Below are 124,880 nucleotides of genomic sequence, written 5' to 3' on the forward strand. Positions count from 1 at the left end.
TAAACAATGGACAAAGTTCACAGTAGTGTCCCCAAAGCCACTTTGACGACATCCCTGTCCGTATTTTATACGACATCCCTATCCGTAGTTTCCACGGCATCACCATCAATGGATTCCAACTGCATCCATAGAAACTGCACCCCCGGTTTCCTGTGCCACCCTGTTTTAGACGGCAAGCAGGTGCAAGTTACAGTATTGGGAATGTTTACTTTTGCTTGTTACGCCATAGGGAAACTAACAGACACTATTGCATGTTACATTATTGGGAATATTTACGTTTGCTTGTTACGCCATAGGGAAACTAAGAGACTCAGGTGCATGTTACATTATAGGATATGTTTACATTTCCTTCTTACGACATAGAGAAACTAAGAGACTCAGGTGCAAGTTACATAATTGTAAATGTTTAATTTTTCTTGTCATGTCACAGGGAATGTTTAATTTTGGCTCTTATTAAATAGGGAATGTTTTCTAAGAGATACAAATGTTACGTCTAAGGGAGTGTTTACTTCTGTTTGTTACCATAGGGAAACTAAGAGACATAGATGCATGTTACATTATAGGGAATGTTTATATTTGCTTGTCACGTCACAGGGAATGTTTAATTTTGGTTCTTACTTAACAGGGAATGTTTTCTAAGAGATGCAAATGTTATGTCATAGAAAATATTTACTTTTGATTGTTACCATAGGGAAACTAGGAGACGCAGATGCATATAGGGAGAGTTTACTTCGGTTCTTATTTACTAGGAAATGTTTTGCAAAGAGATACAAATGTAACTTCATAGGGAATGTTTATTAACAGGCAGGAGAATTTTATTAAGACTTTTTTTTCCAAGAAGTTTTTCAAGACGTTTTAAGATATTTCAAGACATTTTTTAATACATTTCTCTTCAAGACGTTTCAAGACATCCCAAGACGTTTTCTTCAAGACGTTTCAAAGCGTCCCAAGACTTTTTCTAAGACATTTTCTTTAAGGTATTCCAAGAAAATTCTAGACTTTTTTTCCAAGAAGTTGTTCAACATTCTTTTAGTTCTCACACAATGGGGAATGTTTACGGATGACACATTCTAACGTGACCTTTTTCTTCAGGCCCCTTGAGGGATGTCCGATTGTAACTGAGAAGGACTCACACGTTGGTTGTTACATAATACTTTTTGAGACTTCATTTTTCTTTCAATGGGTGTTTTTTTCAGTGAACTTTATATTCTACTGATTTTTGCCCCCGTTAGGACTCGGAATGACATTTCCATCCAATGGAGTTGTTGCTTAACCGAGTGGACCAGCAATCTGTTCTAATATTTTGATTCAGCTAATATTTTCTTCGAAATAACCTATTACACGCGAGGAGAGCCCCTTCTCACGCATGCTAGAATAACGATTGCGTATTTTCTATGGCTGCAATAATTGAGACACAGAAGGGAGATATCGATTACTAGAAATTGCCTAAATTTGGTGTGCACCTGCTTGTCCAGTAATGCTTATAGACTGTTTTACCAGATAATATTGCGGGTTGCTGCTAGCATCTATCTTAGTAATAAAGACGAGATGGGCTGCAAGATACTTAAATTGTGTAAACACTTATGTATTGAAGATTGGTCCTGGAACAAGGAATCTAAAAAGACCCAGGCTTTTGTAAATACAAAATTTATTGATAAGAAAAACGCTATAAGTCATGCCCCCCAAAACACCTCACACCACCACGCCATTGTGCAACTGCTCCCAGCCATCCGCGTGTCATCCATCATCATCCCTAGGAGATTTTCAACCTTTTTTCCTACAAAAATATGCTTATAAATTTAAAATTGGGACACTTTATAGAATTGTTTATTTTATTTGAATAGCGGTATTTAGCATTTTATTGATAGAATTCAATAGCCCAAGGCCATTCACGGCACTTAGAATTTAAAATATTTCTTAAACAATCCTTCTCTCGATTTCCAATGATTTTATAAAAATTGACTGCATGCTGGCACCCTGCGGCACCTGTCATCATCATTTAAGCGTTTTCCGACGCTTGAATACCCCGATAGATATATATTTTTTTATTTTTGTCGATATTATTTTCTGTCAATTCCCATACAGCTCTACACTATGACTGGTCCATGGCACCTTCTGACACCACCTCATCATTCCTAAGACATTTTCAGATATTTCTTGTAAAATATCTTTCATTAAATCCATTGATTCATGTTTTTGCAACCAAACCCTCCATAATTCACTGTGTCAATTCCCACCACCCTTTCACACTATTTAAGATCCTCTGGCATCAATTAGCACCCCTTCAGCATTTCTGAAAACATTTCCCAGATATTTTCTTGTTAAAATAAATCCATTGGTTCATATTTTCGCAACCCAACCCTCCGTGAAACACCATGTCAATTCAAACCACCGCGCCACACTATTACTGACGTACTGGCATCCTGTGGCACCCCTTCATCATTTCTAAGACATTTCAAAATATTTTTATAAGGTTATATCCAATTCTTTTTATCCCTTCTGACCCACAGTTACAACGGTTCCACATCTGATTCTGATGGCTTCCACCTCAGCTAAACTGACTCCAACTCAAACTATGCCCCTCTGATCCCCACTCCCAATTCGGCCCCGGTTGTGTCAGTTCGGGATTCCTCACTTCTGTCCCTTTTTCCACAATTCTGAAACTGCCAATTATACTCCAATTTCTGGCTATTCCAAGATTTTGTATGCGACTACCTCCGTGGTAACCTTCGGCTGGCAAATAACAACCCTCTGGCGCATATTGTCACACTGGAGGGTTTTCAAGCTATCTCCCCACAAAATAACCTTATAAACTAAAAATGACCATTGTTTTTAATTTGAACGCCAGAAACCTGCCATTTTATTATTATATTGCAATGTTCCATGTTAGTTACCAGTCTATGACACTCAACGTCTAGCATGTGACACCCTCTGGCGTTTATTATCGCACCTCAATTATTTTTAGCTATTTCCATGTAAAATAATCCGTTTACACTAAAATCGATCAAAATAAAGACTAAACGAAAATACATCCTAAAAGATTAAAAATTCTTCATACAAAATCAAAACACTTAAAAAAAAATTCTTACAAGACAAAATGCAGCCTGAGAAAACACAAATTCTTCTTACAAAGCAAAAAATCTTATAAAACGAAAAAAACTTACAGATATATATCCTAAATAATTTCTACAAAACGAAAATACATTAAAACTAAGAGACTGTTCTTACAAATTACAAAATTCTTCTTACAAAATACAAAATACTTCTTACAAAGCAAAAAATTATTATTACAAAACAGAAAATACATCCTAAGAAATCACAAATTTTTCTTAAATCATACAAAATACTTCTTACTAAAAAAATTCCTGAAAAATGAAAATACATCCTAAACAATCACAATCGGTTCCTTTTCTCCTCGTGAAACTGGTTTTCTTCATGAAACTTTTTACTTGCTGATTATATGTTCCTCCTAAGACTTGCTGCCTGCTCATTTTTGTTCATGAAACTTGTTAAATGTTGATTTTTCTTTTCGTGAAACTTATACAATGATTTTTTATCCATATGATACTGATTTTGTTCATTGAAATTGCTGCGTGCTGATTTTTTGTTCGTGAAAATTGTTGCATGTTTTTTTTTCTTTTCGTGAAACTTGTCAATTGACTTTTCTCTTCGTGAAACTGATTTGTTCATGGAACTTGTTGCGTACTGATTTTTTGCTCGTTAAACTTGTTACATGCTGTTTTTCTCTTCGTGAAACTTGTACATTGACTTTTCTCCTCGTGAAACTGATTTTGTTCTTGGAACTCGTTGCACGCTGATTTCTGCTCGTGAAACTGGTTGCATGCTGATCTTTCTCTTCATTAATTAAAAAAAACTTTTTCACACAATAAGTTTTTCAAAGAAAAGTAACGAAGTGCCCTGGTCTAAACAAAAAACAAAATAATACATTTTACCCACATCGATCTCTATTATAAAAATGTCAAGCATTCCAACCACTTTCGACTATCAAAAAGAGCACTAGCCCTTTCAATTTCCAATCGAATGAGTCCTTTTTGAATTTTTCTATGACAACGCTTTCTATAAACACCTTATATGCCCCTAGGGCATAAATTACAACCATTACCCAGAGGACTGTCAGGGGGTTGTCATTCTCAAAGACCCAATTTCTAGAGATTTCAAATACGTGAAACAAAATGGCTATCTTAAAACTTTGATTGGATGTGTCTGGGGAAATAGTGGGCTTGAGAGGGGCGTTAATTGCTCTCCAATCACTTTCAACTGTTAAAAAAGGCAAAACCTTATATGCCCCCAGGGAACGACGTAAAATCCTTCCCGTGAGGGTGGAGGGGATTAAGATTTGTCATCCTCTAAGACAAAATTCACAGAAATTTCAAATACGTTAAAGAAAATTCCTATCTCAAAATTTTGATTGGATGTGTTTGGGGAATCGGTGGGCGCAAGAGGGGGGTTTTTCGCCCTCCAATTTCTTTCGAATATTAAAAAGGGCACAAGCCCTTTCAGTTTCCAATCAAATGAGCTTTTTTTGAAGTTTCTACGAACACGCTTTCTATAAAAAAAAGTTAAATGCCCCTAGGGCATAACTTACGACCCTTGCTCTTAGGGATGTGGGGGGAGTGTCATCCTCAAAAATATAATTTACGAGCCTTCTAACTACGTTGAACAAAATAGCTATCTCAAAATTTTGATTGGATGTGCTTGGGGTGATGGTGGGTGTGAGAGGGGAGTTACTTGCCCTCAAATCACTTTCGACTATAAAAAAGGGCGGTAGCCGTTTCAATTTCCAATCGAAGGATACCTTTTTGAAGTTTCTAGTACAACATTTTCTGTAAGAAAAAGAACTTAAATGCCCCCAGAAATAACTAACAACCCTTGCCCTAAGGGCTATGGGGGGATTGTCATCCTCAAAAACATAATTTTTGGACTTTTTAGTTATCTCGAACAAAATGGCTATCTCAAAATTTTAATTGGATGTGTTTGGGAAAATTGTGGGAGTGAGAGGGGTTTTAGTTGTCCTCCAATCACTTTTGACTATTAAAAAGGATGCAAGCCCTTCTAATTTACAATCCCATGAGCCCTTTTCTACAACATCACTATCTATAAAAACCTTATATGTCCCAAGGGCTACAACCCCTGCCCCGAGGGCTCGGAGAGGGTTATTATCCTCAAAGACCTAATTTCTAAAGCTCTTATCTACGTTGAACAAAATGACTATCCAAAATTCTTGATTGGATGTGTTTGGGGGAAAGTTGGCTTCAGAGGGGGGTTAGTTGCCCTCAAACCGCTTTTGACTATTAAAAAGGGCACTAGCCCTTGATTTTTCCAATCGAATGAGCCCTTTTTTCAAGTTTCTACGACAAAGTTTTCAATAAAAACCTTATATGCCCACAGGCCATAACTTACAACTGTTACCCTGAGGGCTGTGGGGGGAGTGTCATCCTCAAATATATAATTTCTGGCAATATATATATATATATATATATATATATATATATATATATATATATATATATATATATATATATATATATATATATATATATATATATATATATATATATATATATATATATATATATATATATATATATATATATATATATATATATATATATATATATATATATATATATATATATATATATATATATATATATATATATATATATATATATATATATATATATATATATATATATATATATATATATATATATATATATATATATATATATATATATATATATATATATATATATATATATATATATATATATATATATATAATAATAATATATAATATATATATATATATATATATATATATATATATATATATATATATATATATATATATATATATATATATATATATATATATATATATATATATATATATATATATATATATATATATATATATATATATATATATATATATATATATATATATATATATATATATATATATATATATATATATATATATATATATATATATATATATATATATATATATATATATATATATATATATATATTTATATATATAAACAACAGTAGTGATGCCTCAATCTATTGAAATAGTCAGATAAATTGTGTCGAAACGGATTTACTAGCCCCTTAAGACGTTATTTCATTCACATGTGCAATACTACAGCGCATGTGTATAGTACACCTACGTAACAGGGTTTAATTGTTACGTTTCAGGAAACTAAGAGATGTTATGCTTTAAAAACCTAAGGGTGTGGGAAAAACCTTCAGGGGGCAGCCAAATCAAGATTTCCTTGGATTTCACCTAATAGTTTCTTTAAAATAAACCTACGAGCCCCCGACAAATTTAGATTTCCCTTTATAAGCCATCAAGGGGGCGTCTTTATCCCCCCCTAAGATTTCTAAGATTGTTCTTTACAAACCATCAGGGCTTCCTTACTCCAGGATTTCTTTGATGTTTCTTTAAAACCTTCGGGAGGGCCCGCTAAATAAAGATTTCCTTGGGTATTAGCTAACATTTTATTTTATTTTTTTAAACTTACGCTCGTATAAACCTCAGAGAGGGCTCATTTGATTGAAAATAAAAAGTTCTAGTTCACTTTTAAAAAGTCAAAAGAGACCGAAGGTTAACCTAGTCCCCCCACGCCCTTTTTCCCCAACCTCATCCGATAAAAATTTTAAGATAGCAATTTTGTAAAAAATAGTTCAAACATAAGATAATAAAAAGTCCGAGGTTGACACAACACCAATTTTTAATTTTGATATTTTTACTTTGATATCAGTTTTGATACTTGGATGAACATTTTATTTTTTTTAAAGTTTCATGTGGAAATAAGGTATTTTTAAAAATTTGAAATTTTGGGTAATCAAAAACGAGAAAAAATCAATTAAAACAAACTTTATGAAAAATAGGTTTTTCTAAGAAAAGTAAATACCATTTTAAACTTAAGCTCAGAAGATACAAATACATTTTAAAATTCAAAACTCAAAACGACCAGAAATTACTATTAAAGAATAAATGAAACCCCAAACCAATAGAAATTAAATAAACAATAATAGCAAAAACATACAACAAGTAATGATATAAATGAATAAACAGATCTTAAAGCGTGTAATGCTTAGATTGAATATGATCAAGCTTAAGACGAAAAAGATATTTCCCTATTGAAGTACAAATGAAACTTAAAACGAACAGAAATTAAATAAACAATCAATGCAAACAGACATACAATGGATATTAATGTAAATTAATAAATTTTGGGTATGACCTCCTTCTCTCACTGTAAAAGTCTAAAACATACTGCGTCATTGGCGCTTTACTGAAAACTATATGCGTCTTGAACAGTCTTGGAAAGTATTAACAACATCAAATTGAATATTCGATATATAATGATATTAATTGTTGAAAAATCCATCAGTTCAAGAATTTATTTCACTGTAATTGTATTTTTATTTTCAATGCTGTAAGAACTGGAAAAGAAAGTATTTGTAATATAATCAGTTTTCAATTAAACACCGAAGAAGAGCTTGGTTGTTGATTTTTATTCAGAGTTAGGAAAGGAGGCACTATCCAAATCTTTGCTTATAGGGGAACTAAGTTTCTTCTTAACAACTACAAACTGTGCTAATAGATGAAAATGAATATATTACATCCAATGGCATTAATATCTGAAAGCTCCTCGGTTCAAAATATTACTATCATTTTAGTGTTTATTTTCAGAGATAAGTACAAAAGAAAATATTTGTCACAAAATTGGTTTTCAGTAAAGCGCCAATGACGCAGTAGGTTTTAGACTTATACAGTGAGAGAAGGAGGTCATACCTAAACTCTTGTTTGTGGTGATTTTTGTTTCTTTCAAAATTAATTTGCATATTCAATTTAAGTTGCACTCGTTTTAAGATTTATTTATCAATTTACATTAATATCTATTGTATGTTTGTTTGCATTGATTGTTTATTTAATTTCTGTTCGTTTTCAGTTTCATTAGTACTTCAATAGGAAAATGTTTTTTTCGTCTTAAGCTCAGTTTTCATATTCAATCTAAGCATTACTCGCTTTAAGATCTATTTATTCATTTATATTATTACTTGTTGTATGTTTTTTGCTATGATTGTTTATTTAATTTTTGTTCGGTTTGAGTTTCATTTCTTCTTTAATAGTAATTTATGGTCGTTTTGAGTTTGAATTTTAACAGGTATTTGTATCTGCTGAGCTTAAAGTTTAAATGGCCTTTACTTTTCTTTGAAAAACTTATTTTTCAATTTTTTTTTATTAGTTACAAATAAGAGCAGGGTTACAATTCATTTTAACTTTCTGAAGGTCAGAACGTCTTTCTGGTCTTTTACGGTCATAACTTGAAAAATCAAAAGTTGCTTAGACTTAGTGATTATAAGATCTAGTTATACATTTATATCATTACTTGTTGTATGTTTTTGCTATGATTGTTTATTTAATTTCTGTTTGTTTTGGGTTTCATTTATTCTTAAATAGTAATTTCTGGTCGTTTTGAGTTTGAATTTTAAAAGGTATTTGTATCTGCTGAACTTAAGTTTAATATGGCCTTTACTTTTCTTTGAAAAACTTATTTTTTCGGAAAGTTTTTTTAATTAATAAATTTCAAAGAGGGTTTATTTGATTGGAAATTGAAAGTTCTAATTCACTTTTAAGGAGTCAAAAGAGATTGGATGGCACCTAGCGCCCCTCCCCCTCCACACCCTTTTTTCTCAAACCCATTTGATAAAAACTTTGAGATAGCTATTTTTTGAAAAATAGTTCGAAGATCATATAACGAAAACTCCGGGGTCGACACAACCCCCAGGGCCCGAAGCCAGGTGTTGTAAGTTATGCCCTTGGGGAATATATTGTTCTTATGGAAGAGATAATCGTAAGAGCTTCAGAGGGGGCTAATTTGATTGGAAATTGAAAGTTCTAGTTCAGTTTTTTCAGAGTCAAAAGAGATTGGAGGGCAACTAGCCCCCCCCCTCCCCCCCAAAACCCCTTTTTTCCGAATGCATCCGATAAAAATTTTGAGACAGCCATTAAGTTATAAATTGCTCAAAAGTCACATAAGAAAACAGGTGTCGACACAAGCCCTCAGGGCCCGGGGGCAGGTGTTGTAAGTTTTGCCCTGGGGCATATAGGGTTCTTATGAATGGGATACTCGTATAAACTTAAGAAGGGGCTCATTTGATTGGAAATTGAAACTTCGAGTTCAATTTTTAATAGTAAAAAGAGATAAGAGGACAACTACCCCCCCCCCCCCACGCCTTCATTTTCCAAACCCATCTGATTAAAATTTTGAGATAGACATTTTGTTAAAAAAAATAGTTCAAAGGTTTCATAAGAAAAACTCCATTGTCAATACAACCCCCCTTCCAGGGCCCGGAAGAAGGCGTTCCAAGTTATGCCCTAAGGGCATGTATGGTTCTTATGAAAGGCATGCTCGTATAAACTTTATAGAGGGCTAATTTGATTGGAAATTGAAATTTCTAGTTCACTTTTTTTAGAGTTTTAAGGGCAACTAGCCCCCCCCCCTCATGCCCTTTTTCCCCAAACCCATCCGCTACAAATTTTGAGATAGCCAGTTTTTGAAAAGTATCACAAAATTAGATAACAAAAACTCCGGTGTCAACACAACCCTCCAGGACCAAGGGGATAGGTATTGTAAGCGATTTCCTGGGGGCGTGTATGGTTCTTATGAAAGGTATGCTCGTATAAACTTCAGAGAGGGATCATTTCATTGGAACCTGAAAGTTCTAGTTAAATTTTTAAGAGTCAAAAGATATCCGAGGAAAACTATCCCCCTCACACACCCTTTTTTCACAAGCCTATACGATAAAATCTGTAAAATAGCCATTTGAATAAAAATAATTCAAAAGTCAGATAAGAAAAACTCCTGTGTCAACGCATCCTCCCAGGGACCGGAGGCAGACGTTGTAAGTAATGATCTGAGGACATATATCGTTTTTATGAAAGGGATGCTCGTACAAACTTCGGAGAGGGCTCATTTGATTGTAAATTGAAAGCTCTCGTTCACTTTTTAAGATTCAAAATAGATCGGAGGTCAACTAAGCCCCACCCCCCTTCACGCACTAAATGCATCAGATAAAATTTTTGAGATCGATATTTTGTTAAAAATGGTTCAAAGTTCAGGTAATAAAAATTCCAGTGTTGGCAAAACGCCCCAGGAGCCGAGGGTAGGTGTTGTAAGTTACGCCCTAGGGGGATATATGGTTGTAAAGAAAGGGATGCTCGTATAAACTTCACAGAGGGCTCATTTGATTGGAAATCGAAAGTTGTAATTCCCTTTTTAAGAGTAAAAAGTGATCAGAGGGTACCTAGCCTCCCCCATACTCCATTTATTTTTTTCCCAGAGGCACTTCATGTAGAAGGGGTCGTCGTATAAACTTCAAAGGGGGCTCATTTCAAAAGGGGCAAACTTTTTTCACTTTTCTTTTATTACTTTGATACAAGTTTTGATACTTTTATGAACATTTGATTTTTTTTAAAGTTTGATTTAAAAATAAGGAATTTTTAAAAACTTGAAAAAAAATTAAATAGGAAAAAATATATAGGAAAAAATATACAACAAGAAATAATATAAATGAATAAACAGATCTTAAAGCGAGTAATGCTTAGATTGAATATCAAAATCAAGCTTAAAACGAAAAAAATATGCTCCTATTGAAGTATAAATGAAACTTAAAACGAAGAGAAATTAAATAAACAATCAATGCAAACAAACATATAATAGATATTAATGTAAATGATTAAATAAATCTTAAAACGAGTCTAACTTAAATTGAATAAGCAAATCAAGCTTGAAAGGAACAAAAATAACTACAAACAAGAGTTTTGGTATCGCCTCCATCTCTCACTGTAAAAGTCTAAAACCTACTTGGTCATTGGCGCTTTACTGAAAACTATATACGTCTTGAACAGTCTTGGGAAGTATAAAAAACATCAAATTGAATACTTGATATATATTGATATTAGTTGTTGAAAGATCCATCAGTTCAAGAATTTGTTTTTATTTTCAATGCTGTAAGAATTGGAAAAGAAAATATTTGTAATATAATTCGTTTTCAGTGAACCGCCAATGACGCAGTAGGCTTTTGGTTATTATTTACAGTTAAGGAAGGGGTCATTATCCAAACTCTTGTTTGTAGTGAAACTATATTCGTCCTAAACAATTTTAGATAGAACTAATAAATTAAACTTAATATTTGATTTATAGTGATTTTCTGAAAGCTCGTCAGTTTAAAATTTGCTATAATTTTAATGTTTATTTTAAATATTAAGTACAAATGAAAATATTTGTAATAAAATTGGTTTTCATTAAAGCACCAACGACGTAGTAGATTTTAGAATTTTAAAGTGAGAGAAGGAGGCGATACCCAAACTCTTGTTTGTAGTGATTTTTGTTTCTTACAAGTTTGATTTACATTAATATTTTTTGTATGTTTATTTGCATTAATTTCTTATTTAATTTCTGTTCATTTTAAGTTTCATTTATGCTTCAATAGCAAAATATTTTTTTTCGTTTTAAGCTTGACTTTCATATTCAATCTCAGCATTAATTGCTTTAAGATCTATTTATTTATTTATATTATTACTTATTGTATGTTTTTTCCTATGATTGTTTATTTAATTTCTGTTCGTTTTGGGTTTCATTTGTTCTTTAATAGTAATTTCTGGTCGTTTTGAGTTTGAATTTTAAAAGGTATTTGCATCTGCTAAGATTAAGTTTGAAATGGCCTTTACTTTTCTTTGAAAAACTTAATTGTCGGAAAGTTTTTTTTTAATTAATTGTAGAAAAGGTCAAGACAGATAGTCTGAATAATTGAGAGGCAAATCTGGGATAAGCCCTTCTTATGATTGTATAAAAATGACCTCATTTCTTTTGTTGATAGATAAGAGTATCTATCATCCATCCATGGGTCATTCGAAGGGAAGAACTATGGTAGATAGTCATAGATTTAAAGGATGAAGTATTTGACTGATTTTTGTTTGGCGCATGACGGACAATATCCACTGGACTTGTATGTAAAATCTGGGAATGAATTTGGTTGGACTTACAGGCGGTGAACAAGTGAAACCTACGCCTAATAGGCTTGGCCGGTTGTGGCATAAAGGTCAATATCCAAAGGCTGGTCCGAAGGTGTACTTTATGCGAACACACAAGGAGGATATCAAACATGTCTGCAAAGGGGTGCCTTCACACTATGTAAAGGAAAATTTCGATATGAGTGTTTATATGAACTATGTAGGGAAGAATTTAGTTCCAAAAGCGAAGGTCATGGCCATTCACTCTTTAAAATTTAAAAACTAAACAGTTATAGTAGAGAAATATGCCATGTCAGCCATATCGGACAAAGTCTATGTGTGCGCGGACGGTGTGAGAGTACTGTCACATTGTCACTACCTTACTTCAGATCTAAACGCACATGTAAATCACAGAAGGTGTCTCGGTCTGAAAAAGCTCAATTTTAGGTGGGAGGGGGTCCGATCAGTCTCCAGCTCAGCTGTGTGTGGTTTCTAGTTTTTTTCTAGTGTTTTTACAGGTTTTTATTTGTTTAATTTTTTATATTTGTTTTTGAGCAAAGTAAAATCAATGTTTTAAAAAATGCTTAATATTATGCAATTGTTTTACTATAATCACCCCGCTGCAGCGGGTCCTTCCAACCTCCGTTCTGGCCGCCGCATCCTCCGTAGGGTTCCAGTCGCATCCAGTCTTCCAGGTGGGACACTTTGCAAGTGCCTTTTTAAATGTCTGTAAATAGGTCCAAGTGATTATTTTATGTTGTTTTTTTTTAAGTTGTTGTGTATTTGTTTATACACCAAAGAAATTATGTATTCTATTTTTATCTATTTATTCAATATTTCGAGGTTAGGCTCGCTTACTTGTATTTTAAGAATGCGAAAAAGTAACATGTATCAATTTGAAATTCCATTCAGATCCTTTTGTTACGGACCATTAATGTCCAGCAAAATAATACTTTTAACAAAAATAATTCAAAATTGCGTTAAAATTTTCTTGGAAATTTAGAAAAATGTCTATTATTGCTATGGTGAGAAGCAAAAGTCCTATGATGAAATAAAGAATATTGCACCAGACATAAAATTCATACGGGGACTAGACGTGTTTAATATTATTGAACCAAACGCGAGGTCGATTATTGATGATTTACCTGAATTTATTGAAGAATTGCCTCAGGAGATTTTAAAATTTTTTAGTGTCCAAACTCATTATGTAAATAATTCCTTAACTGTTGTTCTGTAAAATCTCTTTCATCAGATCCAATGTATGAGAACACTTGCTTTGAATTGTACTTAATATATCATCTAAAGGGTTGTTCGTGATTCAAGTTCTCTCAAAACTTTAAACAAGCAAATATATCCTGCTGAACCGAATTTTACTCTCGGCATATAATCAAGCTAATAATAAACCTTATGGATACATTCTATTGGATCTCAATCAAATCACGCCCGAATAATTACGCATAGTCACGGATATTTTTTATAATTAAGTTACCGTATATCTACCCCAGACTAGAAAAAAGTCACTAGTCGCCATTATGACGCCGAAGAAGCTACAGGAAAACATACAATTATTTTCCAACTAGGTAATTTAAAACCACAGCTTAGGAATATTATACTCAAACATGGTATTGACAATGAATTCATTAATCTCCTATCTGAGCTTTTTCTAAATTTAACTGAAGGGAACTTTTAACTGTCAGAAGGTGTTAGACAACAGCCAAAGCAACATCGTTCACTTGTACGTACCCTAGCTTGCAAAAAGAAAGGAAAGAATTTTATAAGAAAACGACTTTTTCAAGGGGCGGTAGTTTCTTTTCATCGTTGCTGCCAATAATCCCAGGACTTGTAAACACTATTTTCTAGAAATGGCTAAAACTTACAAACTGACGCGAATTGAACTCGCTATTTTATCCAAATGGCACTTTGAGGATAATCTTGATAAGTTTATTAACAATGAAACAATTGCCTATGATGAGAAATTAATTTTGCTTCAAAATGCCCTTTAACGTGTCGATAGGCATAAACATTACATTAAAAAACCATTCAAAGTAAATGTCCTTGATCAATTTCCAACTTCTGAAAGTTTACCACCACTCCTATCACCAAAACGGGAAAAATATTTATCTAAAGTTTAATCAAGTATTGTGAACTAATGCCTCAATCGTATCTTGAGCTAAGTAAAAGACTCTTGACCTATCTCACTGAAAAGGAACATGTACAATTAATGACAAAAATAATTAAGTTATAATTCCCGGCAAGAGTTACAATTCAATTAATTTGGGATCAGATTTGATTGCAAATCTTAAAGACTTGAATCATTTTATAGTCATTTATATAAATTTTTAAAGTCATCAAATTTCCCAAAAGCTCTTTTTGGAATAAACATATTTGAAATCGAAAAAGGAATTTGGAGAAATATCGAAAAAAATTTCTTTTTCGGATAGCACGCCAAGTGGACGTGATGATTTAATAGGTATTAAACGAAAAATTCTTTCCACCACATCTAGTATGCACAAGGATAGTGGACGCTTCACACCGCGTTTACCTTCAAAATTGCTAAGTTTTGAAACGAGTTTATGAGAGTATTGGTGAAGCGAGAAGTTTAAGCTCCGCCACCATACTCACCCGAGTAGCCAGAGTTGAAAAGAAGTTGGTGAGAAAGTAATTAGAGAAGGAACCTAGTTACACGTTTCATCGAAATCATGGAGTTTTCGGTAATCATTATCGAAAAACTAAATCCTCGTTTCACTTGCATAACTTACAAGCAGATCTTTTGACTGTAGAGAAGATTCAAAGACGTCATAAGAGACTGTACAAATATATTTCACTTGCAATCAGTGTTTTTAATCGTTATATGTCATTCCATTGCGTTCAAAGAGAGGCGATGAAGTGTTGCTAGAGCCTTTGAATCTATCTTTGAGAAAGATGTTTATAGAAATATTCAAACTAATTCAGGAAGTGAATTTGTTAATGCACATATAAAAAAGGTTTTATTGAAATGTAATACAATACTCTATCACAGTTATAGTCCGATAAAGTTGGCATTAGCTGAACAATTGATATAAACAATTCGACTTTTAATTCAAGATATTGTACTTTGAAAAATACCGTTGCTTATATTCAAGATTTAGGTAAAATCATGTGCATTTTAATCAACGCCCTCTTCGAGTCTTGTCAAATCATACTTCTCTTGAAGTTTGTCACAGTAACAATATATGTAACATTGTTCATGAAAAATATTCCAGTATTTGTGATGCATTTAGAGTCAATCGTACAAGTAATATTTTTGAAAAGGAGAATTACTTGTGGTCCAAAGAACTTTTTAAAGTGTCATAAGTCTTAGACAATAAACCTGTAACGTATCATCTACGACCCTACGTGGTACTAACGATGACGAGATTCAATAGCAAAAAGTTAAAACCACTGGAATGTATCAAATTGAAAAGATATTAAAGAGTCGAACTTGCAAGGGTAAGAGACAGTTGTTTGTTCGCTGGATGGATACAGTTCTGATTTTGATTCTTGGATTGCCGCTGAACGCATTCACAATGTCTAATGGTTTTTGTTTGACATTTATGTCCAATGTCTCTTACCCACTCTATGAGGATTTGAATAAAACAAGCCATTTTTAGATTAAAATATCCTCTGCCGATAAATTTGACGGAAAATGTGAAGTTTCTCTTGTTGATTGTATTCTTAAAAGTACATTTGATATAATGAGAAAGGATGGTAAACATGAGATTAAAGCAATACCCTTTGAGTTCTCTGACGAGGTTTTGATGGAAAATTTGGATTCTAATGATTGACCCTTTGTTATTATACAATATGAAGAATAAAGCAATATGCATGATTTGTGTAGAGTTATCAACAAAAAAATTGCGATTAGAAAAAAGCGTGGCTTCATATTCAAATTTTCAATGGAACAGAGAAAAATTTACATCAGCAATCTATTTGAGAATGAAAGAATTTTCCTCAAAGATGATTTAGGAGAGGTTCTCAGTTTTAAAGATCGTATTATTAAAGGATAAATTTCGGTGGCGAGGATCTTGTTATCTATGCAGACTCTGCACCCGGCTTCTCATCAGACAATTGTATATTTCTTTACGCATCCTTTGTCGAGACATCAAGAGTCGGTAATACGAGTGTCTCCCTTCTGAGTATTCTCGAAAGGAAAACCGCTCATGAACACATTCACCACTACAATATAAAGCACCTTCAATACATTCCAGTCAACACTTTGTATTTGGGGCACTGGCAATTAAGATTAAGAAGTGAATTTGGTGATAAGCTTGAAATAAAAAAAAGGTTTGTCTGTGATTACATGTCATTTTCGACCCATTCAGTGAGATGGCTAATAGAAAAATACTTTTGCTATTCCTGATTTTGATTGTTATGTTGGTACTCTTGGACCACGACAGTTGGTCCATGTCCGGTTAAAGTTTTTAGCAATTGGTTTGATAAGTTGTTTCGCTCTGCACTACCTTTGGCTAAAAATTGCACCGGTTGCTGCAGATTTTGCGTCTTCTACACTACATAATTGGGGCTCTGGGAAGGGTTATAAAGAAAGTGTTTGACAAAATCTCAGCTCCGACGCACAATCCCTTGGTGATTGAAATCACTGCATTGCGGAAAAGGTTTAAAACGGGTAAGAAACACGTCATCACTCACCAGTATCAACTCAGGCCGCATCTGTTAGATACCGCTCTTGTTAAACAAGAAGAAGAAATTAAAAATTGCTAGATCAAAAAAAGATTTCTTTTTTTAGAAATGGCATATCTACCACATAAAGAATCTCATCCTTCAGTCAACGCATCTCTAAATCTCTCAATACAGAAAATGTTAATGTGAGTGTAAAACATGGTTACTATGAACGATTTTATCCGCAACAACTGCTCTCTGAAAACGTACATATTCATATTTATTCCAGTGAAGATTATTATATGTATTTGACTTATAGATTTGTAGAGTTGAATGTCATTGTCAAAAAATATAACAATGAAAAACCAAGTGCAGCCGAGGGGTTATTCTAGGAAAATTGGGTATTACACAATTTATTTAGAACAAATTAGTGTCTACATAAATAGAACGTTGGTGAGAACAGGCAACAATCTTTCAAATTATGCAAGTTATATACAATTAATGTTGATGACTCCAATATCCTATTAGCTTTTGAGAACACAGGCACTGAGTTATGAATATAAAACTAACACTGACACTAGTAATATACTGAGAGATGCGACTACTAAAGATTTACATTTGGTCGGGAAGATGTATCACGAGATATTTAATATACCTCAATGGTTGCCTCCCAATGTTAGGATTATGAAGTTACAACCTGCTCTGTCCAATTTTATTTTATGAAAAGTAGTTGACACTGCACATGGTGTAACAGTCTCTCTCACCTCGGCAATAATTCATGTACGAAAACAACAAGTTATGAGTTCTGCTGGTAGGGCAATTGAGAACTTAAGACTAGTGGAAATAATGTCAAACTGATCGTTCCTCATACAATCATGAATCAGCGACATATTGCAACGGGTATAAGTAACTAAACTGATTTGTCATTTATCAATGGTGAAATCCAATCCCTATATCAAAATTCACAATTACTTGAAAATGGTATAGCCGAAGAAATATTTGCAAAAACTCATGGTATCATTGTATTGGATTTGTCTGGTACTCAAGATATGACTATTGTCCGAACAGGCACAGTACGTTTAGAGTGTACCTTTGCCGAACCATTCGAGGAGAGTATTGCATTAGTCTCGCTAAATCAATTTGAGACTAATTTGGAAATTACCCCTGATGGCAGTGTTCAAAATATGACGATACTGTCAGAAATGCTGTCAGTTACTGTCAGTACTATCAGAAAACTGTCAATACTGTCAGAAAAAAAAGTGCCAATGTTGAAAAAAGTAGACTTGGCACCATGAAGACAAATCAAATAAACATTATATTCAATTTGGATCTATACAGGTCTAAATACAAATCCTATTGCATACCCTGGGATTTTCTCGACCATATTAAAAGCGTTAACAATACCCTTATCATTGTTAATAGTAGCCCATCAGCTGTAAAGACTTTGCAAAGGCTTTGTAAAGAAACTTTAAAGGCTTTGATGGTTTGTATCAGCCCAAAAGCCTTGTTGCTTATGCATCTTTCAAACCCCGAAGAAAATTGATCTTTTATCCTATTGGCCTACCGTATATGTTCTGCGTGATTTACATTAAAAACTTTCTTGAGAAAAGTGGAATATCTATCATTCAAAATTGGAAGCATGCTTAACATTTATCAACGAAAAGCTTTGGTTTGATGCACTATTATATTTTGTTTTTCGATGTTGTAGATATACTTACAATGGATTTCTTAGCATTTATACTGACAATCCTCGATTGAATAACTTTCTAGTTGAAAATACTCTTTCTTATCTGTACAATATAAATTGCCGTGCCCTAAGAGTGAAATGCTTTAAGATTGTTTATAAATTTGTTTATTAATAAAACTTGTATGTACAAAACTCTGGGTTCTTTAGATTTCTTCTTCTATGTATTTTTAATCATCGTTAATGATAATTGGCAGCAGCTCATCAGAATTCCACTTGTATTCATCTTAGCATGTACAGTCAGGGTCACATTTTTTACAATATAATGTAACTTCATTTTTAGTATATCTCTTCGTAAATTCAGAAATTATTTTCTGATTCGTAATATAAAATTCACGTGTATCAATTTACTAATTTGAAGCAATGTCAAGCACAAATTTCTAATATGAAGAATCACTTTTTGTAACAACCAAATAAAAGTATGTAGGCTTATAATCATAGTAGCCGGTATATTCACGGCGATGTCATAAAAACCAGACCTCTTTATTATTGCAGTAATTGAAGCTTAGAACAGGTTCTTTTTCCCAGAAAAAGTTAAAACCAGGACGATACCAGTCTTTCAAAAATAAACTGAAATCACGTTTAGGGTTTTTGCAATCATGCCAGGGTTAGTATTTTCCCATTGATAATATTTATCATAGTGACAATTGGAGCATAGGAAACCTCTAGTGTGAGAGTCAAAGATCTCTTCGAGACAAAAATTACAGTCTTTAGTTTGCACTGCGTATTCTCTATGCAATTTACATGGATTGCATAATCTACGCTTTTGATTATAGTGATCAACAAAATTACAATTCTTAATGGATGACCAGCTGCTCAATATATACAAGCATAATAGACATGTGTAAAACAGTTTTTTGATGTTGACTGTCTCACATCCAAAAAGAAACTGACTGGGGAAAATGAGTGTCTTACAGGAGGAGGAGGAGTGACGTCAAAAAAATTGTTGAGACAATATTTTTTGATTTACTTATACTGCTTTCCAAAATGGTCGTCTAGGTAGTGTTTAAAAGCAAAACCACAATATCATTTTGTTCTGTTTCAATTAGCATATCAGTAAATTGAGTAAATGCAGCTGGGCCACGATGTAAACGTTTCATGCAATAATTCAAAGACAAAGAATCATTTCCCATTTTATCATTTAGCATTCTTTCATTTAGCGCTTCGAAAAACGGATGAAGATTTGCTAGATGTATTCCAGAGAAATTGCTTAAGGATCGTTCTGGGTACCCGGATGACCGACCGTATTTCAAACAATGGGCTGTACGAAAAATGTGGTTCAATACCGCTCTCTAGGGCTATAATGAAAGAAAGGTTGATATGGCTAGGGCACTTTGTGGGGATGAAGGAGGACAGATTACCGAAGATTGTTCTTTTCGACCAACCGTCTAGGGCTAAACGGAAAGCAGGTCGTCTTCGTTTGGGGTGTTAGGACGTCATACAGAAGGATTTAAAGGAAATGGGAAATTTGTGGGCGGGTTGGTGTAAAAAGGGAGGCTTTGAATAGATTGGGATGGAGGAGGAGCTTGCGTAGCTGTGTTGGCCTCAGGCGGCTTGTTTGTAAAAATAGCGAGGTTTGTAAAAATAGGGATATATGGTATCGACTGGGTAAATTTTGTGTAGGAAAGGAAAATATTAACAGTTATAGTCTACTGCTATTTTGTAAGTATAATATTGTTGTTAGATAGGGGAAGGGAGTTTTACAGCGAGTATTTGAGTGACAGATCATATGTGAAAAAGAAGAAAATGAAGAAAAGGAAAGTGGAGAAAGCAAAAACCATAAATGAAAGAGGTGTGAGGTGGTGGCCATGGATAAAATTGCTGAAGATCTGTAATATTCAGCCTGTCGGCAAAATACCAAATTAATCTTTTGTTTTGGAATAATAGCAAAATATTGTAGGGAACAGATAATCTTGACTTCAATTAATCTGAAAAACTTTGGTATGGCAGATGCTTTCCTTACCTCATCCTGTAGACATCCATGAAGATACGCCTATGTTGATGTTTTATTTTATTAAAAGAATCTTGTTTAGATAAATCGAAGTCAAGATAAACTATAAAAAAAATTCTGATTTGTTGTCTAAAAACGAAATAAATAAATAGGACGTCACGAATTAATACAGCTGGAATTGTTTCCTTGTTTGTTTTTTTGTCGTTATGCTAAAAATTTATATATACCAGGCTTTCATTTCATATTTCATTTTCATTGAGTAGGATCCTTTTGGTTCAGTCTATTTTTCTCGAAAGATTCAAGCTGTTTGGAGAAAAACAATCATTGTTCAAGTAAACATGCCAGGTAAGTCGATTGAATACAAAGCCTTTTGTGGGCCAACTCTGAAGTTTCAAAACAATAAATGTGATCATATAACCAGTTGAGTTTGTCATAATTTGATTATTAATCTTATTTACTGAGTATGAGTACTATGTATCTAAAATTTCGACTGAACATATATATATATATATATATATATATATATATATATATATATATATATATATATATATATATATATATATATATATATATATATATATATATATATATATATATATATATATATATATATATATATATATATATATATATATATATATATATATATATATATATATATATATATATATATATATATATATATATATATATATATATATATATATATATATATATAAATATATATATATATATGTATGTATATATATATATATATATATGTATATATATATATATATATATATATATATATATATATATATATATATATATATATATATATATATATATATATATATATATATATATATATATATATATATATATATATATATATATATATAATTTGACTTAATGTAAGCTTATGGTATATTTTGCCTTTCCAATTTACAAAATTATCAAACATACCAAGTATAATTTCAAATGTCAACAGGTATATGTGTCAACAGCTATAGTACATATACGGTCATTTTTATGATCTTTGAGACCACTTTAACAATGCGTCCATAGTTTGCTCTCAAATATAGCTTTATGTGGCATCACTTACTCGAGTACACGAAACCAGAGTTCTTGTTTCGCCGCAGAAACTCCTTCGAACCTACCTCAACAGTTCTCGCCTAGTGGTTTATTCAGATGCTGTAAACTCAGTAATAAACAGTAGTGGTTAGACTAAAATTGGATCGATATAATCAATACCTGTTCAGATTTAATCCAGCCTATTCTTCAGACAATGATTAAAAGCTTTTTCATGAGTTAAACAACTCGATAAAATTCTAATAAAATGTCCTGCCTGTTTCTGAAGATGAAAACAACCTCTATTTATTCTAGTAACTACAAGGGGTTGTTACTTGTTTTTTAAACATATCAATACCTCATTTTGTTGGAAAAAATATTAATAAAAATAATTTATTAAATATATAAATATGACACAAATGTATATTAGACTTAAAGCAAAAACATAGCAACTTGATTCTAAGTATACACATAGTGATCTATCCACCTGCATACATTTACTAACTAAAATTTGGTTTTAGCAATAGGTCAATTTGGAGAAGGTCAATTTTGGAATAGGTCAAATCAAACACAGCTATATAAAATATATTATCACAGATAACAACAATAATGACACAGAAAATGTTAACTTCGACCAAGTCCTACTCACTCAATAAAATTGGTCTACGTTGCCATACCAAATTTACAGGCTACAAATGCATATTTATATTAAACACGTTATAAGACCACACTGGCAATGCACAATATTTAACAATAATGAAAAGCTACGAAGAAAAAACACGGTAAAATAAATTAGAAACAAAACGAGGGGGATTTTCAGCCAGCTGAAGAGAAACATGACAGCAGATATTTCTGCACTGACCTCCACCAAGCCGTCCACAGTGCTCAAAAAAGAGAAGGAAAAGAAGAAGTTATGAGTAAAACTCAAAACTAACTTTTCAAGTTAACCGTGGGGATTCAGAGAAATCAACTTGTTTTGGCTTCTAAGTTTGTTTTTTTCTATGTATTTATTCGTCTTTGTTAAACGTAATAATCATGTTTTGGATTTCCTGAAAATTCACTGTTCGCAAAATTGAGCGTTCTTGCGGAAAATATAATGATAGATGATTAGATTATCCGAGGATGTTTAAGAGCTTCAAAACAATTCAGATTTCTCGACACTATCTGTGTCCAGTTAGATATAAGAACGGCTTCTTTTTTAAACACCTTCAAGCTACGGCGAGAAGAACTAGGGCATCAAAATTTCCCATTTTCTTATTATTCTTACATCACAGAAAACAAGATTTGGAGATTGTTTTTACAAGCTTCAGGAAAGCTCAACCACAATCAGCAGAAACTTACAATGGGATAGACCATAAAACACTAGGTTGTGAAGACCCATGCCTTTTGTGGATGTTTCTCACTATATATATATATATATATATATATATATATATATATATATATATAGTGTGTATATATATATATATATATATATATATATATATATATATATATATATATATATATATATATATATATATATATATATATATATATATATATATATATATCACGTTGGATTAGCATAGTTCTGCAGCAATTTTGCTGAACAATATTTGAGTTCCACCAAGCCAAGCGTGGATGATCTTAGCAAAAAACATTGTACCATATCCCGCTCCTTTGAAACGTGCCCAACGCGGTAACGGGTTAGGGTAGGTTTGATTGCTGGTATCAATAGCTTGTGCTGTTAGAACAATAATAGTTCCCATCGATTCAAGAAGTTCACTAAATCCGAAAGTACGATCATCAGCAAGAAGTCGTATTATATACGGTGGCTCTGAGGTTCCAGTTTCTGAATTCTGACTAAAAATACAAGTTAAAAAATAAAAATTTAAAATAAAAGTTTAAAAATAGAAGTCTAAATAAACAATTAAGTACCGCTACAGTAACAGCAAAACTTTGAAAACTTTTCCTTGGTTTACAAAACAGTAAATTATTGTGTTTAGACATTGATCCCTTTTACAATTTAGAATTCTCGCGAGCCCTATTTGCGATTTGAATGGAGGCCGGTAGAATCAATTTGAAGCTGAAGAATCGACAATGATCTAAAAAAAAAAAAAATTAATACCGATGTAGGTCATTCTTTCTTAGAAAAAAAACTATTTGTTAAAAAAAAGTCTTCCTAGTCCCAAATCTAATCGAAAGTGCTTAAATTTTTAAGAGAAGCTTTTTTAATTGACTTATCCTTTCTGAAAATTAAATAAATGTGACTTTTATCCGCTGTAAGAAATAGTAAAAGAATTTGTATTTGTTTTAAGTTTTAAAGGCACTCTTTAATTATATTTTAAAATAATTTAATTAACTGAATCATCTCAATAAACGACTTAAAATAAGTCCAATTTTAATTCCTTACACGTAGGGGACCTTATGTTGTGTTTCAGGTACTAACTTTAAATTTCTGTAAGCATAATAAATACTCCTTCGTATATCACGGCAATTCAAGACTTGAATTGCGACTAACTTTACCCTTTAATTTGATTAAGTAGGTCTACGCAAAATTTCTCCCATATCTTATAAAATGTTTCCAAAGCAAATTAAAAACATTACAGCTTTTGGTACTTTTTACTTGATACTCGGTACTTGGTAATTTTGCCCTTTAATTTATCTAAATAGGTCTACGCAATATCTCTTTCATATTTTATAAAATGTTTTCAAAGCAAACTAAAAACATTACAGCTCTTGGTACTTTTTACTTGATACTTGATACTTGGTAATTTTGCCCTTTAATTTGTCTAAGTAGGTCTACGCAATATATCTCCCACATTTGATAAAATGTTTTCAAAGCAAATTAAAACATTACAGTTCATGGTACTTTATACTTGATACTTGGTATCCTTTAATTTGTCTAAGTAGGTCTACGCAATATCTCTCCCACATTTGATAAAATGGTTTCAAAGCAAATTAAAGACATTACAGTTCATGGTACTTTATACTTGATACTTGATATCCTTTAATTTGTCTAAGTAGGTCTACGCAATATCTCTCCCACATTTGATAAAATGTTTTCAAAGCAAATTAAAAACATTACAGTTCATGGTACTTTATACTTGATACTTCGTATCCTTTAATTTGTCTAAGTAGGTCCACGCAATATCTCTCCCACATTTGATAAAATGTTTTCAAAGCAAATTAAAACATTACAGCTCATGATACTTTATACTTGATACTTGGTATCCTTTAATTTGTCTAAGTAGGTCTACGCAATATGTCTCTCACATTTGATAAAATGTTTTCAAAGCAAATCAAAAACATTACAGCTCTTGGTACTTTTTACTTGATACTTGGTAGGCTACTTGGTATTCTTGACATTTAATTTGTCTAAGTAGGTCTACGCAATATCTCTCCCACATTTGATAAAATGTTTTCAAAGCAAATTAAAAACATTACAGCTCTTGGCACTTTTGCCCCACTGTTTCACAAGAATCTTTTCATCTTCCTTCAATATTAAGTAGCATCAGATTCCTCATCCCTGCTAGTAGCTTCTATAGAGTTTAGAAGTCTTAAGACCTGAAGAATTTTACCTTCACAGTTAACTCTTCACCTAATTTGATTTGCCAGTCATACCAGATATTTCAAGAAATCAAGGTTCACATCCCAGTGTCAGTGTTTGGTATTGTATTTATCAGCAATCCTATGGTTTCTATATTTTGGCGTAAAGTGACAATTTGGAAAATTTTTTTAATTTATCTGGTTACTGACATACCTAAGAAATAGACATACTTTTAGAAGTAGAATTTCATTCTGATTCCAGAAATAGCATTCATTTCAGTCAAAAGAGTTTTGCCCCCCCCCACCTTGTTCAGTGGTGTTCACACTAAAAGGTTTAACTGCATTTAATGTGCATATTACCGTTTTCTTGCTTGTTGCTGTTAAATCAATTCAAAGCAAAGAGTCACGTATAGAAAATACATTTTTGCACCCTAACTTAACTTAAAACTTGTGATGGAAATGAATGTTACATTTGGAAACAGAATGAAACTCTGATTCTAAAGGTAAGTCTACATCTCAGCTATCTCAATTATCAATTAATAGAAAAATATACCGACAACTCTTCTATCATACAATAGTTAAGACTCAGCTTTATCTGTCTATTTGATAACATTCTAAAATGTATGTTAATTAATCGAAAAATACGCTCAAAATTGGTTGAAAATTTTATAGAAAAAAGGAGAATCTTCCTATGTTCTAAGTAAATTTTGATTATTCTCTAAGGAGGTGTTTAAATTGCATCAGAATTTGGATTCAGAATGAAATTCTGATTCTAAAGGTAAGTCTATTTCTCACACTAATTGAAAAATAACTTTCCGAAAAAGGAGTTTTCAAAGAAAAGTAAGGGGCCCTTTAAACCTGAGACCAGAAGAAATAAGTTTCTACAATAATTTAAACTCGAAAGGACCACAAAATACTTTTAGAGACAATATGAAACCCAAAACAAATATAAAGCAAAATAAATGATCTTACCAAACATAAAGATTACAGGCAATGATATAAATGAATAAATGATTCTTAAAATGAGTGGAAATAAAATGTATTTTAGACTAAAGCTTAAACAAACAGAAGGTATATCAATCAGGAGATTGACTTCTGCCCCCTTTCCCCTCTCCGAACCATAAAAACTTTGTAAGCGTATTGCGTCATTTGCGTTTTATGAACCCTGGCGAAATTTCCTGTCGTTTTTCCTCATTCTCTCTTTGTGGCGATAAAGTTTGGTACAAAAAAGATATTCAAAAGGAAAGGGAAAAATCTATTAATTCCTCGAAATTGCAATAATTTTATAATAAGCCTATGTTTGCACGCTTACAAAGTGTATTATTATAATTACCTTGTTACATTCTCATTGTTCTGCGTTTGTGCTCTAAATGAAGCTCTGCTAAACAATGATCGCTGATTCCTTTCTAGAGATCCTTTCTCTGGTCCATACTCTTGAAGCAACTTGCAGTTCTTTGCCCGTTCTGGACCTAAAAAACAACTCAGGTAATGCAAAATAACACTGACACATGTGATTTGACATTACTCGTCATTTGAGGAAAGATCATTTGCGGTTTGGCTTCTCACAGACTATGTAGAAGAAATTCTTTTGAAAATGGAATAAAAAGTGTTCTTTCTCCTGTGGTTTTCCTCCTTATGAAGATACTTGGTTATACCTCCCTCCGTAGAAAATGAAGAAATATTCAAATGCATTTTCTTGTTTTGTAGCTTCCTAGATGTATTCCAGAAAAATCGGCTAGGATTGTTTTGGGTACCTGACAAACTGAACGTATCTCAAATTGTAAGTTGTACAAAAAATCTGGTTCAATACCATTACCGAGTGCCGTAATGGAAGAAAGGATGATACAGCTTGGATGCATTCTGCGTATGAAGGATGACAGACAGTCAGAGATTGTTCTTCTTGACCAACCGCCTAGGGCCAAACAAAAGCCGGTCGTCCCTGAATAGAGTGGAGGATGTCATAAGAAAAGGTTTAAGTGAAATGGGAACCTCTTAGGAGGGCGTAAACAAGAAACTATAAATATATCGGGATGGAGGAGGAGTGTTCGTAGCTGCCTTGCTCTCAGGTGTGTTGGGGTTATTTTGGTAATAACTAAATATTTTCATTGAAAAATTGAGGTTTCAACTAAATTTTAAGTCAATATCTCTGCAATCACGCCTTGACCCCCAAAAAGAGTTTTCAAACAGTTCGTGGTAACGAACTTTAGTAAGGAGCGACGCGGGTCAATAGTAACTGCAACTCTAAGAAATGCGATTTTGATACCAATGAATGCATTTAAATTGTCAGCTTTTTACACTGATTCTAAATGCATAATAATCATTGAATTAAGTGCTTCTCAACAAAGGATACGGGCCAGAAAATATTACCTAACTTCAAAGAAGGGAAAAACCCTAGCCAAAAATCAAGTAAATTTAATGAAAGTCGTACAATCAGGTTCAGTGTGCAAGAAAACCTTGTTGTAGAAGTTTTAAGCTTTATCTAAAAAAATGAGGAATTTGCATTTTTTTTTTTTGTCAGAAAGAAAATCACGGACGGATGTTGGTGACCGTTTTAAGTTATTAAAAATTATACAGGGCAACTAGTTTCCCTCCCCCTTGTCTCCTTCTTCCAAAGTCGTCCGATTAAAATTTGAAGATCACCATGTCGTTAACCATAGTTAAAAGGTCCATTAAGTATGCTTTTGGTGATGATCTGACCCCCCACAGCCCCTGGGGAATAGACTGTAAGTTACGCAGTTGATGTGTTACAACAGCTAATAAATTAATAGTGAATTACCAGCCCTGTTAGTTCAGTCAGTAGAGCGTGGAATTTCAAATTATAAAGTCAAGGCTTCAAGTTCCTTATTGCTCGTTTTTTTTCAGTCACGGTTTTCTGTTGGGAAATATATGAACATCTTTTTATGGAGGATTTTCGAAAGAGGGGAGCGGGTTTTGACGGGAGAGTTTTCCATAGAAAAGAAAGTTTCTGGGGGGCCTTTTCAGGAGAAATTTTACACAGGGAAGGGGGATTTCGAGGTATTGTCTGAAAAATCATCACAAATCAAATTAAAAAAATTATTCGGAGATAAGGAGCTAAATTGAAACATAAAACAAACAGAAACTATGGTGTATTTGAGGGGGAGTAACCCCTCCCCCCGAAAAACAAATGAAAAAGATAGATGCATTGTTGCTTCTACATTAAATATATATTTTTTCATGATGTAGATAGCGAAAGTTTACCATCTTCATTTTCAAACAGTTCGTGATAACGAACTGTAAGAAAGAAGCGACCCGGCTCAATGGTAACCGAAACTCTAGAAAATGGAATTTTGATACAAATAGATACATAAAAAGAATCAGATTTTAATGCTGATTTCAAATATATAGGTTTCATAAAGTTTAATCCTACCCATCAAAAATTAGGTGCCTGAGAAAATTTGGCTGATTTTCGAAAAAAGGGGGAAAGACCCCCTAAAAATTATAGAACCTTAATATAAATCACACCATCATATTCCACGTATCAGAGAACCCTACTGTTGAGGTTTCAAGCTCCCATCTGCAAAAATGTGGAATTTTGCATTTTTTGCCAGAAGAAAGATCACGGGTGCGTGTTTATTTGTTTGTTTGTTTTTTTCCCCCAGGGGTGATCGTGTCCACCCAGTGGTCCTAGAATATCTCAAAAGCGCTCATTGGATTGAACATTGGCGGTTCTATTGCTCTTTATAAGTGACAAAAAAAATAGAGGGTAAATAGGTCTCTTACCGCACTAATTGTTTTCCCACAGTCCTCCGATCAAGCCATTTGTTGAGATAGCCATTTTATTCAGAATGTTCGAAAATATTATAATTATGTCTTTTAGGATGACTTAATCCCCCTAAGTTCCCGGGGGGAGGACTGAAAGTTATGAACTTTACCCAATGTTAACATATAGTATTGGTTATTTGGAAGTATACAGACGTTTTCAGGGGAGATTTTTCCTGGTAGTGGGGGGGTGGGTGGGTCGAGGGTTATGTGGGAGGATCTTTCCAGGAAGGAAGTTTTCATGGGGGAAGGGACATTGCTATGAAGGGGACGCCGGACTTCCCAGCATTATTTAAAAAAAGATCAGAAATTTAATATAAAAAAACAAGTATTTCAACTGCAACAGCAGCAACATCGAAACTTTAAACGAACAGAAAATATTACACATATGATTAGGTTCACACCATAGTCAATACCTCGCTCTTTAAGCCAAAGATTTTTATTACTTTCATAAGAGCTATTTTTTCTAATTAGCGGCCTTTGTGATTAAGGGGTCGTTTTTAAAGAATTGGAACAAAATTCGAACTTTCGCTTAAAGAGCAAGGTATTGACTAGGGAGCGAACCCCATAATAAACGTATTAAAAATATATGAATATAGAAGTTTTTTACGTAAGTTAATTCGTAAGTTACGTATATTTATTACTAATAAAAACGCTCGTAAATAAAATTAAACAAGTTTCGAGAAAGAAATTTAACTAAATAAAAGTAAATTTATATGAAAATTTTGTTTTAATTATTCATGTACGGTGCGCCAAGATCAAAACCTGCATTTGTTCAAAAAAGTTCAAAAATTAAATAAAAAAAAAAGTTTTTTAAACTGAAAGTAAGGAGCGACATTAAAAGTTAAAACGAACTGAAATCACTCAGTATATGAAAGGGGCAGTCCCCTCCTCAACGCCTCGCTATTTACGCTAAAGTTTGACTCTGTCTCACAACTTTATTTTTTAAAACAATAAAAACTTTAGCGTAAAGAGCGAGGCGTTGGGGCAGGGACAGCCCCTTCCATATACGGAATAATTTCTGTTCGTTTTAAGTTTTATTGTCGCTTCTTACTTTCCTTTTAAAAAACTTGTTTTTTTTTTATTTAATTACAAAAAACGACAGCAATCTTAAAGCTAGAGCCTAGAAAAATTCATTTTATAAGACTACCGTTTGGTTCTTCTCATCTGTTCATGTTTTATTGCTTTGGAGCCTTATTGAACAGTTTGTTGTAGCAAACTATAAGTAAGGAGTAAGTGCCTAGCTGTAATAGCAGCCAAAATTCTAAAAAAAAAGATTTGATAAACATGGATGCATCAATAGAGTCAATTTTTTATTTTGATTCAAATGTATTAAATTGATCAAGTTTAATTTAACCCATCAAAAGTAACGGGCCTAAGAAAATTTGTCCATTTTTTGGGAAAGGGTGAAAACACCCCTTAAAACTGAAGTAATTCCAATGAAAATCATACCATCAGATTCATCATATCAGAAAGACCTGTTGTAGAGGTTTTAAGCTCCTACATACAAAAACATTAAATTTTGCTTTTTTTGGCCAGAAAAAAGATCACGGATACATGTTTACTATTATTACTTTTTTTTAATACTCCACCGAATAATCATACTAAGCCAGTAATCCTAGACCATCAGGAGAGGGGTCATTAGATCAGAAATCAAAAGTTCCAGTGCCCTTTTTAAGTAACGAGAAAAATCGGGGGGTAACTAGCCTCCTTCATAAGCCCCTGTTGTCCCCAAAGTCATCTGATCAAAATTTTGAGATAGCTATATGATTTATCATAGCTGAAAGCCTCCAAAACTATGCTTTTGGGGATGACATGAACCCCATAGTCCATGGAGAAAGGGCTTCAAGCACTAAGTTACACTACTGGCGAAGGGGGAATTTCTTCATGGATTTTTCACGGGGAGAGTTTTCTGTGGTTGGGAGAGAGTTTCCATGGGGAATTATTTCAGGACAAATTACACACGGGGGAAAGGATATTTCTTTACATAATTTGGAAAAAAGATTAGAAATTAAATTTTTGTTAAAAACTTTTTTCAACTGAATGTAAGGAGCAACTTTAAAACTGAAAACGAACAGAAATAATTCCGTATAGAGTAGAGGCTGGCCTCTTCTCATTACCCCATCTCTTTGCTTTTCCAACCATCTGCTTTTTCAGCCATATCTAACGTAAATTTGAAGGTCTAGGGGGGGGGGCTGCCCCTCTGCCCTCTCCCTACGCCCCCCCCACACACACACACACACACACACACACACACACACACACACACACACACACACACACACACACACACACACACACACACACACACACACACACACACACACACACACACACACACACACACACACACACACACACACACACACACACACACACACACACACACACACACACACACACACACACACACACACACACACACACACACACACACACACACACACACACACACACACACACACACACACACACACACACACTATATATATATATATATATATATATATATATATATATATATATATATATATATATATATATATATATATATATATATATATATATATATATATATATATATATATATATATATATATATATATATATATATATATATATATATATATATATATATATATATATATATATATATATATATATATATATATATATATATATATATATATATATATATATATATATATATATATATATATATATATATATATATATATATATATATATATATATATATATATATATATATATATATATATATATATATATATATCCATTGTTTGAATTTCTAATGTTGTTCCTTACTTTCGGTTTAAAAAAAAGTTTTTTTTATTTCAATTTCATCAAACAGTTCGTGGTAACGAACTGTAAGTAAGGAGCGACCCGGCTCAATGGTAACCGAAACTCTAGAAAACGGGTTTTTGATACCAATAGATATATCAAAAGAATCAGATTTCTATGTTGATTTTAAATATATAACTTTCATCAAGTCTAGTGCTACCCATCAACAGTTACGCTCCTGAGACAATTTGGCTGATTTTCAAAAAAAGGGGGAAAGACCCCTTAAAAGTTTTAGGACTTTAATGAAAATCACACCATCATATTCACCGTATCAGAGAACCCTACTGTAGATTTTTCAAGCTCCTATCTACAAAAATGTGGAATTTTACATTTTTTGCCAGAAGAAAGATCACGGATGAGTGTTTATTTGTTTTTTGTTGTTTTTTTTTTCCCAGGGGTGATCGTATCGACCCAGTGGTCCTAGAATATCGTGGAAGGGCTCATTGGAACGGAAATTAAAAGTTCTAGGTCCCTTTTTAAGTGACCAAAAAAATGGAGGGCAACAAGGCCCCTCCCACACTCATTTTTTTCCCAAAGTCACCCGATCAAAATTTTGAGATAACCATTTTGTTCAGCATGGTCGAAAATATGATAAATATGTCTTTTAGGGTGACTTAATCTCCCGAAGTTCCCAGAGGGAGGGCTAAAAGTTATGAACTTTACCCAATGTTAACATATAGTATTGTTTATTGGGAATTATACAGAATTTTTCAGGAGTTTTTTTTTCGGGCTGTGGGAGGGAAGGGTGGGTCAGTGGTTATTTTGTAGGATCTGTTCATGATGGACGTTTTAATGGGGGAAGGGAAATCGCCATGAAGGGGGTGCCGGACTTGCCAGCATTATTTATTGGTTATTGGGAAGTATACAACCATTTTCAGGAAGGATTTTTTCTGGGGGGGGGGGCTATAGGAGGGGTTACTCTGGAGAATATTTCCGTGGAGGATGTTTCTTTGGGGTAAGAGACATTTCTATGAAGGGGGTGCCGGATTTCCAAGTATTAGAAATTAAATCGATCATTAGACGATCAGAAATTAAATAAGAAAAACAAGTTTTTTCAACTGAAATGTAAGAAGGAATATTAGAACTTAAAACAAACAGAAATTATAACGTATGTGAGGGGGTTCTTCCCCAAGTCAATACCTCGCTCTTTAGGCTACAGTTTTTTTTAGTGTTTTCAAAATAGCTATATATTATAATTAACCGGCCTTTTTGATTCAGGGTTTTGTTAATCAAAATTTTTTTTAACTTTTAAAGTAAAGAGGGTGTTTTTGACTAAGGGGAGAACCCCTTCATATACGTAATAACATATACGTAATAAAAAAACAATAAAAAAACAAGCGATACGGCTCAATAGTAATCGAAACTTTTAAAAACGGAATTTTGATGTCAATAAATGTATCAAAAGAATGTGTTTATAATGCTGGTCCTAAATATATAAATTTTATTAAGTTTAGTATTACTCATCAAAGGCTACAGGCCTGAGAAAATTGACTCGATTTTTTAAAGGGGGGGGGGAAACATCCCCTACAAGTGAAAGAATTTTAATGAAAATCACACCGTCAGAATTCAGCGTATCAGAAAACCCTATTACATAGTTTTCAAGCTCATATCTGCAAAAATCTGCAACTTTGTATTTTTTGCCAGAAGAAAAATATACGAATATAGAAGTTAGTTACGTAAGTTAATTTGTAAAGACATCCATTTAGCAAAAGAAAAGTAAAATTTTTATGCAAATAAAAGCTGCATTAACTAAAAAACGATCAGAAATTAAATAAAAAAACAGGTTTTTTAAACTGAAAGTGAGGAGCGACATTAAAACTTAAAACGAACAGAAATTATTCCGTCATGAAAGGGGCTGTCCCTCCTCAACGCCTCGCTCTTTACGCTAAAGTTTGACTCTGTCTCACAACTTTATTTTTTAAAACAATAAAAAACTTTAGCGTAAAGAGCGAGGCGTTGAGGAGGGGACAGCCCCTTTCACATACGGAATAATTTCTGTTCGTTTTAAGTTTTAATGTCGCTCCTTACTTTCAGTTTAAAAAACTTGTTTTTTTTATTTAATCAAGAAGAAACAGAGTATCTTTGCTTTCAATGACAGCAATTTCATAGCCTTTTCTAAAACCAACATTGCTAATTTTTTTTTTCTTCAAAATCATGAGAAATAATTGCATGGAATCGGGGGATAGAAACGTGTTCAGAACTTTGAAGTTCAATTTAAGCTCGTTTATTAACAGGGTTGCAATTAGGGGGAATAGGAAGGATTTTGAAATCCAAATTTCTTTTTATCTTAACTAGAAATAAAAAAAAATGAAACGCGTCACCTGGTTTTCAAGCAAATTATTTTGTTGCATCCACGCTTTTTTAATCAGAGATATTTCCCTTCACTCCTACCCATATTTTCATAAACTGGTCCTACTTTTTATTAAATCTTTAAGATTGTGCTTTATCACCTGAAACTGGTTGTAGTTCGAACATAGGGCACTGGACTTGAAATCCTGAGAACAGGGGATTGAGTCCTGGTGTCATTTGTTAGGCGGTCGGAAACTATTATTTTAGTCTGTATCGGTGAATCAGTTACCTTGTTTTCAAAGAGGGAATGATTAACTTAATCATATTAGCTTTAACGGTTTTGACGTTGCACATTTCGACAAATATGACATAACTTTTTAGACTTTCTTTTGTGTATCATGCTTCTCTGACACGTCAGTGTTCAGTAAAATCTTAACAATGTTCAGATATAGTCCAGACTGGAGTTTAAATGTTTAAAGCTAAAAAAGAAGAGAAAATAAGATCGAAAAGAACGTCTAAGACCTACCTAAGGCCCATTCCGGACCAGCCAAAACTATGATATAGTAATAGACTATAGGAGGTATTCCAAGGGATGTGAGGTTCATTATTTGACACTTAGGCAAGAGCTTAAACTGATCTGGTATGGCTCAACTGACCTTGGTATGTATAGTGGTTATTGTTTACTATTGCGATACCACCTGGAGCGACCCAACCACCAATCAGGAATTTAAATCCAGGATACTTTAGTTCTCTATATAATTATGTTTTCTTGCTTTGTAATTTTTGGATAATTGAGTTTTACTGAACATGGGTGGAACATGGGTGGACGAAGCCTCTTTGTAGTTGCTCAGAACCCTCTCCAGGAGTAGACTAGAAATAGATTTTGAGCGCATTCTTTAAGAGCATCCGCTCTGCAACCCAAATAATTTCTTTTTAAAAACAGACCACAAGTGGGGAGATAAAATATTGATACCTTACATATACTCTATTTTTCCAATTATAAATAAATAAACCCTTGACCGCCGTCCTCCCGTTTCCTTGTACTGTCTATAGAAGCCTAGAAATTCCTTCGGAAAAGATTTTTTCATAATTATTATATATAGCAACAGTACTATTTGAGCCTTATCATTATCACTATTAATATCATTATTTTTATTACCATTAATAATGCTGTTATTATTAATATTATTATTAATATTATCATTGCTGGTATTATGATTATTGCTTTTATTACTATTATAATTATGGATAGACTCACAAAACTGAATGGAGGCTCAAGTCAAAAGGGTCCCTTTCCCCCAAGCCCATTAATCTGCAGTTTTATTGGTGCCTCTTAGGATGTGGTATATACAAATTGGGCTCACCTATCTTATTTTCCTCAGTAGAAGATTTTTTCTTGGTAGTGTCTAGGTGTCCACAGTAAGGCGTACTTATGTTTTCATAGCTTTAGAATAGGTTAATAGAGGTCAGGTTGGTGCCGCTAGCCGAATATAAACTAACATAGCTTAAAGCTATGAAAATGTAAGTTAAATTTATGCTACCTAAGCTAACGCAATATCACAGGTCAAAGCATGGCACAAAGCAAATCAATATTTTTGCGAAACATACCTTCGAAATAAACGAAGAAAGAGTCGAACAAGAAAATACCAAGAAAAGAATATTTTAAATCATAAAATTTGAACTCGAATAAGGTTAGGCTGGAAAAAATCCAAACTAACAATCTAAGCATCTCAATTTTAAGTTTTAGACAATATCCACCTACGAAAGGCTAAAAAATTTTAGCTCATAGCAAGTTAAACATCCAAAATCAAAGGCTTCAGACAACACACGCCTGCAAAGGCTAAGAAACCTATGTAGCCTACAAAGGCTAGAAAGGATACAAAGGCTCAGTGTATGCCGAAATAGCAAAGTAAACATCTAGAATCCCAAATTTAACTTCAGTCAAACCACAAAGGCCTAAGAAAAAGTATCAACCAGTCAAAACATGAAGCATAGTAAACCATAAATTTGCGACAATACACATAAGAAAGGTTAAGAAAACCACTACAACTCTACAGAAACTAATACTACTACAACTATTACTGCTACGACCCCCCCCACACACACACACACTACTACAGCAACTACTACTATTAATATAACTATAACTAATACTGCTACAACTACTACAACTCCTAATGCTATTACTGCTGCTGCTACTACTACTACTACACTTACTGCCACAACTACTGCTACAAATACTATTACTACCATCACTACTGATGCTACTATTAGTACCACTACTGCTACATCTATCGCTACTATTAATTCCTTTTTTACTTCTACTACTGCTGCTACTACTACACCAACTATTACTACTATTACGGCAAATACTACCCCCAATACTACAACTGCTGCTAATATTAATACTACTATGACTAATACTACTACTACTACAACTACTATTACTTCTTCTTCTACTACTACTACTACTAGTAGTACTACTGCTGATACAACTACTACTACTATATTTACTACAACAACCACTTCTACTAATACTACTACTACTACTATCACTACTGTTGCTACCGCTACCACAACTGCTTCTACTATTAGCACTACTGCTAGGACCAATACTACTACAAATATTTATGCTACTAAAATAATTACTACCACCGCTACTACTACTATCACTGCTACTACGAATACTAGTACTATAGCCGGTACTACTACCACTACTATATCTACTGCCATCATTGCTGCTACTTCTACTACTTTTGAAACTACTATTATTGTTATTACTACTACTTTTGCTACTAAGAATTGTAGCTGAAAAAAAGTCTGAATTAGCAAAATAATCATATTAAATCCTGATTTTTCAATTAACACTCTACTAATAAGATAAGAAATACCATCACAGATAACATACACAACTCAAACCACAAAACAAAACTAAAACAGTCTAACAGAAACTTGAAAAGGTTACAAAAAAAAGAACATGTTGACAGATTGAACTAAAAAATACTCATCATTAAATTCTTAAAAAAAGGAAATCCAAATAGTAAATTCTTAAAAAACTGAACTTCGAACATCAATTTTTGAAAATTCATTCACTAATTAAAAAAAAATTATGTTCTAAACACCAATCTGAAAAAAAAACACTAATTTCTTTAAAAAAATAAATAAAAAATGTGTGTTTGTGTGTGTTTGTATGTTTTTGTGTGTGTACTTGTGCGTGTGTTTGTGGGTGTGCTAATAGTACTACTGATGCTACTACCGCTACAACTACTACTGCTAGTACAACTACTACTCCTAGGTGTCACAACTTAATAAAACGATAAGAATCCTGATTCTCTTACCAGTGAGTCTTGGTTGCTATCTATAGCTCTGGCCAGGGGAGTAGCTCCAACATTTTTAAAGGGGATGAGGCAAGAGGGTTTCATATCTGGATAGTCAAGGGGCATGGCCCTTGCCCCCCCCCCCCCCGAATCGACAACCCTCGCTCTGCCAGCTGAGCAAAAGATGTTTTTTGGTTCTTTTTAAGTCTGATTTAAAGAGGAACCACTATGCGTATGCGGGTTTTAATTTTGGGAGGCCGGCGTTTTAATGTTCAACATTCATTTTTCAAGATATTAATAAAAGTTTTTCAATATTTCCAATATTTAAATTTTGTTTTGTTGTTAATTTTTTTATGCATTGGGATTACTCTTCAACCAACCAGCTACGGATGTTACAAATCTGTTTGAAAAAAAATACTTCTGAGCAACTTTCAGCCCCTCCCCCCTCCTAGCAAAAATTTGACCCTAAGAAGCTACCTCTTGAAATTTTCACGCCAGCCGACGGCAGATGCTAAATACGCCCACTTTCTTTTGAAAAACCCTATATGCGAACAATTGGCATTTTGTATTACTAAGCACCGTTGCTCCTGAAGCTACGCGAACTTTTTTCTCTTCTAGAGGTATATTTATTTGACCTATTAAGTATCTTAGGAAAAACTGACTTTTCGAAATTTATTGGAATCTACGGGAGCTATGGGCGTTCCCAAGGGCAGAAGATGACAGAAGATTAAGCTTATCACTCTCCAAATATCTTTGACCCTTGGAAAAGGCTTAAGAATTCTATATTTCAATTCGAAAGAATCCCTTCAAAAGTTCCTAAGACCAGTCCTTTCATTTGAAATGACAAGTAGAAAAATCCGAGACGTATCGCTCTTTCCTCAGTCGCTATCACTTTTGTATTTCTGAAAGTTTAAGGGTATTATTAATGCTAATAAGTTACTATTTATCTTGAATTTATGTTATTCTGTTTTTTAAAGATTAACTTGAATGGTTAAGAATTCTGAACCATGGGTCAATGGGTTTTGTAGTAAAAAAAATCAACAAAAATTTAACCTTAAAATTTGAAACTTTTTTCACTTTATTATTGGGTGGATGGACGTCATCAGTTAGAAAAAAGTGTAAGCCGGAGTCTCCGCAGAAGCTTATCTACTTACTATATACTTACTATTTACTATAAATAAGAAATTGGTGGAAAATGAAAAAACTCGGAAAAAATAATAAATATTACGGGATTTTGAGAAGGGATATGGGCGTGTAGCCTCGTATCCTTTCCCTTTAAAGGGATATGGCATATAAAGACCTTTTCTTGTACAGAAGAAGATAGCTGGTATCAGCGGTGTCGGTACTTGTCTGTTAAACAGAACACACCTAAAAAGTGAAGTTAGGTTAATCCTAATGAAATATGCCAAAACACGAAAGTAATATAACACTTCAGAAACAAAATTATGGAAAATACGACGAAGTATTGTGGAAATCAGGCCGCGCAGAACACAATCACATTATATTAAATACTTAACTTAACCTAACTCCTAACTACCTGTAAATTTTAAATATTTAATTAAAACATACCTACATCGTAATTTTCTCACTTGTAATAAGCAAATCATAACCATTTACAGAGACGCAAATCGGTCTTTGTCAGATCTTAGAAAGCGTAATTCTTGAGTGTGTTCCGTTTAACAGACAAGTACCTTGGTGTCAATTTATGGAAATGTTGGATGGGGAGACAAAAATTTATTTTTCAAAATTCACGGTGAAGTAGGGGGGTGGGTCTCAATTTTTTCAATGAAAATAGCAAAAAGGCATGTTTTGATGAAAATTTCAAAAATGTGTCTTTCAAAATCTAAGGAGGAGGGTAAGTATCCCCAGAACCCCCATTAATTGACGCCATTCGCTGGCAGTACCCATTAATATTTCTTCACATGTATCCTGGTAGAAGAAGGAGGAAACTAAATAAACATGAAATAATGCTCCCCTCCACTTACTACTCTTTGCAATTGATACTACTCTTTGTAAATGTATAAAGATGCAACATACAAGCGAATGTTAAGCAATCGCGTGAGAGTAACTAGATTCAGAGTATTCGGTTGGGACAACCAATCAAAATTGAGCTGGTGTTTCACTATACCTTTTCCAGATTTTTGTCAGTTATAGCTGGACTTATAAACATGATTGGACTGCTATTCTACTATCTTTTTAGCTATATAGGACCTTATATTTATTCAAGTAAGTGCAGCTGTTAAACACTGAGTTTTCTTAGCCTGGGACTCGTTTTTCTCAGTTAATTTGACTTTTAGGAGTAGTTCTACAGCCCAAATCAAGGCCTGAGGAGGTGTTTATAAGTTCTGGCTACTACTATTCTCCTGCTTTTGAGACTTCAAAGATTCTGTAGTGGTATGTCTTAAATCTATCAAACAGTTCGTGGTAACGAACTGTAAGTAGGAGCAACCCGGCTCAATGGTAACCGAAACTCTAAAAAACGGTACTTTGATACAAATAGATACATCAAAAGAATTAGATTTTGATGCTGATTTAAAGTAATAAGTTTCATCAAATTTAATCCTACCCATTAAGAGTTACGCGCCTGAGAAAATTCGGCTGATTTTTAAAAAAAAGGGAGAAAGACCTCCTAAAAACCATAGAACCTTGATAAAAATCAGACCGTAAGATTTCAGCGTACACGAGAATTAAACTAGAATTTTCAAGCACTTATCTACAAAAATGAGGAATTTTGCATTTTTTGCCAGAGAAAAGATCACGGGTGCGAGTTTATTTGTTTGTTTTTTGTTTCTTGTTTTTCCCAGGGGTGATCGTATCGACCCAGTGGTCCTAGAATATCGTGGGAGGGCTCGTTGGAATGAAAATTAAAATTTCTAGTGCCCTTTTTAAGTGACAAAAAAAATGGAGGGCAACTAGGCCCCCTCCCACGCTCATTTTTTTTCCAAAGTCGCCTGATCAAAATTTTGAGATAGCCATTTTGTTCAGCATGTTCGAAAATATTATAAGTATGTCTTTTAGGATGACTTAATACCCCGAAGCTCCCAGGGGGAGGGCTGAAAGTTATGAACTTTACCCAATGTTAACATATAGTATTGGTTATTGGGAAGTATACAGACGTTATCAGGGGAGATTTTTTCTGGTAGTGGGAGGGGGGGGGGGGTTGGTGAGGGGTTATGTGGGAGGATCTTTCCATGAAGGAAGTTTTTATGGGGGAAGGGACATTGCTATGAAGGGGACGCCGGACTTCCCATCATTATTTAAAAAAAGATCAGAAATTAAACATAAAAAACAAGTTTTTCAGCTGCAACAGCAGCAACATCAAAACTTTAAACGAACATAAAATATTACATATATGATTGGGTTTACCCCCTAGTCAATACCTCGCTCTTTAAGTCAAAGATTTTTTAGTATTTTCATAAGAGCTATGTATTCTAAGTAACGGCCTTTTTGATTAAGCGGTCATTTTTAAAGAATCTGAACAAAATTTGAACTTTAGCTTAAAGAGCAAGGTATTGACTAGGGGCAACCCCCCTAATATACGTAATAAAAATATATGAATATAGAAGTTCGTTACGTAAGTTAATTCTTAAGTTACGTATATTTATTACTATTAAAAACGTTTGTAAATAAATTTAAACAATTTTCGAGAAAGCCATTTAACCAAATAAAAGTAAAATTAATATACAATTTTTTTTAATTATTCATGCACGGTGAGCCAAAATCAAAACCTGCATTAATTCAAAAACGTTCACAAATTAAATAAAATAAACAAGTTGTTTTTAACTGAAAGTAAGGAATGACGTTAAAACTTAAAACGAACAGAAATTATTCAGTATATGAAAGGGGCTGCCCCTCTTCAACGCCTCGCTCTTTACGCTAAAGTTTGACTTTCTCACAACTCAATTTTTTTTAAACAATTAACTTTTGTTTTAATTGCAATTTTTTAAATTAACTTTAACAAAAATCACACCATCAGATTTAGCTTATCAAAGAACACTATTAAAGAAGTTTCAAACTCCTATCTGCAAAAATGTGGAATTTTGCATTTTAGTTAACTTTAACGAAAATTACACCATCACATTCAGCTTATGAGAGAACCCTATTAAAGAAGTTTCACGCTCCTGTCTGCAAAAAGGTGGAAATTTGCATTTTTTGCTCGAAGAAACATCACGATGAGTGTTTTTTTTTCAGGGGTGATCGTTTTGACCCAGTGGTCATAGAATATTGTGAGAGGGCTCATTCGAACGGAAATTAAAAGTTCTAAGTGACCAAAAAACTGGAGGGTAGCTAGACCCCCTCCCACGCTCATTTTTTACCAAAGTCACTTGATTGAAATTTTGAGATAGCCATTCGTTTCAGCCTACACGAAAAATGTAAAACTATGTCTCTAAGGATGACTTAACCCCCCACAGTCCCAAGTATCAAAAAACGAGCGACCCGGCTCAATGTTAACCGAAACTCTAGAAAACGGTATTTTGATACAAATAGATACATCAAAAGAATTATATTTTAATGCTGATTTCAAATATATAATTTTCATCAAGTTTAGTCCTACCCATCAAAAGTTACGCGCCTGAGAAAATTTGGCTGATTTTCAAAAAAGAGGGAAAGACCCCCTAAAAGTTATAGAACCTTAATGAAAATCACACCATCATATTCAGCGTATCAGAGAACCCTACTGTAGAGGTTTCAAGCTCCCTCCCACGGGTCTCCGATCTCTACGATCGGTAAGGAACGACCCGGCTCAATGGTAACCGAAACTCTAAAAAACGGAATTTTGATATCAATAGATACATAAAAAAAATCATATTTTAATTCTGATTTCAAATATATAAGTTTCATCAATAAAATATATAAGTTTCATTTAATCTTACCCATCAAAATTACGCGCCTGAGAAAATTTGGCTGATTTTCGAAAAAAGGGAAAAGACCCCTTAAAAGTTATAGAACCTTAATGAAAATCACAGCATCATATTCAGCGTATCAGAGAACCCTACTGTAGAGGTTTCAAGCTTCTATCTACAAAAATGTGAAATTTTCCATTTTTGCCACAAGAAAGATCACGGACGCGTGTTTGTCTGTTTTTTTTTTTTTTTTTTTTTTTTTTTCCCAGGGGTGATCGTATCGACCCAGTGGCCCTAGAATATCATGGGAGGGCTCATTGGAAAGGAAATTAAAAGTTCTAGTGCCCTTTTTAAGTGACCAAAAAAATGGAGAGCAGCTAGGCCCCCTCCCAAGCTCATTTTTTTCCCAAAGTCACCCGATCAAAATTTTGAGATAGCCGTTTTGTTCAGCATGGTCGAAAATATTACAACTTTGTCTCTTAGGATGACTTTATTCCTCAAAGACTCCGGGGAGAGGGCTGAAAGTTATGAACTCTACCCAATGTCAATATATAGCATTGGTTATTGAGAAGTATACAGACGTTTTTCAGGGGGAATTTTTTCTGGGAGTGAGGGTTGGGAGTAGGTCGGGGGTTACATGGGAGGATCTCTTCATGAAGGAAGTTCTCATGGGGGAAGGGACATGGCTATGAAGGGGGCGCCGGATTTTTCATCATTATTTAAAACAAAAATCAGAAATTAAATATAAAAAAACAAGTTTTTCAACTGAAAGTAAGGAGCAACATCAAAACTTAAAACGAACAAAAAATATTAGCTCTATGATTGGGTTCACCTTCTAGTCAATGCCTCGCTCATTAAGCCAAAGATTTTTTAGTACTTTCATAACAGCTATTTATTCTAATTAACGGCCTTTGTGATTAAGGAGTCATTTTTAAAGAATTAGAAATAAAATTCGAACTTTAGCTTCAAGAGCAAGGTATTGACTAGGGTTCCGTAAGTTAATTTGTAAATTACGTCAGAAGCAAATTTAAAGACAACCATTTAGCAAAAGAAAAGTAAATTTTTTATGCAAATTTTGTTTACTTATTCAATGACAGTGAGCCAAAATAAAAGCTGCATTAACTAAAAAACGATCAGAAATTAAATAAAAAAAAAACAAGTTTTTTAAACTTAAAGTAAGGAGCGACCTTAAAAATTAAAACGAACTGAAATTATTCCGTATATTAAATGTACTTTCCCCTCCTCAAAGCCTCGCTCTTTACGCAAAAGTTTGACTCTGACTCACAACTTTTTTTTTTAAACAATAAAAAACTTTAGCGTAAAGAGCGTGGCGTTGAGGAGGGGATAGCCCCTTTCATATACGGAATAATTTCTGTTCGTTTTAAGTTTTAATTTCGCTTCTTACTTTCAGTTTAAAAAACTTGTTTTTTTTATTTAATTTTTTTTAAAGGTAGAATGATAGTTTAGTGAATTGTTGCTAGGTCATTTAAGGTGTTGAGGCAAAGTGAGTATTTTCAGGCTCTTAACTGTACCTATTTTCTTCTTGTGAGGTGTTGGAGATATTTTGAAGGGAACTCTGACTAATAAATAAGTAGAAAAAACAAACAAGTTTTGGTTTTGAGTCTGATTTTCTTTGACTTTAGGCCTTGGGCAAGGTGGTTTGCCACCAAACGCACTATCACAGCCTGAGTTTTGTTTATGTTCAAAGTTGTTAACGATTTTCCTAAAATCTTTCGAGTCTTACAAATAGAGAAAAAGCGGAGAGGATTGCCGAGTACATTTTTAGAAGTATGTTTGGAAATTTTACTACTTCGCTGCATGTAACATAGAGCTTATTTTCGTCAAGATGGCAATTAAACAAATTTTTGTCTCCCATGCTTGTGGGAAACAACAATTTGTTCAACTAAAAAGTGGATTTCTCCATCCAGCCTTATTTTATCTCAAGGCAGAGTTGATCTGTAGCTCCTCATCAAGTTCAACAAGAGAAGGGTGAGAAAAAGCTGAAAAAACATATTTTAGTTTGAGCAAATCTATTGCAAAACACAGATTAGAGATTTCCTGATCAATGATCCACATATCAGTTTCTTATAGGACATTTACCTAACTCGACAATTTTTCTAAGTTAGTTGAAAGCAACTGAACTTTCAATTTTACTGAACTAATGATTTATTTGTATGTTTGGTTCAGATTTTTTGCTGTATCGCAAACCTTGAAAAATTAATTTCCAAACTTTCACCCGTGTTCTTATGAAAAAGAATATTCCCCCTCTATGGGACCTATTTTGTAGAATATCTCAAGGTATTTCAAGTAATTAGGAGGTTGAGAGGTAGAAAATTCAGAGCTTTTTTTAATCCCTGGATTTCCTCTTCCTTGTGGTCACTAGTCCATCATTAGATAGGAAGACAGAGAGAGAGAGAGAGAGAGAGAGAGAGAGAGAGAGAGAGAGAGAGAGAGAGAGAGAGAGAGAGAGAGAGAGAGAGAGAGAGAGAGAGAGAGAGAGAGAGAGAGAGAGAGAGAGAGAGAGAGAGAGAGAGAGAAACAAGCTGTAATTCAGACACATATCAGAATCAGTGTTTCCAGAAGGTGAAACAAATACACGCCAGACCCTTTGAAAAACACGCCAAAATACGCCACAACCGTTGGAAACCCACACTATCATCATAGAATCGGTTCTTAAAGAGCCAAAATTGTTCAAATTTGTGTGTTTCACGACAATTTTCGGTGCTAAAGTCAAAAAAAAAAAATTCATAATCAAAATTTGCAACTGAAAAGCTTCAGTATACTCATTTGTTTGATAGTTTTGACCTATATTTGCTTGACATATTTATGTAAGAGTTGCAGAAATTACAAAGTATTGGAATAGATCCATTCAAAGAGAAGAGAGGTGTAACACCCTTGCGTAAAACGTCTGGATCCGGCACTAAGCCATAATTTAAATTTGAGACGAGAAGAAACAAATTCTATTGTAAATCCAACTTAAAACAAGCGAAAATTACTATCAATAAAAAGATGAAACCAAAAATCAACATAAATTAACAATCAAAACATACATAAAGATCGTAAATCCTGCTCTAGTCAAAATCGATGAATTCTAAAACGAAAATCAACTAAATTCAAACTTACAGCGAACGGAAATTAACACAAGCAGAATTAGGGTTACTGTCTTCTATAGCAGATCCAAAGCAAAATCTTGGGAGAGGGAGCAATGCGCAAGGGCACTAATAATTGACCAAACTGACAAGTTTACTTAAAAAAGGGGGTAAAAAGAGAAGAAAAACAAATGAGGGTGCGACCAAATCTTTAGAAAGAAGAAGGGGCGTGCAGTTTCCCCTAACCTCCATTTTCAACCCAACCCTGACTGTCACCTTAATTTTATAAAGGCTATAGCGTCATTTGCGCTTGACCAAAAAAAAAAAAAATCTGTATTTTGACCTGTGAGTTTTCTTATTTATCTTAAAATGAACATTAGTTTAATATCAGGAGGCCAAGAAAAACTTACAAATAAAAATGATGTAACCCCACCTCTCTCTAAAAAACAGAAGGGTCCAGAGCATAGTCTAGGGGGGGAGTGTGACAAGGGTACGAATAATTGATAAACCTATTTTTTAAAAACGGAAAAACGGGAAAAAACGGAATGACAGCACCAGAAAACACGTTCGAGCGGGGGGTCAGGGGTCCTCCTCCGAAGTTCTTTAGTTACCCAAAACTTCTACAATGATTTCCAATTTTTCCAGTTTTACAAAAAAAAGTCTAAGTGAACGATGGAATAAAGGAGTGACCTCATTTATTAAGATCCAACCTGATTTCAGATGAAAACGGATTCAGAAAGAAAATAATTACCATTTAAAAAGAAAAACATCATTGTTTTGGGATTTTTCCAGAACTTTTGTGACAAGTCAAGGAATCTTTTCCGAAGAAATGGCCTGTGATTGACATAGATTAAATAAAGAAAAAACATCAAAGGGCTCAAATGAAAGTAAAGATTGACATTAAAACTCAAAATGTAGAATTATTTTTTCGTGTATGAGGAGGCTGATCCCTTTTGAACTCCCAATCTTTACGCTAAATTTGCATATTAGTTTGAAAATAACTCTTATTCCAATTCAACAACTCCTTGCAACCAACTTAGTCATTTATAAAGCGAGATTGCATTTTTGTGCAACACAATGACACAAAAATTTCACTTTCCCCGATCTCTTACGATACATAAAAAGGTACTACAAAATTTAATTTCAGTTCGAAGGAGCAATCCTCTGCATTTTTCGGACCATTGGTTTGATACGAATACCCATAAGAAGAAAAATCAACAACAAAATTACAAACTCTGTGAGCATTCTTCTGGAAAAAGGCGAAATTCCACATTTTGTTGATCGGATCTTGAGATCTCTACGATAATGTTCTCTGATATGCTGAGTTTAACGGTGTGATTTTCATAAGGATCACTTGTTTTGTTTGGGGTATGTCCCCCCTTTTTTTAAAGACAGGCAATTTTTTTCATTCTCGAAGCTATGTGTAAGTGTTTCAGGGTAATAACAAATCTTGGAAAAAGGAAAATGAGTTCGGTTATTTAGGGCTTAAAAAAAAAACAAAAACATCAACAATGTAGGCTGGTGTCATCAAAATGAATATTGTGAGACCCTACGATAATTATTTACTATCTGATGTTTCAGCATAATGGTCAAATTGTAACCCCCCACCCCAGCCAAATAGATGTTACCATTCCAAAACAACTTCTACTTACATGGCTGCATTAGAGTGCAACGAATACGTACAATTGTTAGATCAAAGATACACAAGTTTCTTATCATTCTTTCTTACTTTTAAATGAAAATAAATTTTTTTTTGAACTTAAAGTAAAAACCAACTTTAAAACTTAAAACGAACAGAATTTAAATCGTGTATGATGGATCCCCTCGTCCTCAATGCCTTGCTCTTTACGCTTAAGTTGGATTTTTTTATTCCCATTATTCAAGAACGACTCCTGAAACACAAAAGCTAATTAGAATAATAAAAAGCATTTTAAAGATAACATAAAACTTTATTGCAAAGAGCAAGTTATTAAGGAGAAGGGAAACCCCCTCATATATAGAATAATTTCTGTTTGTCTTAAGTTTTATACTTCCTTACTCTCAGTTCAAAAAACCTATTTTTCTCAATTAATTTCTAATCATTTTTTGAATAATTCCGGAAGTTTTGCCCCCCCCCCCAATAAAAACTCCCTATCCTTACGGGAAACTCGTTCTGTAAATAGTGGGGCCATAAGGCTTTCTACAACATCCCTAGGGACTACTCTTTTCTTCCATAGGTTCAAGAAGAATGTTTAAGGGCGATTTCCTGTTTTGGCGACCTGGTGTCGCAATTTTAGGCGAAATTCCCGCCCCGGGCAAGACTTGTCACGATCAGGTGTTGCAATTCTAGGTAAAATTCCCAGGTGTTTCAACTACTTGGAATGTGGTCCGTATAATAGACAAGTTCCTAGCCCTCTGACGTCACGTCAGCCATAGGGAAAATAACATTGGATTTCAAACGCAGCCCTCTGACGTCTTGACACACCTGTTTCTAGTTGGAAAGAGTTCAATATCCTTGGCAAGAGTTCAAATTTTAGGTCAGGTGTTTATTTTATGACACATCCCTGGAAAGTTTCCCCAGAGATATTTACTTGGAATGTGGTCGGGATAATACACAAGTTTTAATGATAAACTCCTAACCACTCACCCCTGTTTCTAGCGCATACCCTCTGACGTCACGGTACACATCCCCGTTTGAAGCGCATGTTACACCACGCTACACACCCCCACCTATACATAAGTGGAGCTACCAGCCCCTGGCACCTGCACAGTGCAGCCACCTGTTTTATTAAAGGGAACACACTTGGCAAGACTCCCCGACACACCCCTCTGGACTCCAATGACGTCATACGACTTACCCCGTTTCATACAGACAGGTCTAATATGCTTGATGCAATTTTGCCTAACCCTAAGGAACTAATTTGGGAATTACCGCTTGTAGCACACACCTTACGTAAGGATTGTACAACAGTGTCACGTAATACTTTTGATAATTTCGGAGACCACACTGCCTTTCCATGACGATAAAATAAAAGGTCAAAATAGGGATAAAATCCTTTTTAATAGACAGTGTATAAAAAATTTACAAAAATACCAGATATATCGGTCACATATACAGTGACCGAAATATCTTGTATTGTTTGTGAATTTTCAATACACTGTCTATTAAAAAGGATTTTATCCCTATTTTGAACTTTTATTTTATCTTAATACTTTTGTTTTATTAACTTAATGGCGGCAAGCACTTTATGTAATGATTGCGCATCCATTACTGCCAGATAATACAGTTTTGACTTTTTTCGCCGAAAACCCTCAAGACATTTTCTTTTTCAGCGTTTCTTTTTTTCGCCCGAAACCCCCAAAGCTTTTTCCCCATAACTTAATAGTGGCACACACTTTACGTAATGAATGCGCATCCATCACTGCAAGATAATATCATTTGAGATTTTCTTTTTCGCCTTTCTTTTTTCGGCGTTTCGTCTTTTCGCTCGAAACATCATTCATTTTTTCTGAAGTTCTTGACCCAGCCAGGACTCGAAAGATCATTCCCTTCCAATGTAATACGCTCTAACCTAGATAAATAAGAAGACACTTGCAATATTATGTATCTCGAATCATATTCTAAAAATAAACTATTGCATGACATCTGAGATTCCACATCTATTGGCACGCATTAGAACCAGATGTTTACACTGAATTTGACACGTACTTGGAAAACATCTATTTCCAGGGCATATTTGCTTTCAAGATATTAATAAAGGGGAAATGTATGTTTAAATTATGTAAACATCTAGGTATGACAGACGCGTCCCAAACAATAAATCTTAAAAACACAGAAAATAAAAACAAATTGACGAGCAATAAAACATAAAAAGACAGCTAAAAAATCAAAATTGAAAATGTCATATTATACTATACACAAAAAAGAACCATTTATTATAGAAAACCGGGGCTTCCAGCCTGCAACCCCGGGTGGTAGGGGAGGGGGAGTGATATTAGATGCAATTTAAACCATATTAAGAGCTTTTAAGGAAATACCCCTTTTTAAATAAGATAAATTCATGGATATTTCACATTATCTTAACAATAGCTTCCGGCTCGCACCTAGCAGCCTTCATTTTCAGAAGATGCATTGATAATAGATGTAGTTTTTAGGCGTTAGTGTGGCTTTCAAAGGATAAAGAATAACATGCCAAATTTGAAGAAAAACGAAGGGAGAGGACTCCTGTGGCGGGGGGACCGTGTGGGGGGGGAGGAGATTCAAGCATACATTTATTGTTATCCAGCCTGCATCCACTACTCGCTGCTCACCTCCAAGGAAGTGTCCGATGCCCCCGAGTGGTTTGTCCCGGCCCGACATACCCCCATGACAAATTTTCCAGCAAAAATAGGAGGGAGGGGATCATAATATACACAAAAAAACACGTATCATTGAAAATCGAGACTTCTAGCCTGCAAGCCCAGAGGGTAGGGGAGGGGGAGTGATATTAGATGTAAATTTAAGACACATTAAGAGCTTTTAAGGAAATACCCCTTTTTCATTAAGATAAATTCATGGATATTTCACATTATCCTAACAATAGCTTACCGCTCGCACTTAGTAGCCTTCATTTTCAGAGGATGCATTGATAATAGATGTAGTTTTTTAGGTGCTATTGTGGCTTTTAAATGATAAAGAATAACATGCCTAATTTAAGGAAAGGGAAAGGACTCCAGGGGAGGGGGAACCATCTGTGGGGGAGGAGATTCAAGCGTACATTTATTGTTATCCAGCTTCCATCCAGTGCTCACTGCTCACCTCCGGCGAAGTGTCCAGTCCCCCTGAAAGGTTTTTCTTAGCCCAGGGTGCATTTTTCAGTAGAATATTAAAACACGGAAAGGAGGGGAAATTTTATTTCGAGAAATTCTTGTTACCATCCACCCCGTGCGCTGTGGGGGGAGATTGATCTGTGTCTACTCTTTTTGGGGGACGGAATCCGGTCATCCTACGCGCAGTGGGGGAGTTTGATCTATGTCTACTCATTCCTGGGACAGAATCCGGGTTTTCGGCTAGGCGATAAAAGAGGCTAAAAAAGGTCTCGCTCGAGATAATTTAAAATGTAGTAATAATAGGGAAGGTATCACAGAATTTCTACGGCAAGCATCTAACGTCAGAGCATCCCTGTTTCTAGCGAGATTCGTGCCCTGGCAGAATTCCAGTCAATCATACATTGTTTTTCTGGAATACCCCCTGGATTTCCCGTGATACGCTTGCATGAATGATGCAAGCATATCTCACAAACAAGTCTAAAAGGACCGCATGGAACTCCAGCATGCCACATACACATGCATATTGCGTATTAAAGGTGATGTATATCCTAAGCAAAAATACCTAGTAGAAGAGCTTGGAAGATCATCATGCGAGAAGGGCAGATGTCCAAACAGATAAAAAGTATACTTATTGTCCAGAGCGGCATGGTGCTACGACACTGTTTTCACACTAGCATCAGCTCTCCACATGGCCCCCACCCTTCGAAAACAGAGAAGGCCCCCTTTCTTTGCTAGTGTTTGATACTCTAACTATTTCATCTCACAATGTTACACTATTACTCTCCCTGCGACATACCCCTGTCATCACCCCGCCCTTCCCCAAAAAAAAAAAAAAAAACACTTTCCAGTCATTTCTCGTTAAAAATTCTATTTTGAACTCATTCATTTGGGTTTTTCGCAAATAATTCGTGCCACAGTACAGTACTATAACTACTCTAAGACACCCCTCTGTCATCTTCCCATCTCCCCAAAAATGCTTTTTAAACTTTTCTCGTTAAAAATTTTATTTTCAAGTCATTCATTCGGGCTTTCTCGTGAGCAATTCGACCCACAGTACAGCACTATAACTACTCTATGACACTCCTCTGTCATCACCCCACCTCCCCAAAAAATACTTTTCAGACGTTTCTCGTTAAAAATTTTATTTCAACTCATTCATCCAGGTTTTCGTGAGCAATTCGTGCCATAGTACGGCACTATAACTACTCTAAGACACCCTTCTACCATCGTACCTTCTCCCCGAAAATACTTTTCAGTCATTTCTCGTTAAAAATTTTGTTTTCAACCCGTTCATTCGGGTTTTCGCAAGCAATTCAGCCCATAGTACCACTCTATAAGTACTCTCTAGAATCCCTATAACACTGTAATCCCTATAACATTGTAAGTGTCTTCTAACATTTGAAACACACACACACACACAAACACAAAAAAAAACACAACCAAAAAACACACATGAACAAAAAACACACACACAAACAAAACCCACAAGAAACACTCGAAACAACGAGAAATGTCTAAAAAAAGCTTTTGGGCGGATGGGGGGATGGCTGTGAGGTGTCTTAGAGTAGTTATATTGTGATACTGTGGGCCGAATTGCTCGCGAAAACCCGAATGAATCACTTAAAATAAAATTTTTAACGAGAAATGTCTGAAAAGTGTTTTCGGGGAGATGGGGTGATGACAGAGGGGTGTCTTAGAGCAGTTATACTGTTGTACTGTTGGTCGAATGGCTCGCGAGAAAGCCCAGATGAATGACTTGAAATAAAAGTTTTAACGAGAAATGTTTGAAAAGTATTTTTGGGGAGATGGGGCGATGACAGAGGGGTGTCTTAGAGTAGTTATAGTGCTGTACTATGGTATGAATTTTTTGCGAAAACCCCGAATGAATGAGTTGAAAATAAAATTTTTAACGAGAAATGACTGAAAAGTGTTTTGGGGGGGGATGACAGGGGTATGTCACAGGGGGAGTAAAAGTGTAAAATTGTGAGATGAAATAGTTAGAGTATCAAACACTAGCAAATAAAGGGGGGCTTCTCTGTTTTCAAGGGGGGGGGTCATGTGGAGAGCTGATGCTAGTGTGAAAACAGTGTCGTAGCTCCATCCCACTCTGGACCATAAGTATACTTTTTATCGGTTTGGACATCTGCTCTTCTCGCATGATGATCTTCTAAGCTCTCCCATTAGGTATTTTTGCTTAGGATATACATCGCCGTTAATGGGCAATATGCATGTGTATGTTGCCTGCTGGTGTTCCATGGGGTCCTTTTAGACTTGTTTGTGAGATACGCTTGCATCATTCAAATTAAACCTAACCACGGGAAATCCAGTCTTCCGAAAAACAATGTATCATTGACTGGAATTTTGCCAGGGCACGAATATCGCTAGCCGAGCGCTAGAAACAGGGATGCTCTGACGGTAGAGGGTTGCCATAGAAATTCTATGATAACTTCCCTATTATTAATAAATTTTATGTTATCTCGAGCGAGACAGTTTTTACCCTCTTTTATTGCCTAGTCGAAGCCCGGATTCCGTCCTAGGAATGAGTAGACCTAGATCAAACTCCCCTACTGCGCGTAGGATGGCTGGATTCCGTCCCCCAAAAAAATTAGACACAGATCAAACTCGCCCCACAGCGCACGGAGTGGATGGTAACATGGATTTCTCGAAATAGAATTTCCCCTCCTTTCCGTGATTTGATATTTTAGTGAAAATGTACCCTGGGCTAAGAAAAACCTTTCAGAGGAGACTGGAAACTTCCCTAGAGGTGAGCAGCGAGCACTGGATGGAGGCTGGATAACAATAAATGTACGCTTGAATCTCCTCTTCTCCCCCACAGATGGTTCCCCCTCCTCTGGAGTCCTCTCCCTTCGTCTTTCCTTAAATTTAGCACATTATTCTTTATCCTTTTAAAGCCACAATAACACCTACAAAACTACATCTATTATCAATGCATCCTCTGAAACTGAAGGCTACTAGATGCGAGCCGGAAGCTATTGCTAGGATATTGTAATATATCCATAAATTTATCTTAATGAAAAAGGGGTATTTCCTTATAAGCTCTTAATATGTCTTAAATTCGCATCTAATATCATACAGCCCCCCCTTCCCTAGCTTCTGGGCTTGCAGGCTAGAAGTCTCGGTTTTCTATAATACGTAGTTCTTTTTGTGTATATTATGATCCCCTCCCTCATATTGTTGCTGAAAAATTTTTCCTCGGGGTGTTTCGGGCTAGGAAAAACCGCTCGGGGGGATTGGACACTTCCTCTGAGGTGAGCAGCGAGCAGTGCATGGAGGCTGGATAACAATAAATTTATGCTTGAATCTCCTCCCCCCTCGGACGGCCCCCTTCCCTGGAGTCCTCTCCCTTTGTCTTTTTTCAAATTAGGCATTTTGTTCTTTATTCTTTTGAAAGCCACAATAACGCCTAAAAACTACATGCATTATTAATGCATCTTCTGAAAATGAAAGCTGCTAAATGCGAGCCGGAAGCTATTGTTAGGATAATGTGAAATATCCATGAATTTATCTTAATGAAATTGGGGTATTTCCTTAAAAGCTCTTAATATGGTTTAAATTGCATCTAATATCATTCCCCCTACCCTACCCCCCGGGGTTGCAGGCTAGAAACCCAGGTTTTCTATAATAAATGGTTATTTTTTGTGTATAGTATAATATGATATTTTCAACTTTTATTTTTAAGCTGTCTTTTATTTATATTTTATTGCTCGTCAATTTGTTTTTTATTTTCTCTGTTTTTAAGATTTATTATTTGGGACACGTCTGTCATACCTAGATGTTTACATAATTTAAACATGCATTACACCTTTATTAATATCTTGTATTCAAATGTCCCCTGGAAATGGATGTTTTTACAAGTACGTGCCAAATTTGAATGAGGTGGCCGCGCTGTGCAGGCGCGAGGAGCTGGTGGCTCCACTTATCTAGAGGCAAGGGTATGTCTCGTGGTGTAACATGCGCTTCGAACGGGGATGTGCACCGTGATATACGAGGGCATGCGCTAGAAACAGGGGCGAGTGGTTAGGAGCTTACTATTAAAACTCGTTTATTATTTCGACCACATTCCAAGTAAATATCTCTGGGGAAACTTGCCAGGGATGTGTCATAAAATAAACACCTGACCTAAAATTCCTAAGGACATTGAACTCTTTCCAACTAGAAACAAGTGTTTCAAGACACCAGAGGGCTGCGTTTGAAATCCAATGTTATTTTCCCTATGGCTGCCGTGTCGTCATAGGGCTAGGGGCTTGTGTATTATATGGACCACATTCCAAGTAGTTGAAACACCTTGGAATTTTACCTAAAATTGCGGTACCTGGTCGTGCCAAGTCTTGCCCGGGGAGGGAATTTCGCCTAAAATTGCGACACCTGGTCGCCAAAAGAGGAAATCGCCGTTAAACATACTTCTTGATCGTATGGAAGAAAGGAGTAGTCCCTAGGGATGTTTTAGAAGGCCTTATGGCCCCACTACTTCTGTAGAAGGCTCTTCCCACGTAAAATAATCTCCCCCTACAAAGTCCCTCCGGAAAAATCCATCCGGAATTCCATGCTGGAAATTTCCCCCATATAATTTCTATCCGACGATTCCACTTGAAAACTCTGTGTAGCATACTTTAATTTCTGTTTTTTTTTTAACATGCCAGAAATCCCCCTTTTCGTGGAAATTGTTTCCCAGAAATCTCCACCCCCAGCGAGATGTTGTTCCCACGGAAAATTTCCATTGGAAACTTTTTAAAGCACAAAATCCCCCCCCCCCCCGACACAAAAGAATCCTCCAGACACTTAGCAAAGTCTTGAAGAGGGGGCAACCCTCCACATATTTGCAATAGTTTCTGTTTGGTTTAAGTTTGGATGGTGCTTTAGTTTTCCATGGAGAATTCCTTCCAATATGGAAAATCACTCCACGGAAAGCTCTTCCCATGTAAAATACTCCTCCCCTCTCGTGAGAGAAAATCACCCCAGAAAATTGTATTCTAGTTTAAAACTCCCCTCGAAAGTTTCCTGCAGACTATTATGGGTGAAAAATTTTTCTTACGCACTTTCATTTGAAAAAGAATTTCATTTATGATTGTTTTTAAAATCATCTCAGAAATACCCTTCTTTCTGGAAAAGTTTTCCTGTAAATATCCCCCTCCTCCGCCCCCTAATAGAAAGCTGCTCCCGCAGAAAATTCCCACCGGAGAATTCATCCCGTGGAAAACTCCCCAATGGAGAATTTCTCCCGCGAATTTCTCATGAAAATCCCCTTCCCTTACGGAAAAACTTTCTAGATAATTCCATCCTGGTAAAATTTCACCTTCTTGGGCTATTCCCCTGAACATCTCCACCTGTAAAATTGAGTCGGCATAGAAAAAGTGAGACAAATAAAAAGAATTTCGTATTGGCACTCTGGCACATTTCCCCAGTAATTTCCCGTTGAAAGGTGAAACCCCGGAAACTTCCCTTCTCACGAAAAATTTACATTGTGGAGAATCCCCACAGCAGAAAATCCCCCCTGCCATAAAAAAGGTCTGCTGAATTCCCAATAACAAACACTATGCGTAAATACTATGTGTTGAACCTTTGGGGGAATAGTAAAATGTAATGTTGTATGTGTATTTCATGATGAATATATCTGATCTTAAACAATGGGCTAATTCCATGAGTTATAGATCTTTCCTTAGGGGCTATGGGATGTCATGTTATCCCTAAAGGCACAGCTACTGAACTTTTCAAATATGCTAAACAAAATGGCAATGTCGAAATTTTGAATATTTTGATCAGTCGACTTTGAGGTAAAATTAAATAAAAAAAGAAGTTTTTTTAACTGAAAGTAAGGAACGACGTTAAAACTTAAAACGAACAGAAATTATCCCGTATATGAAAGGGACTGCTCCCTCCTCAACGCCTCGCTCTTTACGCTAAAGTTTTTCATTGTTAAAAAAAAATAGAGTTATGAGAAAGTCAAACTTTAGCGTAAAGAGCGAGGCGTTGAGGAGGGGACAGCCCTTTTCATATACGAGAATAATTTATGTTCGTTTTATGTTTTAACGTCGTTCCTTACTTTCAGTTAAAAAAATTTGTTTTTTTTTATTTAATTTTTGAACGTTTTTGAATAAATGCAGGTTTTGATTTTGGCTCACCGTACATGAATAATTAAAAAAAGTTTGAATATTCATTTTACTTTTATTTGGTTAAATGGCGTTCTCGAAACCTGTTTAATTTTATTTACGAACGTTTTTATTACTACTACTACTACTACTAACAACTCACCGCAGCACCAAGCCACCTGAGGCCAACACAGCTACGCAGGCTCCTCCTCCACCCCAATCTATTCAAAGCCTCCCTTTTTACACCCGCCCACGAAGTTCCCATTTCCTTTAAATCTTTCTTTATGACGTCCTCCCACCCCAGACGGGGACGACCTTCTTTCCGTTTAGCCCTAGATGGTTGGTCGAAAAGACCAATCTTCGGCAATCTGTCATCCTTCATCCGCACAACGTGCCCTAGCCACCTCAACCTTTCTTTCATTATAGCCCTAGAGAGCGGTATTGAACCATATTTTTCGTATAGCCTATTGTTTGAAATACGGTCAGTCAGCCGGGTACACGGAACAATCCTTAAGCAATTTCTCTGAAAAACATCTAGCAAATCTTCATCCGCTTTTCGGAGCGTCCATGCTTCAGAGCCATATTTGACCACTGTCATCACTGTAGCTTCTAATATTCTAATCTTGGTTTGCAGACTTATCTTCCTATTCTTCCAAACTTTTTTTTACTGTGAAAAAAACACCCTGAGCCTTGGCTAATCTATATTTAACATCTTCACTGCTCCCACCATCTTTACTAATAATACTACCAAGGTAAGTGAACCTGCCCACCTGATCAATCTTTTCATTACCCAACATCACCTTTTTATCTTCGCTTATTCCTAGCCTTAGTGACTTAGTCTTCTGAACATTAATTTTCAAACCAATTCTAGCACCCTGAACTCGCAAAACCTCTAAAACTACATTCATTTTGCTCAAGCATCTAGGATGCTTAAATCATCAGCATAATCTAAGTCCAGGAGACTTCTTCCTCCTCATTTGATTCCGTGGTCTCCCATTGCCTTTCCTGTGCTCCTTAAAACAAAGTCCATCAAAATAATCCATACAAAGGGGGATAGAACACAACCCTGCTTAACTCCTGATTTAATACAACACCAGCTGCTAACCTCATTTGCTACCTCAACCGCGGCAGTGTTATTCTCGTACATAGCACTAATCACTTAAATGTATTTGTCTGGTATACCATACAAGGATCAAACCTTTAATAAAGCTCTTCAATTAACAGAATCGAACGCTTGCTCATAATCTATAAAACTGAGGACCAAAGGTGTTTGAAAACTCAGGCACTTCTGAATTATTAGCCTAAGAGTGAAAATTTGGTCTACACATCCTCTACCTATTTCTAAAACCGCACTGCTCTTCTCTTAAAACTTTGTCTACGGCATCTCTCAGTCTAAAAAGTATCATATTACTAAGTAATTTACTACCAACAGAGACCAGACTAATGCCTCGATAATTACCACACTTAGTTTTATCACCTTTCTTATAAAGTGGCTTAATTAAGCTTTTCCTAAAATCGTTAGATACTTCCCCTTTTTCAAAAATCATATGCATAATCTTCAGTAACTTATTTTTAACCTCAGAGCCATCGTATTTAAGAAACTCATTTACCACCCTATCAGCACCTGGAGCCTTATTATTTTTTAATCCTTTTAGTACTGTCGCTAGTTCTTCCTCACAAAACAAATCTTCCTTCACATCCAAGGTATCACAAACTTTTTCATTTTGCTCTATATTTTTTTCTGCAACTCTATCTCGGTTAAGCAAATTCTCAAAATGTTCGACCCATCTCTCTTTAGTTTTTTCCTTATCTCTAATTACGACCCCATTCCTATCTTTAACTGGGCCAGGTCCGGATTGACTACCCCCTCTCAATTTGTTAACGTGCCAGTACATTATTTTACTATTATGCCGTCTAGCTGCATCTTCCAGATCCTCGGCAATTTTATCCATGGCCTCCTTAGATCATATTTTAATGCTTTCTCCACTTTATTTACATTTCTTTTGCTTTCTTACGATCTATCAATCAGATAATTCTTGTACAAGTCCTTTCTCCTTTCTATTAAACATAAAGCTTTTTCACTAATATTCTTAGCTGCAGTTCTAGCTTTATTCCCTAATACACCTTTACAACTTCACAAATTATTTTTCTAAAATTATTCCAGCCATCTTCCACATTATCAAATTTTAAACTCTCAAGTTTAGTATTCAACTGTTAATGGAAAGTTTCTCTCAAATTCTAATCCTGGAGTCTACCAACATGATAAATTCCCGAGAGGTAGTTACCCTTCCGACATTTCAGCTTTAAATTAACCCTTGACACTACTAGATGGTAATCTTTACTTTTAGCATCAATAACGGCACTCTTATATACCCTAGTATCTTTTATTGATCCTGCCAGTTTTTGGTTTACATTAACAAAATAAATAAGTTTAGTTGTCTTACCATCACGTGAATATCATGTTAAATTATGAGACATTTTATGACCAAAAACCGTATTGGTTATAACTAGATTGTTATACCTACAAAATTGCAAAAGTCTGTATCCATTACTATTTTCTTTTCCTACACCAAATTTACCTAGGCTAGGATATCATCTATCCCTATTTCTACCAACCTGGGCGTTAAAATCTCCCAGTAATAAAATCTTATTTGTACCTTGGACCCTGTCTATTTGCTCCTGTAACTGTAAGTAAAATTCATCTGAGTCACTAGTATCTCCGTCAGTCGGTTCTACAGGGACGTATACTACTATAACTGATACCCTGAACTTTTTAGTCATAAAATAAGCAATTAGTATTCTATTATTAATACTTTCTCAGCCTAAACAAGACTTAGCAGCTTCCTTATTTATCATGAGCCCTACTCCCTGTCTATGTACCCCATCCTTCCGGCCTGAGTAAACAAATTCTGTATCACCCAATTTCATGCTTCTTAGCTCTGGGATAGGAGTTTCTGAAATTCCTAATAAATCCAGTTCCAAACGTCTGAATTCGTCCGTCAAAATTTCGATACGATAGTCATTTTTTAACGTTGTGACATTCCAATTTGCAATTTTCATTTTCTTTAAATCATTGAAATTATTTTCACCTCAGGAAAAGCAATGATCCTGGATACCAGTGCAGGACAGGGATCAAATATCTTCTCAAGTTAACACCGAAGTGCTTAAGCCGGCTTAGAACCGGACAGCAAGAAGTCCCTGGGACCTCCAGTATGAATGGAGACTTTTTGCAATCCTGGGCCCATCTTGGTCACAACATGGTTTTCAGCACTTGGCGATGCTCTTCTGTCAACTACAATCGAAATCCTGCACAGACAGTCTCAAGCCTATTACCTCCGACTCATTATATATTCATGCCTACAAATATTTTGCTACTACGGGGAGGCAACTCATAATAGATAAATTAGCTAGGAAGAGGTTTTTCAGCCCAAAGACGCTCATCAAAACATACCAAGCCCCGAAAAATTGTCCATTAATCAGAATCCCGTGCGAATGCTGTGTCGTTTACTAGACTATAATTTCCTCGAGGGACGCGACTCCTCAAGTGGGAATAGAGTTGACCGCGAGGTCCTCAGTCTTGCAGGTACCCCGAAAAGGTCGAGGCAGCCCTTTTCAGAGGTCGTTGTCCATATATCTGGATCTTACGCCCTGCCACAGTTGTCTTCCTATAGAGGATCCTCCCGCGATGGTGTTCTGCATCACCATGCAATTTAACCCATTAATGGGAGAAGGTTTGCAACTCATGGGACTTGTGGACAAGCCAGTGGGATTTTTTGAATATACATTTGATGGGCCTTCTTCCTCCTCCGCCTGTATTTATGACCCCGGGCGAGGGTGCCCCAGTTTCTATTATGGACCTCCAGGGACATGGTCCCCCTGTCCCTGCCTCCTATGGAGGTACCCTATATATCTGTAGGGCGTTCCCCTATCGCCACCTATGGACACGCTGATTGGCCTGGGGGAGGCCTGGAACATAAAAATGAGATTAATTAAAAATATTATGTTTTATTTAAACATGGAAAATGGTATAGTCTTCTGTATGACTTTTTAACTCTACCTCGTTTTAACTCTACGTTCTTCTACCTCGTTTTTACCCTTCCTCTGATCTTTATAATGATACCGGAATAGCTCCGCTGGATCGTATTGTGGGTTTTATTAGTAATAAATATACGTAACTTACGAATTAACTTACGTAACGAACCTCTATATTCTTATATTTTTAATACGTATATTAAAGGGTTCGCCCCCTAGTCAATACCTTGCTCTTTAAGCTAAAGTTCGATTTTTTTTTCAATTCTTTAAGAATGACCCCTTAATCACAAATGCCGTTAATAAGAATAAATAGCTTTGGCTTAAAGAGCGAGGTATTGACTAGGGAATGAACCCAATCATATACGTAATGTTTTCTGTCGTTTTAAGTTTTGATGTTGCTCCTTACTTTCAGTTAAAAAACTTGTTTTTTTTATATATTTTATTTCTGATCTTTATTTTAATAATACTGGGAAATCCGGCGCCCCCTTCATAGCAATGTCCCTTCTCCCATGAAAACTTCCTTCATGGTAAGATCCTCCCACATAACCCCCGACCCACTCCCCCCTACTACCAGAAAAAATCCCCTCTGAAAACGTCTGTATACTTCCCAATAACCAATACTATATGTTAACATTGGGTAAAATTCATCCAGCCCTCCCCCGGGGACTTCGGGGGATTAAGTCATCCTAAAAGACATAGGTATCATATTTTCGACCATGTTGAACAAAATAGCTACCTCAAAGTATTGATCGGGTGACTTTGGGAAAAAATGAGCGTGAGAGGGAGACCAGTTGCCCTCCATTTTTTTGGTCACGTAAAAAGACACTAGAACTTTTAATTTCCGTTCGAATGAGCCCTCCCAAGATATTCTAGGACCACTGGGTCGATAAGATCACCCCTGGGAAAAAAAAAAAAAAAAAACAAATAAACACGCATCCGTGATCTTTATTCTGGCAAAAAATGCAAAATTCCACATTTTTGTAGATAGGAGCTTGAAATCTCCGCAGTAGGGTTCTCTGATACGCTGAATATGATGGTGTGATTTTCATTAAGGTTCTATAACTTTTCCCCTTTTTTCGAAAATAAGCCAAAATTTCTCAGGCGCGTAACTTTTGATAGGTAGGACTAAACTTGATGAAATATTAACATATTAACATAAGTTGGGTTCAAAACCCCTACGCCTTTCTAAAGCCAGAATACTATATGCATGTTACTGAAAAAAATATAAATGTTTTTACTTTCGTAACTATCAAAGATCAAGTAAACCCAAGATTTTTAACACTAAATATAAACAAATTTTTATTAACGTAGCATTATATATTCAGATGTGTTTTTTTTCAGCGAAATGGTAATTATGTTCTGATAAGAAGAAGGTAAAGGAGTTGAGAGCCGTACTCATGTTAATTTCTGCTCGTTGTGTGTCTGACTCAGTTATTTATTGTAATTTCTGTTCGTTTTGGGTTTCCTTTATTTATCAATACTAATTTGTGGTAGTTTCATGCTTGGTAGATAATTTGATTTTATTTTTGCTCTTTTTTTGTTTAATGGAGGTCTTTACTTTTCTTTGAAAAAGTTATTTTGTGGAAAAAGTTTTTTTTAATTCATTTCTGTTTGTTTTATATTGGCACAGTCTTTTCAGAGAAAAAGAAAATAATGCTTTATATCTTTACTTTTTTTTAAGACTTTATATTTTGGCCTGCTATTTGCATGCTAGAGAAAAATTTTCAACAATTTTTAGTAACAAAAACCCTCTTAAAATTCTGGACACAAATAGTACTGTTTAATTTAGTTTCATACCTCCTCTAATTGACCTGAAATGGAAAACTTGATATTATTCATAAAAAAATCTGTTTACTTTCTTCGATCGCTTGAATATACTTACACGATTTTTATTTGGTTAAATTTTAAGAGCAGAAGCAACCCCAAAAGTTTAAACATAATACCCTCAGTCGTTCTTGGGATACTGGTGAGCTGCCTTATTGGGAATTAGCTTTAACACAGTGCATTTTGATTTAATCTCATGGCAACATTTAGTTTTTAAACATAAAGTCAAATGAGAGGGGGCGTGGGCGGGGGATTAGTTTACCTCCAATCATTTTCGACTATTAAAAAGGGCATCAGCCCTTTTTATTTTCAATCGAATGAGGCCTTTTCGAAATTCCTATGACAACTCCTTCGATACAAAGTGCCCTAGTCTAAACAACAACAGCAACGACAAAATAATACATTATACCCACATCAATATTTACTATAAAAATGTCAAACCTTCCAATTACTTTCGACTATTAAAAAGGGCACTAGGCCTTTCGAGTTCCAATCGAATGAGCCTTTTTCGACTTTCTACGACAACACTTCCTATAAACACCTTATATGGCCCCAGGTTATAAATTACAACTCTTACCCTAAGGGCTATGAGGGTGGTTGTTATCCTCTAAGACCTAATTTCCAGAACTTTCAACTACGTTACAAAAAATGTCTATCTCAAAATTTTGATTGGATTGTCTGGGAAAATGGTGGGCGTGAGAGGGTCGTTAGTCTTTATCCAATCACTTTCAACTATTAAAAAAGGTACTAGCCTCATCAATTTCCAATCAAATGAGCCCTTTTTAAGTTTCTACGACAACGCTTTCAATAAAAACCTTGTATGCCCCCAGGGGATAACTTAAAACCCTTGTCCTGAGAGCTGGGGGGGGGGTTGCCATCCTCACAGACCTAATTTCCAGAAGTTTCTACTACGTTGAACAAAATGGCTATCTGAAAATTTTGATTGGATGTGTTTGGGGGAATTGTGGCCGTGAGAGAGGGGTTAGTTACCGTCCAATCATTTTCAACAGTTAAAAAGGGCACTATCCCTCTCAATTTCCAATTGAATGAGCCCCTTTTGAAGTTTTTACGACAACTCTGTCATTAAAAACCTTATATGCACCCAGGGCATAACTTATAACCTTTGCCCTGGGGACTCTGGGGGGTTTGTCATCCTTAAATACATAATTTCCAGAACTTTCAACTACGTTGAACAAAATGACTATCTCTAAGCTTTGATTGAATGTGTTTGGGGAAATGGTGGGCTTGAGAGGGGGGTTAATTACTCTCCACTCACTTTCGACTATTAAGAAGGGCAATTTCAATTTCCAATTAAATGAGTCCCTTTTGAATTTCTACAACACCTTTCTATACAAACCTTATATGCCCCCAGGGCATGACTTACAACCCTTGCACTGAAAGCTCTGATGGGGTTTTTATCCTAAAAGACCTAATTTCCATAACTTTCGACTACTTTGAACAACAATGTAACCTCCCACTTTTGATTGGGTATTTTTTGGTGAATGGTTGCAGTAAGAGGGGAACTATCTGCCCATTTCAATAAAAACCTTATATACCCCCAGGGTATAGCCTAAACCCCTTTCCCAGACGACGATAGGAATAATTTCCTGCTCAAAGGTATAATTTCCTGAACTTTAAACTTCGTGGAACAAAATGGATATCAAGAAATTTTGATCGGATATGTTTGGGGAAATGGAGGGCGTGGAAGGGGTGTTTGTTGCCTTCCAATCACTTTCGACTATTAAAAAGGGCACAAGCCATTTCAATTTCCAATCGAATGAGTCATTTTTGAAGTTTCTACGACGACGCGTTCAGTAAAAGCCTTATATGTGCCCAGGGAATAACTTAAAACCCTTGCCCTGAGGGCTGTGGGGGAGTGTCCTCCTCAAAAATATAATTTATATCTGGAAATCCAAAACACTGAATAAGATGGCTATCTAAAAAATTTTATTGGATGTGTTTGGAGAAAAGGTGTGCGAGAGAGGGGGCTAGTTGCCCTTAAATCGCTTTCGACTATTAAAAGGCCGCTTGACCTTTGAATTTCCAATCGAATGAGTTCTTTTTCAAGTTTCTACGACAAAGATTTCAATAAAAACTTATAAGCCCCCAAGGGCATAACTTCTAACTCTTGCTCTGAAGACTGTGGGGAGAGTGTCCTGCTCAAACGTATAATTTCCTGAACTTTAACTGCGTGGAAAAAGATGACTATCTCAAAATTTTGATTGGATGTATTTTGGGAAATGGTGGGCGTGGAAGGGGTGTTAGTTGCCTTTCAATTACTTTCGACTATTAAAAAGGGCACAAGCCATTTCAATTTCTAATCAAATGAGCCCTTTTTGAATATTCTATGACAACGCGTCCTATAAAAACTTTATACCCCCCCAGGGAATAACTTACAACACTTGTCCTGAGGGATGTTAGGAGGTTGTCATCCTCAAAGACCTAATTTCCAGAACTTAAAACTACGTTGAACAAAATGGCTATCTCAAAATTTTGATTGGATGTGTTGTGGGGAATGATTGGCGTGGGGGGGATGGCCTAGTTTCCCTCCAATCTCTTTCGACTATTAAAAAGGGTACTAGCCCTTTGAATTTCCAATCGAATGAACGTGTTTTGAAGTTTCTACAACAACGCCTTCTATAAAAACCTTATATGCCCCAGGCCATAACTCAAAACCCTTGCCCTGAGGGTTGTGAGGGAGTGTCCTTCTCAAAAACATATTTTCTATCTGGAAAACAACTACGCTGCACAAAATTGCTATCTCAAAATTTTGATTGGATGTGTTTGGGAGAATGATGGGCGTGGAGGCTAGTTGCTCTCCAATCACTTTCGACTATTAAAAAGGGCACTCGCCCTTTGAATTTCTAATCAAATGAGCCTGTTTTGAAGTTTCTACGACAACGCCTTCTATAAAACCTTATATGCCCCCAGGGAAAAACTTAAAACCCTTGCCCCGAGGGTTGTGGGGGAGTGTCCTCCTCAAAAAGATATTTTCTATCTGGAAATAAACTACGCTGAACAAAATGGCTATCTCAAAATTTTCATAGGATGTGTTTGGGGGAATGATGGGCGTGGGGGGGGGCTATTTGCCCTCCAATCACTTTTGACTATTAAAATGGGCACTAGCCACCCCCATTTTCAATCGAATGAGCCCTTTTCGAAGTTTCTACGACAGCTCCTTCGATACGAAGTGCCCGGGAGAAAAAAAAAAAAACACATTGTGCCCACATCGTTCTTTACTTAAGCAGCGCTGGCGTGCTGCCTATGATATCCAGGTGTGGTGGAAGCTATGCGGCTCGGTGACACTGGCACGGTTAAGCTTGATTTTTTTGACTCCATATCAAAAGCCAAGGCTATGCAAAATGGTGTTAAACTTGGATATGAATTCTTATCTGTGAAAGAATATCTGGTGGCACCTCGGGGCTGTCTCAAATGTCGTTCGACAGACTTTAGAGTAGCTGATTGTACAAGTTTGGTAGCGAAGTTTGCACGCTGTGCGGGCCCTCATATTTCCACCAAGGATTCTCCCTGCCAGCTTGATGCGAGATGTACCAATTGGGGTGAAAATCATGCCTCCGTTAGTCTTAGATGCAAAGTGCTGAGAGATATCATTGCCAAAAAGAAATGATTGTGCCTGTTTCGCTTAATATAAGTAGTACTCGTTTAAAGGAGGATATGATTGATGAATTGTTTGACCGGTTTGACATAGTATGCCTTCAACTACCCCTGACTTCTACTAGTTTTAACGTGTTAAAAAGAAGTCGTAATCATTCCGTTTGTACAACTAATGCTGAGGTCACTTTTGGTAGACCTTCTGGAGGCCTCGCGTGCATTGTTAAGAATAACCTGAGTTTGCTCTCTCCAGTGTGTTTTCACAGTGATAAATTCATCCTCGCGGTTTGGTTTGGTAATACTGTGCTGAAAAATGTGTATCTTCCGTGTAACAAAAAAACTTTTCCCGCTTTAAACGCGTATATGAAAGCCTCGGCAAATCTTAAGGCTATTTTCGCGTCTGTTGTATTGACTGGTTATGATTTCATAGTAGTTGGTGACTTCAACACAGATATTACAAGTCAGTCAATTAGATCCGATATAGTCCTTGATGCTTTTTCTGCTTATAAAATAGTCGAGAAAAGTGTTGATTATTCATATATTCACCAATCTGGAAGTTTTTTCAATATTGACCATGTAGTTTCCTCGCCAAATATTAATGTATCAACTTCTTGTTCATAAAGACGATCGTGAAATTGACCACCTCCCGATTTCGTTCTCTGGTTCACTAGTCGCTTTCCGTTCTACTAGACCATTTACACAAAGTTTTAAGTCGTTTCACAGGAATAAGTGGAGTAGAGCTAATTTTGCACTTAATATTACTACGTTGTCCACGTTATTGGGTTTTATAAAAGTTCCTTGCCATTTGCTTCAAGTTACTGACCGTTTCTCAAATGATAAGCAGTCCCTAAATGAATATTATGATAAAATAATTTAGTGCTTAAAACAGGCAGAGGCGACTGCTGTTCCTCCAGAAAAGATTAAAGTTAAAACTAGAAAACCAGAATGGGTTTTGGATCCAGAATTAAAAGTTGTAAAGAATAAAGCTAAGTTTTTGCTACGAATGTGGGTGTCTTGCGGTCGGCTAAATCGAGGAGTTGTTTTCGATCTGAAGTAAAGCACCAAGCGTGCTTGTAAAAAACGTTTACGACAGTCTAGGGTATCTGGTTTTGATTTTCCTGCGTCGAGAAACGAGTGGTCTCATGTTGTGAATTCTGATAAGCTTAGCAGTGAGTTTTCTGAAAGTCCTATAGCAGTTCATACTTGGGTGTCTTATTATAATGATATTTTCGGCAAGGTGAACCGGGAAGTTGAAAATTTTTTAGTAATCTTTTTGAGTCGTGTTTGCCTAATCGTATTTCTCAGAGTAATGTATTACCAGTTTCTACTGTTGATATTTGTCAAGCTATTAAGAACATGCAATCTAGCTCTGTTGATCAAGACGGAATTTCTTCTTATCATCTAAAAGTAGTTTGCCCAACTTTGATAGATCACCTTCAGCTACTGTTTCAGATGTGTTTATCTACTTCTATGGTTCCCGATAGTTTTCTCTGTGGCACAGTCACCTCGGTTTTGAAGCGTGGAAAAACCTCGTCATAATGTAGTTCTTATCGACCAATTACTGTTCCGTGCTATCTTAAATCAAAATTTTTGAATATATACTTCTCCCTTTCATTTCAGAAAATGTTAATTTTGATGAAAACCAATATGGCTTTCAAAAAAGGCTGCAATGTCAGCACGCCCATCGTGCTGTAGATTCCCTCCTGTTGCAATCTGTTAATAAAAAATCTCCTCTTCTTATCTGTGCTCTTGATCTTTCGAAAACATTCGATAGTATATTCCACTCACATGCACTCTATTCACTTTTTTCCAATAATATTAACCTTTTTATTGTTGTTTTATTACGGTGCTGGTATTCCAACTCTTTTATTCGGGTAAAATCTAATGGAGTAGTTTCTGATTCAAAGGTGTTTCTTCGGCGTTGGGTTCGTCAAGGTGGTGTGCTTTCTCCAACTATTTTTAAGTAATGTATTGCTACTATCCTTTCATCTTTGCCTTCGACTTTCAGTTCTGATGGAATTGATGTCTCGTATCTTGCTTATGCGGACGATTTACTCCTTGTCAGTCGTTCTAAGGCTGGGCTCTCTCATTCTGTCAGCTGGATCTCTGACCAGTTCAGACGGATTGGGCTTATGTTGAACGTTGATAAGTGCGAATATACTTCATTTAATTCGAGTGCGAGTCTCCCTCTTAACTGTGTTTTTTTCTCTATTCCCTGTGCCTCTTTTTTTCAGTGGCTTGGTCTTCACATTACTAATAATCTCAAAACACTTCGGGCTCTGACAGTTTCTAATACAAAAAAAATTCAGATAGGATATTCAAAAATTGTTGCAAATAGAGGGAGTTACAATAGAAAAGCGCTTGAGAAATTATACTTTTCATTTGCCATCATTCTATTCTTTTTTTTTATCTGTTTTTCTTCCAATTCTGAATCCTAAAGAGCCTAAAGGACTTATTATTTTAAATTTTCTTGGTACCTTTTGTGCCTCCCTCCGTGGTTCCGGAACCGGCATCTAATATCGCGATTCGGCCTCCCTAAGTTATAGGAAAAACTGACTGTGCTTGCGGGAAAGCTGTCGTTATCTGCAGGTCTTACTGCGCACCATAATTTACGTCGTTTTATGTAAATAATTTTTAAGTGTGCGAGTTTTTTTTTTTTTTTTTTTTTGTTCTTGGTGTACTCCACTTCTTTTTATAGTGGGTAATAAATAAATTATTATATATATATATATATACATATATATATATATATATATATATATATATATATATATATATATATATATATATATATATATATATATATATATATATATATATATATATATATATATATATATATATATATATATATATATATATATATATATATATATATATATATATATATATATATATATATATATATATATATATATATATATATTATATATACTGATATCTATTCGTTAAAATTTTAATTAATTTCTTATTTCTTAAAGTTATAAAAGTGAAAACATATAAAAGAATTTTATCAGTAAAGTACTGAAAGTACTAAGGGTTGTGGGGGTGGGGTGTCATCCTCAAAGACCTAATTTCCAGAACTTTCAACTACGTTGAACAAAAAAAATATATCAAAATTTTGATTGGATGTGTTTGGGGAAATGGTGGGGGTTAGTGGGGGGTTAGTTGCCCTTCAATCACTTTCGACTATTAAAACGGGCGCTAGCCTTTTCAATTTCCAATCGAATGAGCCCTTTGTGAAGTTTCTACGACAAATTTTTCTATGAAAACCTTATATGCCCCCAGGGCATAACTTGCAACTGTTGTCCTGAAGGCTCTGGGGGGTTGTCATCCTCTAAGACCTAATTTCCAGAACTTTCAACAATGTTGAAAAAATAGCTATATCAAGATTTTGATTGTTTGTGTTTTTGGAATTGGTGGGCGTGAAAGGTGGGTTAGTTGCCCTCCAATCACTTTCGACTGTTAAAAAGGGCACTAGCCATTTCAATTTCCAATCGAATGAGCCCTTTTTGAAGTTTCTACGACAACGTTTTCTATAAAAAAAAAACTTATATGCCCCACGGGCATAACTTACAACCCTTGCCCTGCGGGCTCTGGAGGGGGGGGGGGGGTTGTCATTCTTAATGACCTAATTTCGAAAGCTTTCAACTACGTTGAACAAAATTGCTATCTAAACATTTTGATTGGATGTGTTTAGGGAAAAGTTGGGCGTGAAAGGGGGGTTAGTTGCCCTCCAATCCCTTTCGGCTACTAAAAGGGACACTAGCCCTTTGAATTTCCAATCGAATATGGCCTTTTCAAAGTTTGAGGATTAAAAATCCTCAAGTTTTACAGTCATGGGAAATCATAGTTGTTAAAATTACATCTTATCAGAGTTTTATATTATAGGGGGAGGAACTGGGACAGCTGCCCTGTGCATCTTGGCTGGAGGGCAGCGGCCAGGGGTTGTCTACCTGGATCAAATTTTTCCCTTTTATTCGACTTGTTTTTTGCTTATATTTGAGTCGGAAGGCGGGGGGGGGGTACTTTAATTTGTTTTCCCTTGGAGACTACCAACCCTAAGGACGACTCTGCATCTGATCAAATTTGTTAAACAAATTTGCCGCAGTTGCCGTAAGGTTCATAAGCAAAATTCCTATATATTGCAGATTGATATCTTCATTTTTATATTTTATACATACTATGAAACATATTCATATTTTCTCAGACATATTGTTTTTTTTCCTTTTTTGACATTTATATTTAAAGTCATTGAAATAATTTTTTATACTAAGCTCATTAAAATAACCTTTGATTCTGTTGGTTCAATTTTGGCTAATGTTATTAAAATAACTTGTAATTCTAATGAAACAACCTATGACATTTTATATCATTAAAATAACTGGTGATATTTAAGTCAATAAAGTTCATTGTGATGTTTTAATTCCTCTAAATGATTTGTGATGTATTAGGTTTTATTTTTTTCTAATGGTATTGAAACAACTTGTGATGCAAAGGCTATTAAAATAGCTTTTGACTAACCATAATAAAGTTATTAGATTAGGTTTTGATATTTTAAGTTATAGTTTTCTTAATGCCATTGAAATGAACAAAGACACTAAGGTCATTAATATAACTTTTGATACTTTAGGTCCTCTTTTTGAATGTCATAATGCAGTGGGACGCCAAAGTAGAAATACCACGGCGAACAAACCAATTTTTTCACGTCTTTTCAAACCAATTTTTTCACGACGTCGTGGAAGATCTGTTGATGGCAATTCAAGGTAAGATATACATATATATATATATATATATATATATATATATATATATATATATATATATATATATATATATATATATATATATATATATATATATATATATATATATATATATATATATATATATATATATATATATATATATATATATATATATATATATATATATATATATATATTCTTGTGACGAGATGAATGGGGATTGTATTAACATGTTGCATATTTGTAAAAATAGTTCTGTTTCTTTTAATCGCTTACCATTATATTGAAGGCTCGAAATTGAACCGACAAGAAGCTCGAAAGAGCAGAAACTAAACTTAAACTAACCCTTAAAGTTTAGCACCTTTTTTCAGCTCCCACAGTAGTCCCTTGTGTAAATCCCATGAATTTCATGTTTGAATACTTCATTTCTTATTAATTCCAGGACATTCACACGGGGTAAGAGTGATTGGAGGATAACAGGACTCTCCAGGTACTCCCAGGAACCAAAACAACCAGAAATATTATGAAAATCAAAGTTTGAAATGCCTTTTTAATCAAAGCTGTTGAAAGATAAAAAAAAATATTTCCAGGGGAGATATAATAAGTGGCCCTAAACTATGTAAATTGCCTTTGTAAAACCATATAAACGACGAACTCATATAAATTTTTCACTGATACAGATCAGAGACAACGCTCCAGCGTTGCCCTGGTTGCAACAGTAGCTGCAACATAGTGAAAAGTGAACCACAGCCCATAGTAACCAATAGTTGAAAAACGTGTTTTAAAAAAGAACCTGGTGAAAAAAAATCACGTCTGACGCTAATCCAGGAACTGTAAATTTTGTTTCGGTTAATCTTAAAAGTAAAAGTTTATTGCGAAAACAAATTTATGGTGATATCGAAAAAGAGCCCCAAATCCCTCGAGGACGGCTTCTGATCGAAATAAAAAAGTGCACCTACGGAATCAGCATGGTTAAATATCTTGTATAGGATAATCACAGTCCTCCACCTTTAACAACAAGGAAAATCACTTTTTTTTGCATGAGTAGCACTTGTTTTTTTTTCTACCAGGGCTAGCGGGTGACCAGAACATCACTAAGAGATGCTTAATGGCTCATTTGAACGGAAATTAAAATTGCAAGTGCCGTTTTAAGTGACCAAGAAGACTGGAGGGCAGCTTGCCCCCTTTCCCAAAAGGCCCCTCCCCGTAAAGTCGTCTGATCAAAATTTTGAAATAACTATTTTTTTTTTTAGCACAGTTTAAGATAAGATAAGATTTATTGCTGAAAAATGGCTATTACAAGCCCAAAAGGGCCGAATTCGCAATTTAGCGTCAAATACAGCGAAAAAAGAACAACAAAAACAAACAATCAAACAACAACAGAAAATTATAAAAGGTTCAATGTCAAATACGTAAAAACGTTAAAAACAAAAAAAAAGTACAAAATAAACTCATAAAATTAGAAGGTCAACGTCAAGTCAGCACAAATGCCCCCCCCCCCCAAAAAAAAACTAAGAAAAATAACAATGGGTAAAATTGGAATTAAAAAAAAAACAACATTTAGTTGGTGACTAACAAACATAAATATAAAACCACCAAATTTGCAAAATGGGCATTAAAATTAATAACTATCAGGTAAAGAGTGAGTAAGGGGGGGGGGAGGCAGCGGAGATTCAGTGGTTGAAAATGTCAACTATGTACGGGATAAAAGTTCTTCTATATCTTTCAGTGCAAACTCTTATTGGGGCGAGAAGGGGATTTTTGTTGACACAGAACGCGGGAGGCGGGGTCGAAGGGGTGAATATTGACCGGGGAAAAGGGGAGTTGTTCGAGGGTTATGAAGGGCATTGTTAGCAAAACGCAAGGTAATTTTTGCTCTCCTTTCCTTAAGGGTGACAAGGTTAGCTCCCCTAAGAAGGGAAATACTTTGATTGTGCCAAGATCTTCCATAGTCCTGGGAAAATGACTGGGATTTATGCATTTATGGTCCTATAAAATTCAATAGATTAAACTAGATTACCAGAACTTGCAGTTCGGTTATTAGAGTGGTGGACTTTAAATCAGAATGTCATGGGTTTTATTTATTTTCACAATTTTTTTTTTTCAACCATAGTTGCCTTCTATATGATTATTTGGATAATCTCTGTTGGTTAAGGCTGACTTCAGTAATTCTTAACCAATGCTGATTTTCCTACTTGCGGCATTTTCTTTTAGTATTTCAGAAATTCATTTACATTTTCTTTTAGTATTCGTCAATTCATCGTTTCTTATGGTTTGCATAGTCTTCGAAGAATGAGTTTCACATATAGCCTAGTATTTGTCATTGGAAAATATTCGAAAATTTTTTAGAGTGGGATTTTTGCAGGGTGGGGGGATTTTCCCCGACACAAGTTTTCCATGTGAAGGAGAGTTTCTGGGGGAACTTTTTAGGAGAAACTTTACAAAGGGAAGGGGGATCTCCTGACTTTTTTTTTCGAAAACCGCCATAAATTAAATAAGGAATATTTGCTAGAAGTAAGGACTATCATTAAAACTTAAAACGAACAGAAATTATTTCGTATATGAGAGGGAGTTGCCCCTCTCTAAAAAAAATAAATGGATCATGGCAGCATTGCTTCCACATTAAATTTAAATTAAAACGGGCAAATATTAATTTGTTAAATGTCTAAGGGAAGTAAAGAGTGAAGTTAAATTTTAAAACGAACACAAATTATTGCTTCGTAGTCTATCTAAGATATTAATAAAGCTAGTGTAGTTATTCCAACTTATAATATTTCCCTATGTTGCATTATTATAGAAAACTAGCACTTAACTGAAAACACACAAAGGCCAGTATAAAAAACAAGAATGTTGATTTAGGAGTCAAAAGTGGGTACGCAGCCTGACAACAACAAATTAATCTATAACGCTTTTCAAAGTCTTACCCCAGCTGTGATATCAGTAATTTTCAGTCTATTATTGAAGCTATCTTAAAACTTAAGCATAAAAATAAGTACTATTCTAACAGCCGTAAAGTCACTGAACAGCACACACGTATAATGGATCGATTTATCGGCGAACATTTTGGTCTCACCGGCTATAACATCAATAGTGAGTAATATACAATTTTGAATTGTAAAAAACACGCATTAGCATAGCTCGAATTGAAGAACAAATAAACCGCAATATGAATTCTGGAAATGCAGTTATTTCTCTCTATAAAACGGAATCTATCAAATTAAAATACACATTTTAAAGCTAGTCAATAATCCTAATACAATTAATATGGCTTCACTTTGAATTTTTTCTACAAAATAGTCATTAAATATCCTTTTCAGAACCAAAACGAGATCTAATCATTGGACTGAGCTCATTGTGCAGAAGTGAATGCAATTTACACCAAAAAAGAAATAAAGCAAAAATGATTTTATTTTTCAAAAAGTGTCCTTAATCGGTGTGCTTTTTTTATACCAAAGATCTATATCGTTTTGGGTTTTCAGTAAAACTCTAGTAATTATGCAAATATAGGTAAATATAATCAGCTGGTTTAACTCCACTAGTTTTATCCATACGTTAAATAGACTGTTAAGCAAAAATTTTTGTTCGTTTTGTTTCAACTTTGCTCTTGTCTCCCATTAGGTCTGGGAGGGGCAGTTTTCCCCCTGCCTCGTAAAAAATATGCGCTTGAGGTTAAATAGCTATGCGTCTGGGTTACATATCTTCCCACAGCCCCAAGGACAATGGCTGTCCTTGTCCTTGGCAGCTATGTCAATTGGCAGCTATGGAAGCTCCCAATTGTTTGTATTTAAAGTTTTTTCACAGGCAGCACAATAGCACTGCCTAAGTAAAGAGTAACTTGGGTACGATGTGTTATTTTTTTGGTTACTAAGGCAATTTGTGTAGAAGGAGTTGTCGCAGAAACTTCCAATGAGGCTCATTTGATTGGAAGTTTAAAGTTCTAAATCCCATTTTAAGAGTCAAAGGTGACTGGAGGCAACATGTCTCCCCCTTAACTCGTATCGTTCCCCAAAACAAATCCAATCAAAATTTTGATATACCCGTTTTGTTCAGCATAGTTGAAAGGTCTTGTAATTACGTGTCTGGCAACGACAATCCCCCCACAGCCCCAGGGCTAGGCCTATAAGTTTTGCTATTATGCCTATTATTAATATATAAGGTTCATAGGGAAGGGGTGGTCGTATAAACTTGAGAGGGGACTCATTTGATGAATAACATGAAGTCCTTTAGCCCTGTTAAGAGTCAAAAGTGACTGGAGCGACTCGCAGCTAACATGATTGCAGGTCATCTAGAAATTTTAGTTGTGTTCAGAATAGTCCAAAGATCATATTACAAGGCTTCCAGGGTTGACAACCCCCCCCCCTTCCAGCCTGGAGACAATGGTTGTAAGTTGTGCCCCGGGAGAATGTAAGATTTTAATGGAAAATATGCTTTGGAGGAGATTCATTTAATAGGAAAATGAAAGTTGCAAATCCATTTTGAGAGTCAAGAGTGATTGAAGAGCAACCACCCCCCCCCCACGCCTAGTTTTCCCCAAATGCATGCAATCGAAACCTTTAGATAGCCATTTTGTTCAAAATTGTCGAAAGATCATATAAAATGCCTCCAGAGTTGACACAACTCCCCAAAGTTCAGGGGCAAGGGTTGTAAGTTACGCTCCCGGGACATTTAAGATTTTTATGGAATTAGTGGTTTTATAGTCTTCGGATTGGGTTCGTTCAATTTGAAATAAAAAATCCCCCCTCCTAGGGGGGATTTCCCCCCTCCTAGGTCCTTTTTTCTCCAAATGCATCTCGGTAAAACTTTAAAACATTCATTTTGTTCAAAATAGTCCATTCTTCAAAAAACCATGCCTTTTGGGTTCAAAAAAACCCTTACAGTCCCCAGAACAAGGGCAGATGCCCATTGTTTACATATAAGGTTTTTCTTATGGAAGGTATGGTCGTGAACTTTGTTTGAGGCTCATTCGAGTGGAAATCGAAAGCTCTAGTTCCCTTGTTAAGAATCAAACGTGATTGTAAGGCCACCATAGCCCCCCCCCCTCACTTTTTCCCTCAAATGCTTGTGGTCAAAATTTCGAGATAGCCATTTTGTTCAAAATTCTCCGAAGGTTAAATATCTAGGAATCAAGGTTTGATTATTTCCCTTCTGCCTTCAGGGAAAGGGCTGTAGGTTCTTCTGGTTGCCCAATGTTAACATATAAGGATTTTATGGGAAGAGTAGTCATATGAACTTTGGAAGGGGCTCATTCAAATGGGTATCGAAAGTGCTAGTGCCATTTCTAAGAGTCAAAATTGATCAGAGGGTAGCTAGGTTCCCTTCCCTCTTTCTCGCACCCTTTTTTGCCAATACAAAATTTCGAGATGGCCAATTTGTTCATAAAAAGTCCGAAAGTCAAATAACTATAAGTGAGGGGTTGAAAACTCCCCCAGCCCCTGGGGCAAAAGCTGTAACTTATACAAGTTGTCCATTGCTAATATATTGGAGGGTTTTTGTAGAGGAGTTGGTGGCGCAAAATTTGGAGGGGGGACATTCGATTGCAAATTGAATTTTCTAGTTTCTTTTTAAGTGCCCGGTTTAAGAGTCAAAAGTGATTGGTCCTTCCCATGTCAATCTATTCCCGAAACAGATTCAGCCAAAATTTGGGATATTCATATTCTTCAACATAGTTGAAAAGTCTATTAACTGTGTCTTTTGGCCTACACCCCTCCCCCTCCCAAAAAAACCTCGGGGCAAGTACGGTAAGTCATGCAATTTGCCCCTTGTTTACATTTAGTATTTGTGATTGAGAAAGGTTGGCATGTTTAACTTTTAGTGTCCAAAAGATGAAGGGCATTCAGGTGAACCTTTTAGAGAATATTGAAGGAAGTATAAAACTAATTCTAAACATGTTATGTACATACGGGTTGTCAAGGGCGTAGCTTAGGAATTACTGAGTGTATTAATCTGGAACTTTTTGCAAGTCGTGATGGGGGTGATTAATTGACCAAAAAGACAATACTTGAACGACACTTCTACTACTGAAGTCGGAACTAGAGGGGGTGGGGGTGGCTGCTCTTCAATCCCTTTTATTTCTTTAATCAGGCACTAAAACTTTCCATTTCAAATCCAATCAACTTCAATTTTCAAGGATATGGCTGATATGCTCTTTTGACAATCTTTATGCACATACTGTTTTCTGATTTAGTTTAACTTTCCTCCAAATATTTTGTCAAATTTTCACTTTAATATTCTCAACATTGTAATAGTCACTGAAGAAGTGGTAGTCGTAGTGGCAGTAGTAGTAGCAACGGCATTCAAATATTATCTTTTGGTCAATTGATCGTCCTGTTCAAGCTTTCCTTGGAAGTTCCAACTTAATGCACTAATGCATACCAGACATACACCCTTTTAACAATCTATATAAACATAGCGTCTTTTGATTTAATTCAAATTTTTCCCTTTTTATTCTCTAAAATTTTCACGTCAAAACCTCACCTGATAGTACAGGAATCACAGTAATAGGAACAGTGGTAGCAGTAGTAGTATGCACTTGTTGCCTTTAGGCCAGTTGAACATCGCCTCGCTATGCCTTGAAAGTTTTAGTTCGATACCCTAATTCGTTCCAAAGATGCCGCTGATGCGATCTGTATGCGTTTTGTCATGTAGGATCAATTAACTCAACTGTCTCCCAAACATTTCCTTAAATTTTTACTTCAATACCCTCGGCCTTGATAGTAATTAAATAAAATAAATAAGTTTTTTCAACTGAAAGTAAGGAGCAACATTAAAACTTAAAACGAACAGAAATTATTCCGTATATGAAAGGGGCTGTCCCCTCCTCAGCACCTCGCTCTTTACGCTAAAGTTAGACTCTTTCTCACAACTCTATTTTTTTAAACAATGAAAAACTTTAGCGTAAAGAGCAAGGCGTTGAGGAGGAGGCGCCCTTTCATATACGGAATAATTTCTGCTTCGTTTTAAGTTTTAATGTCGCTCCTTACTTTCAGTTTAAAAAACTTGTTTTTTTATTTATTTTGTGATCGTTTTTTAGTTAATGCAGCTTTTATTTTGGCTAACCGTCATTGGATAAGTAAACAAAATTTGCATAAAAATTTTACTTTTCTTTTGCTAAATGGCTGTCTCTAAATTTGGTTCTGACGTAATTTACAAATTAACTTACGTAACGAACTTCTATATTCGTATATTTTTCTTCTGGCAAAAAATACAAAGTTACAGATTTTTGCAGATATGAGCTTAAAACCTATGTAATAGGGTTTTTCGATACGATGAATCTGACGGTGTTATTTTCATTAAAATTCTTTCACTTGTGGGGACTATTTCCCCCCCCCCTCTTTAAAAAATCAGCTAAATTTTCTCAGGCTCGTACCCTTTGATGAGTAATACTAAACTTAATAAAATTTATATATTTAGAATCAGCATTATAAGCCCATTCTTTTGATACATTTATTGACATCAAAATTCTATGTTTAAAAGTTTCGATTACTATTGAGCCGTATCGATTGTTTTTTTATTGTTTTTTTTTATTGTGTATATGTTATTACGTATATGAGGGGGTTCTCCCCTTAGTCAATACCACGCTCTTTACGTTAGAAGTTAAAAAAAATTTAATTCACAAACCCCTGAATCACAAAGGCCGTTTAATTAGAATAGATAGCTCTTTTGAAAGCACTAAAAAAACTGTAGCGTAAAGAGCGAGGTATTGACTTGGCGGAGAATCTCCTCATATACGTAATAATTTCTGTTCGTTTTAAGTTCTAATGTTGCTTCTTACTTTCAGTTGAAAAAAATTGCTTTTTTAAATTTAATTTCTGATCGTTTTTAAATAATGCTTGGAAATCTGGCGCCCCCTTCATAGAAATGTCCCTTACCCAAAAGAATCATCCTCCACGGAAATATTCTCCCGAGTAACCCCCTCCTCCAGCCTCCCCCCCCACCACCAGAAAAAAAAATCCATCCTGAAAATGTCGGTATACTTCCCAATAACCAATACAATATGTAAACAATGGGCAAAGTTCATAATTTGCAACCCTTCCCCTGGGAGCTGTGGGGGATTAAGTCATCCTAAAAGACATATTTATTAGATTTTCCACTATGCTGAACAAAATAGTTATCTCAAAATTTCAATTGGATGACTTTTAGAAAAAAATGACCGTGGGAGGGGGCCTAGTTACCCTCCATTTTTTGGTCACTTAAAAAGGGCAATAGAACTTTTAATTTCCGTTCCAATGAGCCCTCCTACGATAGTCTAGGACCACTGGGTCAATACGATTACCCCTGGGAAAAAAAAAACAAACAAAAAAAATAAAGACGCATCCGTGATCTTTCTTATGGCAAAAAATGGAAAATTCCACGTTTTCGTAGATAGGAGCTTGAAACCTCTACAGTAGGGTTCTCTGATACGCTGAATAGGATGGTGTGATTTTCATTAAGGCTCTATAACTTTTTGGGGGTCTTTCCTCCTTTTTTCGAAAATCAGCCAAATTTTCTCAGGCGCGTAGCTTTTGGTGGCTAAGATTAAACTTAATGTAACTTATATATTTGAAATTAGAATGAAAATCAGATTCTTTTGATGTATCTATTGGTATCAAAATTCCGTTTGTCAGAGTTACGGTTACCATTTAGCCAGGTCGTTCCTTACTTACAGCTCGTTACCACGAACTGTTTGATTACGTTTCAGTTATATCCGATGAAACTTACGCAGTCCCTATTTAAAATGAATTGTACCAATCCTTTATGTAATTAAACATCTTTGCTTTTTTACAGGATGCTATATCTAATTTTTGCATAGCATTGTTGTCTTACAGTAGATATTTGGATTGCTTGGTTCTGGTACATGTCTCCGTTTTTCTTTCTTTCAAATTGTTCTCTTGAGACCATAATATATTTTCAATATTTTTTAATTCAATAATATATTTTCACCCCATAAAATGACGTAATGAGTCACATGAAGCAAAAGGAAAACCAAACTAATTTTAAAATTTCAAAGTATTTAATGGTTTGAATTGAAAATTAAAATTATTGCTCAGACACCATAAATATTTTTGCAGTTTGCAGTCAAATAAAATTATTTATTAAAAATTTTCAGGAATTATTCTAGTTTTAGTTGACAAATGAGTTTTATTTTTTTAACCCCCCCCCAAAAAAAAAAAATTACTATATTTTACATAACTATGTATAAAAGCTTTAAAAGTTCTTTGTAAAAATACTGATTTATATAAAAAAGAAATGAATTACAAAAGCACGTAGATGTGACAAATTTCTGCCAATATATTTACAAATATATTACAAATTTCAAGCCAATATATTTTTCTTGTTGATCAAGCCAAGAGACATTAAGTTTTCTATATATTGGTTTTGGACATTGCGGTTCTAATATTTAACACAATTTATATTTAAAATATTTGATCACATACTGTTAAAATACATTTGGCGATTAATAATATTTGATCATTTGAGAAACTTGGGTTTAGTTCTAATAAAAAAGAGCACACACAGTTAAAACATATCGTATTTTATTGTAAAATATTTAGCATTTAAGAAACTACGGTTGAACTTTTCAGAAATAAGAGCACACACGTTTAAAATAATCTGATTTTGCTACTAGTATTTGATCATTTAAGAAACTTGGGTTTTATTTTTCATCAAAGACAGCACATACGGTTAAAACAAATTATATCATTGGATTGTACGTGTTTTTTAATGTTCTTTATGTATCTTATTTTGGTCTGACTTTTATTTTAGAAATTAAGGACTATTGTAATTTTTACTAAGGGACGTGATCGTCTATTAATAGGTTTCTAGCTACCGCTGCAACCCGGATCTCTGCAGAGCCAGTAATTGTAGTGGCAGTAGTGGTAGTAGTTTTAGTCATGATTTTGATATTGTAGTGTGGGATAATTCATAATATCCGACAAGATTTTGAAAATAGCATACAAAACCTTGATAATACTTGGCACGGATTTGGTAACAATTGGCAAGATTTTGATATTCTTGATATTGACAGACACGGTATAATCACAATATGTTTAAATCCGTTATAGTATACATAATTTATATAACGTCATGTCAGATTTGATGATATCATAAATGTTTTGATAGTACCAAAAATATTTTTGTTAATATAAGGTAAGATTTTCATAATATCATGCAAGATTTTGTTAATAGCTTGCAAGAATTTGATAATACGTATATTTATTACTAATAAAAACGTTCGTAAATAAAATTAAACAAGTTTCGAAAAAGCCATTTAACCAAATATAATATGCAAATTTTGTTTTAATTATTCATGTACGGTGAGCCAAAATCAAAACCTGCATTAATTCAAAAACGTTCAAAAATTAAATAAAAAAAACAAGTTTTTTTAACTGAAAGTAAGGAACGACGTTAAAACTTAAAACGAACAGAAATTATTCCGTATATGAAGGGGCTGTCCCCCTCCTCAACGCCTCGCTTTACGCTAAAGTTTGACTTTCTCACAACTCTATTTTTTAACAATAAAAAAACTTTAGCGTAAAAGAGCAAGGCGTTGAGGAGGGGGACAGCCCCCTTCATATACGGAATAATTTCTGTTCGTTTTAAGTTTTAACGTCGTTCCTTACTTTCAGTTAAAAAAACTTGTTTTTTTTATTTAATATCATAGAGGACTCTCATTAGGCCATGTAGGATTTTGATAAAGTAGCACAAGTTGTTTGATAGTTGCAGACAGGATTTTAATAATATCACACAAGATATGGAAGATTTTCATAATAACAGATATGATTTTGACGACACTGTTTTAGATTTTGACAATATTAGAGCCGTTTTGATAATAGCAAAAAATAGTTTGCTAATGCCAGGTAAGATTTTGATAATATTATGCAAGATTTTGTTAATAAATTGCACGCTTTCGATAATACCACTTAAGGTTTTGATAATGTAACCTGGGATTCTCGTTATATCAGGCGAGATTTTGATAATGTAGGGCAAGATGACTGATTATACCAGACAATTTTTGATGATACCACACAAGATTTGGAAACTTATTTTATTTAAAATATTTAATCATTCAAGAAACTAAGGTTAAAGCTTTCAGACATAAAAAAACACGCGGTTACATTACATCTCATCTATTAATAATATTTAATGGTTTAAGAAACTTGGATTTAAGTTTTCATAAAATGACAAAAAAGTATTAAATGGATTTGAGCATTTAAGAAAACTTGGGTTTTTTGTTTCAGAAATAAGACCACATACTGTTAAAATACATTTGGTTTTATTAATAATATTTGATCATTTGAGAAACTTGGGTTTAGTTTTCAAAAAAAAGAGCACACACAGTTAAAATATATAGTATTTTATTGTAAAATATTAGGGCATTTAATAAACTACGGTTGAAGTTTTCAGAAATAAGAGCAAACACGTTTAAAATAATCTGATTTTGTTACTAGTTTTTGATCATTTAAGAAAGTTGGATTTTATTTTCATCAAAGAGAGAACGTACGGTTAAAAATATCCTATTTTATTAAAAGTATTTGAGCAGTTAAGAAATTTAGGTTTTAGATATGACAAAAAATGAAGCATATCGTTAAAGTACATTTAATTTTATTAAATAATATTTGATCATTTTAGAAACTAAGGTTTTAAATTGCATAAATTAAAGCACGAGGTTAAAATACATCTGATTTTATTAAGATTAATTAAAAAAACTTTTTCCACAAAATAAGTTTTTCAAAGAAAAGTAAAGAACTCCATTAAACAAAAAATGAGCAAAAACGAAATCAAATAATCTACCAAGTGGGAAACCACCACATATCAGCATCGATTAATAAATGAAACCCAAATCGAACAGAAATTATAATAACTAACCGAGTCAAATGCAAAACGAGCAGAAATTAACATGAGTAGGGCTCAAAACCCCTATGCCTTCCCAAGGCCAGAACATAATTTTCACTTTACTGAAAAAATATAACTGTTTTTACTTTTATAACTTTAATAAATCAAACAATATTAACATTTTGATTACTAAATATCAGTATATGTATATTAAATTGACAATGCACATTCATTTGTATGAATGAATGTGTTCAAAGTGAACTAAAGTTCAATTGAACTTTAAATGCGTGGAACAAAATGTCTATCTCAAAATTTTGATTGGATTTGTTTGATTGGATCAATTTTATCCGATGTATCTGAAAAAAGATGTTGATAAAAAAAAATTATTAGCTCTGACACATAAATTTTGTCAACTCTATCCTATATATCCAAGAGAAGGATATTGATGTAAAATTAAATGACTATAATTCCTAGATTGTGAAAATGCTATCCAACATATTCAGAAAAGGATGCTGACAAAAAATTTATTCACTCTGACACTTATATTTTGTCAGTGCTATCCTATGTATCCGACATATGATGTTGATATAGAATTTAATCATTCTGATGCTTAGATTTGTCAATTTTATCCGACGTATCCGACAAAAGATGTTGATAAAGAATTTGTTATATATTCTAATAAATATATTTTGTCAATGTTATCCGACGTATCCGACAAATGATGTCGATAAAAAAATGTTAATAAAGAATTTATTCACTCTGATGCTTAGATTTTGTCTATGTTATTAAACATATCTGTCAAAAGACATTGATAACGAATTTATTCACTTTGATACTTGGATTTTCTCAATTTTATCAAGCATATCTGACAACTGACGATGATAATGAATTTATTGAACCTGATACTTAGATTTTGTGAATGTTATCCGATGTATCCAACAAAAGAAGTTGATAAAGAATTTATTCACTCCGATACTTAGATTTTGACAATGTTATCTGACATATCTGACAAAAGATGCTGATAAAGAATTTATTCGATCTGATACTTCGATTTTGTCAATTTTATCCAGACAACCGATGTATCCGGCATAGGATGTTGATAAAGAATTTATTCCCGATGACACTTAGATTTTGTCCATTTTCTCCTACATATGCGACAAGAGGTGTTTATAAAGTATTTATTGATTCTCATGCTTATATTTTGTATATTTTATACGTTGTATATGACAATGATGCTGATAAAAAATTTATTGAAGCTGATTGTTAGATTTTGTGAATGTTATCCGATGTATCAAACGAAAGAAGTTGATAAAGAATTTATTCACTCTGATACTTAGATTTTGTCAATGTTATGCGACATATCTGATAAAAGATGTCGATAAAGAACCCGATTTTTAGCAAGTCTCTCTCACTATGACTGTGTGTCTGAGCAGGTATGCTGTCATCTCTAACCAGACTAACCTAAATGTAACAAAACGTTGCATAAAGTCGAAATGAATCAAACTCGTATTTTATGAATATTATCCGATACATCCGATATAAGCGCTGGAGACAGATCTAGTTACTCTAATACTTAGATGTTTTTAGTTTTATCCGTTGCATCTGACAAAACGTGTTGATAAAAAATTTATTCCCTCTGACACTTAGATTTTGCCAATTTTATCCTATGTATCCGAGAAAAGGATGTTTATATAGAATTTAATCAATCTGATTCTTAGATTTTGATAATGTTATCCAACTTATTCAGAAAAGGATGCTTGTCTGACAAAAGATGTCGACAAAAAATTTTTTTTCACTCTGATACTTATATTTTGTCAATGTTATCCTATGTATCCGAGAAAAGGATGTTGATATAGAATTTAATCACTCTGACTCTTAGATTTTGATTATTTTATCCAACGTTTTCAGAAAAAGATGTTGATAAGGAATTTATTCACTCTGACACTTAGATTTTATCAATGTTATCCTATGTATCCGAGAAATGATGTTGATTAAGAATTTAATCATTCTGATAAATAGATTTTGTCAATTTTACCCGACGTATCCGACAAATGATGTCGATAAAAGAAATGTTATTAAAGGATTTATTCACTCTGATACTTGATTTTGTCAATGCTATCCGATGTATCCAATAAAAGAAGCTGATGAAGAAATTATTCACTCTGATACTTAGATTTTGACAATGTTATCCGACATATCTGACAAAAGATGCTGATAATGAAATTATTCAATCTGATACTTAGATTTTGTCAATTTTATCCAGATAACCGATGTATCCGACATAGAAATTTTGATAAGGAATTTATTCGCGCTGATACTTAGATTTTGTCAATTTTATCTGATATATCCGACAAAGGATGTTGATAAAGCATTGATTTATTCTGATACTTAGATTTTGTAAATTTTATACGTTATATCTGACAAACATGTTGATAAAAAATTTATTCTCTCTGATACTTAGATTTTGTGAATGTTATCCGATCTATACAACAAAAGAAGTTGATACATAATTTATTCACTCTGATACTTAGAATTTGTCAATGATATCCGAGATATCTGACAAAAGATGTTGATAAAGCATTTATTCACTCTGATACTTAGATTTTGTCAATTTTATTCGATGTATGTGACAAACGATGTTGATAAAAAATAGTTATTCACTCTGACACTTAGATTTTGTCAATTTTATCCTATGTATCCGAGAAAGGGATGTTGATATAGAATTACTCACTCTGATTCTTAGATTTTGGTAATGTTATCTAATGTATTCAGAAAAGGATGTTGATAAAGGATTGAATTACTCTGACACTAAGATTTTGTCAATATTTCTCCTAATTATCCGACAAATGATGTTGATATAGAATTTAATCAATCTGATACTTAGATTTTGTCAATTTTATCCGACGTATTCGACAAAAAATGTTGATAAAGAATTTATTCATTCTAATACATAGATATTGTCAATGTTATCCGAAGTATCCGATAATTGATGTCGATAAAGAAAATAAATAAAGAATTTAATCACAATGATGCTTAGATTTTGTCAATGCTATTAAATGCATCTGTCAAAAGACATTGATAACGAGTTTATTCACTCTGATACTTGGATTTTCTCAAATTTATCAAGCGTATCTGACAAATGACGGTGATAATGAATTTATTGGATCTGATACTTAGATTTTGTGAATGTTATCCGATTTATCCAACAAAAGAAGTTGATAAAGAATTTATTCACACTGATACTTAGATGTTGATATTCTTATCCGACATATCTGACGAAAGATGCTGATAAAGAATTTATTCACTCTGATGATTAGATTTTCTCAATTTTATCGGTTGTGTCCGATAAAGATGCTGATAGAAAAAATTTATTCACTCTGATACTTAGATTTTGTCAATGTTACCCATGTATCTGACAATAGATGCTGACACGGAATTTCATCACTCTGACTCTTATGTTTTGATAATTTTAACTGACATATCCGACAAAGGATGTTGATAAAGAATCTATTCGTTCTGATACTTAGTTTTTAGCAATTTTATCCTGACCTATCCGAGAAAAGGTGTTAATAAAGAATTTATTCATTATGATACTTAGATTTTCTCCATGTTAATCTATCTATCCGACATAAGATGCATGGAAATTCCTTCTCTTACATCTCCGATGTTTTAATAAACATTTAGAACGTTTGATATGCTAGCATACTCTAAAAATAATGAACACATAACAATATAATACATACTACATTTTTAATAAAATAATGTCATGTAGGATATTAATACAAAAAAAAATTTATTATTATATATTTTTAATATCAATTAACAAGTTTGGACATTTTGAATCTGTTCCATAAAATAGTTCACCATGTTCTCCCTTGATATTGTAGCTATTGTCTTCTCTTAGTTTGTAAACAGTAGAATAATCATTATTCCATTTTGAGTCATGCACAGTTTTTACTGGTCTGTCACAGACAGGTTTAAAAAAGGGTTAAAAAAGGGTTTGAAAAAAATTTGGGGGAGGGGCGTGGGGGCCCTTGGAGGTAGGACATGGATTACCATAAATTCTCTCTAAAAAAAGGTGTTGAAATAGGTGGTCACTCCCATCAATATTCTGATACAAGCGGTTACACTATGCCTATTTTAATATATGCTATCAAGAAAAGTTCAATAATATATTATAAATTCTATGAGTGCATTCGAAATCAATATTTATATAAATATATATATATATATATATATATATATATATATATATATATATATATATATATATATATATATATATATATATATATATATATATATATATATATATATATATATATATATATATATATATATATATATATATTAACTGCTTGTTATGCATAGATTACCTGCATCTTTAGAATTGAATTAGAATCCCATCTTTAACAACCGTATTTTATATCCAAGTTTAATGCTCATATAACAATGCCTCGATAAATGCAGGTCTGATCATCTTAAGAAAAAGGTAATTTCCAATAAATATTCATTAAGAGTAAAAAGAGAGGGTCTGAAAAATCTAGAATAATTTGTAGGGTCAATATATCTACAGTTTTCAAGGTAAATTCTGTGAAAAAGTCTTTTATTATAAGGATGATTTCAGTGAACGCCGGTAAGGCGACCATGTCCACCCGGAAATAAAAAGAAATAATAAAAAGGTGAATCTGAAAACAAAAAATAAATGTTTGCTTTCGATTTTCAGCCAAAAAAAATTCTAGTAGAACTATTCCACATCTTGAAAAGTTTCCCAGACCCCTTCCGACCCCTTCTGCCTACCTCTCTACCTTTAGTCCAGGATTTTTCTCTGCTATAAGAAGCGAGCATTCAACTTTATTCAAATATTACCTGGAAATGAAAGGAGATCAAAGATTAGCCTCTTCCACACCTTCCCCAAACCTTCGTCTATGTTAATCTAAAAACTCTTGGAGAAAAATAAATTTTTAATGTTTTCGCAAAAAATACACACTTTTAAGCTTCAGACACGGCCCTTCCCCCCCCCCCCTTACCTACCCTTTCTACACCAAGATTTATTAGCCCTCCTTCATAACGGTTGATATGCAATTTTTCGTCATTTTAAACGTTTTTATGTAGCTTTACCTGATTCAGCGTTTTTAAGTTAAACTTCAGATTAGATGCCCGTATTATAATTAACCGTAACAGTTTATATTATGAAATTTTATTTAATTATTTTATTATATTATTTAATTAACCGTTATGATGAATTGTATAACAAAACCTCAAAGAAAAATAAATATTTTTTCCAGAAAGATTTTTGAAGATCTCATGTTAACCTTAAACTCAGAAGAAAACAAAGTTGCTGAAGAAATTGAAATGGCTGTTACAGAGCTTCCAGAATACACAACAACACTTGGCAATGAAACCAACTATGTTAACGCAAGGTAAGTCTTGACTTATTCGTTCTTTCAATTTTAGATATATTTGTATACATTTTTAACATTTCCCAGGGTATTTGATATTTTAGAAAAGTGGGTAAGTTTAAGCCCTTCATTGTAAACTCTTAAGGAGGATAATGCTGGCAAAATACTACTGAGTTCCGTTTCATTTTGCATGCAAAAGTTAGTTACTCTTTTTATTTGAGATGTTTTCTAATTCTATTCAAAAATAGACTTATTCCTTAGACAAGGTATCCTAAAGTTATTTCCGTACACATTCACTCATTATTACTATTCCGGTGTTTGACCCCCCCCATTTTCTGTTGGAACCCATTTAGACTTGTTGTCTGACTGTTACCCTGCTTAACTGTAATTTACATTCTTGAGAAAGAGTTATTTGTCCCTGGCTTGCTCTTGAGAGACCCATTTATTTTTCGAGGTCGTAACAACTTCAAGGGTTTCAATAAAAAAAATCAACTTGGAATGCTCTTTCGTTAAAAGACTTCTGTTGTATTGAAATTATGAATGGCTAATTCCTGTGTACTGACCCGAACTTGTTATCAAAATCTCACCTTTCAGGGCCAGGAAACATAAAACTATTTAATACAAAATCTGTTTACTGAGGTAGAGGTGAAAGGTTTGTAGAGCAAAAAAGACTCATGATCAACGTCATATTCACATACATCAGTAATATAATGACTTCAAACACTAATATAAAAGACTCTATACATGTTACAGCCAGAAATGATGTCATATTAATTATCACTCGCATCATAATATCGAATCCAACGGCATCATTCATAGCATAAAACCAAGTTCATCTTGGAAGAATATTCAGTATATCTTGAGAAGTTCTCTAAGTAGTTTTATGAATACAAATCAATCTCTAAAATGGCTTATAAGTGTACAAAATATGACGAGAGTACGACCCAGAAAACACAAATTTACAATTATTATAACTGATGATTCGTTAGAAAAAAAAAACTATCCAACAACCTGAATTATTAAGCGTGTAAAGTCCGAGAGAACGCCCCAAGAAAACTAAAGTCACAATGGGTAATTGGCTTGGATCATCAGACTATACTAGAGCAACACGAACAGCTAAAGCAAAGGGCATTAAAAATTGTATGTAATAATGAAAATCCAAAACACAGAAACAAGAAAATAGGGTTGGAAGACCTGCAACAACAAGAATGAAAATGAATCAAAAAGGAAAAAGACAAAGACACTTGCGGTTAGAAGATATGCGATAGCGAGCATCAAAACGAGTAAAAAATGAAAGTGAAAAACAAAGAATTCTGCGGTTAGAAGACATACGACAGCAAGAGTCAGAACAAATTAAAAAAGAAAGTGAAGAATAAAGTCACTTGTGGTTAGAAGACAAGTGACGGCGAGAATCAAAACCTTTAACATTGCAAGTATTCACTGTGGAACCTTCCATTTTCCCGGGGAAAGAGGGGCGAACAAAGGTTATTCATTTTGAGATTGCTAATTGCATGGTGGAATTGCATATTTACACCTCTACAATTTCCTGAAGAATTGGTTTGACTTTTAGGACGTCAATTGCTCTCTAAGGCATTCCAAAAATGAATCCGAAATTTGAACTCATGCTTCGCTCTAGCCTCAACCAACGTATTTAAGGATTGAACCACCAGTAGTCATGATAATTTTAGCCTTGAAGTAGCTGTACAAAATTTATAAGTAAATCAATTTAGCGGCATATCCATCACAAGCCACTAAAGTGATTATGAACCACCTTAAAATGGCTAAATGTAACTTTTGAACCCCAATGAAGCTATTGAGGAACGCCTTGCACAAATAACTGTGTCAGATATTACATCGAAATGCAGGAAGTGGAGAATAATGTAAATCAACGTGTTGATTCACTGTGAAAACAGACTCCAACAACGCAGCTCATTTTTACTGTGCCTGATGGTTTCGATTATAGATTGTTCAACCCTCCTGCATATAATCAATTATACTCTGTGATTACTCTTGATGCTCAAAGTTTTCCAACTGAAGAAATGGTTGTAAGACAACATGGCAAAAATGTTGTCAATGTACAAAAATACCGACCATCGTGTGGATCCAGTGTTTTATCCAGCTAGAACGTTATGATGGACAGTGGACAAGTCTCTGCAAACACCTTATGGTCCACATCTAAAACGGGCTGAATTAGCGAGGCATCGTATTGCTTTTTGGCCTGAACTTGCCAAACGTCTTTCTCTGCAAGTTCTAGCACCCAACCTGCGTCGGATTGGTTTTCATGCTTTGCATTTCGGTCGAAGACACCTTCAAAAATATCTTATCGATACGAATATTCGTGTTGAATGTGATCCAATGATCCAATGATTAAACTTGAACCAGAAAATTATCATGGGGGAAAACTACATAGGTGTAAAATAACTTCTCAACGACTTAGCTTCGAAAGCGAATGCAGTCGTTGGCGAAAAAGTAATACTACTCTCATCATTCATCGGCTCAACACTTTACTCTGCTGAACATTTCGGAGAAGCCTTGGCTATTGGTCGTTGCCTTGAACCCCCAGATTTTTATATAAAGTGGCTCGAAATTACAGAACCAGCGTGCCTTATATCTCCATTGATAATAGATTGGTAATAGTAATAATAAATAATGATTATAATTTTTTCATAGATCAGTCCACTCAAGATTGTTCAGATCTCGTTGCTCAAATTGCAAAACTGAAATGTGAGGAAACAATATTGATAAGACAAATATTTGAGAAGGTTGCAGCATATGTATATACGATTGAATTTCATAAACGTACAATACCAAATATACATTTGATATTGATAATGAGTTCTTGTGATTGAATCTATATTCGAGTTCATAATCCAGTCATGATTGATGATCTTATTTCAGTTGAAATTCCAAATACTGACAATCTTTTACTAAGAGAAAGAGTCTTAAATTTTATGATTCGTAATCCGCGCTGGTAGTTAAATCTGTATGCGAGTTGTATGATAAATAAAAATGGAAAATTGCAGTACCACATAAGTTTTCCAATGTAATATAATCCAGCTACATCTCTAGCAGATGAAGAAATAATTAAATTATTGGCGATGTTATGATCCCAAATTAGACCAAATGAACAAAGAAGAATTTTTACCTGACTGTGCTGTTTATTCCAGCTAAAGATAGGAATGGGGCACATTTAGTGACAAGGAAACAGTTAAAGAGAGATTGGAAGAACATCTTAAGAATGTGCTAAACCGAGATTTGAGTTGCAGGAAAAGATATTGAGGAAAATGAAAACGTATGTGATACCTTGGATATGAAGGAAGATTTTTGAGAAAGAACTACCAACAGCACTAAAAGGATTAACAAATAATAATGCCCCAGGTGCTGATAGGGTGGTAAATGAGTTTCTTAAATATGGTGGCTCTGAGGTTAGAAATAAGTTACTGAAGATCATGAATATGTTTTCTAAAAAAGGGGAAGCACCTAGCAATTTTAGGAAAGCCCTGATTAAACAAATGTATAGGAGAGGTGATAAAACTGAGTGTGGTAATTATCGAGGCATTGGCCTGGTCTCTGTAGGTAGCAAATTACTTAGTATGTTGATACTTTTTAGACTGAGAGATACTGTAGACAAAGTTAAAAGAGCAGAACAGTGCAGTTTCAGAAAGGATAGCAGTTTTGTTGACCCAATTTTTAGCTCTTATGTTAATAAGTGAGAACTGTTTGAGTTGAAAAACACCTTTGGTCCTCAGTTTTATAGATTACGAGCAATCGTTGGATTCTGTTTATAGATGAGCTATAGCAAAGGTCTTTTTCTTGTATGGTAAACCAAAAATAAATACATTAAAGTAATTAGTGTTATGTACAAGAATAACACTGCTGCGGTTAAGGTAGGAAATGAGGTTAGCAGCCGGTTTCGTATTAAATCATGAGTTAAACAAGGTTGTGTTTTATCCCCCTTTATATCGATTATTTTGATGGAATTTGTCTTAAGGGGCACAGTAAAGGCAATAGGAGAATGCGAAATCAAATTGGTAGGAAAAACTTTCCTGGACTTAGATTATGCTGATGATTTAAGCATCCTGGATAAAGGTGTGAGCAAAATGAATGAGCTTTTAGAGGTTTTCGAGTTAAAGTGTTGGAATAGGTTTGAAAATTAATATTAAGAAGATTAAGTTGCTAAGGCTAGAAATAAGTGAAGATGAAAAGGTGACGTTGGGTAATGAAAAGATTGATCAAGTGGGCAGCTTCACTTACCTTGGTAGTACTATAAGTAAAGACGATATTAAAAATATAGATATTAAAAATATATATTAAAAATAAAATGACCAAGGTTCAGGGTTTTTTTTCACAGTTAAAAAATTTGGAAGAAAAGGAAGATACGTTTGCAAACCAAGATTAAAATATTGGAAGCTACAGTGATGGCAGTGGTCAAATATTGCTCTGAAGCATGGGTTCTCCGAAAAGCGGATGAAGATTTGCTAGATGTTTTCCAGAGAAATTGCCTACGGATTGTTCTAGAAAATTGCCTACGGATTGTTCTAGGTACCTGGCTAACTGCCCATATTTAAAACAATAGGCTGTGCGAAAAATGTGAATCCCGCTTTCTAGGGCTATAAGAGGAAGGCTAAGATGGCTAGGGCACGTTCTACGGATGAAGAATGACGGATTTCTGAAGATTGTTCTTTTCGGAGAACCGTCTAGGGCTAAACAGAAATTCGGTCGTCCGCGGTTGGGGTGGGAGGATGTTATAAAGAAAGATTTAAAGGAAATGGGAACTTCGTGGGAGGGTGTAAAGAGGGGGACTTTGAATAGATTAGGATGAAGGAGGATGTTATGTGGCTGTGTTGCCTTCAGGGGGCTAGGTGCTGCAGTGAGTTGTTAGTAGTAATAGTAACATGCTATTTATTGAAGAGATTCCAATAATCACCAAGTTACTCGCAAAATCTTCTTGTTGCCTAATATAATCTTTATATGCACAAAAATTTCAATGTCACATCAATGTCGAATGTATTGGCAATATAGGTTCAATGAAGTATTTATATAAACACATCTTACTAAGGACATGATTGCGCTTTAATAAAGATTATCGAAGATCGTCGGTGTTTGGACGTCCAAATCAACCTTAAATTAGAAGTGGTGCCTTTGTAAAATTATATATTTTTTTATTGGACCTTTAACATTTGCCTCGTCTTGTCTTTTCGTCATTATGCAAGACATATTGCCGAACCTTTGTTTCTTTCAATTGTTCAGGTGGTGTTACAAAAACTTGTTTTTCTTCCAACGATTTATTAAGTCCAGGTTGTTGATTTTACAAGGTATGGAAGGCATTGACAGCCACCTGTGTTTCTTTTAATTATTCAGATGGTGGGACAAAAACTTCTTCTTTTGCCTTGCCTTGTATTTTATCATTATGAAAGACATATCGCCGAACTTTTGTATCTTTTAATTGTTCATGTGGTGGGACAAAAACTATTTTTCTTCCAACGATTTATCCAGTCCATATCTTTGATTTTCAAAAGTATGGTAGGTATTGATGATCCTAGCCATTTCAAAATCCAAAACCCAATAATCATCGCTATCATGTTCCATTTGTTTGGTTCGTTACACCTCGGCTTATCTTTTGTTATTATGAAATACATATTGCCGAACCTTGGTTTCTTAACAAAGGTATGGGGCACGCGGCAGGCTTCTGTATATAGATTCTTACTGTCCAAGCAGGTATCCAGGATTTTTGTTCGGGGGGGTTTTACCTGATTTTTTTTATAACATCCTTTTTCTGGTAAGGTTTTGTCTTTACAGGTATTTTTTGGACTAATTTTCGACTCGGTCAAAAATTTCGGGGGGGGGGGGGTTCAAAGGGGTACCCCCCCTGGATACGGCCTTGTTACTGTCGCTCGTCTTCTAAGCGCAGACAATTTTAGACTTTTCTTGATGTCATTATGTCCAAATGGACCTTAAATTAGAAGTGGTCCCTTTGTAAAATTACATTTTTTTATTGGACCTTTAACTTTTGCCTCGGCTTATCTTTTGTCGTAGTAAAAGACGTATCGCCGAAACTTTGTTTCTTTTAATTGTTCAGGTGGGGGTACAAAAACTTCGTTTTTGTGTGTATTTATATCGCCGAATCTTCGTGTGTATTTCATTTATTTGAAGTTTTAAATTTTCTTTTTGATTTTACTTGAAAAAATTAATGATTCGAAGGAGTTGACACAACATCGTGCTATATTGTGGTCAGGCTATGTTGGTAAAATAAATTGTAAAGAGCGAGGATATGATAAGGGGTAACCCTCCTTATATGTGTAATTATTTCTGTTCGTTTCAAGTTTTGATGTTGCTCAATACTTTCAGGTGAAATAACATGTTTTTTTTTGTTTAATTTCTAATCGTTTTTTAAATAATGCAAGGAAATTTGCCTCCCCCTCCATGAGAATTCCCTTCTCCTCCCAAGAAATTCCCACCATAAGGAATTCCTCCAATTTAAAACACCCAACCAGGAAAATTTTCCCCAGACAATTCCATTCACGCTGAAAATTCCACCTGGGAAATTTCTTGCGGGGGATTCCTGCCAAAATTTTTTTCTTTGCATAGTTTCATTTGAAAAAGACTTTAATTTCTTATTTTTTTTTCCGATCAATCCAAACAACCTCCCTTCTGTGGAAAATTTTTCCGCAAGTCTCCCCCCTCCTAGAAGGAAGTTGCTCTCACAGAAAATTCCCCCTGGAGTATTTATCCCGTAAAAAACTCCCTCATGAAAAATTTTTCTTGTGGTAAATACCCCCTCCCCGAGAGAAAAATCCTCTAGACCATTCCAACTCAGGCAAATTTTTCCCTGACAATTCTTCACGAAATTTTGATCAGACGACTTTGGGGAAAAAAGAGCATGGGAGAGGAACTAGTTTCCTTCCAATTTTTTTGATTCCTTAAAAGGGCGCTATTACTTTTAATTTCCTTTCGAAAGAGCCCACTCCTGATATTCTAGGTATACTGATTTAATATGCTAACCACTGGAAAAAAAACCTGGAAAAATAAACACGTATCTGTGATCTTTCTTCCGGCAAAAAATACTTAATTGTACATTTTTGCAGATAGGAGCTTGAAAACCTCTACAGTAGTTTTCTGATACGCTGAATCTATTAGTGTAATTATTACTAAGATACCTTCACTTCCAAGGGGTTGTTTTCCCCCTTTTGTAAAGTCACTCAAATTTTCTCAGACTCGTAGATTTTGACGGGTAATACTAAACTTAATGAATCTTATATATTTAGAACTAAAGTAATAAGTCAATTCTTTTGACGTGGGCTATCTATTAATAACAGAATTCTATTTTTCAGTGTTCAGGCTACTATTGAGCCCCATCGCTCCTTACTTGCAGTTCGTTACGAAGGACTTTTTGACAACTACCTATTAATAGCAATAACAGTTGTATCCAAAGTACAATTTGTATGTAGATAAAGATAACTAACACTCAGTTAATAGACTTCCTTATTGAAAATGGCTTACCGTGCCTCTAAACTTACGGCTCATGCAAGCTTATTTTTTTTCTTTATCAGAAGCTTTCTGGCAAGATATTTCTCTTTTTTTATAAATTTTAACTAATATTTAATTAGCTTCCATAGTAGGTAAGTATAAAAAGACTTTTAACTAGCGCAAATATAAAGAGATAATAAAATCAAAGAGACAGTTTAAAAAAATGAAAAGTATACATAACGTAAAAAGAGATAAAGCAATCTGTCCGTGCGCATTTTAACAAAAAAAAATATATTTAATTGCCAGCCAATTTGCATCAATACGAAACAACCAAAATCCAACTAAATAAAATAAAATTATCGATTTCTTACTTTTTGGACCTTCTGGAAAAACCTAAAAAAAAAGGTAAATTTGTTTTCAATAAATGGTAGACTTTTTTGAACTTCATGATTCGGCTAATGAGCAACAGAGCTACAAAATTAAATTTTTGGTTTTTAATAGCTGTTAAATAACCCTGAACTTTAGTCAAATAACAGATTAGAAAGTGAATTAATTGGATGTTTCTTTTTCAGCAACAGTCTCAATACCACTCAAAATCCAGAAAAAAAGTCACCTCCTGAAGTCAATAATATTCCTAATATTCCTGAGCTCAGTCTACCAAGGTTCGTAGAGATATTTTCGAACGATAGAATCCTCGAATATCAGGAGTATCTGGAACATTTTGGAACAATCCTTTTCTTGACTGCTCAGCAGATAGATAGTACTAATCAGACAAACCGATTTTCCCTGTGGCAGTATTATAAAGGAGCTGGATATGGACTTATGTTTTACACGAAATGTCTTCATCTCATATTTGGAGGAGCTGCATTATTCGCAGCCCTACTTGGTAATGTGTCTTGCTAGTTTAGTGGGAAGCTGTCAATTTTACTACTCAAGCTCTTTATCTGAGTGCTCAACTGATTGATTGCGATTTTAAAAAAAAGTGATTTTCCTAATGGTGATATTATACAGCAGCTAGATTTGACTTATTTTTTATATGAAATGTTGTCTTCTCATGTTTGGAGCTTCTGCTTTATTACTGAATAAGTTTGACGCTACGTCTTGACAGTGAAGTGAAAAGCTTTGTTTTGACAGATTGAAATGTTTCTGACTGCACAACAAATGGATTGTGGTAAGCTTATGGGAAAGGCAAATTTTACTTAGAGCAATATTATGATGCAGCAGGATATTTGCATGATCTGTTTCTTTTTCGAATTGTATACAAACTGAAAACAGTAATTTGATAAACTGATCTCCCTTAAGGCAATACAAAAATGTGGCCACATATGGGTGTTTTACCAAGAAATTCTTCATCTCATAGTTGGAAAGTCAGCTTTATTCATAGGCAAATGTGATACTCTGTCCTGCTAGAGAAACCAATTAATGACATGGTCATAAGACGACCAGACGAGGATATTTGGTGTTTACCGATTTCTTCATCTCATGATGAAAAATCTGCACCATTCTTAAGCAGGATCGAAACTATGTCTTAGTAGTGAGGAGAAAATCTGTGGTTGCAAGACATGTCAGAGAACTGAATACGTTTATTTAAGCCCTTATAAATTCTTAAGCCCTTAAGGTATAATGTGCAAGATTTTTATAAGATCAATGATAATTCTAGTGGAGAAATAAGAGATCTTGATCCTTTTATGTTGTACAGAAAATGAAAGGAAACATTGAAAAACAAGATCTAAAGAAAATGTCGGATATTTATAAGCCCTTAAACTTCTTTTTCCTTTTGATTTGCCATTTGTTATACTTTCGTTACAATATTTTACTAATAATTTCATTTTATTTTATATGAAACTGCAGGAGACTGTAAGGCTTGTAGCATAAATTGCTTTCTTTTTTGTAAATTTGCCTGTTTTTTTTGTTGAGAATTCTACTATTTATCTTTAGATTTAGTTCATTGTACGGGTTTTATTTTATGGTGTTGGATGTTATATTACTATTCGGTGAGGTTCAAAGGGATTTTCACATTACCGTTTCCAACTTCAGGAACAAGATTTCCAAAGAGGGATATCTTATGGATGGTTCTACTTGCCTGTGTGATGCATTCTATAACTTTGGCCATTTATTTGTTCCTCAATTTCTTTTCTTTTCCTTTACAGTTATCTTTTTTTTTCTCTTGGATGCCAAATATTAAAAAAGAATCATAATGTATGAATAATATTGCACTATGCAAATTAGACGGTAAGTAATCCCTTACCTAGCTAATATTCTTACAAACAATTCTGAATATCCTCACTTTTTAATTAAATTATCTTTTTGTTTTAAAAGTCTAGACTAATTATGATTGAAGATATTATGCAAAGTTGGACATTCAAACATAATTCTATTTTGTACTGTTGATTTTTGTTTTATACCCAAAATGTTATAGTAAATGATTTAACTGTAATTACTGTACTGTGCATGTAAAGGGTCCAGAGGAAGAGAGGGACTGCTTAAGCGCTGTGGTGACTCCAGATCTCTTCTTTCCTTTTACTGGCTAGTATTTTGATACAGTAAAACCAATCAGGCAGAGCATAACGTTTTTTTTCTTGTTTTATACTGGCTTAAAGTTTCACATGGTTGAACCAATTAGCCAATCAAGGTTTACAAAGAAAGAATTATTGGCTCCATTAAAGCGGTAGTCTGTAAAGGGGTGCCATTACTTTTCTGTTGAGTTTGGGGGCCTTCAATTTTGTAAATGACAAAAATATTACATACTTTCTATACGAAAATGAAGCCTATTTTGAGATAGTAGCTTTTGAAAAACGTTTGAAGATGAAATTAATGACATCCCAAAATGAATAAGAATAAGAAATCCCAATGAATAAGATGAAATGAAACAAGAAACCCCAATGAAATACATAAGGAATCCCAAATGACATCACAAACCAAATAGGATGCAAAAAAAGCATAGCTTTAACTTGTTTCAAGCGTTTTCTTTTTATTAAATAGATTGGAACACTAAAGTTCCAATGAAAACTTAATATTGGAAAAAAATGAGTGAAATATTCAGAAAGCGTCTGCTTACCTTTATAGATTATATATTAGGATTACCACTTTTTGCTATTTCACATTGAAAGTGCACAAGGGCCCCATACAGATCAACTTTTAATTGTTGCCATATGACCTATGACTATCTCTAAGGAAAACAGTCAAAGCAATATCTTCAACCGAAGTTTTTATAAGAATGACAAAATTTACTTCCCTTTGTAACTTGACTTGAATACTTGAAACTTTCATTTTCAAAAATCATCTTGAAAGGATGATGAGACCCATTATTATTTATTTTTTTTTTTTTTTTTATTATTTTTATTATTTTTTTTAATTGTCTGTTCAGCCGATAAAGAAGCAAATCAATATGTCATTTTTAAATGTATTCAAAGAAAGAAAAATGGAAAAAAGCCATAGGCTTTGATCTGACATTAATTGAAATATTTTTTGCAACCGTGTCCTTTTTGTAATTTTGTAAGATATGCGCGCTTGGAGGGGGCAAGGGTGTTTCATTCCTCCTCCTCCAATAAATAGCGTTTAAAAATTTTCTATAATGTCCAATTTAGCAGGCATTTAGCCTGTCCCTTTTGAGGTATAGTTTTTTACAACTTAATCCTCATCACTCATCTGCCCTTTTGCCTCTCCCCACCAGACTATTTTCGTCTATGTTGTATGGATATATATAGCTAGACAGTTTTAAAGACTTTATCTTAGGGGTACCTACGTAGGAACTGATTTGGAAGAACACAGTTCTGGTAGATGAAAGGGAAATGAAATTAGCGTTATGATGTTCAAGAAAATTTCCAAATATAACGTATGTGTAAACATTTGGAAATTTGTAATATTTACGACCCTTGTCCAAGGGGTTGCAGTGATTGTGCTATTTTCGTAGGCATATGTACTAGATCTTTCGACTGTTTTGAACATGATAGTTATTCCACGATTTTAATCAGATATTTCGGGATTAAGGGAGTGGGTCTATTTGAAAAAATATTACTGGAAGGTGACTGGTTTCCCTCGAAGATTTCTCTGAAGTTTCTAGGGCCCCCCACCCCCTCACTGCAAAGTGACTGAAAAACAGCAACAAAAACAATATGCTGCAAGGACATGACTCTTTCATTATGAAATAACTTATATTTTCTTCAAAATGTCCTTGACCTGCATTTGTTGATATAATGAAACACAGAAATGTTATTTTTATAAGATGACGAATTAAAAAGTGTTTATATTCAAGGAGGTCTATAGCATGGGGATCAGGATGGCTTCAAACAATATTAAAACCTATAATGAGTAAAAACATGGTCATGTAAACAAAATTATAGAACCACTTAACCCTAAAACCAACAAGAATTAATATAAGTGAATATATTTAACCTAAAAAGAACGAAACTGAAATACAAAAGTCAAGTCAAACATAAAGATATAAAATAATCCTGTGGATGAATAAAGTCATGCTAAAACTAATAGAAAATAAAACTAATAATAGATTTAAGTTTCAAACCACCCTCTTAAACATTTAAAGGTTTTAAAACGTTATATCAGCCAACTTTTTATTTTGTTATTTTGTTTTTTTGTCCTTGTTGCAACAAATAAAACCAATACTGTTTAAAACAAATTATCTTTGCAATTGAAATTAAACTGATATTACAGCTGTTCTGAGGGCTTTGGTGTGGGCAGCCCACTCTCATTAGGGACTGCTTCAATTCGTAAATATTGATTCGCAATGTGGTATCATTTTTCGATGTGCTGTCAATGTTGCAGTGGGACTAGATCTGGTCAAATAGAAAAAAAAAGAAACTTTCCTATTGTAACACGGTAAAAAATGTATTAATAAGATCTCTTAAACAAGTGCCTGAAAGGAATCCCAATTAGCCACATCTTCTTATAACCTTTTTTTTTTCATTTGTACTCTTGTGTCAAATTTTGTTTGAGTAAAAAGAAAGAAAAGTTTTGGGTCAAAAGAATTTTCGGATTTGGCCCTTTGTTCATCTGTTTTTTGATAATGTGAGGAAAGCTATTCTGTGTTTGAATATTCTATTTGTGTTTTGAATTGCAACTGTTTTTTCTTATATGAAGGACAAATTTACCAATGAACCTTTGATTTTTAACGCCGTTCACATTTTGTTATTTAAAAATCCTCTTTTTAGGGTTCGTGTACGTTTTCACCCTATACAGGTCTGGTGTCGAAAATTATTCATTGTACCCAGTAAAATAATTAAATAAATACAATAAATCAATAAAAGTAAAAATAAAGTTCACACTAATTTCCATCTTTCTTGATATTTCTTGATACGAAGTAGCAAAATACTTTACTTCATTTGAATATCTGCCGAAAGTTGGGTGTCCAGCTATTTTTGCCTTCAGATTTCCAAAATTTTAATTTGTGTTTTCCAAAATTTTAATTGTGTTTTCTCTGATAAACACAATTTAGCAAATAGTATATCCCAGCGGTGTGAAATAATATATTTTCTTCTTCTTCTTTATAGTCTTCTTCTTCTTCTTTATAGTGTAGTATCCTAAAACTATCGCCTGTCTCAGATAAATTTTATTTTTGAGTCGTATGACATAAAAAACGTGTAATTTAAACAGGCATATCTGCTAGTCAATAGGACAAGTGTCTTAAACGTTATCTCCTTTGTAAAAGTGTTACATTTAACAGTTTTTTTTTTATAGGAAAAGTGTTGTAATGAATATATTAAATAATTTTAAATGTAAATATTTAATTACGTATCCAAATAAAAAGCTATGTTTGAAACATTCTCATAGCAGTTGAGACTTTTCTTCTTGTTCTACTAGTTCCTCTTACTATGAGGCTTTGTTATGTTTCACCCAACGAAGCTTCAAAATTTACATTTTGACATACGCTTAAGTTTTTGAACTCACCAGGGAGAAACGGGGGGGATCATCCCTTTAATTGAGCACACCAATAAACATTTTCTTTACCAGGGAGAAAGGGGGATCATCCCTACAATTGAACATACCAAAAAAAATTTGAGAAAATTTTGCCATGCTACATAACATGGCTCACACTAAGCACGCGGTAATGATGTGTGCAGTCAGGGGATTGCACACTCTTTTTAATATTCATAGTTTTTTTTTTATAAATTTTCGGAATAAAAAAAACTGATAGTTTTGTTTTCGAATACTGCTCTAATTGTGTTTGGAAATTAAACATTTTTATTTTGACGAAAGTATGTCACTTAAAGACAAAATAAACGGTACTTGTTAATTAAATGAAACAGACCAAACAAATGAAGTTAGGTTAATGCTAAATAAATATAACCTTCATATAACCTATAATTTATATGATAACATAATTTGGGCTATGTATTTGCCCATTAGGGGCTATGGGTAAAATTTTGGGCCGCACTCCCAACCTAAACTCTACCCCTCACCCTAATGTGCAAATATGTAGACCATATCATACAATAGCCCGTCACTTGACTTTGTGGTTATGAGACTGGTTTTCTGTGATTCTTGAGTGTATTTCGTTTAATTATCAAGTGTCAAATAATCACCTGGAAGGTAATTAGACATAATTTATTTAGTTTATATACATAAAAAAGCTATTTTATTTAGTTAGATTCCACAATTCTTAGAGACCACTCAGTAGTTCAATTTTCCCTCTAAAAAATACTGCAGAGGCTACCAAAGAAGACAGTAGATTCCAGAAAATTTTATTATTATAAAATAATGGAAAAAGAAGAAATAAGAGAAATAAACACTTATGCGTTGTGAAAGGAATTTTGTGACTGGGATCAGGACAGAAGAACTGCAAATTAGAAAAAAACAGGAAAACTAGATTTCTATCACTTAAGTAATTCATTTGGATTGTTGAGAAGAAACTTTATACCAATCAGTGCATCAGAATATCTATTAAGTAGGTCGTTTTTCTTCTGCGGTCCATCTTATGATTTACAATTCAACCCTATGAAGAGCGCTTAAAAATGTTTACCCTTCTTTTCTTGATGGCCAGAAGTTTTTTAGTTGCGTGACGCTGCACAATTTTTGTTTCGATTTTGAATTTATTTATTGTGCCACTATTTTGACAACTCAATGTCCTATTGGATTTGATTGTTTTTTTAATTCTTGATGTTGCCTTATCAGTGTTTTGAGAAAAAATATCAAACATCAAAATTCTAAAAAAAAGCAAAATCTATTTTGATAATACGGTTTTTCATAGAAATAAAAAATGAAATAGAGCTATAAATAATGCCAAATATTCCTTGGCGTATCCAGGATTTTTTTTTTTTTTTTGGGGGGGGGGGGGTTTACACAAGGATTTTTTTTTTTGGGGGGGGGGTACACAAAAAAACTAAAAAATGCCTAAAAAATTTGTTTCTATCCATTTTTTGGAACGTTTTATGCGTAAGACAAACATTTCAAGGGGGAAGAGTTGTAAACCCCTACCCCCCATGGATACGGCCTTGAAATAATCCTACACCCATATATGTTTAGATGAAAAATGTCTTAAGTAAAACGCAAATTCGAAAAGAATTCTTGATGATCTATCTTCATATTCAATCTGTTGACCCACTTCTTTCAAGCCATTCCAAGGTGCAGTGTACCAATTTTCTCGGTCAGTAGTGAAGAAGCAACGTAAAATAGATTCAGAATTCACTGTATCTTACGATAAAATAAGGGTCTTTGGATACCCATTGGAAATGACAGATTTATGCTGAAGCAATCAAGTTTTTATGCATATATTTGACTTAAGTAGGTTAGCAGCCTATATGAATCACTTTGTATCTAAGCAGTTGTTCTTGCTTCCAAAAAGGTATAAATATTAGTTTTACAAGCTTCGATTATTCAAATTAATGATTATCATTCTTGTACGCTTTCTAATAGACTTTTTTTATAGCAAGATTTTGTCATGGTGGGCCAAAATTTTAAATAAATTCTTTAAACTTCCAAACTTTTTGACGGATTTGTAAAACTTTTTATTTGAACGGCACAACACCAAAGTGTGCACAATATAAGGGTGGGGGTGTCGCTAAAATGTATATATGAAATACTGACAAATTGCGTAATTTTGTAACGTCACTTAGGACTGCGTCAATAATTTTTTCTCTATGCATATTATCTCAAACTTTCAATCATTTTGAGTAAAACGATATCCCAAATTTGGATCGAAGTTCATGGGAAACTATGGGGTAAAAGGGTAAGAGGGCTACATGTTTTTCAATTACTTTTGCACCTGAGGGATACAGAATTTTCAATTTCAAATCGAAAAATTCTCCTCCCAAGTTTCTTGAACACATGTATGAATGGCTGGGGAATAGAAACTAATGAATATCACGGAGAAAACACATCAATTTTTATTCCAATATTATTTACTGATATTTCGATAAACTTAATTATCAAACACAATCATCGATTATGTTTTTCTACTAAATCTTTACAGTGGCAAGACAATCCAAGGATTGTTCAGTTAAAAATTCCTGACGTTTCTCACTATTTTAATGAAGATTCTAAATAAATTTTATGTTCTGGAGGTATATATTCTTAATTTAGGCGTATTTTATTAACATACTATTTCCCACAATTCACCAAAGATCCCCACATGATGGATAGGAAAGTTCCTATAAATGGATACGAAAATTCACACTACTTTTGGAATGATGACATTCACCAATGAAGGACCTGGTCCCTAGGGTTTAGGGCTGAAACTGGGTAATACAGGGTCTGACGGGATTTGGACCCGCCCCGTCAGTTGAACTTAAACAAAAGATACTATGATATAGAACATAAATGATGACAATTTTGTTGCCACGTAAGCGGAAAGTGACAACCATCTCAGACACAGGACAACTTTTAGACCGGATAAGAGTTTGATATTACGAAAAATATTTAAGATTTTGGTTCAGTCAACAGTCAAATTTTAGTTAAACTTCTACAAACTGATCTTTTATTAGGAAAAAACTAAATGAGATATATCCGGTCAGGATGAGACGCAACGTCCTCAACTCTAGAAGAAAATAACTTTCTGGTCGTGATGATACGTTTCATAGGCTGAGTATTTGGTTCAACCTCTCTCTGACTATCAAAAGGTCACAGACCATACTCAATCTTGAATCGGAAGAAAATAGTCAGTAAGAAAAAAAAACATTAAAAATATCTCAATCATCCACTATTACGTTCTAAGAGTCATGAGTGGAGGTGCCGCTCTGCTTTTGAGCACAGCCCACCCCCTTCGAATTCAGATCCAAACGCTATTTTTTAAAAGTTGTAGGTATTGGGCTATTCTCTGGGAGCCCTCTGACGTCATGACAGCTATAGGAAAAATAAAATTGGATGTTATTGTTGGATGTTGGTTATGTTTGTTGGTTGTTGGTTATGTTTGATGGTTCTTGGTTATGTTTGTTGGTTGTTGGTTATGTTTGTTGGGTCATGGATATGTTTGTTGGTTGTTGGTTATGTTGGTTATGATAAATGGTTGTTGGTTATGAGTAGAGATGCCTCAGGAGGTCCGGGCGGGACTCCTTATTTGGGCATAGAACCACGTGGTTTATGGTTTTCTCACTGAGAATGGAAAAACAGTATTTTTCTCACTTGAAAAAACAGGAATTTTGTCACATTGGTGGTTGTTTCATGGACGGTTATGTGTGTTGGTCAATTTATTTGATGTTTTTCATGGATGTCAACAGCAGTTCATGTCTGTTTTATGGTTTTTGTCAGTGAGAATGGAAAAACAGGAACTTTCTCACTTTCATGGATTATTGAGTCATTATTCAAATTGTTTCCGGGGAAGTTAATGAATGTCTGACAGATGGCGTCAAGTTAAATAATGTCCTTGATGTATTTCCAAAGAGAATGTTTCCGGGGCAAAGTTTAGATCGCACATCACAGATGATGTCATGGTTGATTGATTTGACGCGAAAGGGAATTAATTTGTTGTTTCTAAAGAGAATTGTTTCCGAGCGAATGTCTATTAATGTCTTTGGAGTTCTACCAAGAGAATGTTTCCAGGGCAAAGTTTAGATCACACATGACAGATGATGTCATGATTGATTGATTGACATGAAAGGGGAATTAATTTGTTGTTTCTAAAGAGAATTGATTCACGAAAGGGGAATTAATTTGTTGTTTCTAAAGAGAACTGTCTCCGAGCGAATGTTTAGATCTTAGCAATGAATTGTTTTAGCGCGGGAATCAGGTTTCTTAGTAATTTGAAATGTGTCAGTGCAGAGATGCCAAAAAAAAGGAACACGCTGAAATTACGTTTAGGGATTATTTGGGCGAAGCCGTTTTAGCCATTTTATGGAATTATTTCGGCGAAACAGTTAGAGACATTTTAAAAAATGATTTAAAAGATGATTTTAGAAGAGAATTTAAAGGTGAAACTCTCTGGTCGTTATAATACACAAGTTGTATTTTAACAGTGTCGTGAGGTCCCCTACCCCAACCCCAAAGGGTTGCGATCCCCCTACCCCAACCCCAAAGGGTTCCAATCCCCCTACCCCAACCCCGAAGGAAGCCCCCGGTACTCAAAGGTCCCCGAAGCTCCCAAAGGGCCCCCAGACCCCCAAAGGCCCTCCCCAGACCCCCAAAGGCCCTCCCCGGGCCCCCAAAAGACCACCGGGCTCCAAAGGGCCCCCCGGACCCCCAAAGACCCTCACCCGGTCCCCAAAGGTCCACCGGGCTCCCAAAGAACCAATCGACCCTCAAGTGCCCCCCAGACCCCCAAAGGCCCTCCATAGACGCCCAAAGGCCCTCCCCGGGTCCCCAAAGGCCCTCCCCCCGTCCGCACAGGTCCACCGGGCTCTAACAGGGCCACCCGGCCCTAAAGGGCCCCCCAGACCCCCAAAGGCCCACCCGCACCCCACAGGCCCCGGCGCCCCCGTTTTTTAATACTTTTTTATGGCTTTATTATATCTTTTCAGAACTTGTTATTTTCTTAATGTCCGTCCTAAACCCATTTTAAAACTTGATGTATCTGTCCTTTTCACCTACAACTTTACAGTACTAATTTTTTGAATGCTCCAACACCAAGCAATACTTTTCAAAGGCATTTCAGAACCATATCTTTTCTTAATGTTCATCCTAAACCCATTTTACAAGTTGAAGTACCCATTCTTTACACCCACAACTTTACTTTACATCTTTTTGAATGCTCACACACCCAGCAATACTTTTCAAAGGTACTTTCAGACCACGTTCTTTTCATAATGTCCAACCTAAACCCATTTTACAAGTTAAAGTTCCAATCCTTTTCACCCACAACTTTACTTTACAGATTTTTGAATGCCCAACACCAAGCAATAATTTTCAAAAGGCATTTCAGAACAAGTTCTTTTCTTAGTGACCGTCCTAATCCCATTTTACAAATTGAAGTACCCATCTTTTTCACCTACAACTTAGTTATAGGTAAGAGTTTGAAGTTTTACCTTAGAGACTTAGCTTAGATTTTTAGTTTGGTTTTGTTTTAGTTAAAAGTCTGAGGTTTTTTTTTTTAGCTTAGAGTCTTAGCTTAGAGTTTTTGTTAGAGTTCTAGTTTACTTTAGTTTTAGTTAAGAGTTTAGAGTTTTTATTTTAGAGTCTTAGAATAAATTTTTATTTTTGTTTATTTTTATTTAAGTTTTTATATTTTTTTTTTAGATTAGATTATTTTATTATATTTTTTTTTATAGTTATATTTTAGTTTAGTTTTAGTTAAGAGTTTAGAGTTTTTAGCTTAGAGTCTTAGCTTAGAGTTTATGTTGAAGTTCTAGTATAGTTTAGTTTTAGTTTAGAGTTTTAGCTTCGAGTCTTAGCTTAGAATTTTTGTTAAAGTTGAAGTTTAGTTTAGTTTTAGTTAAGAGTTTAGAATTTTTTTTGTTAGAGTTATAGTTTAGTTTAATTTTAGTTAAGATTTTGATTTTTTACCTTTGAGTTTCATTTAGAGTTATAGTTTATTTTAGTTTTAGTTATGATTTTATAGTTTACCATAGAGTCTTAGCTTAGAGTTTTAGTTAGAGTTCTAGTTTAGTTTAGTTTTAGTTACAGTTCAGAATTTAGAGTTTTAGCTTAGAGTCATAGCTTAGAGTTTTACTTAAAGTTATAGTTTGGTTAAGTTTTAGTTAAGAGTTAAGAGTTTTCAGCTTAGAGTTTTTGTTGAAGTTCTAGTTTAGTTTAGTTTTAGTTAATAGTTTGGAGTTTAGCTTAGAGTCTTAGCTTAGAGTTTTTGTTAGAGTTGAAGTTTAGTTTAAGTTTAGTTAAGAATTTGATGTTTTATCTTTGAGTTTCAGTTAGAGTTCTAGTCAATTTTACTTTTAGTTTAGAGTTTACAGTTTTTTTAGCTTAGAGTCTTAGCTTAGAGTTTTAGTTAGAGTTCTAGTTTAGTTTAGTTTTAGTTAAGAGTTTAGAATTTCAGCTTAGAGTCTTAGCTAGAGTTTTTGTTAGAGTTCTAGTTTATTTTAGTTTTGAGTTCTAGTTTAGTTTAGATATAGTTAAGAGTTTGGAGTTTTACCTTAGAGACTTAGCTTAGAGTTTTACTTTGGTTAAGTTTTAGTTAAGAGTTTCGAATTTTATAGCTTAGAGCATTAGCTTAGAATTTTTGTTAGAGTTCTAGTTTAGTTTAATTTTAGTTAAGAGTTTGGTTATTTACCTTAGAGTCTTAGTTTAGAGTTTTTGTTAGAGTTTTAGTTTAGTTTAGTTTTAGTTAAGAGTTTAGAATTTTTTAGCTTAGAGTCTTAGGTTAGAGTTTTAGTTAGAGTTATAGTTTATTTTATTGTTATCTATGAGTTTAGAATTTTTAGCTTAGAGTCATAGCTTAGAGCTTTTATTGAAGTTTTAGTTTAGTTTAGTTTTAGTTAATAGTTTAGAGTTTTATATTAGAGTCTTATCTTATATTTTTTTTTAGACTTGAAGTTTAGTTTAGTAATAGTTAGGAGTTTAGAGTTTTGGCTTAGAGTCTTAGCTCAGAGTTTTTGTTAGAGTTCTAGTTTAGTTTATATATAGTTAAAAGTTTGGAGTTTTACCTTAGAGACTTAGCTTAGAGTTTTAGTTTAGTTTAGTTTTAGTTAAGAGTTTGGAGTTTTTATCTTAGAGTTTTATCTTAGAGTTTTTTTTAGAGTTATATTTTAGTTTAGTTTTATTTAATATTTTTTTTTTTTAAATTATATTAATATCTTATAAATTTAGTTAGAGTTCTAGTTTAGTTTAGTTTTAGTTATTAGTTTAGAATTTTAGCTTAGAGTCTTAGCTTAGAGTTTTTGTTAGAGTTCTAGTTTAGTTTAGTTTTAGTTAAGAGTTTAGAGTTTTTAGCTTAGAGTCTTAGCATAGTTTTTGTCGAAGTTCTTGTTTAGTTTAGTAATAGTTAAGAGTTTAGAGTTTTAGCTTAGAGTCTTAGCTTAGAGTTTTTGTTAAAGTTGAAGTTTAGTTTAGTAATAGTTAAGAGTTTAGAGTTCTAGCTTAGAGTCTTATCTCAGAGTTTTTGTTAAAGTTGAAGTTTAGTTTAGTAATAGTTAAGAGTTTAGAGTTTTAGCTTAGAGTCATAGCTTAGAGTTTTAGTTTAGTTTAGTTTTAGTTAAGAGTTTAGAGTTTTTAGCATAGAGTCTTAGCTTAGAGTTTTTGTTAGAGTTCTAGTTTAGTTTAGTTATAGTTAAGAGTTTAGAGTTTTTAGCTTAGATTCTTAGCTTAGAGTTTTAGTTTTACCATAGAGTCTTATCTTAGGGTTTTTTTAGAGTTCTAGTTTAGTTTAGTTTTAGTTAAGAGTTTAGAGTTTTTAGCTTAGAGTCTTAGTTTAGAGTTTTTTGTTGCAGTTCTAGTTTAATTTAGAGTTTTAGCTTATACTTGGAGTTTTAATTAGAGTTCTAATTTAGTTTAGTTTTAGTTAAGAGTTTAGAGCTTTAGCTTAGAGTCTTAGCTTAGAGTTTTTGTTAGAGTTCTAGTTTAGTTTAGTTTTAGTTAAGAGTTTAGAGTTTTAGCTTAGAGTCTTAGCTTAGAGTTTTTGTTAGAGTGCTAGTTAAGTTTAGTTATAGTTAAGAGTTTGAAGTTTTAAATTAGAGACTTAGCTTAGAGTTTTAGTTAAGTTTAGTTTTACTTAAGAGTATAGAATTTTAGCTTAGAGTCTCAGCTTAGAATTTTTGTTAGAGTTCTAGTTTAGTTTTAGTTCAGAGTTAAGTGTTTTTAGCTTAGAGTCTTAGTTTAGAGTTTTTGTTGAAGTTCTAGTTTAGTTTAGTTTTAGTTTAGAGTTTTAGCTTAGACTTAGAGTTTTAATTAGAGTTCTAGTTTGCCCACCCTTCTCCCTTAGGACTTTAAAGACATGCCCTCTGACGTCAGAGTATCCCTGACAAGATTCCTACGGGACCCCTGTTTCCAGGTGGCAAGATTCCCACACCAGGTAGGCCACTAGGGATTCGAAGTGTAATAAAAATTTTCAGTATTGGCATGATCCCTACCCATTTTTGGCGAATTGTTTTTCTGGAAGGTCCCCAAGATTTCCGTGACCAGGTTTGATATGGATGACACCATTGTACCTCACAAAGTAGAGTCCAGGAGTCCATGGAGAATCCCCAATTGTAACCGAGCACGGGCACACACATGGGTGCAGCGTATATTTATATTACGTATATTAAGGAGTTCGCCCCCTAGTCAATACCTCACTCTTTACGCTAAAGTTGAAATCTTGTTCCGATTATTTAAGGATGACCCCTTAATAACAAAGGCCGTTATTTAGAATAAATAGCTCTTGTGAAATTACAAAGAAAAACTTTAGCGTAAAGAGCGAGTTAATGACTAGGGGGCGAACCCAATCATATACGTAATAATTTCTGTTCGTTTCAAGTTTTGATGTTGCTCCTTACTTTCAGTTAAAAAAATTGTTGTTTTTTATTTCATTCCTGATCCTTTTTTTAAATATGCCCCTTCATAGCAATTTTCCTTCCCCCATGAAAATTTCCTCCATAGAAAGATCCTACCACGTAATAACTGACCCCCCCCCCCAAATACCAGAAATAATTCCTCCTAAGAACTTCAGTATACTTCACAATAACCGATACTACAGATAGATTGATAGATAGATAGATAATGTGTTTAAAAGCTAAAGACCATATGCATGAATATTCAATCAACTAAACAAAAATAATGAACTTCAAGTAAACAATTAAAACAAGAAAACAAATTCATACAAACAACTAAAAGATTCTTCTCGTTATTTTTTTACTACACACTTTTCCTTAAATTCAAAACTTCCTCAAGGTAGCTGCAAACTGCCTCTATCACGGGTTTTGCCCTCGACTCAAGAATACAAGGGAGAGAAGGGGCGTCCTTTCCAAGAAACTCTCTCTTAGGCTTGAAAGCCCCTGGCCCCGCGTGAGAGGATAGTCTACATCCTCAACACCCTGATTACAAAAGGGGCAAGAGTACTCCGAATATATGTAAACATTGGGCAAAGTTTTTAACTTGCTGACCTTCCCCCGGGGACTGAGGGGGTTTAAGTTATACTTAATGACGTAGTTCCTGTATTTTTCAAATAAGCGGAACAAAATGGCAACTTCAGAATTTTGATAAGGCCACTTTGAGAAAAATGAGCGTGGGAGGGGACCTAGTTGCCCTCCATTTTTGGTCACCTAAAAAGGGCACTAGAATTTTTAAATTCCGTTAAATGAGCCCTCCTAAGACATTCTAGGACCACTGGGTCGCTACGATCACCCCTAGGGGAAAAAACAATAAACACGACCGTCTCCCCCCCTTCTCATTCTGACCTCGTTGAAGAGGCGTTTAAAATCTCAGATTGCTTATGTTTATTTTCCCGTTCGAGACTTTTTAAACATTAATTATAGTTACTGACAAGGCAAATACACTGCTGGACGCTCCTTTAATCACTGGAAACTTAACAGAGCTACTCCAAAATGGTCACCTCTGTGATTTTTTTTTTTTTTTTAAGTACTATTTCTTTGTGATGGAACTTACTTTAAGAAACTGACCGCTTTTTAATTGCCTAAACACGCATTTTAACTCGCATTTCTAACATCAGCCATGGTCAATATTGTCTAACATCAGCCTCGCATTTTCTAACATCAGGTCTTCGTCAATATTTGCCCCCCAGGGCATAACTTATAACCCTTGCCCTGAAGACTATGGGGGGAGTATCCTACTCAGAGATAAAAATTTCCAGAACTTTCAACTACTTTGAACAAAATGGCTATCTCAAAATTTTGATTGGATTTATTTGGGAAAATGGTGGCTGGAAGGGGTAGTGGCTGGAAGATTTAAAAGTATCAATAACTATATTTTAGGCTTCCCAGTTGCAAAAGAAGTAATGCCTCACGGTGGTAGTGCTGGATTCAACCTAGTTGATTCGCTTCATTTGTAGTGAAATTAGGCTACGTTTGGTGATCTGTAATCGTGTATCAGCTATAATGAGGGGGGTTCAGTCATTGTTTAGATGGAGATAGGGTAGATTCCTACAGAAGTACATGGACAAACTGCTTACTCTTCATGAGGTTTCAGATAAACGTTGAAAGAAGAAGGGGGATTACGAAATAATTAGAATGTTTCTCTGTACAACTTATATGTTATATTCCCATATCTACCCGCACAGAGGTGGAAAAGGCAATGCAGGTTATCATCAGCCGCGCTATGAAAAATCCCTGGGGTGGCAAATAATGATAGAAACTAGTTTCCAGCAATTTTAAATGGTAATATTTTTCTTTTTCTACTTATATGAAGTACTTCAATGTGTTTAAAGAAAATGTATGTAATGTATTATCGATAAGAAAATCCCATTGTAGAGGTTGTGATGGGTTCAGTTATTTAAAAGATCAAAAGTGTCACAGAAATTCCATCCATACAAACTATAATACTCCAACCACTCCAACTCTCCAACCAAATTTCTTTAGTAGTAAAATTAACAAGGACTTTTCACCAAAATTACGATTCATCGCGAATTTTTTAAGTATATTCAAATTTTATTCAAAATTGAAATTACAAATTTAAACATAGGACGGTACTAATCAACATATAATCGTTGATTTACACGTTTTAAAAGCAATTGACCAGGGATTTAGGGGACCGGTACCTCAAATTTTATTTTGGTTTGGCTGGGTATGATTTGGGAAATAATCATACCCAATAAAAAATTTTTCTTTTCAACTGAAAGCAAGGAAAAGATTTGAAACCTATTTGAACAGATTATTCTTTGTATGAAGGGGGTTGTTTCCTCCTTAGCTCTTTACTCTTTACTGTGAAGTTTTGCTTTTTTTCCGAGTTTTTAAGAAAATTCGCAAATGGAAAAAAAAAAATTCAAAGCAATAAACAATTTTTTGTAATGAGCAAGGTGTCAAAGAGGGGGCAGTCCCCCTTATATGCAGATTAATTTAAATTTGTTCTAAGTTTTAAACTTGCTCCTTACTTTAGTTGAAAAACCTTTTCTATTTATTCAATGACATTTAGTGAAACTGTAAAGTTTTATGAATACAATAATTTTGCTAACCCAGAAAAAAACGATCAATATTTCAACGATCTCTGTTAAGATTTTGATGTGTAATTAAACAGTTCGTGTTTTTTCTTCCTAGAGGTGATTGTATAGACCCAGTGGGCCTAGAACATTGAGAGATGGCTCATTCTAACGGAAATGAGAAGTTCTAGTGCCCTCTTTAAGTGACCCAAAAAATTGGATGGTAACGAGGCCCCCTCCCATACTACGTTTTTCCCAAACTCATCGCCCGATCAAATTCTTGAGATAGCTTTTTTCTTCAGCAGAGTTGAAAGGCCCATTAACTATGTCTATGGAGATAAAATGGCCCCCTACAGCCCCTGGGGAAAGGTTATAAAATTCGCCCATTGTTTTATTTGCTATTGGGAAGTATATATAAATTTTTTGGGTGAGGAGGGGAGGAAGAATTTTCTGCTGGGAGAATTTTAATGGAGAGGATACTTTACAGGGGGTGAAATTTTCAGAGGAAATTTTACACTGGGTGAATTTTCTAGAATTCCTATACGAAACTTCTTTATATGTCTTGCTTTCTCTTTACCGATTCAATTTTACGCGTGGAGATGTTAAGGGTAATTTTCCGGTGTAAATTTTCGGCAGGATTGAACTATCCAGAGGATATTTCTATGGAGAGTGGGATTTTCTATTGGAGATGGAGCCAGGTATCCTGGCGTGATTCAAAAGGCGATCAGAAAAAAAACAAGTTTTTTCAACTGAAAGTGAAGAGCAACATTAAAACTTAAAACTAACAGAAATTATTACGTATATGAGGGGGTCACCCGCTCCTCAAAATCACGCTCTTCACGCTAAAGTTTAGATTTTGTCCCAATTCTTTAAAAATGACTCCTGAAACACAAGGGTCGTTTAATTGGAACAATAAGTAACGTATTTTAAAGTACCAAAAACTGTAGCGTGATGTGAGGTGTTGAGGAGGGGGGCGACCCCTGTCATATACGTAATAATTTCTGTTCTTTTTAAGTTTTAATGCTGCTATTTACTTTCAGTTGAAATAACTTGTTTTTTTCTTTATTTAATGAAGCTTATAGACAAAAAATTTTCTAAAGACAATGGAAAAAGTATGCCAATTAAAGTAAAAGTATATAACAATAAAAAAAGTAAGTAATTACAAGAAAAAAATACACAAAACAATAGCATACTTATATAGACTAAGGTATAAACTCCCAGCAATCAGTCCTGCTGAGCAATACGGAAACGTTGGACGGATATTTCTTAACAATATTGACAGTTTTGAACTTGGATATCAAACACCAAAGTATTTAATTTCTTTGCACACAGTGTTTATAAAAAGTAACGCATTATCAAAATAAACCTTAAAACTAAGATTAAGAAAATCAAATATAAATTTTTAATTCAATATCTTTGATTCAATTTTGAATACCAAAAGCCAGTATATTTGCAACCTTTGCACTTCGTAACTGAAAAAAATTAAATATTTTCAAGTGACAACTAGATAAATACAATCACTCCTGGAAAAAAAATTGATAATAAAACAGAAAAAACGTATCTGTTCAGAGGGAAAATACAGAAATTCCCAGCATTCCGTTCAGGGGAACCATTTCTGATTATAGTAGCTTCATATATCAGCTCATGGGTACTCTTGCAATGCAAGCAAAAGTTGACGACATATTCTTACCGAAATTGGCCCTTATTAAGTTGTTTTCCTTGTGTTTTCTATAATTATACAAACTTTCTTGTGTACTAATAACTGCACTAATTACTAATAAACAAATACATATTTAGGATAACCATAAAAAGCTGATTCCTTAACTGCATGTTATCAATTTTTTTTTTTTTGCTCTGCCCAAATCATATAGAAAAAATGTTTGTGGGAAACTGTTTAAGGGTTACTCACTCATAAATTAGAACTTATTTTATATTTTCCTTATTATTGGTCAAAATCTATTGGCAGGCAGCCAATGACGGGGCAACAAACATCTTTTTCGTGGTTTTTCCGTATTCTGCTCTCTTTCCTTTGGTTTCCTTATAATTGCTTTATAGTTCCAAATTTCCAGGGGAACCATAGCCCCCTTGCCCCCCCCCCCCCATCTGGCACCCATGGAAATTCTCTTCGTATGTACCTTATCTATAATTTTGGGGCACAGGTATTCCATTCGTGTGTTTTCGAGTTTAAAAATTCTATTTTTATCTACAAAATTACAAAATTATCAAAATACAAAAATAAAAAATACAAAAATACAAAATACAAAATTATCTACAATATATCTACAAAACTCCTCCTCTTAAGCCTATTTACTTTTTAAAAAGTTCTCTCAAACGAAATTCCATGATTACAACTTTATTCCTAATTCAAAAAAATCTGTAACACGTATCTTTTTTTAACTAAAAAATCCCTTGAATGAAATATCTTAATTTAAAAAAATCAGTTAAAGTTCTTTTGTTGTTTAAAAAATTCTCTCAACCCAAATTTTTTGGTTTTAAAATTATCTTAAAGTCTTTTCGCTGCTTTACTACTGTTGCTTACAACTCACAGCAGCACCAAGCCCCCTGAGGACAACACAGCAACACATTTTTCCCTGGTTTGACTGCATAAAACCCTGAGGAACTTTTACTACGGTCTTAAGAGACGGGTATTGTCGTGACTGGATTAAACTGAAGAAACCAATGTCTCAAGTTTAATTGCTCGAATAATAAGCGTGTTTTTTCTAGAATCCAATAATCTTAGTCTATATTTCTGAGGGGGCGAATACCCAATCTAAACCTTACAAATTAAGCCAAAGATACTTCTTTGAAAATATATTTTGAAATAACCTATATATTGTCTCATGTGATAGATGTCAAAAGCGTGTTGAGGTTAAACATGTTTATTTTGCAAAGAAGAAAATCTCAAAAACTTGTTAAAACAAGACTATTACGCAGTCTTTCCTGGCTTATCAAAAGTCATTACTAGTCACCCATTTAAGGTGATCCTATGAAATGGGCTGTGCTTTTACTCCTTTACTACATCCAATGCATTCAACCCCACTTCGATTTTTGGGCCAAGAACTGAGGAAAATGCTGAACTGTATCCTCTCGGTGGCAAGTACCGTGAGGATATTTTCCAAACCCGAACTCTTCTAAATTAATTAAATAAACAAAAACAAGTTTTTTTAACTGAAAGAAGAGCGACTTTAAAACTTAAAACGAACAGAAATTATTCAGTATATGAATGGGGCTGTCCCCTCCTAAATACCTCGCTCTTTACGCTAAAGTTTTTTATTGTTTTAAGAAATAAAGTTGTGTGACAGATTCAAACTTTAGCGTAAAGAGTGAGGTATTGAGGACGGGACATCCCCTTTCATATACGGAATAATTTCTGTTCGTTTTAAGTTTTAATGTCGCTCCTTACTTTCAGCTAAAAAAACTTATTTTTTTTTAGCTAATTGCTGAACGTTTTTGAATTAATGCAGCTTTGATTTTGGCTCACCGTACATGAATAATTAAAACGAAATTTGTATATTAATTTTATTTTTTTGGCTAAATGGCGTTCTTGAAATTTGTTCTAAAGTAAATTACGAATTAACTTATGTAACAAACTTCTATATTTGTATGTTTGTATTACATATGTTAGGGGGTTCACCCCCTAGTCAATACCTCGCTCTTTACGCTAAAGTTCAAATTTTGCTCGAATCACAAACCTCTGAATCACAAAGGCCGGTTAATTAGAATAGATACCTCTTTTGAAAGTACTCAAAATAACTTTAGCGAAAAGGGCGAGGTATTGACTAGGGGGCGAACCCCCTCACATGCGTAATAGTTCTGCTTGTTTTAAGTTTTAATGTTGCTCCTTACTTTCATTTGAAAAAACAATTTTTTATTTATTTAAATTCTGATCGTTTTTTAAATAATGCTGGGAAACCGGGCACCCCCTTCATAGAAATGTCCCTTCCCCCAAGGAAAAATCCACCGTGGAAGGATCCTTCCCCGTAACCCCCTCCTATGACACCCCCCATCAGAAAAAAATCCCTCCTGAAACGTCTTTATACTACCCATTAACCAATACTATATGTAAACAATGGGCAAAGTTCATAACTTCCAGCCCTTCCCCCGGGAACTATGGGGGATTAAGTCATCTTCAAAGAGACATTTATTAGATCTCCGACCATGCTGAACAAAACGGCTATCTCAAAATTTTGATTGAGTGACTTTGGGAAAAAATGAGCGTGGGAAAGGGCCAAGTTGGCCTCCAATTTTTTGGTAACTCAAAAAGGGCATTAGAACTTTTAATTTCCGTTCATTTGAGCCTCTTAAGATATTCTAGGACTACTGGATTAATACGATCACCCCTTGTAAAATAATAAAAAAAAACAAAAAAACAAACAAACAAATAAACACGCATCCGTGATCTTTTTTCTGACAAAAAATACAAAGTTCCACATTTTTGCAGATAGGAGCTTGAAACTTCCGCAGTAGGGTTTTTTGATACGCTGAATATGATGGTGTGATTTTCATTAAAGTTCTATGACTTTTTGGGGGTGTTTCCTCCTTTTTTTCAAAAATAAGGCAAATTTTCTCAGGCGCGTAAATTTTGATGGGTGACACTAAATCTAATGAAACTTATATATTTGAAATCATCATTAAAAATCTAATTCTATTGATGTATCTATGGATATTGAAGTTCTGGTATTTAGAGTTTCGGTTACTATTGAGCCGGGTAGCTCCTTACTTACAGTTCGTTACCACGAACTGTTTGAAAAGCAGGATGTTTCTATCACAGTGTGTTATTAAGAGTTCGTCCTTAGGGACATTTCTTTTCATAAAAAAATCTGACTGTACACTAAAAAAGTCGCAAATGCCAAATATTTCCTCCTGCACAGTCTCCAGTTCATAGTAGAGTGGCCAGCAAAATTTCGCAATTATGGTTTTACTTCCCCATCAAGGCGCATGTAAATTAACGTCACAAACGTCCGTCTGAACCTCCTTTGGCTTCTTTCCCTTCCATTAGCGTCTTTTAACTTGGTACAGTCCTTTTCCAAGCATCTTGGTCTCATCTGGCTCCTTTGGTTTCTGTCCCTGAACTTGGAATATCTGGCTCTCTATATGACCCTCCTTTCCCCCGTTTTTTAGCGAAAAATGAAGAAGTAGCCTCCATATTTGAAACTTTTGGTTCTTGGTATTCGGTTATGCTGTATTGTTGTTTCAGAATGGTCATCAGATTAATATTATATCAGAAAATCACGTTTAATTAATTAAAAAAATATTGAAAAATAGAAGTCCAAAATTAGGGGGAAAATTAATGAAAAATATACGCCAGACTTTGTATTTTCTACAAATGCGAGTTAAAAAAACTGTTTAATTACTTATAAAGCTTTCAATTTCTTAAAGTGATATTTACCGCACTGAAATAGTATATAGTATAAAGTAGTATATAGTAAAAAGAAATAGTATACCACACTGTTGGTAGCTTTAACTATGATTAATGGTCAAAAAACAAGTCTCGAAAGGGACAATGAAAATAAAATATCTGGGAATGTTTCCGCCTCTTTAACTAGCTCCTGATGTGAGGGGGAGTAGAAAACTTGTTTTAGTAATTAAAAAAGCAGCTAGTTTCTTAGCAAAATAATTAAAAAGGCTTTTTTTAATTTATGTGTATTTAACATGTTGCTAGCCTTAATGCTTAAAAATTATATTCAAAGTCTCGAAGAGGAAAATGAAAATTCTAGGATTGAAAATAACTTTTGAACTTGGTTCGAATTAGGGGAAGACAACCTGTTTAAGCAATTCAAAACCCATGTGGGTGCCAGAAACTTGATAGAGGAGAAGAAACGTAAGGCTCTAGCTCCAATGCTCCTGCATGAGCTAACTAAATAATCTTGGAAAATGTCATATAAGTGTCCTGCTAAAACCATATGCTGTTATTATAACAAATGCTTATGTATGTGGATATATCTAATTTCTTTGAATCCCGTGAGGAAGTGTCTATTCTCAAAATAATGTTGTCGGAATGCGGTTCCAATACAAAAACATAAGAATTTGCTCTGAAAACAATAAAAAGGAAAAAATTAAAAGCTGAACATCAAAAAATGAAAATTGATTTTGAACAGTGTGGGTTTCATTTCTCAATAGAATACCAACAACAACAATAGAAAAGAATGAAAAAAGCCATAGTAGCCATTATCATCAAAGATAACTAATAAAAGACGACCGATTTTTGAATATATAATAACATTCATTCTTAGATTTCTCAGCTATTTTTGGTAAATTAACCTTACAAAAGAGGAAAGTTTTAAAATACAATTTATTATAGTAAAGCGAAAAGCACTGTCTAGCATTTAGTGAAATTCAAGGGGGTTGATCCTTATTTATTTAAAAAAAACAATCAAGCATTAGTAAGTTTCTGATTTTCTATTTTGTTGTTCTCAGTAATTATGTAAAAAATAAACACTTTTGTTCAATTTAAGGAGTGCAAAAAATTATATTTCTTCTAATATTTTTAGTATTAGTAACTTTTTTTCAAAAGGATTTTATTAGTTAATTCTGCTACAAAGTTTGATAAATATTTAGAAAAAAGCAAATTAACAGCTGGATGACAAATACATTTGAAACAGTTTTGAAAAAGAAAAGTACAGTTTAAATACTTATTTCAAATTTTTTCATCAAGGAGTTATTTCAGTAAGATGATATTACTTACTCTTCTAACGTTTTTTTTTTTTAAATAAAAGAAATAGGCCATAACAGCCGGCAGAAAAATGCTTAAATGACTATATTTACTGTTATGACTATAATGCTTAGATGACTATATTTACTGTTATGACTATAATGCTTAAATGACTATATTTACTGTTATGACTGTAATGCTTAGATGACTATATTTACTGTTATGACTATAATGCTTCGATGACTATATTTATAGAACTGCTGAGGTAGTAGTTTAAATATTTATTTGGAGATATTTTGGTGAAAATTTCTTTATTTCGTCAAGATTTTATGTCTTTTTGGTTTCACACGTCCTAGAGATGAAGGAAATGTGTCGTAATGGTCGGATGACAAATACAGTTCAGATGTTTACCGAAATAAATAGGCATACTTTGAATGTTTATTTTGGTTCAAACCGCCAATACGTTGTTTCAGGAAGTCTATAATTTACTTTGTCGGCTCATATATTCTAGGAAAAAAAAATTAAAACTAAGCAATTACTTAGCAAGAAGTTGGAAAACACAGTTTAAACAATTACGAAAATACAGATATATATCTTGAATATTCATTTAGAATTTTAATGATAATAATGTTTTTGTCAAAACTTTCCTATTATTCTTTTCAAAATTTTTCCCAACCTCATTTTTTAGAATAGATAGGACCCGACAACATGCTTCATTCCTTCATTCGGTTAATAATAATAATAAAAAATCAGCTGAAATTAAGAAGCAACATCGAAAAACTTAGAACGAACAAATATTATTACATATATTAGGGGGTTGTACTCTCTTCAAAACCTTGCTCTTTGCAATAAAGTTTTAATTTAGTCCCAATTCCTTAAGGAGATTCGATCAAAAAGTTCGTGGTAAGTAACTGTAAGTAAGGAGCGACCCGGCTCAGTAGTAACCGAAACTCCAAAAAAGGAATTTTGATATCAATAGATATATCAAAAGAATAAAATTTTTATTTTGATTTCAAATATATAAATTTCATCAAGTTTAGTTTTACCCATCAAAGTTTGCGCACCTGAGAAAATTTGACTTATTTTCGAAAAAAGGAGGAAACATTTTTGAGATAGTCATTTTGTTTGAAATAGTCCAACGATCAGATGACAAAACCTTCGGGGTTAACATACTCCCTCCCCCAGAGCCTGAGGAAAATGTTGTAACTTATTCCCCGGGGGCCTACAAGGTATTTATGGAAGAGGTGGCCGCATAAACGTCAGAGGGGACTCAAATGATTAGAAATTGAAGGTTCTAATTCCCTTTTTATGAGTCAAAAGTAATCTGATGGCAACTACCCCCCCCCCTAGCCCTCTTTTCCCCAAATGCGTCTGATTGAATTTGTTATATAGGTTTCTTGTTCAAAATAGACGAAAGATCTTATAATAAAACTCCGGGGATAACACAGCCCCCCCCAGAACCTCGGGGCAAGTGCTGTAAATTTTTTCCCGGGGGCATATAAGTTTTTATGGAAGAGATGGTCGTATAAACTTAGAGGGGGCTCATATAATTGTAAATCGGAATATCTAGTGCCCTTTTTAAGAGTCAAGAGTAAACATAGGGCAACAAGCCCCCTCCCCCAGTAGTATGAGCATAATTACTTCTGCAACATCTCTTTCCCCATTGCCCTCTCTTTTCCCATTGGATTTGTACAATATGACCTCTGACGTCACGACAGCCCTGGCAAGATTCCGACAACAATCCCTGGCAAGATTCCTACGTGAGCCCTGTTTCTACCGGTTGGCTGGCAAGATTCCGAGCGCATCCCTAGGGAAGGTAGCATAGGATTACTAGGGGTGCCAGTTTCTAGCGGTCCGCTGGCAAGATTCCGATGACGAACCGTCGTGCTTTAAATAGGAAAATAACATGGGATTTTAAAGACAAAGATAGGAAAATTAGCATAGGATTTCAAGCGCAGCCCTGTTTTTAGCTGGCAGACTTCCCATGACACTCCCCATGTGTTCCAATATTTTGCCTAGCAACTGCCGTTTGTCTCGTTTTGTGGCCCTGGCAAGATTTTCACAACATGCCCTGGCAAGATTCCCTGGTTCCAGGTGTTCTGCTATTTTATTATATGATTAATAAGAGAGTGGTGGCTATAATACACAAATAACAATAAATGGTGCTCCTAGTCCCTTGCACCCAGGTTCCAGGTGTAATGACGCAATTTTATTTCAGCTGCCAAGTTTCCCACGACACACCCTTACATTTTAAACGGTGAGATAGGGATATTAGCATGGGATTTTAAAGGGTCAGATAGGGAGCCTACAAGTGGATCTAATAACCCTTTAATCCGTCGCACCTGTGCAAGGCAGCTCCTTTTTGCAGGTGTAATAAGCTTGACGCAATCATATTTCAGATGGCGAGATTCCCCCTACACACCCCTCTGAACTCAAATGACGTCACACTACTTACCCCGTTTTAAACGGTCAGGTGTATAAACCTTACGCAATGGCAGCAGACATCTTACTTAATGAAAGTGCACACATCACTGTCATATAATACTTTTTGGGATTTTATTTTTACCCGAAATGTTTAATGCATATTTTCTTTCTTTTAACTTAATGGTGGCACACACTGTATGTGAGGTCAGTGCATTTTACGAAATGACGGCGCACATCTTACCTAGTAACAGCGCGCACATCACCTCCACATAATACATCTTTGACATTTTACATTTAGCCAAAACGTATAACGCGTTTTTTTCCTCCTTCTTTTTTCTTTAGTTATTTGTCCTCGCTGGTACTTTAAAGTTCAATTTCCTTTTAAAGGGAAGGCGCTCCAACCATCAGAACTAAATTGCTATTCTCAGTATTCTGTATTGAGAACTACATTCCGAAATTAACCTATTGCGCGTCATCTGAGATTTCCCCATTTTTCGCACACGCTAGAACAACGTGTTTACAGCCAAAATTTGGCACGCAGTCGGAAAACATCTATTTCCAGAAATTACACCTCTTCATTAGGTATTGCTGTTTAGGAATTTCTCAAATTCCTCTTTTTAGGAATTTAGGAAATTCTCAAAATTTCGGGGATAGTGAAAGTCACGGGGCCTAGTGGGCCTATTGGTAAATTCTCACCTGTATTTTGGCATTTTCTTATCTCTGTTTATGGCAGAGACGTTGAGCCCTGCTCCCCATTGATCATTTTAGAAAATTGTCCATCATGTAGGCCTATTTTGTCAATAAAAGATCTTGCCTTGTCATGTCTTCACTGCAGTTTTCATTTAATTTTCAATGTTGTAATAAATAAAAAAGAAAATAAATGTAATATGACTCGTTTTAGTAAAGCATCAAATATTCAGTAGGTCTTATTCTTCTACCTTTAGGGGAACAGACAGTAGCCAAACTTTCGTTTGTACAATGTAGATATATTGAACAGTTTTGAAACAACTAATAAAATTAAACTGAATTCCCATGATTTTTGGAAGGACATATCGTTGAAAAGTTTTTTTGGTGGGGTGGGGGAATGGACCACGGAATTAGGGTTAGGGGTTAGCTCCCATGATTTATCATTGATATTTTTTTCGAGGAGGGGGGGGGGGGGGGTTCACGCCCTACGGAACAAGGGATCAACACTTATACAAGTTTTGGAATAAAATATCGTTAATAAGGTGTCTTTTTCAGAGGAGGGGCTGGTCATGGATTGTCAGGGAGAGTATTATAGTGCTAATGGTGGGGGTGGGGGTAGGGTTTATCTGATCTTTGAATCATTTAAATAAACCTCGCATTAAAAACTTGTTTGCCCTCAGTTCATAACACAAAATTCTTGCCCCGGGCTCAGGAGGGTTATATTGACCCAGGAGCTCTTGTTATCTGATCTTTTGACTTATTTTAACAAAATTACTATCTCAAAAATTCCATCTTATGGATTTATGGTAAAGAGGACAGGGGGCTAGTTGCCCTCCGGTCCCTTTTAACTCTTAAAAAGCGAACTAGTAAGTTCAATTTCCAATGAAATTGCAGCCCTCTGAAGTTTATGTGACCATTCATTCCATAAAAAAACATAAATGCCCCCGGCATAATTTACAACACTTGTCCCCGAGTTCTGGGGGGCTGTGTAAATCCCGTTTACAATTTTATTATATGATTTTCGGTCAATTTTGGACAAAATTAACATCTCGAAAATTTGATCGGATGCATTTGGGGAAAAGAGGGTTGGAGGAGGGGACCTAGTTGCCATCGCCTCACTTTTGACTCTCAAAAAGGGAATTAGAATTTTCAATTTCTAATCATTTTTAGTCCCCTCCAAAGTTTACATCCTCCTCCATAAGAACCTTATGTGCCCCAGGACACGAGTTACAACCGTTCCCCCGGGCTATGAGGGTGGATTACGTTGAGCCCCTCCAAAGCTTAAACGACTACCTCTTCCATAAAACCCTTATATTTCCCCGATTCATAATTTAAAGCCCTTCCTCCAGGTTCTGGGGGTGGGGGGGGGGGTATGTTGACCCCGAAGTTTGGGATATCTGATTTTTGATGTTTTTCAAAGAAAATGGCTATCTTAACTTGATCCGATACGTCAAAGGAAAAGAGGGCGTGTGAGAGGGGGGGAGACTCTTAAATAGGACTCTTGAAAAGGTAACTAGAACTTTCCATTTCCAACCGAATGAGCTACGTCTGAATTTTATATGACCACGCGTTATGTAAGAACCTTATACGCCCCCTGGCATATAAGTCGTTCTGGCGTACAAATTATGTATTTTTATCTGGTGTTTAAACTGTTTTTAACAAAATAGCTATCTCAAAATTTTATGGGACGGGTTTGGGCAAAAAGGGCATGGGAAGGGGCTAGGTGCCCTCCGATCTCTTTTGATTCTTAAAAGGTGAAATAAAACTTTCAATTTCCATTCAAATAAATCCCCTTGTGAAGTTTATACGAGCAACCCTTCCATAAGAACCATATATGTCCCCAGGTCATAGCTTACAACCCTTGTCCCTGGGGAGTTGTAGTGACCCCAGAATTTTATTATCTGATCTTTGAACTTTTCTAAAATAATTATTGGATGAATTTGAAACATAGGACGTGGGGGATAGTTGCCCTTCGATTACTTTTTACTCTTAAAAAGGGCACTATAACGTCCAATTTCCAATTGAATTAGCCCCCTCCGAGGTTTATACGACCATCTCTTCCATATGAAGTGTGTCTGGGAAAAAAGTTTAATAAAACAATTGAGCCTTATGACCTTAGGGCTGGTAGGATGAAGCTAGCTGTCATCGGATCACTTTTGACTCTTAAAAAGGGAACTAGAACTTCCAGTTCTTAATCATTTGAGTTCCCTCCGAAGTTTATACGACGACCTCTTCCATAAGAACCTTATATGGCCACGGGGCATAAGTTTAAAAACCTTCCCCTACATTTGGGGAAAAAAGAACTTGGAGGGTGGAGCTAGATGTCCTCTAATCACTTTTGATGACTCTTAAAAAGGTAACTAGAACTTTCAATTTCCAATCAAATGAGCCACCTCTGAAGTTTATAGGACCACTCCTTAGATAAAACCCAATATGACCTTTGGGTATAACTTGCAACACTTTCTCTCGGGCTCTGGAGAGTAGCGTCGACCCTGGAGTTTTTGTTATTTGATTCTTAAACTATCTTTGAAAAAATAATTTCTTTCAAAATTTTGACCAGATGCATTTGGGGGGAAAATGGCCTTAGGGGTAAGTAGAATGAGTATAATTACTTCTGCAACATGCCTTCCCTGTTCCCATAAGATTTCTACAACATGCCTTCCCACGCCACGACAGCCTTGGCAAGATCCCGGCAACATGCCCTGACAAGATTCTTACGCGAGCCCTGTTTCTATCGGTCAGCTGGCAAGATTCCGGACTGCATCAGTA

General features: G+C 34.5%; 2 protein-coding genes across 2 annotated transcripts; one reads left to right on the plus strand and one right to left on the minus strand.

Moving 5' to 3' along the window:
- Window positions 1-23,006: 23,006 nt before the first annotated feature.
- Window positions 23,007-34,551, minus strand: LOC148953363 (uncharacterized). Its single transcript, XM_089087644.1, has 3 exons — window positions 34,433-34,551; window positions 26,309-26,444; window positions 23,007-23,289 (listed from the first exon to the last, which is right to left on the minus strand). The coding sequence occupies exons 1-3, from the start codon at window positions 34,509-34,511 to the stop codon at window positions 23,007-23,009; spliced, it is 498 nt and encodes a 165-aa protein (XP_088943770.1). The 5' UTR covers window positions 34,512-34,551.
- Window positions 34,552-39,318: 4,767 nt separating this feature from the next.
- Window positions 39,319-96,963, plus strand: LOC148953364 (uncharacterized). Its single transcript, XM_089088502.1, has 4 exons — window positions 39,319-39,449; window positions 70,153-70,285; window positions 87,367-87,501; window positions 95,520-96,963. Exons 1-4 carry the CDS (start codon window positions 39,392-39,394, stop codon window positions 95,848-95,850), a joined length of 657 nt encoding a protein of 218 aa, XP_088944628.1. The 5' UTR covers window positions 39,319-39,391; the 3' UTR covers window positions 95,851-96,963.
- The last annotated feature ends 27,917 nt before the right edge of the window (window positions 96,964-124,880 follow it).

Source organism: Artemia sp. Qi Xiang Cuo, chromosome 4, assembly GCF_049724085.1.
Source record: "Artemia sp. Qi Xiang Cuo chromosome 4, ASM4972408v1, whole genome shotgun sequence".
Lineage (NCBI taxonomy): Eukaryota > Metazoa > Arthropoda > Branchiopoda > Anostraca > Artemiidae > Artemia > Artemia sp. Qi Xiang Cuo.

What these genes read in the sequence shown, in the direction of transcription:
- LOC148953363 (XM_089087644.1), bottom strand. Translation starts at nt 34,511, where the DNA reads ATGAACCTCACATCCCTTGGAATACCTCCTATAGTCTATTACTATATC. An exon ending in TGGTCCGGAATGGGCCTTAG is followed by an intron (nt 26,445 to 34,432) that starts GTAGGTCTTAGA and finishes GTTGTTTTTTAG; the next exon opens with GTCCAGAACGGGCAAAGAAC. An exon ending in AACAATGAGAATGTAACAAG is followed by an intron (nt 23,290 to 26,308) that starts GTAATTATAATA and finishes TTGTATTTTTAG; the next exon opens with TCAGAATTCAGAAACTGGAA.
- LOC148953364 (XM_089088502.1), top strand. Translation starts at nt 39,392, where the DNA reads ATGATTGGACTGCTATTCTACTATCTTTTTAGCTATATAGGACCTTAT. An exon ending in AGGACCTTATATTTATTCAA is followed by an intron (nt 39,450 to 70,152) that starts GTAAGTGCAGCT and finishes TTGATACTTTAG; the next exon opens with GTCCTCTTTTTGAATGTCAT. An exon ending in TCTGTTGATGGCAATTCAAG is followed by an intron (nt 70,286 to 87,366) that starts GTAAGATATACA and finishes TATTTTTTCCAG; the next exon opens with AAAGATTTTTGAAGATCTCA.